The sequence below is a fragment of the Temnothorax nylanderi genome, unplaced genomic scaffold (assembly GCF_030848795.1).
Source record: "Temnothorax nylanderi isolate EJ_2023f unplaced genomic scaffold, tnyl_v1.0 TNYL_tig0367_pilon, whole genome shotgun sequence".
In the NCBI taxonomy this organism is placed as follows: domain Eukaryota; kingdom Metazoa; phylum Arthropoda; class Insecta; order Hymenoptera; family Formicidae; genus Temnothorax; species Temnothorax nylanderi.
This window is the reverse complement of record NW_027249429.1, coordinates 28,651-132,500: the sequence shown is the minus strand read 5'-3', so window position 1 is coordinate 132,500 and position 103,850 is coordinate 28,651. Positions and strand designations below refer to the sequence as shown.

Below are 103,850 nucleotides of genomic sequence, written 5' to 3'. Positions count from 1 at the left end.
TTTTAAATGTTTCTATGTCCGCCAGATTATGTCAGAAAAATATTTTCGAAAATATTTTTAAAAGATTGCAAATAAATATATTCAATAATATTTGTAAAATCTTTCAGAAATATTGCTTCGAAAAATAAAATAGGGGAGACCGGGGCTAAACCGCCAACGGGGTTGAACCGCCAAATCAAATATCTCGGAACCTGTATATTGTGCGAATTCGCTATTAACATTGTAAACGCTGCTTATGGTACCCATGTAACCAACGGAGTTTCGGCAGGTTACCTGCCGTGTTATGATTTTTACGAGGGCAAACGTGTTTTCGGAAGGTGAAAGTGAAATTTTCTGCGCGTGGAAATATTGTAATATCTGCAATAATGTTTGCTCTCCAAATCTCGAGGTACGTGATTATAAAGAGTAATGCATGCTGAACACGAATCCAGTGTAGTTTTTTTTCATTATCGTTGATGTCTAATATTTCGTGGGCGATCAAACCTGAAACTTATGTTTGGGGCTTATCCGCCAGTAAGCACCCGGGGCTGGTCCGCCAGTCTCGTCACTGTGGCGCGTCGGGCGCACGACTTCAGCTCACGGCGATTTCAGGTTAGGTTTCCCTCGAGCGTGATTCTGTCTTCCCTTGCACGTGCGTCAGTTTGTGTAGGAGGGAAATGGTACGCACGTATCGTCGCAAAACGGGTGTTTTGGCCGACCGAAAAGATGGCGGACCGTTGTTTTCGAGATCGCTCACGCTCACGGCACGTCGGCGAGGTACGGCGAGGCACGGCACGGCTCTGAGATCCCGCGATTTCCGCGCGAGAGTTGACATGCCGTGCGCGCTGTAGATCGTCCCGACTCCCGACCGCGGTAAATCGTCGTTGTGTCAGTGACAGTCGCGCGTGAAACCGCATCGTCCAGCGTTCGCCGCATCGTCTCGGCGTCATTGTCGCCGCCGTTGTAGTGGTGGTGGTGTCGGTGGTGGTCATCGTCGTCGTCGTCGTCGTCGTCGTCGTCGTCGTCGTCGTGGTGGTCGTGGCCGTTGTCGTCGTGGTGGTCGTGGCCGTCGTCGTCGTGGTGGTCGTGGCCGTCGTCGTCGTGGTGGTCGTGGCCGTCGGTGGTCGTGGCCGTCGTCATCGTGGTGGTCATGGCCGTCGTCGTCGTCGTCGTCGTCGGCGCGTCGAGGAATCGGCGCGAGGACGCCGTCGAGTCGGTAAAATGGTCGCGCTCCACCGCGAGCTTTTCTAACCCCCCTGTCGCTATTTATCGCTCCCCCGCGAGAAACGCGGCTTGGTTAGGTTGCTCGAGGGTCCGCGCTGATCCTATGGCACCGGAACGCCGTCACGCGTATTCCCCGTGGTTGCCCGCGTTGACAATGTGACGTGCCGTTGGGGAGTTTACGATTTGGTTAACCTCTGTATTCACGTGCCTAAATTGTTTTATGGAATAGGTAAAACAATTATTTTTTAATAATGTTTTGCATAAAAATTTTAAATAAATTTTTATATTTTTCTCTTAAAAAACAATTATTAAAATGTATCCTATCATTTTTCAGGATTAGATGTACGTATATGTATTGAAAATGCAGTGTGGCGGATTAGCCCCGGGGGGGTGGCGGTTCAACCCCGGCATTTTTGAGATTTCAATTTTTCCACTGTTGTCGTTTTTGCTCTATACCGGTTAAACAAAGCAACATAGATAAAAATTTCCTATATAAATTTTGTAGCTAAAGGTTCACTCTTTACAGTGGTATACCACATTTAACTAAAATTATTTATTTTCTTGTTAAAAATCGGCACCGAAAAAAAACTGGCGGTTTAGCCCCGGTCTCCCCTATGTTTAACCCAATCACCAATAATTGTTTCACGTTTGAAAGATTTTTTTAATATTTGAAAAATATACATTACACACAATATACTTTACATCTTACTTTGGAAAATATTATTTTGCATATCTATATCATTGCAGCAGTGTTGGGTGAGCCTTGCGTTGTATTGCTGACAAAGATATGTCTCGCGGATGTCATGATTTTGCTTCGCAGGAAGCCTGCTTATATTAGCCCTCAACTGAAATTTACTTACTAGTTAGTCTTACCATTATGCGCCGCTTAGTGGCGTCGTTGCAAACTATCACGGCAAGATGCGCTATCATGCATCTTTCTTAATTAAGAATATTTCATAATATTTCAAAAATATTTGAAAGAAGATTATAAAGCCAATAATAAATAAATTTAAAATATTTTTTAAATATTTTGGAACGAGATTATAAAACAATAAATATGTAGATTTAAATTAATATTTCAAAAATATATTTCAAATATTTAAGAAAATATTGTCTGGGTAATAAAGAAGAACATTTTTATAAATATTTTTAAAAAATTCTTAAAATATTCTTAAAAATGTTACCACAGAAAATTTTTAAATCATTTTTAAATATTCCTAAAACAATTTTAAAATGTTTCTTGCAATATTTTTACAGAAATATTCAAAAATATTTTTTGAAAACATTTTGTGCTGTATGGGAACCTGCATATCTATACTCGAATGCGATCCAAAATACATTACATCTGACCATATCTGTCCAGATATAAGTCGAACTGTGGTTGTGCTTGATCGAAAACTGTTCAGGTCTGACGATATCTGGCCATGTTTAACTACAAATGTTCGATGATCGATATTCGTCTAATGTGATATTTAAATATATATAATTATGAATTTATTTATACATATAGCAAATTAAAGATATTCAATTAAATATCTTTGATATAATTATATAAAAATAAATTATGATAAAGATATAATTTGCAGGAGTCAAGTATTTTTTTATGAATAAAAAAATGTTAGTTATTTGTTATAAAAGCATTTTTATCAATTCGCCTTTTATATTTAAAATACAAAAGACAATCACAGAAATATAAGTTATTTTGTACATTGTGAGCTTATAGATGATGGATAAACAAAAGTGAAAAAATTTTTAAGTTGATTATTATTTAATAGCTAGATTATACATTAAAAATTTTTGTTGAAGTTATTTGGAGACTTGCATAAATAATTACCAACTCGAATAATAATTATTAGAGACTTTACATTTTTTACTTTAATTAATAAGAATTATTTGCTGGTTATACAGGGTGTAACAAAAAGGTCTGGACACTGGATTATCTCGGAAAGATGACGTTTTTGGAAGAAATGTTTTAAACCAAAGTTGTAGGGTATCAAGTTATCCATTATGTAGTGATATTGATTTGACCTTGAACAATCTTTGGAAAGTAACATCAAGGTCACATTGAGTTCTTTAAACGGGGACCCTTTATTTTTTTATGTCATATTCTTGTAGCCCTTGTCGAGACGTTTTCAAAACATTAAGATAAAGCTATATCTTTTGTTAAGAATTTCCTGAGATATTTTAAATTTTGTCATGACATTTTTAACATAAAATGAGATATCTCATAAAGTATTCACTTTTTGTGTGACAACTTTAACCTCACACTTTTATACGTAGAATAATGAAAGAAATCGATTAATAATATTAATTTTTACATTTGTAATTTTGCGAAATTAAATGCGTCTACAAAATGCAATTAATTTTTTAAAATAATTTTTTCTGTTTTTTTTTAACAATCGATTTCTTTCATTATTCTACGTATAAAAGTATAAAGATAAAGTTATCGAAAAGTGAATACTTTACGCCCGGGAAAAAATGGAGGAGATCTGACCATGTCTGATTTGATAAAATGAGATACAACGAGATCTGAAATTCAAGTAAAGTCAGATCTGATTGGATACAATTTTATCTCGCCAGATCTGCATGGCCATATCTGATCACATGCAGCCAGATATGCTGAACTATAATCCGATCTCACCAGATCTGACCATTGCTGCCGTTCGATATTGAATCGCAGATCCAATCGGATCTCTTCCGATCTAATCGGACATTATCTGATTGCTTCAGATCTCCTGAAGTACGAGCAGACATTACGCCTCAGATCTTGTCGGATCTGAGCAGACCTAGCCAGACATATCTTGATCTCACCAGATAAGACCAATCTTGGCTTACAAAGTTGTGTTGCTGAAAAATCAGATCTCTTCCGATCTTGCTGGATCTGAGCAGACCTAGTCAGACATATCTTGATCTCACCAGATAAGACCAATCTTGGCTTACAAAGTTGTGTTGCTGATTCAATCAGATCTCTTCCGATCTTGCCGGATCTAAGCAGACCTAGTCAGACATATCTTGATCTCACCAGATAAGACCAATCTTGGCTTACAAAGTTGTGTTGCTGATCCAATCAGATCTCTTCCGATCTTGCCGGATCTAAGCAGACCTAGTCAGACATATCTTGATCTCACCAGATAAGACCAATCTTGGCTTACAAAGTTGTGTTGCTGATCCAATCAGATCTCTTCCGATCTTGCTGGATCTGAGCAGACCTAGTCAGACATATCTTGATCTCACCAGATAAGACCAATCTTGGCTTACAAAGTTGTGTTGCTGATTCAATCAGATCTCTTCCGATCTTGCCGGATCTGAGCAGACCTAGTCAGACATATCTTGATCTCACCAGATAAGACCAATCTTGGCTTACAAAGTTGTGTTGCTGATCCAATCAGATCTCTTCCGATCTTGCCGGATCTGAGCAGATCTCGTCAGTATAGAACTTATAAAAATTTCGTTCTCAAATCGTCCATTATTAATTTTTACATCCAATGTTGGACATTATATCAAATATAATATTAACTCTGTAAAGGGGAAGCTTAAATGATTTTTGGTCAAAAAATCAATTAATTTTTATATTAAAAACAGTTTTCTCAATTTTGAAACATTAACAATATAATAAATATAATCTCTGCCAATTTGATAATAATTGTTAATTTCGACACCATATTTAGAATTTATTATAAATATTCCATTAAAAAAGTACCATGCAAAATTAATTAATAATAGGTAAATATAAAAGATTAATGTGTATATGTATATATAAAATATAAATCTTTTAAATTATTTTGCAAACATACCTTATAATTTAAACTGATAAAATAATATAATCACATATAAACTTATATAGTCATATAAGATTATATATGATTAGATCATAATGTTGCATCTCAAAGTATCCGATAGATGGCATCCGACGGAATCTGATTCTCGTATTTAAAATTTGATGAACAGTGGTATAAGAACGGTATCAGACACGGCAATGTCGTGCTAAGTTGCGCCAAGTTATGTAAATCGTGGAACAGCACAACTTTTGTATCGTGGAGTCCACTTTTATAATAAAGTGGCACATTTAAAAAATAACATTTGAAAACAACAATTTTCTGCAGTGGATGGACACCGGATCGGATCAGATCTACTCATGTCTGATTGGATCTGAGCAGATATAATTGATTATTCTCGTTACATATCTGACTCTATCCGCTAGGATCGGATCAGATTTACTCATGTCTGATTGGATCTGATCAGATAGGGCCAATATTTTGATCAAACCAGATCTGAGTGGATCGGATCTGATGAGATCTGATCAAGTCTGTTCAGATCTCTTCCATTTTTTCCCGGGCGAGATATTTCATATTTTATATTAAAAATGTCATAAAACTATCTCAGAAAATATTCTTATCGAAACAGCTTATTATACTGTTTTGAAAACGTCTGGACAAGAGTTACAAGAATATGACATGGAAAATAGGGATCCCTGTTTAAAAAACTCAATGTGACCTTGATGTGACTTTCCCAAGATTGTTCAAGATCAAACCACACACACACACACACACACACACACACACACACACACACACACACACACACACACACACACACACACACACACACACACACACACACTCTGCCATTTAATATACTGAAAATAAATGTTATTTTGGAAAAAAAACTGGTTTATTTGATTTACGCGCGCGCGCACACCAACACAATACATGCTAACTGGAAATATATAGAAAATAAATAACTTTCCTTAAATGATATGTAATTCGTTTATAAAATGAATAAAGCCCGACTTCTTCTCTCGACACTTATTTTCTGAATTCTTTATATCTACATTTAATACATTATTCTATATACATATATTAAAAATTATAAATATTAATATTATTAATAGATTTCTTTCATTATTCTACGTATAAAAGTGTGAGGTTAAAGTTGTCAAAAAGTGAATACTTTATGAGATATCTCATTTTATGTTAAAAATGTCATGACAAAATTTAAAATATCTCAGGAAATTCTTAACAAAAGATATAGCTTTATCTTAATGTTTTGAAAACGTCTCGACAAGGGCTACAAGAATATGACATAAAAAAATAAAGGGTCCCCGTTTAAAGAACTCAATGTGACCTTGATGTGACTTTCCCAAGATCGTTCAAAGTCAAATCAATATCACCACAGAATGGGTAACTTGGTACTTACAACTTTTGTATAAAACATTTCTTCCGAAAACGTCATCTTTCCAAGATAATCCAGTGTCTCGACCTTTCTATTATACCCAGTGCAAATGTCGGATCATCCGATAGATGGCATTCGATGAGATCCGTTTCTCGTATTTAAAATATGACAAACGATGGTATAAGAACGGTATATAAATCAAGTGTACCGTACAACTTATATCAGTTGTATCGGAGTCTACACTTATAATAAAGTGGCACACAATTTTGAATTGAATCGATATATTTATAGTTTTAAAGCATTTTACATCCTTTCATAATTTTTAATTATATCTGAGCAGCTCTGGATACATTCGGTAAATAATTATATCTCGGGAGATCAAATAATATCTAGTCAGATCTGGTTATATCTGTTCAGATCTGGCCAGATAAAGACAATTTGGAGATAAAATTATATCTGGCCAAATTTGACCAGATCTGGTCATATCTCGGCAGATCTTATTCTTTTTTCCTAAGAACCTATTTAAGAAAATGAAGATGACCTATTTCCGAACCGCCTCCACCTGGACAAAAATTATTATTGCCATATGATATCCCCTCTTTGTAGCGTATAATTTTCGTTACACAAATCTTCCTCTGGACCTTATAGGTTCAATGATATTTAAGGTGATAATAGTTATTGTCCCACCCTGTATATTAAACTGGATAAATTATAAAATATTAATAATTAAACAATTTTTAAATACATAAGTATAATTATTATTTGTGCTTACTAATAATAATTCTATGTAATAATTAAGATATTAATTATGGCTTACTAATAATAAATCTATGTAATAAGATATTAATTAATTATGTTACAGAAAATAGCAGCACTGAAATTGGGGCACAATCGCAACAATCACATCAACAACAGCAACATCAACAGCAACATCAACAACAATATGGAGAAGTAAATCAATTAGGCGGTGTATTCGTCAATGGAAGACCACTTCCCAATGCTGTCAGATTGAGAATAGTCGAACTTGCACAATTGGGTATTAGACCATGCGATATCTCGCGACAACTACGTGTCAGTCACGGGTGTGTCAGTAAGATACTGGCACGCTATCATGAAACGGGTAGTATTCTGCCGGGCGCGATTGGTGGCAGCAAACCACGTGTAACCACACCGAAAGTCGTGCAATATATTAAACAATTAAAATTAAAAGATCCAGGGATCTTTGCCTGGGAGATCAGGGATCGACTATTATCTGATGGTGTTTGCGACAAATATAACGTCCCATCAGTGTCGAGTATATCAAGGATATTGAGAAATAAAGTTGGCACAACGACAACTATGCATCATCATCAACATCATTCAGCTCACCATCATCATCATCATCACCATCTTTATGCAGCCGCCGCAGCGGCTGGTGCAGCCCTTTGTCCAGTGCCGTATCCACCAACACCTTATCATCCAACAGCACCGCCTTCCATCACACATCATCATCATCAAGGTTAGTATTTTCTATATAGTAATTTAAATAGAGAGATTCAGAATAAGAGATTTTTCTACTTATCTTTATTATTAATGCTTTCCTATAAACTGATAAAGACTATGAATATAATTTAGTCCAAATGTTAAATCCACATAAAATATTTCGAAAACTATTCTGTTTTATTATTCCGTCATATATCATTATTAATAAAAAATTAAAAAATAATATAAAAAATTATTCATATTAAAAATTAGTTAAATTAGTTAATATTAAATATTAGTCACGTATACAAAGTATCTTTATTCCCATACAGCACAAAATATTGTTTAAATATTTTTTAAATATTTTTTAGGAAGATTAAAATAATTCACAAAAATATTTTTAGAATGTTTGTATGTCCACTAGATCATGTCAGAAAAATATTTTTTAAAATATTTTTAAAATATTGCAAATAAATATATTTGGTAAATCTGAAGAATAGTGGCCTCCTCACCGATTTCGTTGAACTTATGCTTAATCGACGCGTTTTTGCACAAAACGACCGAATCTGGCAGAAAAAAGTGTCGCTCTGCCCCGCGACGCGAGATATTAAACGTTAAAGTTGACAGGAATCAGGTTCCGACGCCATGTAGCAACACTGAACATGCCCTGCGGCCACATACGCATGCTCAGTGGCCGCACGCGCATGCAAAACTGCGCCAATTTTAAATATGATGACTGGCCAATCATGCGGAATAATCAAGCGTCTTAATTCAAGCTGTTAGGTATCACGCTGGGAGTTTGTTTAGTTTTATAAACTATTATACACATGTGTATAAACAGTACATAAATACGCGGGGGAAGGGCTGCGCCGCAGGCGGAGCCCCTTCCCCCGCATAATAAAACTAAACAAAACTCCCAGCGTGAAACCTAACTGCTTGAATGAAGACGCTTGATTATTTGTGTACTGTTTATACACACATGTGTATATAGTACATGTGTATAAACAGTACATAAATAGGCGGGGGAGGGCTCCACCTTAAGTGTTTAAACAGTTAAATACTTTCAAAGCGCGTCACTAACCTACATAGGTTAGTTGACGCGCTTTAAAAGTATTTAACTGTTTAACCCCCTTCCCCATGCATGTACTTTATAATTTCGCTTTACAACTTAGCATGTACTTTAAGTTGTAAAGCGAGTTCCACGCTTTCAACCACGGGGGGTGCGGGGGGGCCGAAGGCCCCCCCACGCACCGCCTCGTCTGTGTGTGTGTGTGTGTCCACGCGAAACGAGGTGCCACATGGGTTCATGACGCGCTTTACAAGCTAGTTTAAGTACATGCGTGGGCGAAGGGATTTTGCTCCCCTGCACCCCCCTTTCCATGCATGTACTTTATAATTTCGCTTATTTACAACTTAGCATGTACTTTAAGTTGTAAAGCGCGTCATGAACCCATGTGGCACCTCGTTTCGCGTGGACACACACACACACACACACACAGACGAGGCGGTGCGAGGGGGGGCCTTCGGCCCCCCCCCGCACCCCCCCGTGGTTGAAAGCGTGGAACTCGCTTTACAACTTAAAGTACATGCTAAGTTGTAAAGCGAAATTATAAAGTACATGCATGGGGAGGGGGGTGCAGGGGAGCAAAATTTCCCCGCCCACACATGTACTGGACACACACACACACACACACACGTGTGTATGCCCTGCTTTATAGAAGTTGTGATTTTCGTTAAAGCAGGTCACACACACACGTGTGTATGTCCTGCTTTATAGAAGTTGTGATTTTCGTTAAAGCAGGGCACACACACACACACACACACACACACACACACACACGTGTGTATGCCCTGCTTTATAGAAGTTGTGATTTTTGTTAAAGCAGGGCACACACATGTGTGCCCTGCTTAGGTTAGTGACGCGCTTTAAACACTTAAATACTTTTAAAGCGCGTCACTAATCTATACGCCGAAAGAATATCATTTCAAATTATGTTACACTTCTGACTTACCAACCAAACAGTTGTCACGTGACCTCTTGCATGCGCGTGCGGCCACTGAGCATGCGCATATGGCCACAGGGCATGTTCATAGTCGCTACATCTCGTCGGTATGACAGGTCTCATAACCTGATAGTCGTCAACTTTAACAGTTAATATCTCGCTTCGCGGGGCAGAGTGACACTTTTTTCTGCCAGATTCGGTCGTTTTGTGCAAAAACGCGTCGATTAAGCCTAAGTTCAACGAAATCGGTGAGGAGGCCACTATTCTTCAGATTTACCATATATTTAATAATATTTTTAAAATATTTTAGAAATATTGCTTGGGAGAATGAAATATGTTTAACCCAATCAGCAATAATTGTTGCAAGCCATCACGTTTAAAAGTTTTTTTTAATATTTAAAAAATATACATCTTTACATCTGTTAACTGCTATAAACACTCGCGGTATCTTTACTCAGTCTCGCGGTATTACTCGAAACTTTGTCGCGGATGGTTCGTCGGTGGCTCGTAGGGATTCCCGGTTCGGTATTCAATTGTAAGATACGCAGTAGTTAGCGTTTCCCGCCTTTTCGTTTCGACCTAAGGTTTCCGTCGTAGCGGCGTGCGCGGCGATTACTTGTCAGCTATTGGTCTGTTGGTCACGTGACAGCGCTGGTAGCAGTACGAAGCTCTAGTACCGACTATTCGCGCAACCTGATTGGTTGAGAGCGGCGCGAGCGTCAGCGTCAAGCGCGGTCGTCGGGTGGCGGTTGTTGTTCGAGAGATTCCCCTGAGAAGTCTCAAAGACCGGACGTACTAATCGATCGTCCGAGTTCCCGCGTTTTCACGCGTTACCCGTGGTTGTTGCGTTCCGCGTACGCGTTACCAGTTTCCTACGCTTTTGTACACCACGTTGACAAATACACTGTGAGATTAATAGTACTTCTTCGTTGGCGGTCATTGCACCCGTTTCCATCTCTTCTTTTCCCGTCCTTTTGCCCCTGACTCATACGAGAGGTCTGCTCGACAATACTCTCGTCCTCGCCGTTTCCGTTACCGTGGCTACGACCTTTTCCGGTACGATTCGCGGCTCATAAGCTATCTCGCGAATAGCTTACACAATCAACACACGAAAACCAGAGTCTTGATATAAATGTCTTTAATATGATATCTCAGGATACACTCTTTTGTAAGAATCACACTCGTTACGGGCCGCTGCCCTACGCTCCTGCTTCACGCTTGCTCGTTATTCTCCCTCTCTCGCTCTCACGCTCCTTTTACCTTCTATCTTCCTGACTCTCACTAACTCTGTGACTCACTCTCTCACACACGCACACCAACGCTCGCGCTCTAGCGCCATCTCGGCTTACTCTCTCGCTCGCTCATTGGCTGTCGCCATTACTCTCTATAACGCTCCGTCTCTCTATCTCATTCGCTCGCTTAGTACGATCGTTATCGTTAATTGTGATAACGATTTGTTATCACATCCTACTTTGGAAAATATTGTTTTGTATATCTATATCATTGCAGCAGTGTTGGGTAAGCCTTGCGTTGTATTACTGGCAAAGATATGTCTTGCGAATGTCATGATTTTGCTTCGCCGGAGACTTATATTAACCCTCAACTGAAATTTACTTACGAGTTAGTTTTACCATTATGCGCCGCTTAGTGGCGTCGTTGCGAACTAGCACGGAAAGATGCTCTACCATGCATTTCTCTTTCTCTCTTAATTAAGAATATTTCATATTTCAAAAATATTTGAAAAAAAATTATAGAACCAATAAATTTAAAATATTTTTTAAATATTTTGGAACAAGATTATAAAACAATAAATATGTAGATTTAAATTAATATTTTAAAAATATATTTCAAATATTTAAGAAAATATTGTCTGGGTGATAAAGTAGAATATTTTTAAAAATATTTTTAAAAGATTCTTAAAATATTCTTAAAAATGAGTAGGCGGCAGTGTGATCTAGTGGTAGAGCGCCAGACTCGTAATCTGAGAAAGCAGGTTCGAGTCCACTTGAGCACGTAACATGGAATTTATTTTCCGAAAGCTGCGCCCTCCGTGCGAGAAAGGTTTTTGTGCGGAGTAAACTGGGCTCCGTCTTTCGGGAAGAGACGTTAAGCCGTTGGTCCAAAGGGTTAAGTAAGAGGAGAAGGGTAGTGAGGGATGAGAATTGTAACCCTACGGAGATCAATTAAAACTTCCATTTTACTCCACTATTCTTAAAAATGTTATCACAAAGGTTTTTAAACCATTTTAAAATATTCTTAAAACCATTTTAAAATGTTTCTTGCAATATTTTTATAGAAATATGTAGAAATATTTTTTAAAAATATTTTATGCTGTATGGGTTACTATCGCAATATCATAGGGCAAACGTCTGATGCAGTTTCAAGTCAATTTTCTTTTATAAAAATAAAAGAATAATATGACTTTTTGTAACTTATCTACCTCTTTAACATTAAACAGGATTCTCTAAAAGTCCAGAAGTAGTAAAATATTTTGAAAATGACCAACCATAACAAAAAATATACAAGAAGCAAAGTTGTAAGGCTTTTTAATATGTAGGGGAGACCGGGGCTAAACCGCCAGTTTTTTTTCGGAGCCGATTTTTAACAACAAAATAAATAATTGAAGTTAAATGTGGTATACCACTGTAAAGAGTGAACCTTTAGCTACAAAATTTATTAAGGAAATTTTTATCTACGTCGCTTTGTTTAACCGGTATAGAACAAAAACGACAACGGTGCAAAAATTGAAATCTCAAAAATGCCGGGGTTGAACCGCCACCCCCCCGGGGTTTATCCGCCACACTGCATTTTCAATACATATACGTACATGTAATCCTGAAAAATGATAAGATACATTTTAATAATTGTTTTTTAAGAGAAAAATATAAAAATTTATTAAAAATTTTTATGCAAAACATTAAAAAATAATTGTTTTACTTATTCCATAAAACAATTTAGGAACGTGAATACAGAGGTTAACCAAATCGTAAACTCCCCAACGGCACGTCACATTGTCAACGCGGGCAACCACGGGGAATACGCGTGACGGCGTTCCGGTGCCATAGGATCAGCGCGGACCCTCGAGTAACCTAACCAAGCCGCGTTTCTCGCGGGGGAGCGATAAATAGCGACAGGGGGGTTAGAAAAGCTCGCGGTGGAGCGCGACCATTTTACCGACTCGACGGCGTCCTCGCGCCGATTCCTCGACGCGCCGCCGACGACGACGACGACGGCCATGACCACCACGACGACGACGGCCACGACCACCACGACGACGACGGCCACGACCACCACGACGACAACGGCCACGACCACCACCACGACGACGACGACGACGACGACGACGACGACGACGACGACGACGATGACCACCACCGACACCACCACCACTACAACGGCGGCGACAATGACGCCGAGACGATGCGGCGAACGCTGGACGATGCGGTCGCACGCGCGACTGTCACTGACACAACGACCAACAACGACGATTTACCGCGGCCGGGAGTCGGGACGATCTACAGCGCGCGCGGCATGTCAACTCTCGCGCGGAAATCGCGGGATCTCAGAGCCGTGCCGTGCCTCGCCGTACCTCGCCGACGTGCCGTGAGCGTAAGCGATCTCGAAAACAACGGTCAGCCATCTTTTCGGTCGGCCAAAACACCCAAAAACACCCGTTTTGCGACGATACGTGCGTACCATTTCCCTCCTACACAAACTGACGCACGTGCAAGGGAAGACAGAATCACGCTCGAGGGAAACCTAACCTGAAATCGCCGTGAGCTGAAGTCGTGCGCCCGGCGCGCCACAGTGACGAGACTGGCGGACCAACCCCGGGTGCTTACTGGCGGATAAGCCCCAAACATAAGTTTCAGGTTTGATCGCCCACGAAATATTAGACATCAACGATAATGAAAAAACTACACTGGATTCGTGTTCAGCATGCATTACTCTTTATAATCACGTACCGCGAGATTTGAAGAGCAAATATTATTGCAGATATTACAATATTTCCACGCGCAGAAAATTTCACTTTCACCTTCCGAAAACACGTTTGCCCTCGTAAAAATCATAACACGGCAGGTAACCTGCCGAAACTCCGTTGGTCACATGGGTACCATAAGCAGCGTTTACAATGTTAATAGCGAGTTCGCACAATATACAGGTTCCGAGATATTTGATTTGGCGGTTCAACCCCGCTGGCGGTTTAGCCCCGGTCTCCCCTATACCTAAAACTACCCATACAGCACATATCATTCGAATGTTCTGTACTCGTATTATAAATATACGTACCGTATATAATATACTTCGAACATTTCTATAACAATATTATTTCGGGAGGGTCCCGATTGCCTACAAATCAATTGCCTACAGTGTCGTTTGCCAACATCTTATTTGCCGACAATTCGTTTGCTCACAAAAATTATTGCCTACAAGTCAATTGCCTACAAGCTCTATTGCGCACAAATAAAAAATTAAAAGACGAATGAACGTTTGCACACCAGATACTATTGCACACAAGCCACATTGCACACGTGATATTATTGCCTACAGATCGATTGCCTACAAGCTCTATTGCGCACATTTAAAAAATTAAGAGACGAATGGACGTTTGCACACAAGATCCCATACAGCACAAAATGTTTTTTAAATATTTTTAAAATATTTTTTAGGAAGATTAAAATAATTTACAAAAATATTTTTAGAATGTTTCTATGTCCGTCAGATCATGTTAGAAAAATATTTTCAAAAATATTTTTAAAAGATTGCAAATAAATATATTCAATAATATTTGTAACATCTTTTAGAAATATTGTTTTAAAAAATAAAATATGTCCATAATAATTTAAAAAATGCTTTAAAAATGACATAAATATGAGTCATTTAAAGGTATGTATATGCCGTTATGCTTTTGTGAATTAAGAATTTTAGAAAAACAAAAAAAAAAGAAAATACATTTATTATATATATGTCGTGTGTGCATACAGCCGCGCGGTCACCCATCCGAGTCAGTACCGCACCTAACGTCGCTTGACATCGATGATCGAACAGACTAGTGGTGATCCTTTGATTCTGACGCTTTCTTGTTGCTTATACTCCTATATAACATATCTTTATAGTGTTCAAAAATCGTGTAATGATAATAACCGGTAAATATTAAAAATAATAATGCAATTACAATTAATGTACAATAATTATTAATTATTAATATGAAATTCGTATATTTAACATAATATAATATTAATATAATAACGTTAACAACATGCATGATAACGCCTAAAGACGCTACCTGACAAAATAAAGAATTTATTTAATGAATTGAATCAAAGTTGAAAAATAATTAGGAATCAAATTTAAAGAAACATAAATCTAAAAAAAATATATTCTTTATGTATGTGTGTGCATATATGTTGTTGTGAGCGCACAACGTATTAGAGATTTAGTAATGCACTTGGCAACTCCGAGTTTCCTCCTATCGGAAATATGACCCTAGCGACGGAGACCGCTGACGCGAAGACCTGCACAAGCCTCGGGAATGACCAAATATGGGCAGGTCGGACATTACCTGCCCGTTAGGCCGTCGCGAAGTCAAAATCTGCTGACTGCTAGGTCAGCAAATACCGAGGTGATAAAAAGCCCGCCCTTCCAAGGAACGGCGGGCAGTCTAAGAACCGAGCGCGTACCGCGAGTCAACGAAACGTTAATTGTAACCCGCAAGTCAGGGTAGTGCAAATCCACAAGTGTATCAATAAAACTATCTTTTATTAAACTTGACTGCTAACTAAATATCGCCAGTGTCCTCTCTCCCTCTAATCGGCGAATCCAAAGAACTCGGTGCCGGCCCTGATCTCCAATTCAAGGCGGCGGCACAACAATTGGTGGCAGCGGTGGGATCTGCTAACCGGACGAGAGGACATCCTGCCAGACTTACGCCTGCAAAAAGGAGCGGATCATCAAAAGGCGGTAAACATCCCGGAGAGGAACAGCCGACCAGATCCAGAGCGAGAAAAGCCACGGTAGTAGCCCCCGCGTGTTATCAGCGACACCGGAGAAGGCCCCGACCTACCGTACAGACTCGCCAGCCCGAAGCAGCGAAGCAGGGACGCAGCGAAGCAGCGAAGCAGCGAAGCAGAGGCGCAGCGAAGCAGCGACGACGAAGCAGCGAAGCGGCCCTGCAGGACAACGACTCAGCGGAAAACGGACGCGATGCGCTACACGGCGTTACTGTAAGTCCGTTACAATTTATCATTGCGAACGCCAAATGTAAAACTTTGCGAGCGACGCGAGACGGTCCGCGAACGCCGATAACAAAGATAGTGAGAGCCGATAGATGTCAGACGGCGAAATCACCCCATTCCGCCCCGTCCGAAACGCATCGTTCCTACACAGCGAACCAGCACTGCGCGCGATAGAATATAGCTCGCGAAGTCCCGTGCGCGCCAATAGAAATACCGATAGCGAAACATTAGACCGCGTGCGACGGAATTTAGACTCACGATTTTCGGACGATAGCACACCGGTGTTAGAACTGCACCCGAACGTCATTATAGAGCGGGAATTTCCGTTCGACGAAATAGACGCAAGTTTAGCGCGTGAAAATAACAATAATAATTGCGGTAACAGCGACGATAGACTGACCCCGACACACGCAGACGCACACAGATTGCCCCCGACCGACGGTGACGCACGATCGGACACCTCGGACGACACGCAGAGCGAGAACGCAGGGAGAGGAAAATTCTCCCTGACCTCGTACGACAGCGATACATTCGACCCCGCGGAAGAGGATTATACCCCCCGGGCCAACACGATGAGCCAGCCACGAGCTGCCGCGACCATCGCACCGCGTGAGGACATAGCACCCGCGCAGATTAACGCAGAAATAGAGCGGCTCAGACCCGCGACAAACGGGCGACCGTCCGAGATTGATCAAAGTCGAGCCCCCGAGCCGACGCGAGCAAGCCCAGGAGCAATAGACTCCGTGCTCAGCGACATCCAGCACATGATGCGCGACATGCATGATCGAATAAACCGTGCAGAGGCCGCGGAATTCGATCGTTCTGTAGAACTCCTTCGCGCAATGCGCGATATGCAGGACCGCGTAAGCAGGCTAGAAGCCGCAAATTACAATCGCCCCGACGAAATAGGTCGCCGCGTACGCAGCCAAGGTCCTCTCGACATAACCTACGGACGAACGGTGGAAGACGTCAGAAACCAACACGATCCCGTAAATACGTACCTTAAATTAAAGGAAGCTCGCGATATGATTCCGGAAATCGACGGAACGTCGCGCAGTCAAGTACAGAAATTCTTAAACGCAAGTACCTATGCGATGAACGAAATTAACCCCGCAGTGGAAAAATCATTATTGAAAGCGATACTTTGCACGAAATTAACAGGGAAGGCAATGTACGATTTCCAAACGCGAGACATACACTCGTTCGCTCAATTGAAGCAGGAAATAGAAATGTGCTATCTAGCAAAGCGAAGCACCACGCACATTCAGAAAGAATTTAATATGCTCCAGCAAAAGCCAGGCGAAAGCGCGAGAGAATACGGACTCCGCGTAGACAAATTATCAATGGAGCTATATCAATCGATGATCGAAGGCCGGGAACAGTCTTCAGAACAGAGAAAAGCGATATTAGATACGATACAGGAGCTAGCGCTAGAAAATTTCCAGCTAGGACTCCGAGATGACATTCAAACTATCGTGAGGTTCCGAAACTACGCTAACCTCACAGCAGCCATTTTAGGCGCCACTTCCGAGGAGAAATTGAAAGGACCTCCCCAACGTTCAACATTTAATACCGGTCGAAACCAAACCGGTCAGGAGCAAACCCGACGAACTCAGAGCGTCGGAGTCAAGTGCAATAAATGCGGAAAGCTCGGCCATAGCGGACAAGAATGCCGTACTAGCCGATACGCCAATAGATATTCTCTCCCGAGAGCGGAAAAACCCCACGGAATAAATACCGTTGAGAAATATTGCTTCCACTGCAAGAAAGAGGGACACAAACGGGAAGACTGTTGGACGCTTAACGGGCGACCCGAGAAAGAACGGACTCGCCAAGCCAAATATGATACACAGGAAAAGAAGCCGATAAATGCGACCGAAAAGAATCAAGGCAATAGGACCTCGGAAACGGATGAGGACATGTCAAATAGCGACAGCAGCAGCAGCAGCCGCAGTAGCGGTAGTGACAAACAAGAGAAACGGAGAAGGCATAAGACGCGACACGCGCTCGAGTACCGAGTAGCTCAAGTGATCGGTAAAGCGGATAAGAACTCTAATCTGGACCTCGTCACCCTCCCGATGCGAGAAGCAACTAAGGGAAAACTGAGTTTTTTGCTTGACTCCGGAGCCACCATAACTTTCATCAAGGTCGGAAAATTAAAAGATAAGACTAAAATACGAGAAAAGAAAATAGCGCTAACCGGCGTAACTGGACATCAGATCTACACCCTCGGAAAAATACGAGCATCAATACTAATAGGCAAGGAAACAATCCGGCATACAATGTACGTGGTACGAGACGATTTCCCGGTCGACTACGAAGGAATTCTGGGAATCGACTTCCTGAAAAAGCATCAAGCCGTGCCAAATCACGCCGAAAATCGATTAAAAATCGGTGCCGCGACATTTAAACTACAGCCGTATCGAAAGTTTACCTTACCACCGCGTAGCGAGACAATAATCTCCGCGATAACCAACACGAATAAAGTAGGTATCGTAAGGGGTAAAGAGATAAGTCCGGGAGTATTCATCGGTAATTGTATGGTAAAACCGATAGATTTCCTCTGTCCAATAAGCATAGTAAACATAACGGAGAAGCCCGTCGAAATAATCACGCCGCATGTAACTCTAGAAGAGGCACCGGTGACTGACAAGGCCGACATATTCACATTACAGCCGACAGAAGAGCGCGAATCAATCACCGAGCGACGCGAACAATTGCGCCGTAAATTAAGAATGAGTCATTTAAATAACGAAGAAAGAAAAACGTTAGAACAAATATGCGAGGATTATTGCGATATATTCCATTTAGAAGACGACAAGCTAACGTGTACCCCGGCGGTGAAACACGAGATCCCGACGCGAGCAGATAGCGCGCCGGTGAACGTCCGACCTTATCGCTTGCCAGAAAAGCATAAGGAGGAAATAAATCGACAAATTAACAAGATGCTAGAGGATGGAATTATCCGCCCTAGTACGAGCCCGTGGAATTCGCCAATACTAGTAGTACCTAAAAAACCTGACGCTTTAGGAAAAATAAAATTTCGAATCGTAATAGATTTCCGCAAGCTTAATTTCCTTACAATCGGAGACTCATTCCCATTGCCGAATATTGCAGAAATACATGATAAATTAGGAAAGGCAAAATATTTCACAACTTTAGACCTCGCATCCGGGTACCATCAGATACCGATGCATGAGAAAGATAAAAAGAAGACAGCATTTTCCACTCCCAATGGACACTACGAATTTAACCGAATGCCCTTCGGACTAAAGAACGCGCCAAGGACTTTTCAGCGAGCTATAATAGCAGCATTAATGGGTTTAGAAGGAATCAAATGTCTCGTCTATCTCGACGATGTCGTAATATACGGAGCAACCTTGGCCGAACATAACAGGCGCCTAATCGAAGTATTACAGCGATTACGAAAATACCGTTTCAAGCTTCAACCCGATAAGTGCGAATTCTTGCGTAAAGAAGTATTATATTTAGGGCACATTATTTCAGAAAACGGAATACTACCAAACCCTGCCAACATACAAGCAGTAATAAAGTGTAAAACGCCTAAACGATCAAAGGATATCCAGACTTTTCTCGGATTTGCTGGATACTATCGAAAATTTATAAAAGATTTTTCTAAAATTGCAAAACCTTTAACAAAATTATTGAAAAAAGGGGAAAAATTTAGTTGGACAGCCGAACAGCAAATGGCGTTCGAAACACTAAAGGAAAAATTAACTACGGCACCCATATTAAATTACCCCGATTTTAGCCAGGAGTTCTTAGTAACTACAGACGCATCCGACTACGCAATCGGAGCCGTGTTATCACAAGGAACAGTAGGACAAGACAGACCGATAGCATATGCCAGTAGAGTATTAAATAAAGCTGAGCAAAATTATAATACGACAGAAAAAGAATTGTTGGCAATCGTATGGGCCGTAAAACATTTCAGACCTTACGTGTACGGAACAAAATTTAAAATAATTACGGATCATAGACCACTAATATGGCTATTCAATGTAAAAGATCCCGGCTCCAGATTAATTAGATGGAGACTTAAACTAGAGGAGTACGATTACGAGATCGCCCACAAAGCAGGCAAAATGAATGCAAACGCTGACGCATTGAGTCGAAACCCAATAGTGGAGGACTTACAAGTAAATAACGTGCATCAAGAGGAAATGCCGGGAAAATACTCGGAAGAAGATAAACTACAAATATTACGCGAATATCTACCTATGGGAGGACACCAAGGAGTCACAAGAACTATAAATCGAATCCGATTGACCCACAATTGGAATGGACTTACGAAAGATGTCGAAGATTATATAAATAAATGTGAATACTGCCAAAAGAATAAATTGAGCAGAAAAACAAAAATGCCCTTATCAATTACGGATACTCCACAGAGACCATTCGAAAAATGCGCCCTTGACATAGTAGGACCATTAACTAGTACGGATAACAAAAATAAATATATTTTGACCTTCCAAGATAGCCTGACAAAATTTAGTAAAGCAATTCCCGTAGAAAATCAAGAAGCCACTACAGTCGCGAAAGCTTTTGTTACCAAAATCGTGTTAGAACACGGAATACCGGAAAAAGTACTCACGGATCAGGGTACAAATTTTACTAGCGAAATGTTCAAAAACGTGTGTAAATTATTAAAGATTGAAAAAATACAAACGACAGCTTATCACCCAGAAAGTAACGGAGCATTGGAGCGGTCGCACCGCACATTAGCAGAATATTTAAGACACTATATAAATGAAGATCAGACGAACTGGGATGAATGGCTGCCCTACGCAATGTTTACATATAACACAACGCCCCACACCACGACAGGATTTACACCGTTCGAATTAGTTTACGGTCATCAAGCTATATTACCGACAGCCCTAACGAAACCGCCAAAACTGACATATACCTACGACAATTACGCACAAGAACTTCGAGAAAGAATACGCGCAACAAACGAATTAGCTAGAGAACACATCAAACATGAAAAAACCAAAGCAAAGCAACAGTACGATAAAAAGACGAATTCCGGAACATTTAAAGCAGGAGATCCAGTACTATTATACGACGAAACGGTTCGACGAGGAAGATCAAAGAAACTAGAAGCGAAATGGATAGGACCGTACACAGTAATAGAAAAAATTAATGACATAAATTATATAATCAAAAAGGGACGAAAGACGTTACGCGTCCACGCTAACCGTCTAAAGGCCTTTATCGAAAACTAAGAAGGCAAAGAGACGAAGCATAAGCAAAAGACATAGCATAAGGACAACACAGTAATAGAAATAAACGAAACTTACGATTAATCCCGACGGGGAGCACCGTGCCCCCGCCCAGCCATCAAACGATCTCGACCGGACAGCGTAGAAGCACGACCCTTTCCAATCGGAGGGAGGCCACGAGCCCGAGAGCGCAAGAACGCTATCATGGGGTCGGTAGAACGATTTTCAAACCTCCAAAAACGGCTTAAATCCAGCAACCAATCGGGCGCGGGCCCGCCATGCCGAATCGTAGTTTCCCAAAAAACGGGAAGGAGACGAGCAGCACGACCAAGTGCCGGCGCGGCCGCCACCACCAAGACCGGGGCGGTAGCGTCCTCCTCCCCCTCACCAGTCCAAATTTCACCCGGGTCCACAACGTCAGCCCGGACTGACACACGCTCAAGCGGTGACATATTAACGTCACGAAGACTCCACCAGCGATAGACTCAGACTGAAGAAACTCTCCAAGCAAGAACAAAGTAACAGCCCACTGACAGTCAGTGTCAGCGAAATTAAAGGATAACGAGGCTCATCCTTTATCAGTACCTAGTAACAAGAGCACGCACGAGGTGACACAATTTATCAACGAGCCAGGCATCCATCTCGAAAGAATCGGACACCAATAACGATACGAATAGACGCAACCACATTAAAATCAGACTTCCACAGCTTAACGTAGACACAAAATAACATTACTAACACGCGTACTTCCATTAAGAGACCATAATAATCAAATGTACGCGAGAAACCAATAAAGTAGATGCGATCAAAATTTACCTATATAATTCATAACGGCGAATACACCAAGCGTTTTTCAAATAAGAACATTGCATGTCCCGTAGGTCCCGCAACCATAATAGTAGTCGTAATAAGGATTATACTTGTAATTATTTATGTAATAAAAAAAAAAGGGGGATCATTAAGAATTTAAAAGGGGAAACCGCAGCATACTAGCATATAAGAAAATTAGATTGTAACCTCTCAGGAAAAAGAAAAATGCAAATAAATACATAACGAAAAACTTCGAATACCTCAGTTTTTCTTTTTCCGCGGGGGAAGGGATGTTGTGAGCGCACAACGTATTAGAGATTTAGTAATGCACTTGGCAACTCCGAGTTTCCTCCTATCGGAAATATGACCCTAGCGACGGAGACCGCTGACGCGAAGACCTGCACAAGCCTCGGGAATGACCAAATATGGGCAGGTCGGACATCACCTGCCCGTTAGGCCGTCGCGAAGTCAAAATCTGCTGACTGCTAGGTCAGCAAATACCGAGGTGATAAAAAGCCCGCCCTTCCAAGGAACGGCGGGCAGTCTAAGAACCGAGCGCGTACCGCGAGTCAACGAAACGTTAATTGTAACCCGCAAGTCAGGGTAGTGCAAATCCACAAGTGTATCAATAAAACTATCTTTTATTAAACGTGACTGCTAACTAAATATCGCCAGTGTCCTCTCTCCCTCTAATCGGCGGATCCAAAGAACTCGGTGCCGGCCCTGATCTCCAATTCAAGGCGGCGGCACAACAATGTTCACGGAGTAAGTTATAGTACTATATTTTCAATTATTCTTATAATATTTCTGCAATGTTGTTCTAATATTTCAACGAAATGTTGCAATTGTCTTTGCAACATTACATTGCAACTTGTAACGTTCCTGCAATGTCTTGCAAGCTTCTATGCTGTATGGGTCTGTTTTAATTAAGAAAAACTCAAAAAATGAAAATGAAATTGTCGTGTACCAAATTTGGTCTTAAAATGACGTCTAATTCATGTCCTTTTCATGACGTCATACTTTCGTCCACAATAGGACGCCAAATACACGTCATATAAAGGACATATGACGTCGTGGACGAAATATGACCTTAAATTGACGTCAATAAGACCATGTGTGCTACCTGGGATATTTACATGGGAGAAGTATATCTATCTATATATATATATATATATATATATATATAATTTCTGTAACTTTTAAAGTAAATATCTCAGAAACGGGTCGGACAATCGATCGCAAATTTAATACAGGTTTTTGGGATATATAAGTGCACAATCTCTGTAAATTTCAGCTTTATCCATTTATTTTGACATAAGTGACATACATCTTTAATTAAGAATATTTCATAATATTTCAAAAATATTTTTGAAAATATTTGAAAAAAGATTATAAAACCAATAAGAAATAAAAATATTTTTTAAATATTTTGAAACAAGATTATGATACAATAAATGTGTAGATTCGAATTAATATTTCAAAAATACATTTCAAATATTTAAGAAAATTTTGTCTGGGTGATAAAAAAAACGTTTTTAAAAATATTTTTAAAAGATTCTTAAAATATTCTTAAAAATGTTACTACAAAAGGTTTTTAAACCATTTTGGTAACTGAACTGGCTGCACTAGTTCAGAGGGCTGTACTTCCGAATGGACCACCCTTCTGATTGAGATGGAGTTTTGCAGGTGATTTTTTCACGATATCTAGAGATTATTTATCGATGTCCTATTTTTAGGTTTTTTATAGTTTTCTAAATTTTAGCCTGACAATCGTAAACAAAGCGTGCGGCACGCAGGTATGAGGTATTTGTAACGTGTTCCGCATATAAATGTTTAATTATTCATAAAAATAAAAATATTTTAATAACAATTTAGCGGAAGGTACGATTTTAGCATATTTCTTCTGTAGAGACGCTCTTAATTGAGGCAGCATGACTTGCGCGATCGGCGATTCGGCCGTCGAGCCTCGAGCGGCGAATATTGGCGGAATCCACTGCATCCATGCATATGTTATGTCAAAGCCCGAAACGCGGCATTTCTAGGATTGACTGATCAATTCTGCAGAATGACTGGTCAATCCTGTGCAATATCCAAGCGTTTTGATTAAAGCAGTTTCTAGAAATAGGCTGAGAGTTAGATTAGTTTTTTATGCGGGGAAAGTTTTATCTCCTTCCTTATTTGTGTACTGTCTACACACACATATCAGGAAGTAAATTACTACAAAACTTTGACCAAAACGCTTGGTTCTGCCGTTCGGCAGAATTGATTAGTCAATCCTAGGATTGCCTGCGTTTCGGGGACAATCCTATAAGGATTGACTAATCAATTCTGCCGAATTTATGCTTTGATCATAACACATACACTTTTCTACTCACACAACAGTTGATTATCTTCTTTCTAATGTTATTCTCAATCCATACAGTGGAATATAATAGGCGATTTTTGGCGATTATTTGGTATGGTTTGGTACATATACCAAAGTTGCTATGAAATTAAATTACATCAGACTCTTGTGTATACATAAACGGCAGCTCTCCTTTATGGATTTGTAATTTCCCCATCGATGACGGAGGGAATCCTCCGTCTGTTTTCCAGACTAAACAATTTGATATCGTCGTAATTTTTCAAATCTCCCGATAAAAAAAGACAGGCAATAAACTTGCATCCGGCGCCGGCGATCCCGCAGCACTACTTAATTGAATATTACATTTGTTGTTCAGCAGACACTAATTTTCTGCGAAAAAGTTCAAAGCACGCGACAATCAGCGAAAGAGTTTGTTTAAAGATGTATTGGAATCTCACCGCGGATTATCGTACTTATCGTCTCTCGTCGTCGTCGCGTCCTTTCACGAGCGACGGGCCGTCGCACGCACGAGACACCCGCGAACGCGGTTCACGATCACGATCTCCCACGGACGGGCGCGGTCTTCCAAAAGTTCCAAATGTATATCGTCGCGATCGTTGCACGATGGCACTAGCGGAAGCTGCGGAAGCGGAAAGAGACTTAGGGCCGGTCTACAATCAGTCGTATGTCGGAGGATATTTTCCGTTTCACGCACGATGCGCATAATGCATAATTTATCCTTGTTATTTATCGAGTGTTAATAAACAATGATAAATGATGCATTATGCGCATCGTGCGTGAAACGGAAAATACCCTCCGACATACGACTGTACGACTGATTGTAGACCGATCCTTAGGATATTTTCCGTTTCACGCATGATGCGCATAATGCATCATTTATCCAATTGTTTATTAACACTCGATGAATAACAAGGATAAATAATGCATTATGCGCATAAGGATAAATAATAAATTATGCGCATCGTGCGTGAAACGGAAAATATCTCCTAATGTGCACAACGTGTTCTAACTTATAATAGCTCGATCAAGCTATCTCTCGTACGAGGGCGAATCAAAGGCACGTCCTCGACCGTCTCTCGCCGGCGTCGCGTCCTTTCACGAGCGACGGGCCGTCGCGCACACGAGACCTCGCGAACGCGGTTCACGATTTCCCACGGACGGGCGCGGTCTTCTAATGTATCGTCACGATCGTGGCACGATGGCACTAGCAGAAGCGGCGAGAGACCGCGAACTTGCGTGCGCCGCTATGGCGACTATGGTGTATGCTATCGAGGTTATATAATTCCGGCGGTAATTGAAATTATGTTATATAATATTTATATAATATCAACGCAACCGTTGTTGTATAACACGCATATATTACAGTTGTATTAATGTGCATTTATTATAACATATAAATAACGGAGCAACATAATAGTTTTATAACCTAGTTATATTATAGTAATAATGTAAAGTTATATAACTGTTATGCTACTTCAGTATAACACCTGTTATATAATCTGTTACTCCCAGGTTATATATCAATTATATTTGGTGTTTGCTGGAATGTTTATAAAAGTTTTTGCACAAGTATATACAAAAAATTAACGGTATTTACTCATTATGCTGTTTCTTGCACTCGATGAACAACAAGGATAAATAATGCATTATGCGCATCGTGCGTGAAACGGAAAATACCCTCCGACATACGACTGATTGTAGACCGACCCTTAGGGTATTTTCCGTTTCACGCATGATGCGCATAATGCATCATTTATCCTTGTTTAACACTCGATGAATAACAAGGATAAATGATGCTGTTTGGCGCTGGCCCCCTGTACGTAGCTGTACATATTAGTGTTAATCGTTAATTCGTCCGCTATAGCATTAGCGATCATTCGCGTTACAGTAATTTGTCGTGTTCGTGATTCGACGGTAAAGTCGCGCCGTCGATAAATAGATCCCGCGTTGGTGACTCTCGCGAAACGTTGGTGGATCGCGATCTAAGTCAATATTCGCGCGACTCACCCGACTCGTGCTGCCCGCCCGCGGGTGGCATCCCCAATTATTGGAACAAATACTCGCTCGCGCCGGTTCTCAACAGGAGCGCGACGCGAGCAAACACTCTCCCTTCGGAAGTCGTCCGATTAACACGACTCTCTCGTTTCGGAAGTCGTCAAGTCAACACACTTTTGGACGTGATCAAGTCTGTACTGGAACCGATTCACCGAGCACCGCGTGCCGTGCCTCGCTCTGCTTGCCACTGTTATGTGCATTTTGCTTGCCTGCCTCTTCTGCGTGCCTTTCTTGCCTGCCGTACATCTTCCCGCTATCACGGAGGGTTTGTCAGCCTACGGGAGACGGACGACTCGAGTACACACCCGAGAGGGCACCGGGCAACGAAACGGTGAGTCGCTTTTGCTTGCATACTACTCGCTGCACGTATTTTATCGTTCATTCGCGTTGCGGGGACCGAGACACACCCCCGCTGGTCCTTCGAGTCACGTTCAATCGCCAATCCGGGGATCGCTCTACCGCCCCCCGAGCATTGGTCCTTCGAGCCGGATCGTCGCGTTAGTGAATACCGCCGACCTTTCGCTAGAATACCTCGTAAATTCGATATCAAGCATCCCTTATAGCGGATCGCTATCGTTAAATTAATTCGCTCGCGCTCGTGTATCTACGTATTAATCGGCCTAGCTCGCCCGCCTCGATATCCCTCGCTCGCAACCGCTCGCGACGAGAATACACGTGTGGAGCCTTGCCCGCCATTATCGCTGATCGCTCTTGCCGTCAAATTAATTGTGCAATCAAATCGTCATTGTCGCTCGAGTGCACGATACGATTTATTACGTTAGAATTAAGGAATATTCTTTCGCGAATATTCCACCGTGTCATTGCTCCGATATTTCGAACGGAGCCATCCGTTACTCGTCACCTTGGCGAGCGGACGTTATTGTTTTGCCTCAGTTTTTCTGTCGGTCGAACTCAGAGTCTTTGTGTCTCGTTTTTTTCGACTATATTGTGGATCGTTTAGAGCTGCCGTCGACTCGAGATTATATTTCGCTGTCCTTCGACCGTTCTGACTTCGTATATACTCTGCTATAATAATTGTTTGCTGAATCACTCTCTTCCTCTCTGCCTCCTCGCGGGAAAATAGTCATATATCTATTTCTTATCGTTTATTCGCACCATGCCTAAGAACGCCGAAGCTCGTCGCGAATTGTGCATTAGGCGGATACGAGAGATTCACGATCTCTCCTTGCAAGCCGCGACCGACACGGCGATCCGCGCGAATTTTCTCGCCCGCTATCCGAGCGTGGCAAAACTCGCGGAGGATTTCGAGAACGCTCACCTGAAAATCAGTCAGGAAACCGCGGATTTCGAGGCCGAGGACGTGATTAGAGCCGAATTCGACAAAATGCACTATGCCGTAAAGAGCCGGTATCACCTTATCACCGGCGAACCGCACGGAAACGCTCAGACGCGGGCCATAGTTCGGCTGTCAAATTGCCTAAGATCGCGCTGAGGGCAATTCTCGGGTGACCTCTCGCTGTAGCCGTCCTTCATCGCCCTGTACAATACGTCGATTCACGAGAACCGGCAGCTCTCCGCGATAGAAAAGTATCAATACCTGCTGGCCTCGTTAAAGGGGGAAGCCCTCAACGTAATTAAAAACTTGCCGTTTTCCTCGGATCAGTATATGATCGCTTACGACTCCCTACTCTCTCGATATAGGAATAAAAGAAAGCTCGCGAACTATCATTTAAATTCAATGCTCGACTCAAACCCATTGAAGACAGAATCGGCCGAGGCCCTCCGCAACCTGTTAGATGCGTTCTCCGAGAATACGCGCGCGCTCTCCTTGATGAAATTCCCGACGGATTCGTGGGATTTTCTTCTGAAATTTTTGTTAGACAAGCTTCCCCGCTCTCTTCGGGAAAAATTCAAATTAGCGCATAGGACTGAGGAGATACCGCGATACAATCAACTCACGAAGTTTCTTTCGGAGCACTGTAAGGTTTTCGAGGCCATCGCGGGTCCGTCCACCTCGTCGAACAAATCCAAGTCTGCGTCGGTCTCGTCATTTGTAACGCACACGGCCGATTGCCCGGTGTGCAAGGAACAGCACTATATATCGAAGTGCCCGCGATTTCTCAAACTCTCGCCGAGGGAAAGACAGTCGACGGCTCGTGATTCGAAATTGTGCCTCAATTGCCTGCGACCGGGGCATGGCATGAACAATTGTCCTTCCACGTGGACGTGTAGAACCTGCGGCGTGAAACATCATACGCTCTTACATTTTGATCAGAGTGCTAATTCTGATTCTACGCCCGCATCCGTGACCGCGCCTCCGGTCATTCCGGACTCCGCGAACGCTCCTCAATCGGAGGACAAACCAATCGTCACCATGGCTAGTCTAGCCAATCGGGTCGTCCTGCTTTCCACCGTCCGAGCTGAGGTGATAGACGCCTACGGCAACGCGTTACCCGTTCGCGTATTGTTGGATAACGCGAGCCAGGCCAATTTCATTACAGAAGGCTGCCTTCAGAGAGGCGCACCAAGCACAGTGCGACCGTATTCGCTGTAAACGAGACTAAGGCGGCTACAACGAGGGGCCTCACCTCCTTTGTAATTCGTGCGCGCGGTCGGGACGATACTCGTTTCTCCATTGAGGCTACGGTCCTCTCGCGTATAACTTCGCCGTTGCCTAATGATAAAGTCGAAGTCCGGTCGTGGAATCATTTGAAAGGATTGCCGCTCGCGGATCCCGAATATTGTGTGCCCGGTAATATTGACATTCTTTTGGGAGCTGAATCGTTTGTATCTGTGTTGCGCGACGGCCGCCGTAAGGGAAGGAAGGGAGAACCTGACGCTTTCAATACAATTTTCGGTTGGGTACTGACAAGTGCGGTATCCTCAACGGTGCAATCGGCACCCCTGCGCTCGTTCGCTACCACCCTCGAGTCGATCGAGAGATCCGTGAGCAACCTTTGGCCATTAGAGGAGGTGTCGGAACACGCTCCTTGTTCAGAAGAAGATCGGCGTTGCAAAGAGATCTTCGCCAAGACCACATATCGTGACCACTCGGGTCGTTTCGTGGTTTCGTATCCATTCGCGTCGGATCCTCCTACATTCGTCGACTCGCGTTCTATAGCTGTTAGTCGTCTCCGCGCACTTGAACGTCGTTTCAAATCGAACCCCGAGTTTAGAATCGGTTACAATAAATTCATGCAAGACTATCTCGATAGCGGTCATATGGAAGTAATTCGTGATCCATTCCCGTCGGATGGTCATATTTATTATTTGCCTCACCACGGCGTGTACAAACTCGATAGCACTACCACCAAATTACGGGTAGTGTTCAACGCCTTGTCGCGATGCGCGAACGGGCTATCGTTGAACGACACGTTACTTAGCGGTCCGAAATTACAACAAGACTTACTCGCGATCTTGATTAGATTTCGCGCCGAACCGGTGGCTCTCACTGCGGACTCGAACTGCGTTCGTGGCACGACGCGGACGCTGCTCACTCCTTTACAGTGACTGCGGCACCAATTTCGTAGGGGCTGCGCGCGAACTTGAAACTCACATGAGCCTTGCGGCGGAGCGGGAGAAAATAAAATGGACATTTAATCCTCCCTCCGCACCCCACTTCGGGGGCCTCTGGGAGTCGGGCGTTAAATCATTCAAGACTCACCTGCGACGGGTGGTGGGGGATCAAGTCCTGTCGATCGAGGAGTTTACTACCGTTCTCGCACAAATCGAGGCCGTTTTGAATTTCCGACCACTCTGCCCTGTGAGCACCGATCCTTCGGATCTCGAAGTCCTATCCCCGGGACATTTCCTCACGATGGAGCCCCTGGTATCCGTTCCCACGCACGACGTGACTTCGCTGCCGATTACTTGCTTGAGTCGATGGCAGCTCGTTCAACGAATCCACCAAGATTTCTGGAAACGCTGGCACCAGGAGTATCTCACTACTCTACAACAGCGTCCCAAGTGGTGGACCTCTGTTAATCAGATCGTCGTTGGCTCGCTGGTCCTCATCAAGGACGCCAACTTGTCGCCCTTACGTTGGAGGCGCGGACGCGTGGAGGCGCTACATCCAGGTAACGATGGCGTTCCGCGCGTCGCCACGGTGCGGGTGGCGGATGGCTCTCTGGTGCGTCCCTTGGTGAAATTGTGCCCCTTGCCAACGGGCCCTGTTCCACCGGCGACTGCCCCGGTTTAAGGAAAATACCGCGTATTTTGGTGGGCGGGTATGTTTGGCGCTCGCCCCCTGTACATAGCTGTACATATTAGTGTTAATCGTTAATTCGTCCGCAATAGCATTAGCGATGCTGGTGTAGCGTCGCAGCACGTGATATTAACTTGTAATTTGGAAACAGAAAAAGATGATCTCAAAGAAAAATTTCCCTACAGAGAGGCGATTGGATCGCTTATGTTTGCAGCTTTAACTACAAGACCGGATATCATGTTTGCGACGAATCTCCTTAGTCGGTTTCAAACCAATTACAATAGAAATCACTGGAAAGCCTTAAAATGCATTATAAGATATCTGAAAGAAACACGTGATTTTGGGATCTTATACAGTAAGGATAATAAGGATGAAAGACTAGTCGGATACTCTGATGCCGACTATGCCAACGACCGAGAGACCAGACGTTCAACAACAGGATATGTTTTCCTAATGTGTGGAGGCCCAATCACCTGGGCATGTCAACGACAGAAGTCCGTATCCTTATCCACAACGGAAGCGGAGTATGTGGCAGCATCAAATGCCACCAGAGAAGCAGTGTGGTTAAAACAACTACTACTAGAAATTGGAGAAGGACAGACCAACGCGACTACACTGCATATTGACAATCAAAGTACTATTAAATTAATACAGAATCCAGTTTTTCATAAACGATCTAAACATATAGACGTTGCTTATCATTTTATAAGAGAGAAGTATGAGAGTAACGTGATAGATGTTAAATATATTCCAACAACAGAGCAATTAGCAGATATATTTACAAAGGCTTTGCCCAAAATTGTTTTTCAGAATATTCGCTCTCTTCTCAACATAAGAAACAAATAAGCGTATAAACTTAGTATCAATAAGTTTTTTGTGTGTTATTTAAAGTCTAATATTTGCGTTTTTTGTTCATAAAAGATTTACATTTTAGTATGTAATCTCTATTAGTTTTAAGAGATCTTATGTGATAGTTAGTAGATATTTTTGAGTTATTTTTTTTAAATAGGCATCAAAATAGTGGGAGTGTTAGAAGTATTTTTATTGGCCTATTTTTTTGTAAGATTCTAATTGGTTAATACTTCTACTAGTAAGATAATGTCCCTAGTCTATACTGCACTCTTTACAGATGGTACACATCTTAGTTTTTATATAGTCTCAGTTCGTTTCCGCCTTGCCTTGTCGCAAACCGCTTGTATCTGCGTTCCGTAAATATATTCATTATACCAGTAAATTTGTGTAATTTACTTAATAGTATGTCTGAATGTTACGTTATAATCGAGCAGGTGTGTCTGTGTGTACGTCGTTCTTTCGCGTGTGTTTGTTCTTGCCGTCATGTCAGGAGTTACTATCTTACATTTGTCTCTTAGCGTTATTTGACCTGTCCATTCGATTTCTATCTTTTGCATCGCTTCGTTTCTACACGTTATTTCTATAGCTTGTTTAGTTTGAGTGGAATATAGCCATGAGTTCGGAATACTTAATGCTATCCATATCGTTGTGTTGGCGTGTATGCTTCGAATACTGCAATGATTTAAATGTGTATCTATAGCTACATACGCTTGTACTTCGCATAACGCATTATTATCTACCTGGTGAACGGGGTGGTTTCGCTCGCATACATATGAATTGTCATCCTTAATACATTTATTTAATTCGTTTTCCGCAATTGTACAATATGTTCGGCTATCGGTATCTATCGCTATAATTTGTTGATTTATTTCTACAAATACAAATATATCTTCGCTTTTATGTATAAGTAAAGATATCGCTTTTATTATTTCGTACGTTGGATATGTGATCAGTGGGAATTGTATAATAGTGTATATATTTGTGCCGTCACAGTAAGCGCTAATTTTCTCTCATCCTTTCTGTGATATTTAGAAATCGGTTTTTATTTTTTTGTAGAACCTTTTCCATATCATCCACGTACGCAATAGTTGCATTTAATAACTTTATTTGATTTGTCACGGCGTGTTGTAATGTTTGCTGGTTTCCTTGCATTATCTTTAATTGTTCCTTTATAATTATTTCATCATCAGCATTCATTGTTCCAAATAATGTTTTAGCTATCGTTCCTAAACCATTGATTAATCCTCTTCGTGTTTTCCTTGGGTTTTGGTACGCGATTTTCAATCGTTTTAATACCATTGTTACTTGCTCGTTATCTTTTTCTATTATTTGAAGCAAGGTTTGACAGGTTTGCCTCATGTCTTCTTCTAACGGTTTATCATAGCACAGCGCTTTGGTTTGTGTCATGTAATTTTGTAGTTGTTGGTATCGGTGGTCCATAGCTATGATGTCCAGTTTGATTACCATTTTCCATGCTGACTCGACCTGGTTCATTACTCTGATTTTTTTCGAAGTATATACCCGGTTTGTGTGTGAATTTTTTCACCTCAAACGATTCACGGATATCAGGTTCGGTCTTCGTACAGGTGCTCCATGCCATTAGCATCCTGTAATAAAAAGCATTTCCTAGTAGGGGAGACCGGGGCTAAACCGCCAGTTTTTTTTCGGAGCCGATTTTTAACAACAAAATAAATAATTGAAGTTAAATGTGGTATACCACTGTAAAGAGTGAACCTTTAGCTACAAAATTTATTAAGGAAATTTTTATCTACGTCGCTTTGTTTAACCGGTATAGAGCAAAAACGACAACGGTGCAAAAATTGAAATCTCAAAAATGCCGGGGTTGAACCGCCACCCCCCCGGGGTTTATCCGCCACACTGCATTTTCAATACATATACTTACATGTAATCCTGAAAAATGATAGGATACATTTTAATAATTGTTTTTTAAGAGAAAAATATAAAAATTTATTAAAAATTTTTATGCAAAACATTAAAAAATAATTGTTTTACTTATTCCATAAAACAATTTAGGCACGTGAATACAGAGGTTAACCAAATCGTAAACTCCCCAACGGCACGTCACATTGTCAACGCGGGCAACCACGGGGAATACGCGTGACGGCGTTCCGGTGCCATAGGATCAGCGCGGACCCTCGAGCAACCTAACCAAGCCGCGTTTCTCGCGGGGGAGCGATAAATAGCGACAGGGGGGTTAGAAAAGCTCGCGGTGGAGCGCGACCATTTTACCGACTCGACGGCGTCCTCGCGCCGATTCCTCGACGCGCCGACGACGACGACGACGACGACGGCCATGACCACCACGACGACGACGGCCACGACCACCACGACGACGACGGCCACGACCACCACGACGACAACGGCCACGACCACCACGACGACGACGACGACGACGACGACGATGACCACCACCGACACCACCACCACTACAACGGCGGCGACAATGACGCCGAGACGATGCGGCGAACGCTGGACGATGCGGTCGCACGCGCGACTGTCACTGACACAACGACCAACAACGACGATTTACCGCGGCCGGGAGTCGGGACGATCTACAGCGCGCGCGGCATGTCAACTCTCGCGCGGAAATCGCGGGATCTCAGAGCCGTGCCGTGCCTCGCCGTACCTCGCCGACGTGCCGTGAGCGTAAGCGATCTCGAAAACAACGGTCCACCATCTTTTCGGTCGGCCAAAACACCCAAAAACACCCGTTTTGCGACGATACGTGCGTACCATTTCCCTCCTACACAAACTGACGCACGTGCAAGGGAAGACAGAATCACGCTCAAGGGAAACCTAACCTGAAATCGCCGTGAGCTGAAGTCGTGCGCCCGGCGCGCCACAGTGACGAGACTGGCGGACCAACCCCGGGTGCTTACTGGCGGATAAGTCCCAAACATAAGTTTCAGGTTTGATCGCCCACGAAATATTAGACATCAACGATAATGAAAAAACTACACTGGATTCGTGTTCAGCATGCATTACTCTTTATAATCACGTACCGCGAGATTTGGAGAGCAAATATTATTGCAGATATTACAATATTTCCACGCGCAGAAAATGTAACTTTCACCTTCCGAAAACACGTTTGCCCTCGTAAAAATCATAACACGGCAGGTAACCTGCCGAAACTCCGTTGGTCACATGGGTACCATAAGCAGCGTTTACAATGTTAATAGCGAGTTCGCACAATATACAGGTTCCGAGATATTTGATTTGGCGGTTCAACCCCGCTGGCGGTTTAGCCCCGGTCTCCCCTATTTTATTTTGGCTTCTTTTGTGTTGCTATATTCATATTTTTCGATGAATGCAACTAAGCTCTCAGCGATTTCTTTTCGCTGTCTCGTACTTTTCTACCTGGCGGCTTTGTCCACTACAGTTCTTCTCAGTCCGTCACTGAGTGCGGTTTATTTCGGATTTTTGTTTCGAGATCCGTTTACGTGTGTGGTGTGCCATTTTCTATGGCTCCTAACGTCGGGCTAGATCTAAGTGAGTGGCAAGATCCGCAATCCCGTTTGTTGTTAGTTACCGAGGCGTTAGAGGCTGGTCGGGACCAGGCTCCTCTGAATCCTCTGGCCCGAGGTGGTCAGCGGGAGGACACTCCGTTTCGCGCTACTGCTCGAGGACGAGGTGTGAATCAGTTGGCGCAACTCCTGTGGGATTTTCAACAGGAAATCCTTGCGCGGGTCCGCACGGGTTGCTATGATTTCCGTCGTCCTTCAGTATAAGGTAAAAAAAATGTTTTTCTATTTCCTCCTATGTTCCTCTACTTTTCTTTCCTTCTGCGGTTTAATTTTCTACAAACGCTTTTAATTGGTTCATGTGGACGTGTAGAGTTTTTCTCCTCATCTTAATTGTATAGTTAACATCCGAATTTTTTTCAATAATTGTGTAGGGTCTTACCCATGAGTCTAGTTTTTTCGAACGTCCCCAAACAGTCTCGTCGTATAAGAGGACTTTATCTCCTACCTTCTCGTCTTCTTGTCGTAGTTGCCCTTTGCTTTCAATTTTTCTTCTTTGAGGTGCTCTCTTGCAATATGCTGGGTGGCGCGTAGATAGATAGATAATGATACTTTATTATTTAAGGGGTTTAAAAGGGCGTTTTGAAGGGACGTACCCAACCCTGTACAGTCTTTTCTTACATCCTCTACCAACAATCATACACATTGGCGTTTTGAAGGGACGTACCCAACCCTGTACATAACACTCGTGCTTCCTATCCCGACCTGGCCATATGCGGCCTTATATATTCTTGTTCCCTCCCTCCCTTTCTCGTCCCTTATCCTTTCCCTCTCCCTCGCTGCACCCTTCCCTTCCCCTACTCACCTATCTCTTCTTCCTCTCTCACGATGGCACTGTAAACGGAAGTCCAATAAAATCTCTAGCGCTTCCTATCCCGACCTGACCATGCGGCATCATACATTCTTACTCCCCCCCCTTCCTTCCTCGCCCCTGATCTTTTCCATCTCTCTCCCTACACTCTTCCCTTCCTCCCATTCCTAGCCTACTCTTTCTCCCATTTCTTTCTCTCCTCGTTCCACCTCCACTCTTCGTCCTCTATCCATATCCTCCTATTCCTCACCCTAACTTTTCTTCCTTTCGCCCTCTCCTCTTTTGCCTTCTCTGCACAACCTTCACGTTCCGACCTGACCACGCTTCCTCTCCGTCTCTCTTCCCTGCTCCTGCTTTACCTCGTCAACCTTCCCGTCTCGTCTCTCCGCTCTTTGCCTCCGCTTTCCGTCCGCTCCTCCGTCTCTCTTCGTTTTTCTCCTACTCCTACAAGCAAACTTTCCTCAGCTCATGTCTCTTATCTCTTAACCTCCCCTCTCTCCTCCTCTCTACTTCTCCTCTACCCTCCGTGCGAGTGCGTGTATGTGTGTAACCCCTGCCTATCTCCTCCTTCTCCCCTACTCTCCTCCTCCTACAAGTAAACTTTTCTCAACTTCTATCCTTTTTACCTTTCCTTTCTCGTTCTATCTGCCTCCTCTACTTCCTTCACACCTGTCTCCTCTCCGACTCTCTTCCCCGCTCCTGCCTCGCCTTGTCTCTTCTTATCTCGTCCCTCCACTCTCCGCTTCCGCTTTCCGTCCGCTCTCTCGTCCTTCTTCCCCTTTCTCCTCCTCTATTATTCACCCTTTGCCTTCCCTACTTCCTCCCTCCTTTTCTTCTCATTTTACTTTACTCTCCTTCGATACTTCCTTTCGGCTTTTCTACGTCTTCGTCACTCAACTTCGCTCCACGCTTCACTACGTGCCACGTGCGTTTGCCTCGCACTCACCCCGCCATCGACCACCTTCTCTCGATCAATCGATCTCTCAATCGCTGCCGTGGTGACGCGCGTTGCGCATCCACCCTATTCTTTCGCCCGACTCGCTTCTCACGCCATCTCCTCCGTCGTCGTTGGTATCTGCTCTCTCCACCTTGCCAACCCGTACCGTGCGCCAACCCCGAGCGCGCGTCCCGCCGCCCCGCAGTGGTGCCAACATACTCTTTTGGAGCAGCCAACACCCCGCGCCGGCCCGGACCGCCACCCGGGGCCCACTTTCGTCGTGACTCCTTCCCGCCACCGGACCAATCAGCGTGCCACGCGTCACCACTCCGACCGTCTGCCCTGCTCCGTGTCCTCGCTTCCTTTTCACACCCTCTCGTCTCTCCGAGGGGAAAGAGGGAGTGGAAGCGGACGGTTAGCCCGGAGTCTAAGAAAAGAGAATAAAGGGCTGTGAGAGGAGATAAGGACCGGGAAAAGAAGTAGTGTGGTGGAGCCGATGGAGGAGGCCTAGAAGAGGTTGAGGAAGTGGAGGAGGAGTTGAGAACGGCGTAGTTTGGAGAGAGTTGACGGAAGATAGTAAGGATACTCTTGGAGGTTACTATGAGAAGTTGGAGGAGGAGGGGGCAGGGACAGGAGAGACGAGAGGGTGGCGCGTAGTCTTTCCCTTAATTCCTGCGCGTAGTCATCGTATGTGTACGTAGGCCTTGGAGGTTGTGATAGGGCTGTAGGCAGTGTCGCCCGATACCCGTATATTTGTTCGAACGGCGTAAATCCTGATGCCGTGTGCGGGGTGGTATTATATGCGAACATTGCATAGGGAATCCACTCGTCCCAGTCCGTTTGTTCTGCATTAATATAGTGGTGAAGATACTCCGCTGATGTGCGGTGAGATCTTTCTAGTGCGCCATTGCTTTCTGATAGGCCGTTGTCTGGTATTTTCGCGATTTTTAATAGTTTGCAGATATTCTTAAATAACTCGCTTAAAAAATTAGTTCTTTGATTTGTTAGAACTTTTTCCAGAATTCCGTATTCGAATATTAATTTTGTAACGAATTCTTTTGCAATTGTTGCAGCTTCTTGATTCGGGATCGGAATTGCTTTGCTAAATTTTGTCAAGTTATCTTGAAACGTTATTATATACCTGTTTCCTAATATATACTTTATTAGTAATTGTCAACGGTTCTACGATATCTAACGCGCATTTCTTAAATGGTTCATTCGCGGTATCTGTTACTACCAAAGGCGCTTTATTTCTTCGCGTTAATTTATTTTTTTTACATAATTCGCATTTTGCTATGTATTCTTCTACATCTTTAGTTATATTTCGCCAATTGTGTGTTAATCGAATTCGATTTATTGTTCGTTCTACCTCCTGGTGTCCTCCTAGGGGCGCATCATAGTACTTATATAATATGCGTCGTTTTTCTTCCTCGCTATATCTTCGTTCGGTGTCGTTGGTCTCATCTTCCTTGCCAGTAGTTATGTTAGCCACGTGCCGACTTAATGCGTCAGCGTTTCTGTTAGCTTGTCCGGCTTTGTGTACAATTACATAATCATATTCTTCAAGTTTCAGTCTCCATCGCATTAGGCGTGATCCAGGATCTGTTACGTTAAACAACCATACGAGAGATTTATCTGAATTCCGAGCTCCATACCAATAACGCCCCAAATACTCGTTATCCTGACCTTCTTTCCTTTCCATCGCATCACTCTGCCAAGTTTCGCGCTTCCTTCTCTTACTGTGCAGTCAAATATTTCAATGACCTTCCCTCTACCATAAGATCCTTATCCTCTTTGTCTTCTTTTCGTACAGCTACGTCCGCCTTCATTTTGTCGACTGCACTTCCTACCAGAAATGCATCTCAACCTGCGCATCACTAATTTGCTTGCACGATGTCGTGTCTACTAACGCGCACACGTGCGCATCTGTGTGCGAGTTGTATGTTACGCGTCTAGTATATAAGTTTAGTATATAAGTTTAAAATTTTATTCTCGTGAGCGAATCCACCACTTTGTATGTCTATTTTACATTATAACATTGTTCTCCACTGGTAGGCTTAGAAACAACGCGTGTTGATGTCTCACCATTTGCGTGCTCTCTTTATTTATTTATACTCTCTACGACTGTATCCCCACTAAGCATTGCAATAAATTAAATTAAATTAAATTAAATTAAATTAAAATTAAAATTAAATTATGATTGGTTATGATAGTAAACTTGGTTCCATATAAATATGGTCGAAAATATTTAACTGCCCATACTATGGCTAATAATTCCTTCTCGGTGGTGTTATAGTTTTGTTCTGCTCGCGATAGTATGCGACTGGCATAAGCTATCGGTTGATCCTGACCTATCTTTCCTTGCGATAATATTGCTCCGATTGCGTGGTCGGAAGCATCAGTCGATACAATAAATTCTTGTGTAAAATCGGGGTACTTCAGTACAGGAGCGGTAGTTAATTTTTTTTTTAGAACATTAAAACCATGCTGTTGCTCTTGTGTCCATTCAAATTTATTCTCTTTCTTTGTTAGCTTAGTCAGTGGTTTGGCGATTTTCCCTCGGAGAATCCGCCGGAGAATCCCTCGATAAATCATCTATAGTATTTGGCCAATCCTATGAATGCCTGTACGTCCTTTACTTTTGTAGGCGTCGGAAAATTTTTTCTAGCTTAGCTGGGTCTGGTGAAATTTCATTCTCCATAATTATATGATCGAGATATGTTACCTCTTTCCGCAGAAATTCACACTTATCTGGTTGTAACTTGAGATTATTTTTTCGTAACCTCCGTAAAGCCAAATCTACAATGTGTTCTTTGCTTCCTGTATTCTGCTCTTAACCTCTTTGCGACTATCTCGTATTTCGCAATTCCGTCGCGTAACGCGATGTTTTTTGTTTTCTGTCGCCCAAGATAAAAATTGACGAACTTCAGAAGAAACAAGAAACATCACGTTACGCGACGGAATTGCGAAATACGAGATAGTCGCAAAGAAGTTAAGAGCAGAAAACAGGAAGCACAAAGAACACATTGTAGATTTGGCTTAAGACTTCTATGAGTCTCCGATTATGCTCTTGCAGGCTCGCTCCGTATATCAAGAGACATGGTAGTGTCTCGCGCCAAGTACACGCGCAGCGCGAGACCGCCGTGACTCTTTTACGCAAACGCATGAGTTGCAAGTACCTGAGATTTTGAGATCTCAATAACGAGTGAACGGATGAAGTTCTAAGTAGGCTTGATCGATAGCTTGGGTTTGAATTATATAATAAAACTGTTTTTGTTTTTCCCCTATATGTCCTACGAGCGGAGATATTGCGATGCAAAGTCCAAATTCTGGAAATTTAAGATTAAGAAACGTCATCGCCCAAGAAATCTTGTCCGGTTCATATTTTCGATTCATTTTTCATGCGGCGCTAGTATGGCTATATTTATTATCGACCCAGCGAGTAAATCCATTCGAGTCGATATATCGATATATGTACGTGTGCGTACTGCGCTCAGTGCAGTCAGTGCGTTCAGCGCGCTGTCAGTCAGTTATAACCTAGAAATAGTGACGGTCGTGACCGTCGCCGCGTGATAGATAGTGAAATATATATTGACGGCAGAGAGCTGATACCGAAGAGATCTTTAGAGCCTGTTCACACGAGGCGTTTCTGCTGCGCGGTTGCCGCGCGATTGCTGCCGCGCGTTATCGTTTGCACGAGCCGCGCGCTGTCGCGAGGCGAGGTGCGACAACGCGCGCATACGCGCGTACGCGAAACGGCGTACGCGCGACGGCGTGCCTATGCATCTAAAATGCCACAAAGTGTATCGTAGACGTTCGTCGTCGCGCCGTTTCGCATACGCACATATGCACGCGTTGTCGCACCTCGCATCGCGATAACGCGTAGCCACGCGCGCAGCGCAACCGCGCGTCCAAACCGCCTCGTGTGAACAGGCTCTAAGCTCTAAGAAGGTGTATCTAAAATCGCACACGTACATACGTATATGCTGTCTTGTAAAAGTTGCTAAAGTTAAAGAGAACGAAAGAGTGATCTGTATCTATGCACGTTTGACAGGCACTATTTTTCTGAAAAATCTATCTTATTTATATGCACGTGTAACAGGCACTATCGCGTAATAAAGATTTCTTCAAAGTATGTTAATTATTTTTTAGTAATACATTTTGTGTAGTAAAAAAGATTCTGAGAAGCAAAATCGTCGCTCATGTTCCGTTTGTTTCTAATTAATACTTAAAATATCACAATGTCAATAAGTAAGGAAATGATATTTAAAATGACAATTTATGGATATAAGTATATTTCGCTTCTTACTTTAATTAGATATTATATTATGTTATTTAAACTTCAATATAGTATCTGATTGATATATTATATTCAGTAGAACAAATCAAGAGACACGGTAGTGTCTCGCGCCAAGTACACGCGCAGCGCGAAACCGCCGTGACTCTTTTACACGAACGCACGAGTTGCAAGTACCCGAGATTTTGAGATTATTAATAGTCCTTGCTTGCAATTTAAGATGTAATTGGTAATGTGAATACATGGCCCATTCGAAAAATGTTTTAGGATAAAATTAAAAGAATTACAATTTAAGCAGAAAACAGTTTGTGCTTTTGGTTAAAGCAGAGAATACTCTGTATTTATGCCTTTCTATTATTCTCTGCTTTAACAAAGATTGATAATTTTAAAATATATATTTGAATGAAGTTGTAAATAACATATGATCTAATAGTAACAAATGAAATATACATCCATATTATTATTTCTTTACTTACTGATATCGTGATATTTTAAGTATTAATTATAAACAAACAAAACGACAATTTTCCTTTTGAGAATATTTTTTACTACCCAAAATACATAAAATTTGAAAAGAAATCGGAGAGAGAGCCGTAATACTACATACATATTTACCTAAAGTTTTATTGAATTAGCAAATTAGTAATTAGTCACAAAAAATTACTAATTACGTAAAAATTAATAATAATTAGGTAAAAGTGAATTACGCATTACAAAAAAAAAATAATAATTTGTCAGAAAAAAATTTCTAATTACGTAAAAATTTGTATAGTAAAAATAAATTCTTTATTATTAAAATAACTAATAGTTTGTAAAAAATGAATTATTACTTATTTGAAAATTAATAATTTAGTGGATAAGGAATAATTAGTCTCATTGTCAGGTTAATTACTTATTTAAAAAATTATTAATTGGTTTAATATAAATAATTTAATTATTAAACATGATTTAAAAAACATTATGTTAATGTTATATATATGTAGGGGAGACCGGGGCCTAACCGTCAGTTTTTTTTCGGTGCCGATTTTTAACAAGAAAATAAATAATTTTAGTTAAATGTGGTATACCACTGTAAAGAGTGAACTTTTAGCTACAAAATTTATATAGGAAATTGACAGGATTGCGTGTGGGATGAGTGAATTCACGGAGTTATGCAAATAACAAAACTTTATTCTGAGCGACTCGTACAGCGCGAAGGTCTCGTAAGCGACTGACTCCTTCCTCAAGCTCCTTGTCCGTGACATCGCCGTATCACGTGATTCTAATATCTAATACATGTGTGTACACGAGAGAGGACACTGTATGTGCCGAGTTACATCGATATATCCTAACATAAATTTTTATCTACGTCGCTTTGTTTAACCGGTATAGAGCAAAAACGACAACGGTGGAAAAATTGAAATCTCAAAAATGCCGGGGTTTAACCGTCACACTGCATTTTCAATACATATACGTACATCTAATCCTGAAAAATGATATGATACATCTTAATAATTGTTTTTTAAGAGAAAAATATAAAAATTTATTTAAAATTTTTATGCGAAACATTATTAAAAAATAGTTACGAGGGTTCCTCTTTCCGCAGAAGTCACTCGCCCGACTTGTTTCACTCCTCGACGTCCGATGACTCTATTCGGTGTCTGAACGGTTGTAATTCCCGTCTCATCCATATTCCATATGCAGTGAGCCTGGAAATGCCCGGAAATGCCTTGGAAATGCACCCGGACTGCTTACTGACGGATTAACCCCAAACACAAGTTTCAGGTTTGATCGCCCACGAAATATTAGACATCAACGATAATGAAAAAACTACACTGGATTCGTGTTCAGCATGCATTACTCTTTATAATCACGTACCTCGAGATTTGGAGAGCAAATATTATTGCAGATATTACAAAATTTCCACGCGCAGAAAATGTAACTTTCACCTTCCGAAAACACGTTTGCCCTCGTAAAAATCATAACACGGCAGGTAACCTGCCAAAACTCCGTTGGTCACATAGGTACCATAAGCAGCGTTTACAATGTTAATAGCGAGTTCGCACAATATACAGGTTCCGAGATATTTGATTTGACGGTTCAACCCCGGCGACGGTTAGGCCCCGGTCTCCCCTATATATACGATATATATGTGTATTTATATCCACTTAATATAGAGAATTGCAAGAATTACATTAAATATAATAAATACGTATTTAATCAATACATATTTAATTAATTTCAAAAATAGGAGACAATAGTTCTATATTATAACTATTATTACATTTAATGTTATTATTGCGATTCTCTATATCATACGGATATAAATACACGTATATGTATATTTGTAAAAAATAAAAGGTCATACGTCATAATATATATATATATATATATATATATATATATATATATTTATATGACCTTGTATACGTATATGACGTATATATATATATATATATACACGTATACAGGGTGTCCCATTTTAATCGATCACCCCTAAAAACTTTTTTATTTGTGATTCTAGAAAGAAATGCTTCAGACGAAAAATATATCTTTATTAAGAGCGCGTGAAAAGTACACTTCCAGGAGCACCCTGTTTATTGAAACAACTCAACAAATCAAGAGACACGGTAGTGTCTCGCCGTGTCTTACGCCAAGTCACGCACAGCGCGAGACCGCCGTGTATCTTTACGCGAGCCGACGAATTGCGATACGAAAAACGGCAAGAGCTTCAGAGGGCTTCATTATTGTTTATTCACTATGATGTCCTATTGACTGCATTTAGAAGACACAACCGCGTGACAGGCGCGTGTTCACTTTTAGGTTACGATGGGTGCGTTTAGAAGACACAACCGTTGAGTGAGCGCTCAATGATTCTTTATTACGATCGGTTTTTATACTTAGATCCGGAGATCAAAAGTAAGTATCAATCGTATTAAAGAATCACTGAGCGCTCACTTAACAACGGCTGTGTCTCCTAAACGCACCCATCGTAACAACTGAACACGCGGAAAGCGGGAAGCGGGAAAACGATTTCACTTCAAGTTGGAGTGAAGTTTGGAGTGATGACTTCTCAAATCACTTTAAAAATAAGAGTGAAACTTTTCACTTTTTACCTTAGAGTGAATAAATTCACTATTGGAGTGAATATTCACTCTATTGGAGTGAACTAGTCAGTAACTCCATGATTAGAGTAAAAATTTTACTCCAAAAAATTTAGAGAGTTTCACTTACCAATTACCGATTTTACCCCTTGGTTTTTCAGGGCGTTTTTTAAGTGAAAAATCGAGGTTCTGTGTACATTGCGAGCGAGCAATCTCGAAATTCCCGAAAAAACGCCCGGGATACACAATAAGGATATTGAAACACAAATGAAGTCGTTTGAAGAACGACGCCCGGGCGAAGCCCGGATAACCAACTAGTTAGATATATTATTGTTTTTATATATATTTTATATATATATATACGAGGTGTGATCAAAAAGTTCGTGCAATGAACTTTTTCTGCCGACATGGCAACACTGTAGGCTTCTATGGTGGTTTGGCGTCCAAGGGAAAGCCTTACGAGTCATCAGTGCAAATTTGGTCACAATCGAGTGCATACGTATTTTTCTGTGCCAGTATTTGTGAACGCAGTTTTTTGCGCGGTCGAAATGAAGCGAGATGTTTTAATGCTCTCCACATCCCCAAAATGTTCACCCCGCATAATTGTTTTAACTTTAGGGAACAAAAAAAAGTTGCAAGGGGCTAAATTGAGCGAATGCTTTTACCGAGTTTCACGAGAAATTTGATGTTGGTTTTTTACTCGGATAAAACATCTCCTCAAGGAACACATTGCAATTATAAAATTACGTTATTTTGACATCATATTGACCAAAAAATGATGTAAATTTGGTCAACATAACGTTAAAATGGCGTTATTTTGATTGCGATATGTTTCTTGGGTTGTTCCATTTCGACTGCGCAAAAAAACTGCGTTCACAAATACTGGCACAGAAAAATACGTATGCACTCGATTGTGATCAAATTTGCACTGATGACTCGTAAGACTTCCCCTTAGACGCCAAACCACATAGAACCCTACAGTGTTGCCACGTCGGCAGAAAAAAATTCATGGCACGAACTTTTTGATCACACCTCGTACTACTCATTCATTAATGGACCGATTCTCTTGAAACCGGTATTAAAATTTTTCTAATTTTTCGGGAATGGCTACCATGGGCTGCTGCCTGGGAAATTGCCCTTAAATTGCATTAAATATGCTGTTAATCGTGAACGACAACGAGTTGTCGTCAAGTTGCTGTCACAAATCAACTCTTCACGGATAACAAATCCGTGTGAACATGTTGCTCTGCCGTGAATAGAATTAGAATTCATGTGAGTTCAACCCGACAGACATAATACTGTCTCACCTTGTCCCTAGTTTGTCAAAATTAGTTGCATCAACGATTGTTGGCAACATGACAGCAAACTCACAGCATTTGGCTATCTGGGAAGATTCGCGCTTCCAGATTCAGCTTTATCCTGCTGAGGTTTCCTGTAGTCGGCTCTCTTGTAACCATACTTTCCACAATTATGACATTGAACCGTAAACTTTCTCTCATTTCTGTCTTTTATTTTTTGCACTACTTTCTTTCTTGCGATGGTCCTCGCGGGTGTTGACGCAATGTGATTTCTGCCCAGTGCTCTGAATGTCAACGTGAAAAAATTCAAGCAAGTGTTCCACCCGACACGTATCGCGTGGAGGTTTTACGTAGGGGCAAAGAAAACTCGTTGCTGGCTTGATCTTCGCCTTTACTGAGATATGTAACCTGTACACTGTCCGCGCTTGTCGATGCGCAACCGTTACGCTCGCTGTGTTTTACCGTACTCTCGCGCTCTCGAAGCGTGTGTCTGTGTGGTCCGCGCTTTCGGACTGTGCTGCCGGTCCGCGCTTGCCTCGGTCGATGGTGGCGTCGCCTGCAGTCGGAATATGACCACGCGATATTCTAATCGGCACATTATGCTCTAGCGCTAGCTCTAACAGCAAGCGCGGGTAAACGCCGGGAGTAACTATGACTTTCTTGAGGCGCTGAGTCGTGGTTACTCAGGGTGGGAGTGGCTGTGGCTCTCTGCCCTGTGGAGTTATTGTAGTTGCTCGTTCGCAAGGAGGCGCAACCAGATCTTAGAGCCTCAAGTCTGCCCATCTTCAAGTTGGTGCTCGCCGGGTACCCGGCTTGCCGGGTAGCGAACGGGGTTCAGGCGATACGAGTGCACACTCTGGGCTCTCGACTGGTCTCGATCAGTGCTATCGGGCATAATTCCCGTCAGGGTAATAAATAGGTATCTTGGGCCACCATGTACCATATACCTATTAAATGATCAGCTGATGCGACACATGGTAGTGAGTGACACGGCACTCGCGACGGCAACTCATTACAGGTGAGCTGGACTCGACACGAGTACTGAGGGCGGCGGGGAGGCCCCACCGGAATTTCCGGTGCCCTGCCGAGAAAGTGTTGGACTCTCAGGAGCTGGGGTTAGCTGGATGAATAGGATGCGACCCGTTTTCCTTTGGTCTCGCTAGCCGAAGGGGCGCTGCCGCAAATTAACTACCAGATTTCTCCAGAGTACTTCCCGTATAAGTTTTTCCCGACAAAACGTTCCAAATAGGCGCCAGGTGCGATTACGCGCACCACGTTCGATGACTCTATACTCGATCTCGATATCTGCCACCCAGGCGGAGGCTCAGGGCGTAACGTTCTTTTGTGGAGGAGTGAGGAGGGGGCGTAGTGCAATCGACACAGATTAAAGAATAACAATGTATATTTCAGAGAAATCATAGACAGAATATAAGTGGAATTAGAGTGTCAGTAAACGCGGTAATCTAACCGGCAGCTAGTACACGCGCGGAGCACGTGATAGCATCATGTCCGCGAAGCTCCCCTTCGAGCGGGCACAACACGCTATTCCTGATATAACGCGAACGCAATATCGCGACTGTCTCAATTAATATTCGCAAAGACGCAACCCTACACAATACCGCAATTATCTCATTAACATTCGCAAACACGCAACACTAACGCAATACGTCCAATCGCACGACAAATACTCCCAAGTACGCAACACTATACCATAAACGCGATTAACACGTTCGCGAGATTTTTTTTCGAGCAAGCGCGACGATACTTGCCCGCGCAACGCGACATAAAATATCCGCGAGGCTCTCGGTAGGACAACGCAATATATCCAAACGCAATATCTCCCGAAACGCGCCGTCCGCGCCACGCTCTCACATACGCAACACTACACGATAAACGCAATATTTCCCGAAACGCACCGTTCACGGTACGCTTCCAGACGCGACAAATATTCAGATTCACAGATACGCAACACGATACATTAAACGCGAATTGACTGTCGGCCGCGTTAGAGTTTCCGAGGAGGGCCTTCCAATAAACTTTCCGGATACGATCTCAGCCAGCCCCGCGCACGCGATCTCAACCAAATGCCACGACAAATCTAATCGGCATCCGCGGTAACGGGAGCCGGTCGCCACGTGTAGAGGTTAATCGGATCGATCTACACGGTAATCTAATCGATAATTGCATTCAACCGTACGGGGCCGTGGCCGAGATCGAGCCCTTAATATCGCGGCAGTACCGGAGTGGAGATCTTACAATTTGCTGCTGCTCGGCGGCGTCGGTGCACTTTCTCGGGGATGTTACCTCGGCTGCGGCTGGTTCGACAGTGAAGAGTGGCCGGTCCGGCGGGACCACGCTGGGCCCCCGCGCACGCGCCCCAAGCTCGCAGTTTTCCGCCCCGCCGATTGGTCGTGCGTGCCGCCCTGACTCGCGGCGCCGCTCACGATGTCCGTCATTTTCCGCGGCCCATTCAAATGGGGTGTCATATCTGCGGGCCCATCGCCGTTTCCAGCCCGGCTGGCCAGGCCATGGCTGTGCCGCTCGGCCTCTCGGTACCGTCGGAGGAAATGTCTGGGTCGTCCACCCGCGCTGCAGTCGCGGTGGTGCACCCTTGGTTGTGCTGCGGCGGGGTCAGGCTCGTGCCGTGCGAGACATTCCAATGCGCTTCCTCGGCGGTGGGCCCTGGTGGCCCGCCCGTCGGCCAACCACTCCGTCTAACGTTTCCCATGTGCTCATCCGTCCCTCGCTGCGACATTAGTCGTTACATCTCTCCTTCATCATCGATCCCACGCTGCGGCACCACCTGTTGTTTCTATGAAATCTAACTTAAAATATAATTAGCGCAATTGACCCTCCCCTACTCGAGTCGAGGCGCCATCCCCGACCTTCCCCTCGGCCGAGCTACCGTCTGCGCGGTGGACGCGACAATGTCACGTCACAAGGAGTGGGGGCGTTGTTGGGTCCTATCTAACTTAGATAGGAAGAACGAAAGCTATGCTGGATTACATATCCAAAGTTGTTCTGGGCAACCTGTTGCGCAGAGGAGCGATCCAACCGTTAACCTGCAGGATCGCTCAGGCCAGGCCCCATTGTTATCAGGAACCGCACTGCCCCGAAGCGGGAAGACGCGCCAAGGGCGTGAAGTAAAATAGCCAAATGCCTCGTCATCTAATTAGTGACGCGCATGAATGGATTAACGAGATTCCCACTGTCATCTATCTACTTAGATGTCTATTAACTGAAAAGCGCATTGATCTCCTACTTCTGCAGGAGCCGTACTGCTATGAGCCGAGAATCTGCGATTTTGGTCTTAAAGCTAAAACCGTGGAGGACTGTGGTCGGGTGCCGTGGACCAGTATAACAAAAATACAGGCGGGAGTTGTTGTCGGAAATGCGGGGCTTACGATAACAAAACTAAAACAGTATTGTAATACGCATTTCGTGTATATACAAATTAGTACTGCTATTGATGAGGTGTATTTGGTGAGCGTCTATTGCCAGTTCCGTGATAGTATTGAACCGTACATTAATCATCTCAGTAAGATAATCGTCGCCTTGCGGAGTAAAAAGGTGATTATCGGAATGGATGCAAATGCCAATTCCCCGTTCTGGAATAGCGAACGTCTTGACTTCAAAGGTGAAGAACTGGAGAATTTTGTTCTGCAGCACAACTTAGCAATACTTAACGATGCAAATCAACCTCCTACTTTTCAAAACATTCACGGCAGTTCTAATATAGATATTACACTCGCCACTATGTGATGTGTACAGCGTATTAAAAATTGGCGAGTCAGAGTTGATTGGTTGGCTAGTAGCGACCATAATATGATTACGTTGAGCTGGTGATAGGCGCACCAACTATAACCTTACAAGAAACGTCTCGGTTTTTAATTGCCAAGGCAGATTGGGACATTTTTGACGAAGCATTAAAGGACAGTGTACGGTCTGGGGCTCTCGACTTAGATGGGGACTCAGTAGATAGTGCGGTTCTTGCTTTGGAGAGGAGTATTGTTGATGCGTGTAATGTCGCTATGCCAAAAAAGAGATGTCAAGTCTGTTCCTTGGTGGACGCCTGGACTGACTTTGCTTCGTAAGGAAGTAAATAAAGCCAGGAAAAAGTTTCAAAAATGCAAAAATAAAACTGCAAGAGCCAGACTTCGGGAAACATACCGAGAGGTTCAAAGAAAATATCACAATTGTATATTTAAGGCTAACAAGGGGAACACCAAACATGGCCCCCTCCGATTCCGGCGAGTCTAACATATGTTGTAGTCCTACCCTCCCACTAATTCATGGTAAAGCGATACGACCCAACTCTCAAGCATTTATTATTTTAACAGAGAAATTAATATGTTTTAATTACAACATTTATTATATTTACAAATTATTTAATTAATTTATTTTCTTTGCAATAAAAGTCGTGTAATTGTAAATTATTTAATTATAAGTTTTACTATGCAATAAACATTTAATACTACAAAAAGGAAAGTATACAAAGGAAGCCAAAAAAAAAATTAGACTGTTTTTATGTATAAAACTCATAAAAATTTTATTTCTAATAATCAAAATTTATTATTCATCTTCGGAATCAGATTCACAATGAGACAGATTACATGTTTTAGGATGGTATTTATCATAAAAACATTCAAAACATAATATCTTTTTACAATGAGCACATTGAATAAAACCTACACTTTTGCAGATGCACAATTTTTTTACTACTGTTATGGGAAAACAAATATCATTTATATTTAAAAATATTGGCCTCTCTTCTATTAATTTTGATGCGTACCAAGCATATAAAAGCATCGGTTAAAAAACGGGAGCGCTCAATTGATGTAACAGCAGCAAATGTATTTTTATTGCGTCCTCGCGAGTACCGATTTCTCGCTGCTGTTGTAATAAAAATGAACAATTTTGCAATCGCTTTATAAAATTTTTTACCTGTCGATAAAAATATACATCGCACGGCTGACAAAGAGGGGTGCATTTCGGAGGAATCACCTTAACAGTACACGATGCTCTATTTGTTTCATCTTCGAAAATATCATCATACAACGTTAAATCGGTTTGACCTCCCCACGAGTCTATCAATAACAAAAATTTATTGTCTACAACATACGGAGACAAACAATATTTTAAATAGTCGGTATATATATGTTTTGTTAATTTGCCCGACTTTGAACACGAAACAAAAACGTTTTTATATTCGCTTATTAATGTATCTACTTTTTTTTGCACCGTCGAACTAAATTTTCCTGTCGATTCCTGCATGCACAAGAAAACCACAGGTAACATTTTGCCCGATGCAGTTATGGCGTATTGTGCAGTATACGAATGAGAAATATTATGCAAGCTTTTCTTTTTGATAAGGACGGTCTTTGAGCCTTTTGGTGCAAGCGATCTATTATATGGAATTTGGTACTGACATCCCGTCTGATCCGTATTAATAATGAAATTACAATCAAATTCGGGCATAATTGCCCTCGTTTGTGTTTGAAATCGTTCTGCTGCCTCCAAAGTTTCTTCCAAGGTTGCGTGATCTCTGTTGCTTATGTATCTGGTTATTTTCCTTTGCCGAATTTTATACTTCTGTTTGAATCTATCGGTCCAACTAGAGCTGGCAGAAAAACTGAAATTATCATTTAATAATGGAAAAGCTGTCGCCATCGCCCATTGCTGTAGAGTTCTTGTTGTTATCTAAAAATTGATGTTAATGTAGGGGAGACCGGGGCTAAACCGCCAGTTTTTTTTCGGAGCCGATTTTTAACAACAAAATAAATAATTGAAGTTAAATATGGTATACCACTGTAAAGAGTGAACCTTTAGCTACAAAATTTATTAAGGAAATTTTTATCTACGTCGCTTTGTTTAACCGGTATAGAGCAAAAACGACAACGGTGCAAAAATTAAAATCTCAAAAATGCCGGGGTTGAACCGCCACCCCCCCGGGGTTTATCCGCCACACTGCATTTTCAATACATATACGTACATGTAATCCTGAAAAATGATAGGATACATTTTAATAATTGTTTTTTAAGAGAAAAATATAAAAATTTATTAAAAATTTTTATGCAAAACATTAAAAAATAATTGTTTTACCTATTCCATAAAACAATTTAGGCACGTGAATACAGAGGTTAACCAAATCGTAAACTCCCCAACGGCACGTCACATTGTCAACGCGGGCAACCACGGGGAATACGCGTGACGGCGTTCCGGTGCCATAGGATCAGCGCGGACCCTCGAGCAACCTAACCAAGCCGCGTTTCTCGCGGGGGAGCGATAAATAGCGACAGGGGGGTTAGAAAAGCTCGCGGTGAAGCGCGACCATTTTACCGACTCGACGGCGTCCTCGCGCCGATTCCTCGACGCGCCGACGACGACGACGACGACGGCCATGACCACCACGACGACGAAGGCTACGACCACCACGACGACGACGGCCACGACCACCACGACGACAACGGCCACGACCACCACGACGACGACGACGACGACGACGACGATGACCACCACCGACACCACCACCACTACAACGGCGGCGACAATGACGCCGAGACGATGCGGCGAACGCTGGACGATGCGGTCGCACGCGCGACTGTCACTGACACAGCGACCAACAACGACGATTTACCGCGGCCGGGAGTCGGGACGATCTACAGCGCGCGCGGCATGTCAACTCTCGCGCGGAAATCGCGGGATCTCAGAGCCGTGCCGTGCCTCGCCGTACCTCGCCGACGTGCCGTGAGCGTAAGCGATCTCGAAAACAACGGTCCGCCATCTTTTCGGTCGGCCAAAACACCCAAAAACACCCGTTTTGCGACGATACGTGCGTACCATTTCCCTCCTACACAAACTGACGCACGTGCAAGGGAAGACAGAATCACGCTCGAGGGAAACCTAACCTGAAATCGCCGTGAGCTGAAGTCGTGCGCCCGGCGCGCCACAGTGACGAGACTGGCGGACCAACCCCGGGTGCTTACTGGCGGATAAGCCCCAAACATAAGTTTCAGGTTTGATCGCCCACGAAATATTAGACATCAACGATAATGAAAAAACTACACTGGATTCGTGTTCAGCATGCATTACTCTTTATAATCACGTACCGCGAGATTTGGAGAGCAAATATTATTGCAGATATTACAATATTTCCACGCGCAGAAAATTTCACTTTCACCTTCCGAAAACACGTTTGCCCTCGTAAAAATCATAACACGGCAGGTAACCTGCCGAAACTCCGTTGGTCACATGGGTACCATAAGCAGCGTTTACAATGTTAATAGCGAGTTCGCACAATATACAGGTTCCAAGATATTTGATTTGGCGGTTCAACCCCGCTGGCGGTTTAGCCCCGGTCTCCCCTACTTTTCTAAAATCGTTATTTGATAATATTAATATTTTATAATATAAATATTTTCCAAAATTATACCTGCTCAAGACACTGTCTTGCTTCTGTAAAGTGTTCGAATGTTTGCGTTTCAATGTATTTCCATTTGTCAATTTTTGTTCCTCCTCGTTTAACATCTTCTTTCCATATACGCAGCATTTTTTTATTTTTTAACTTATGGCAACCTTGCCTCTGTAAAGTTTTTAAAGTCCATTGCGGATGCATCTCGGCAAGAGCAACTGCTTTTTCTTTATACGATAATGGTATATGTTCATAATCACGAGAAAATGGCAATTCTGGCTGGAATTCTGGACTTTCACGAGGTATACACTATAAGCAAAGGAATTGCATTGCATGCTATATTATTTTTATCTATTACGCTGACTCAAGAAATAAAAAAACACAAAAAATATTAGCAAAAATTCAAACATACCTCCTCATATTCTTCTGCATTGTCAATGTCAATATCTTCGGCACCTATTAGATCTTCATCTATTATTATTTTGCGATCGTCCAACATAAACATAATTTCATTAAAAATTGCTTCGCCCATAGCGATAGAAGCGTGCGATATTTGTGCTGGTGGTGTATTTGTTAGCAGATTTTCTGCTTCCAGCAAACTCTTACAATATATAAGAGCGTTAGTCAAGTTATTTTTCATATCATCATCCTTCCCAAGGCTCTCTGCTTCCGAGTTTGAATCCGATATATTCTGTTCTACACTTTCACTAGTACTTGGCTCTTGCATTTTTCTGACAATATTTTTTCACTTTTTGCACTACACGCTGTATGTTCCGAACGCTAGCTCTTGCTCGATTTGAATGAACTCAACGGTCTAACGACCTAACCTAACCTTTCAACAACCCCAGCCACACAAAGAAAACAAGTTCTCAGGTAGCGCGTATATCAGATTACACAATAGCAGATACCCGTACCAAGAAGGAAACTTTCTCTGTAGTCAAAATTCGTTGCTGATACAAAAATAAAAATCGTGGCAAAAGTAAAAAATAAATTTAAATATGTTTATTGTATAATACATAAATTTTAATTAAATGTTTATTGCATAGTAAAATTTATAATTAAATAATTTACAATTACACAACTTTTATTGCAAAGCAAATAAATTAATTAAATAATTTGTAAATATAATAAATGTTGTAATTAAAACATATTAATTTCTCTGTTAAAATAATAAATGCTTGAGAGTTGGGTCGTATCGCTTTACCATGAATTAGTGGGAGGGTAGGACTACAACATATGTTAGACTCGCCGGAATCGGAGGGGGCCATGTTTGGTGTTCCCCTTGTAAGCAGGTTAGCTGGAAGGATTTTGTAACAAAAACCGCAAAAAATGACCCTTGGGGTCTAATATATAAATTACAAACAGATAAGATTAAGGTGGGGAAAGCAATTAATACAATTGTACATAGGGGGTCATCGACAGAGGACTGGAGGAGTTCGCGAGAGTTTCTTTTAAATGCATTAGTTCCTGTCGATGATAGTCAAACTGATAATGAATGGCAACAGCATATGAGGCTTTCCGTAATGTCACCTCCGGCCACTGAAGATGATCCACCCTTCTCATATGATGGAATCCTTTCAGCTGCGAGAAAGACAAAAAATCGAAAGGCTCCGGGGATAGACAACATTGACCCTGAAGTGGTTAAAAGAGCCACAAAAGTTGTGGGGAATTCCATTGTAAATATCTTTAATAAATATGTCTTAGATTTGGTGTGTTTCCCGAAAGATGGAAGCAGGGTGTCGTTCGGGTTCTTCTTAAGGGACAGGATAAGGATCCTTAATCCGTTAAATCATATAAACCCATCTGTCTTTTGCCGGTTATGAGTGGAAAGAGTCATGGTTGAAAGATTGTAACGATGCAACCTCGAAACTGCATCGTCTCCCGGCTAACACCCGCCGCATGCCGCCCGACCGACCATCCGTCGGGCGAGGACATTATTTTAAACGCTCGCATTAATTGTCGTGTGCGCGAAGCATTTACCGGCTCGCGGCACCGATATCCCCTCGAAGCTCCGACGAGCGCCGACGGGAACCGATCTTCGCCGAGTGCGAGAGCGCGTAACTCCGTACCGCTCCGACCGGCGCGCGGCTCGCACGAAGATCGGCTTCCCCCACCGAATATCACTTCGGAGGAGTATAAAAATCGGTGTCGCGACTCGCGGCAAAAGATCTCACTTCGATTCGAGACCAGCACCAGATCCGCTGCTCCCGAAGAGAAGATACCTGTCCGATTTCCTAGGGCGACACGCAAAACGAGGTACAGTGCTCTGTGCCTCGTCCAAGAGGTCTTGGTAGTCACCCGAACTCCATTCGTCTAGATTCCCGGTTGCGACGGCCAAGCGGAGTCGAGAACACTCGGCCTCGTGACAAGTACAGTCTTGTCGCCCAAGCTCCGGAATTCCCGAACCGTTCCTTCTTTTCCGGTCTAACAATCGCGGCTCGCGTTCGTAAAGACCGTTGTAATGCCGCGCCGTGTGCACTTGCATACCCACCTGTTGTAAATATCGCGTTCCGCCTCCGTTAAAGAGATCAACATATGCGTCCGTATAAACCGCATGATTCGTGGCGCCCGCGTAAACTATTGTAACCTCGCGTTCCGTTTAAACCTGCATATCGTATTGCATCATTGCTAGTCTTAATCCTTATGTCTAATTATACGTATGCGTCCGTATAAGCCGCGAGATTCGTTGCGCCCGCGTAAACCATTGTCACCTCGCGTTCCGTTTAAACCCGCGTATTGTTATTGCATCGTTGCAAGTATTAATTTTTATGTCTAATATTAAATAAACGTTGTGTGTGAATCAAATACTGATTACTGTTTCTGGGCCTACCTATCGAACCCCTGATCCGGCGAGCTAGCCCGAGTTCGATTTCTTAAACCGGCAGGTCGTTATAAGATTGAAAGATATTTTTAATCACCAAGAACTTTGCTCTGGAAGGTAATACGGTTTCAAAGCAAAGAAAAGCACTGAAGATGCTATAGTCACTTTAAGAGAATTATTATCAGAAGGAGCAACAGAAAAGTATGTGCTTGCTATTTTATTTGATATTTCTGGGGCATTTGACAATGTTTGGTGGCCTCTGGTTCTGGACAATCTTAAAAAGCAAAATTGCCCGCGGAATATTTACTTACTGATACGGGACTACCCGTCAAGAAGACACGTCAGAATTGTTGAACGTGCTGGCGAGGTACGCAAGTTCGTCACAAAGGGGTGCCCGCAGGGGTCAGTGTTTGGGCCTTATCTTTGGAATCTTATATTTGATGATCTGATTAATCTCATTCGTGCTCGGGGCTTTGAACCCATAGCATACGCTGATGATTTGATTGTCATAATTAAGGGGCACTCTAGATTGGATCTGCAGCAAAAAGTACAAGATGTTGTTAATAAGATAGTGGAATGGTGTCTAAATCGAAAGTTGCAACTCTCGCCAACAAAGACGGAAATGATTTTATTAAAAGGATTTTGGATATGCGAAGACCTCCTACAGTCAAGGTGGGTGACCTTAGTCTGAGTTTCTCGGAAAAAGTTAGGTACCTAGGGGTTCACTTTGGTCCGAGACTAAACATTGGTCCCCACGTCTCCTTTGTCTGTTCAAAGAGCAAGAAGCTATTTTATAAGCTAAGCCAGGTTGCTAAAGCAAACTGGGGTATAAGATATAATAAATTTTTGGTTATTTATAAAGGCTTATTTGTTCCAATTGTCACTTATGCCGCTGCCGGATGGGCAGATTAATTAAATGCTCAGCATAAAAGGAAATTATTAGCTGCACAACGACAAGTACTAATTTATGTAACTAAGGCCTATAGAACAATTGCAGCTGATGCGTTAACTGTTTTAACTGGTTGTCCTCCGATCGATCTTCTTTTGTCCGAGAGGATAGCTATTTATAAATGAAAGAATCGGAAACAATTTACTTATGGCGATTTTAATTGTAATTGTAGTAATGACACTGATGTGGAAGAAATGTTTGATAAAATTAAGCAGCAAACAGTGTCATTGTTGCAATATAGATGGGATACATCCATTAAGGCTCGTTTGACTCATAAGTTTATGCAAAACATATTGGGCAGACTACTTACTGGTTGGTTCTTTTTTAACTATTATGTTGTACAGATGCTGACTGGACATGGCAATTTTAATTTTAAACTGCATTATTTTAAGTTGACTGATACACCAAATTGTAGGTGTGGCTCTCTTGATACAGTTCAGCATCTTATTTTTACGTGTCCTAATTATGAGGATATTAGAGGGTCGCTTCGGGTCCATGTGAGTAAACACTCACATTGGCCTTGTGAGCTAACTACCCTCTTGAGTGAAGATAATTTTAAAATGTTTGCAAAATTTTCCATGGAAGCACTTAAGGGTCCCTTCTCCTCAGTAGGTCCAAAAAATAGGTGATTTTTGTGAATTTTTTGTGGAGAAAGTAAACAAAATAAATCATTCAATATTTTTGGATTATATTTATGATACTTTTAAGTAGTTATACAAATTTTTTCAGCCCATTTAAATAATTTGGCGAAGCGGGATACTGGGCAACGCGCGGAATAGGTTGCTCCATGGCGGAAGTCCTCCAGGTCGTAAAATGTGTCTGAAACATCGAATCAATCGATTTTCCTGTTCAGTACAAGTGTCCCTATAGAGTAGACTAAAAAAAACTATTTTGAATAAAAATTCATAAAATGGCGGCAGTCCAAAGAGAAAAATTAATTTTCACTGTAAATTTTCGATACTTTTTTGCTTGTGAAAAATTAAATATTGCATATATCGATATGATTGTAGTCTACTCTATAGACAAACTAGTTTTATATATGTCAAAAAAAAATGAAAGTGTTTCATTGAAAATTACGTGAGTTATCACTTCCGCCGCGAAAACGCGTTTAAAGTTTCAACTTTAGATCAACAAAGTTATATTTTCGTTGATATAAATGTATATATTTGGATACTTACAGCTAATCAGCGCTAATTTGCGCTTTTAACACACTATTCTACACACCTAGAGTTATCAAATTATGCAAAAAAAAATTTTTCGATTTTTTGAACCCAACTGAGAGGAAGGGACCCTTAAAAGAAAGGAAAAATCCTAAAGGATTAATCCTCCACAGGAGTGTATGTGATTTGAAAGTGTGTATGTCAATGTGCGTGAGCCCAGGTGGATCTTCGCGGATACTGTCTCGGCAGTATGATTTCACTTGGGCGGTGCTACACCAAACTGACTGTGTCCGGTCGTGGTGGTTGACGGGCCGGGAAACCCTTTCCCGGTCTGTTGGCCGTCGTTGCCGGAAGCAGTCCCCGTAAGAGACCGAGCATCGCTGACGACCCCACCTCCTCGCGGTCCCCGCTTTTTTTTCTTCTTTTTTCCTTTTTTTACGCTGGGGAAATCTTCAACTACTAGGATCCCAGGTTTAAGAACCTGGTTTACCCAGTAGTCCCCGAAGGGGAAGACCTCCCCTCCTCCGGGGCGAGGAGCGGGGAGTGTGGGATTCTACGCACGCCCGTCGCCCTAAATATGGACGACGAGCGTACGCAGCCTACCCACTAAAACCCCAGGCTCTGCGACGTTTCGGCGGGTGCCCCGGGAACGAACTGAATCATGACTTCCGGGGCACCCACCGTCCGGCGCGCGAAATTCGCACGCCCCATTCCTGTCCCGGAAGCCGGAACTCCCGGGATGCCCTATGGGTTTGTGTATATCTATAGCGGTGGGGAGGGCCATCACCTCTTCCCACCGCGCCTCCTTGTTTGCGGAAGTTGGATCGGGACCCGAGAATCCCCGCTCGGATCCCGACCTCCGCTGTCCGCAGGAGAGAGCAGGGCACGGGACGGATCTACCGCCCACCATTTCTCCCTCCCGCAGACCGTGCGTTGCGTGCCGGCGGGCCCTGTTGCTGGTTGGACCCAGCAACAGGGGCCGTTAACCCTGATTCGCCCCACGTCGGTGGGGCGATGTGCCAGCCCGGGGCGAGGGGTAAGAGGGAGACCGGTCTCCCCCCTCCCCACACACACACACACACACACACACACACACACACACACACACACACACACACACACAAGCCCTGGGTTGTCCCTCTCTGCCTCTATATAGGGGCAGGGAGGGGGAGGGAAGCAGGATAGCGATCCTCTCCCCTCCCCCTCCCTGTCTCTGTCGTCCCGCGTCCCAGTTTACTGGGGAGCGGGATCTGGGGGAGGCCTCCGCGCGCGCTCGCGGTCCCCGCTGGAAACGCCGGACGGCAGGTGCGATTTCGGTTGCATCTGCCGTTTGGCGGCTAAAAGGGTCGCCTCCCTTTGGGGACGGTCTACCTCGTTTGATGACTTTCGTGCAGGACTAGCCCTGTGCAAGAAGAAAACGGGGGTTTCTCTAAGTCCACTGCGACTTAAGACCTGTGCGCAGTGTTTTTCTTCACGGTGGTTGAACTGGAGTGGTATATTAAATTATCTTCCATCGGTGGGTAATAGAGTTAGACTCTAGGAACCACAGCGCGCGAAAATTTCGCCAAAAACGCAATTTACATTCACTGTCCCTATCTACTATCTAGCAAAACCACTGCCAAGGGAACGGGCTTGGAAAAATTAGCGGGGAAAGAAGACCCTGTTGAGCTTGACTCTAGTCTGGCACTGTAAGGAAACGATGAATCGCGTTCTTGCCTGTTGCAAACGCCGTATGTTTATCATTGTTAGTTACATCCGTACCGCAGCGCTTAGCTTCCTCATCTAGTAACTGTTTTTTAACAAAACTAATTTGAGCTGTTCGGTCGATAATGTTTCCAAAGCAGTTACCACCGCATCATATTCCGATGGCAGTGTCAACAATAGATGGCAGACAACATCTGTCTCTTCAATCATGGCTCCCGTGGATTTCAATTCGCGAATGAGCCTATCAAATTGGAGAAAGTGTGCGCTTATCGTCGCTGATGAATCATACTTCATGGTCAACAGCTTCTTCCGTATCCTGAGTTGACTTGCTATGCCTTTCCTTCCAATGTACTTTTTAGGATAGTCCATATTTCATACGCTGTTTCTTCATTCTTTATGTATTCTAAATGGCTGCCAGCGAAGCGTTGCACGATCAGCGACTTAAGGTGGAAGCACATAAAATTGCAGGAGCCATGGGCAGAATGCAGAAGCCATATGCGCATGCGCTATGGTATCTGTAGAGCTCTACAAATACCATGGCTCCTGCAATTTTATGTGCTTCCACCTTTACACTTCCGATCGCTCTTTTTCAGTATCCGTAATTGTGCTTCCTTCTGTGCTCGCTGATCCGCGGTGTCCGAATCCCTTATCTCGACCATTTGAGTTACTGATCTTTCGATGAATTCCGTTAGATCGTGTTCCTCGAGCAACGTTCCCATACGGAATTTCCAGTTGCTAAAGTCACTTCCATCGAATAAAGAAACTTTATATCTATCTTCGTCCGCCATGTTGCAACGCAGAGACAGATTTTCCGAGAACGGTGAAAATAAAGATTTCACTTATTCCCGATCGCGTTAACACACGTACTGTTCGCTGGGCGTATCTGGGCCCATAACCTGATAATTGGCAGGAAAATGAGCAGCGTTTGTGTCAGCTATTAAACACAGGAGTGAGCTTTTTATTACACAAGGAAATTACAGGCGATAGCGCTTGGAGAAGGAAACCAAACAGTGGTGCCAACTAAAACTACTAGGTGCGCAACTAAGTTCCGGGTTTTTTTGATCAATAAAAAATGGAAAATTTCAAGAGAAATACAAAAAATGGTTTATTCAAAGTATCGTCCCTCGCTAGCTATACATTTTCGCCATCTCTCTGGCAATACATGAATACCGCGACAATAAAACGACGCGTCTTTGGACCGAAACCATTCATCCAACCAATTTTGCACTTCTTCAAAATTGGTCAAGTGTAGCCCAGCCAAGCCATGCGCCATCGACCGGAACAAGTGATAATCGGAAGGCGCCAGGTCTGGCGAATACGGCGGGTGCGGTAGCAGATCCCATTTCAGCGTTTTGATGGTGTCCTGGACGATGGAACTGCGATGGCACGGAGCGTTGTCGTGCTGCAATATCACTCGTTCGTGTCTCGTGTCCCATTCTGGCCGTTTTTCGAGCAATGTATGGTTTAAATTGATCAGTTGTTGTCGGTAGCGATGCCCATTGACAGTTTCGCCCGGTTTCAGCAGCTCATAGTACACGATTCCTTTCTGGTCCCACCAAAGCGCTCCTTGTCCTCAGTGTCGAAATCGCCACTTTTGAAGCGTTTAAACCAATCTTCACAGGTAGTTTTCGATGGTGCATGTTCGCCGTAGGCCTCCTCAAGCAAACGACGTGCTTCAGCTGCATTTTTTTTCAAGTTAAAGCAGAAAAGCCAAGCTTCCCGCAAATGCTGTTTATTTGGCACAAAACTCGACATCTCCGTTGTTAGAAAAAATATTTTTGCGTTGCGATATGTGTTTATATAACGACTGGTTATTGTTAACAGATGTCCAAGCTATAACTTCAGACAACTTCAGACATGTAAGTCGAGTACATGTGTTATTGGTGCCATCTATGTGTGAAACCCGGAAACTTAGTTGCGCACCTAGTATATAAAACCAAGATAAACTAAAAACAGATAGGGCACAGCGCCATCTATAATCTCTATAATTGAAACATAAATTGTCTTTTCAACAGTTTGTCTGGCTAAATAGTGGTCGAATATGTGTTAGACTTACTGATGGCAATTCTATTATTTATATCGACCATGCCACTGATCTTGCTAAGCTTATTTGACCAGTCCGACCTAATAATACACTATCCTCCACTGCTCATGTTAACTCTACCCGGAAGTTGGCTCTGTTTCGTGTTGCTCAGTTTATTGCTAATTCCCTTGTGGACATATAGACTTTATTTGATTACATTACTTGAATTTGGTTTCTTGTGAGAGGTTTTTAGCGTTCTGGTGTTCGTTCGTATTACTTGTTCTTTATCGGAATCATTACACCGTACTTATTATTAGTTCTTAAGTTACGTTAGTTCTTAGTTTCATTATTTGTTACAGTATATTTTATGCAATTAGTTATACTGTATTGAGTTATGCTATATATGGGTGTTTCTACGTAAATAGCGATTTTTCAGATTGCAAATCTCTCAATTTCAAACATACCTAAAAAAATTTTTTTTTCCTGTTTTTGAGTGAATATAGAAGCAGAAACATACCCTGAAAGCCAGCGTACTACAACATCAAAAACCTGAAAGTAATGGCTCATTCATCAGTGATCTGGTAAAGTGGTAACGAGTCGACTTTCCATGTCTAGTAAAATATTGAATTACCTCAACAATGAGTGATTTTGAGAGGGAATGTCAAAAAATTCCTAAAATTACTTATTCCCGAGATAAATTCACAATTAGCAAAAAAATTCAATTTGATAAATCCCGATTTTGCTGATTTGGTTGCTATTTGTGGCTTCATTTTTGACACATTTTGTGGAGCTCCACATCGTGGAGTCGCTTTTTTACCCATCTGTAAATATAAAAATCATTTTTGAAACATTGAAAACATGAATCAATATTTATTGGTAAAAACCCATGAATGGCCAGGTGAATGACATGCCAGTAGACTGACATTTCATGGTTGAATTAACCTCACTTTCTCCTGAATTGACGTAAACCAATTTCCATTGAAAATCAAGTTTAGCCTACCGAATATCATAAGAATTTTACCACTAGAAGGAAAAATTCACTACGATATAATAAAAAAAGATGTGCCAGTCAAATGACGCGTAATTTTATGACATACCTTTTCTCAAGTGAAATACACAATTACGATTGTATCACGCTCAAAACAACCACCAACAATGTAAACAACACACCTGATGTCCAATTCTTATTGAATCGATGCAACATGGCGGAATCGCGGTAAAATTCAAAATGTGCAATTTCACTCCAAATGTCCGGACCAAGTTTGAAGCCGGTTTTTTCGGTTCCAAAGGGAGATTTATGTTTAATAATGATGTTAAAATCTTAGTTTTATATTATGATTGAATGAACATGGGGAATTTTCAATTGAGTTTGCAATTGGAGGGAGTAAGTGTAACTGGAATAGAGAATTTTCGTCAATGGACAGGCCAGGTGACTGACATTTTTAGGAGTTTCTGCATGTTTCCATTGAATAAGCCACTCCCCAATTAGCAGATTATTGTGCGATACTTCAAATACGATGGCAGTATTGAACTTTCACAACGCTTGCTTACCCTCCTCTCAATCATGAAAGCTTGGACAGTAAAATCGCTATTTTCGTAGAAACACCCATATATCCTATTAATTTTATGTTGCGTTGGCTCTTAAGTATGTTACTTGCTTCATTGTTACTCTACTAGAGAGAGAGCACATACACTTTATCTTCTTTGTAACTGCTGTATTGTATTTTGCCCTTTAGTCTATGCTTAGGCATATTAAATATATATCATATCATATCATATATATCTCTCTCTCTCTCTCTCTCTCTCTCTCTCTCTCTCTCTCTCTCTCTCTCTCTCTCTCTCTCTCTCTCTCTCTCTCAGTTCGCGCGCTTCGCTATCGAGTCAGTCGTCCGTCGTTAATCTCTCTTGTTACGAAAAGTCTCGACCAAAGACTAATATCTCGAAACACAACAGTAACATTATCTTGTGAAATAAAGATGGTACAATATAAGTAACAAATAAAATATATTATATAAGTATATACATATAATGTATTGTTATATATAAATATATTACACATTAATAATATATTGTTTATTGCTTATTTTTTATATCCTACAGCTGAGACATTTTATTAAGCAGTTTAGGACGTAACGCTGTCTTGATTTGTGGTTTGCTAAGATAGATTTTATTTTTGTTTGTTTGATTTATTTATTATTTCAATAAATTACAACTGTTTAACTTTTTAAATCTTGCTTAACAATAATTAGTTTTTTTTCTTCTGCCGCCTCGTCGCGCGCCGCTTTGTTTGCGTCGCTATACTCCTCACTTCCGTTCTCCCTTACCTGGTCTTATCGGTCTGCATAACTCCTGCGCTACTCCTGAGACCCACTCTCGCTTGACTCGTTCCCTCAGTGACTCTTCTGATTGGAAACAAAGGCAGCGGGGAAATCAAAGGAAGAATCACCCAAAGGTTAGGCGGTGTTGATCCTCCAGAGCTCGGCGTCGACATTCCTATTTGGGCCGTTTCTTGTTTGAAGGTGTTAAAGCACCGGATGCTGAACGACTGGCGGCGAGGATTAGTGAGGAGCCTCGATTAGGGCACTCAGCGCCTGGAGAGAACGACTGAGCGTTGGAGATTGGGCGACTAGCGTCAGGAGTTGGCAGCTGAGCGCTAGGAGTTACAACTTCTTGCTTAGCTGCGAAGATCATATGCAGCGGAAGCGGTCGAGTTTGGCGTCTCTTAACGATTTCTTTCTCGTCGAGACGAGGAGAAATCTGGATTTGGCTAGAGAGAGGTGTGATTGAAACTTTCTATCAACCCTATAGCTCGTTATCATCTCACCGAATTTTTACCGAATTTGCTCCTCTTTATATCCCTTTCATGGTTGCATTTTAAATGCAAGTTCCTTTTCCATCTATTGGACTTTTTGTAAATTTTGGTTGCTAGGGAATGCGTGCCCTGTCAAACAGGTCAGAGTAGCTGTAAACGAGGATAATCTGTGACTGTGTCGACGGCTACCACAAGCGGGATAAATTACATATACTTGTGATTCTTATGCATATTTTATTACATATTGGAGAAAGAGATAACTGCGAACACGGGGTAAACGCGATCGATATTAGTATATTAGAGTAGTGATAGATAGATACTGTATTTTATTGCCTTTCGGCTTAAAAAGAGTTACATTCATACATAATATATATAAATTCGCCTTTGCTTCTAAACACAATCAAAATTATTCTCTGTCATTACGCGGCTTCTTTTACTCTTCTTCCCTCTAATTCTATCATCCACTTCTCTCCTTCCCCCTGCCATTCAGTATTCTCTTCACCCTCTCTCCAATCCCCTCTGTTACGTTATTTCCATCTCCTCTTGCACACCTTTCTATCACGTACTCCCAGATTTTTTCCTCTGCCTCACACCCTGCATCTCCTTTTTTCCTCTGGCTCCCAGTATCTCCCACGTCGCATCTCGTTACCTAAATCTGGTTATCCTTGTTATAGATTTTTCTTTTCCTTTTCTTTCCAGATACTCGGGTCTTCTGCTCTCCACTATTTCTTTGTACCATCTGTTATACTTCGACTCTCTTATCCTCCTTTCTCTTTCTTGTCTTTGTATATCACTGTCTCGGCATTCCAATTCCTTTATAATGCTCCATCTTTCTCCTGTTTTTCTATTTATCTCCTCCACTGCGTATCCTCTGTCATAAAATTTTCTCCGTTCCATTTCCCATTTTAATTTTTCTTTTCTTACGTCTTTTTTCACTTCTTTTCAGCACGCTCTCGCAATTTCGTTATTCCCTCCTCCCTCTAGCTTTTCCTCATATCCCATTACCCTCTTTCCTGCTATTGTTCTCATCAGGTCTCTCTTAATTTCTTCTCTTATCATATATCCGGGTGTGCTCTAGTCCAGTGCCAGCGTCCATCTTATATATCTTTCCTGTACCGTTTCTATTTTTTCTCTTTCTTTCCATCCCCATATTTCTGATACATACATTCCTACACTTGCTATCAGTGAATCGAAAAGCTTTATTCTTCTCCTCTAGTCGCCTCCAAATATCCTTTTTCCGATTCCTCACACCTGTCTCATTGCTACTGTGGCCTTCCTAACTCTCTCTCTCTCTCTCTCTCTCTTATGTGTACCTCATGTCCACCGTTCCTTTGGAATCCTAGGTAGCAGAACTTTTTTACTTCTTCTATGCTTTCTCCTTTCCATTTCCAATTTACTTCCTTGAGTCTACCTCCTCCTTTCTTGAACCTCATTACTTTTGTTTTTCCTATATTTACTGTTAGCCTCCTCTTATCGAAGTATTTTTCCAGTCTTTTTAATATTTGTTTCATTTTTTCTTCCTCCTCTGCTATTGCTACCACGTCGTCGGCATATGCCAGCGTCTAGAATTTTGTGTTTCCTATGACCTACGCCTCCTTCCTGTCCTTTCCTCATTATCCTCTCCATGTCCGCTATTAACAGTATAAAAAGCAGCGCGCTCAACAGGCACCCTTGCCTTACTCCTTTGACCATCCAAAAACAGGGTTCTTTTTCGCCATTAATTCTTATCACGTTTCTCGTTTCTCTATATAGCTCTTCTATCCTAATTCTTAGACGCACGCTTATTTTTCTTTTCTTCATTACTCTCCATAAAATTTTCCTGTCTACCGAATCGAACGCTGCTTTCAGGTCTATAAACGTTGCCACTAGCTTCCCTTTTTCTTTATTGATCGCTCTCCTGATCACATAGTTCAATGCATATATATTTTCTATCGTTCCTTTTTCTTTCCTAAATCCCGTCTGTGTCTCAGGCACGGTCTTATATACAGGTCTGGAAACTTTAGTGGTGAGGGTAGGTCGCTTAGTGAAGCCGTTTTTAAGTTCTCTAATAGCCACTAGAGTCGTTGCGATCGATGTTCGCGCGGTAGCGAGGGACGCCGGAGGCCGGGAGGGGGGATATCTGTCATATGAAATTTGGCGGAGTGGTTTTGTGTCAACCTCGTAGTCTCGACATTATGGGTTCGAATCTCCGTCCTCTTAAGTTTTTTTTTTAATTCTTTCACAAAGCAATGTGATAAATAATAATGCTTTAAATAATTTAAGACTATAAATTAATGAAATATGTATATAAAATAAATACAAAATTAATAACAATTAACCCTTAAATGCCACACCTCTCAAGAATTTCGTAAATGACACATGGGGTCTAAAAGACCCCAGCATGAAAAATGTCTCCTTACTTATTAATTTTTTGATATTTAGTTATGAAAATTATTTTCAATGTTGTTCAAGGCTTAGAAAAGAGAATAAAATGCTTATATTGTTAAAATTTCAATTTCAACATAGTATAAAAAATTAAGATCGCCAACAGTTAAAATGTTGGCTCCAAAATCAAAAAAATAAAAAATAATAAATAAATAAATATGAGCTCCATATTTGGCGGGAACATTTAAAAATATATCATTCTAAAGGGTCTGGGGTCCGCTGGACCCCGGGTGGCATTTAAGGGTTAAGGGAAACCGCGTCTTGTCGCAAATACTTGTTAAATTATTTTGTTATTACAAGAACATGATTCCCTAAAAATTTGGAGAGAATCGCTCTTTGCTGTCGGTCGCTGCAGAATAAATTATTAATAAAACATTAATAATAATTAAGGGAAACCGCGTCTTGTCGCAAATACTTGCTAAATCGTTTTGTTATCACAAGAACGTGATTCCCCAAAAATTTGGAGAGAATCGCTCTTTGCTATCGATCGCTGCAGAATAAATTATTAATAAAAAATTAATAATAATTAAGGGAAACCGCGTCTTGTCGCAAATACTTGCTAAATCGTTTTGTTATTACAAGAACGTGATTCCCTAAAAATTTGGAAAGAATCGCTATTTGCTATATTCTACAGTTATTTATCGAATAATCAATAACAATTAAAACATATTGTTATATCAAATCGATGAAAAAACAGTTTAAATATTGTTAAAAAATATATATATAGATATATTTAATCTTTATTAATTAATTATATCTCAAAAAGCCCAGTGGCCGATAATAATTAGCCTACGATACGTTCGTACCCCCCGAGGAACCCACATGACATTTGGCCCTTCCGCGAGACGTTTCGTTGCTAGCGCCCGCTGCTAGCTTCAGCTACATCCGGGTTCTCGGGTTATGTTCATCTGCGGACTTCGATGACAGCGACGAGTAGTGGCTATGCTAGAAACTAAATGCATCCTCGATAAGCGACCATACCCCCACCACTAGAATTAGAGGTAGTCTCCAGATCTGTACGTAAGATCGTGGTCTCAGGTATCAACTTTATCTCGTCAACTTCTCTTTCTAATCTTTTTGCTAAAATGGCCGCGTATATTTTATAGCTTGTGTTCATCAGTGTTACTCCTCTGTAGTCTTCCGCTTTCTTTCCTTCCCCTTTCTTTACTATCGGTACAATTATTCCTTCCTTCCAGTCCTCTACCATTTCTCCTGTTCTCCATACGGTATCACACACCTTCTATATCGCTTCCTTTATTCTTTCACCTCCATGTATCCATACTTCATTTGGTATCCCATCTGCTTCTGTCGCCTTTTTTTCTTTCATTTCGACGATCACTTCTTCTATCTTCTCCCTCTTTATTCCTTCCTGTTCTTTGCTGTCGTTCTTTCTCTCCCGTCTTATTTCTTCTTTTATCTCTTGTCTTTTTCTCACACCTCCAAGTAAATTCATAAAATGCTCGCTCCATTGCACTTCGGTTATTTCCTCATTTGTTTCTTTTCTTCTTTTTCTTTCTCTGTTTATGAATTTCTATTCCTCTTTTTCGAGCGAGCGTGGCGTAGCAGACAGCGCACTGGTCTACTAAACCAAAGATCTCAGGTTCGAATCCAGTCCTGGTAGAACCAAAATAAATAAATTGTATTGCTTGTCTCTCCTCCTCGACGAAATGGCAGCCCGTCAGGAGTATCCCTTATTGCCTCAAAACCCCCTCTACCTTGCCGTTCGGATTCGACGTTAAACTGTAGGTCCCATGTGCTTGTATACAACCTGCGTGCGCACCACGAGCACATGACTTTGGGGGAGGCCTAGGTCCGACTCGAACTGTTGCGCCATTGAAATGAAATGAAATACCTCTTTTTCATTTCTCGCTTCTCTCGCTTCTTTCATTATTCGTTCCTTATCAGTCTCTTTTTTCTTTTATCTTTTCTCTATACTCTTTTTTCTTTTTTATGTATTCTGCTTTGTCTCCACCTTCTCTTCTCCACTTTCTTAGTTTTTTTCTTGCTTCTTTTCTTAGCTTTGTGCATTGTTTATCCCACCATCTATTTTTTCTTCTCGAACTCTGATCGGTTCTTATTTCTTTCCAGCTTGCTGCTAGGTTTACCGCTTCCTTTATTCTTTCCATGCTCTCTTCTGCGTTTGTTCCGTTTAATTTTGTCTCCTTAATTCTCTCTCTGTATCTCTCTGCTTCCTCTTTAGACCAGTCCATTACTTTTTTTACTTTCTTCTTTTCACTTCTTCTTTTTTTTATTTTTTCGCCAATTTTTATTATTATGAACTGATGATCCGAATCTATTGCGTCTCCTATTTTTACTTCCTCCATTCTCTCCCATAGCTCTTGGTTTCCTATTACGTAGTCTATTACAGTTTCACCTCTTCCTCCTGTAAATGTGAACTCTCCTTCTTTGTCTCCTTTAGCTCCATTCATTATTCCAAGCCCTTCTTCTTCTAGAAACTCTATCAGCTTTCTTCCTTCTGCATTTATTTCTTTGTCTTTCGATTTCCTTTTTTCACCGAAAATTTCCATTATACCTCCTTCTTCTCCTGTTCTTGCATTAAAGTCGCCTCCTATTATTATTTGCTCTCCTATTCCTCCTTCATTCGTGTATTCCTTTATCGTCTTTATTTTCTTTTCTATGTCGTTATTTACATATATACTGATAATCCTCCATTCTTCTTTTACCGTTTTTACTATTCTTTCTTCTTCTCTTTCTTCTTTTTCTTTAGCAGCGATCTCTTTCCTTACGCCAGTAATTATTCCTCCTCTCGCTCTTGCTTTCTTTTTTTCTCGTATCGCAGGCTGGCATTTCCATACATAGTTCTCTGACATTGTTTTTTTATTCTACTCAATTCTTTTTCTTCTATCCACATTTCTAATAGCGCTATTATATCCCATTTCTCTATTTCCAGAATTCTTCGCCTTTTCCTTTTAGCCCAGCTATGTTCCAGAATCATACTGTTATTATACGTTCTGTCTCTCGTTCATCTCCTCCTTCTCTCTTTCGTCTTTTTTGTCTTTTTTCTTCTTCCTCCTTTTTCTTCCTCTCCTCTCTCCTTCCTCTTCACTTTCTCTTGCATTTCCAGCTCGCTGGCATCATCCTCTTGTGCGTACATGTCTCCCTTGTCCTTCCTCCTCCTGCCATTTTTCTCCATCATCCGCTGTCCAACCGCTTCTACTCCTTTACTCCCTATCTTGCTCCTCTTTATTCTCCCCGAAAATCTCTTCTTTCTTCCAGTTTTCCAGTACTTTCGCTCCATTTCATCTCACAGTTGTCCAACCATATTTTCTGATATCCTACCGTTTCCCTCCTTCCTTTTTTTCTCTCTGCCTTCGCTATATATATTCTAAAGCTGTTTTTGTATTTGCCTCTCTGTTACCGTAAGATCGCCGTCTATGAAGATCCTGCATTCTCTTCCAAGCTCCTTTTTCGCTATTATTTCTCTCTTAACTTCCCAGCTATTCAATTTTACCAGGTTCATTTTGTACTCCCCACGTCCGATTTCATACACTTTCTCGACTTCCAACCTCTTCTTGGCGATTTTTTCCAGTAGCTTCACCGTCTTCTCTTTTCCTTCGTTTCCTTTTTCTAACTTCGCTCCTTTTATAACTATGTTGTTTTTTCTTCTCCGATATGTGGATAACACGTGGATATCTAATGGATATCTTTGATACACAGTTGGATTTATGTTAAATATAACATAAATCACATGTCCCAAACGGTCCACTCAAATTTTTGTGTTAATTTAACATAATTAATGTAAATATGTCAAATTATGACACAAATATTATGTCCATAATTTAGCACAAAATAAACAAAAGTTTGTGAACAAAAATTTTATGTACAACAAACATCTGTATAATGTTAAATATAAATGAAAAGAATATTTTTTTAACAAAACTATATTATTTTTATGTTAATCTTACGATTACATGTAATGTGTGTTATTTTAACATTTGATTTACTTAAATATGAATTTAACACAAATAAATCAGATAACATAATCAAAATTAGTTAAATTAACACATAAATATATTACATTTTTAACACAAAAATTTTAACAAAGACCTTTTTTAACAAAAATACAAAAAATTTTTTACTGTGTAGATATTTTGTGGACATGGATATGTGGATACCCAGGTAGCAAGACTCGTCATTTTGACGTCAATTGACGTCAAAAGTCTGTCATTTTGACGTCTTTTGACGTCATTTGACGTCAAAATGACGAGTGCTTGCTACCTGGGTAACACGTGGACATGTAATGGATATCCCTGCTGGTTATTTGAGAGATATAGATATTTTTACATCTATTAGATATCTATTAAATATCCATAATAGATATGGACGTCATATGGATGTCGCAGGCTTTTTGCGAAATCAGCCTTTTTGCAAAAAGGCTAGCCTGTTTGCAAAAAGCCGCCTGTTTGCAAAAAGCCGCCTTTTTGCGAAAGCATTTATTAGTTCTCAATAAGACTGACACACTTTAGACTTTTTGCAAAAAGCCTAACTAGCACCAGCCTCATTGGTTAATGATGCACGTTCTGCAATATGGCTAACAAGACGTCTAGCCTTTTTGCATACAGCCTAAAATCCCTAGTCTGATTGACGAAGGCGCTGCTACGTTTGCTATACTAGTTTGACAAAGCCCTCCCGCTCACGTGCGCTCACGCATGTAAGCCCCCCTGCACTCCTCCATGCATGTGCTTTATAATTTTGCTTTACAATTTAGCATGTACTTTAAGTTATAAAGCGAGGTCCACGCTGCCTACCGGCGGAGGTGGGTGCGGGAGGGGGGGCCGAATGCCCCCCTTGCACCCCACGCGCGCGCGCGCGCGCGCGCGCGCGTGTGTGTGTGTGTGTGTGTGTGTGTGTGTGTGTGTGTGTGTGTGTGTGTGTGTGTGTGTGTGTGTGTGTGTGAGTGAGTGACGCGCTTTAAAAGTATTTAAGTGTTTAAAGCGCGTCAACTAACCTATGTAGGTTAGTGACGCGCTTTAACAGTATTTAACTGTTTAAAACGCGTCAACTAATCTATGTAGGTTAGTGACGCGCTTTAAAAGTATTTAACTGTTTAAAGCGCGTCAACTAACCTATGTAGGTTGGTGACGCGCTTTAAAAGTATTTAACTGTTTAAAGCGCGTCAACTAATCTATGTAGGTTAGTGACGCGCTTTAAAAGTATTTAACTGTTTAAAGCGCGTCAACTAACCTATGTAGGTTGGTGACGCGCTTTAAAAGTATTTAACTGTTTAAAGCGCGTCAACTAACCTATGTAGGTTAGTGACGCGCTTTAAAAGTATTTAACTGTTTAAAGCGCGTCAACTAACCTATGTAGGTTAGTGACGCGCTTTAAAAGTATTTAACTGTTTAAAGCGCGTCAACTAACCTATGTAGGTTAGTGACGCGCTTTAAAAGTATTTAACTGTTTAAAGCGCGTCAACTAACCTATGTAGGTTAGTGACGCGCTTTAAAAGTATTTAACTGTTTAAAGCGCGTCACTAACCTACATAGGTTAGTTGACGCGCTTTAAACAGTTAAATACTTTTAAAGCGCGTCACTACCCACCTCCGCCGGTAGGCAGCGTGGACCTCGCTTTATAACTTAAAATACATGCAAGTTATGCAGAACGCGTCGTGGACGTTTCTGAAATGCACACATCGCGTTGTGGATAATAAAAACGCCCACACACCGAAAAAATATCTTATTTCGGTATTTGGATGATCAGCACCGTCCACAACGCGTTGTGGATGTTTTTTTCGCTCACTGAGCGATTTCGGTGTTTGGGGGTAACACACACACACACACACACAACCTGATTCCTGTCAACTTTAACGTTTAATATCTCGCGTCGCGGGGCAGAGCGACACTTTTTTCTGCCAGATTCTTTCGTTTCGTGCAAAAACACGTCGATTGAGCATAATTTCATCGATATTTGAGGTGAGGCCCCTAAACTGTATAATTACCAAAACAATATTTCGTCAATCGGACGAGATTTTAGGCTGTATGCAAAAAGGCTAGACGTCTTGTTAGCCACATTGCAGAACGTGCATCATTAACCAATGAGGCTGGTGCTAGTTAGGCTTTTTACAAAAAGTCTAAAGTGTGTCAGTCTTATTGAGAACTAATGAATGCTTTCGCAAAAAGGCGGCTTTTTGCAAACAGGCTAGCCTTTTTGCAAAAAGGCTGATTTCGCAAAAGGGCTGCGACATGGATATGTAGATATCCAAAATATATATTAGATATTTTGTTCTGTATGGGTTCTTATAGGATATCGCTGGTCGTTTATCGGTCATCACGTTCAGTGTATGTACAAGGGCTATTACAAAGAAGTTTTAGAATTATTTTAATAAACTATCAACAATCTATATATATAAGTACCGTCTTCTGTCTGTATGACCGCGAACTACTTATTCGTTAGTGGACCGAATTTTTACCAAAAATATATAAAATATGGGTAGAATTTTCCGGGGAGTGCCATGATGTGTATAGTTTTTCGTTACCGATTTTCTGGAAACCGGTTTTTCTAATTTTTCTAATTTTTCGGGAAATAATTGACCGAATCTCAAAGAATTATGAAACAGGGATAGAATTTTCTGGGGAGTGCTATAAAGTGTATAATTTTTCGTTACCGATCTTTTTGGAAGCCGGTACTGAAATTTTTCAAATTTTTCGGGAATTAATTGACCGAATCTCAAAGAAATGTATATGAAGTAGGGGTAGAATTTTCCGGGGAGTGCCATAAAATGTATAATTTTTCGTTACCGATCTTTTTAAAAACCGAAATTTTTCCAATTTTTCGGGAATTAATTGACCGAATCTTAAAGAATAATATATGAAATAGGGGTAGAAAGAACTAAAGAATGTAATAGAATTAGAAAAATTGCTAATAATAAAGGGGTTGCCGATTTTTGTTCAAAAAATGTACGTGATTGCTCCAATTTCCGCAAATTGTCTGTCTGTGACCGAATCTCAAAGAATTATACATGAAGTAGGGGTAGAATTTTCCGGGGATATTGCCATAAAGTGTATAATTTTTTGTTACCGATCTTTTTGGAAACCGGTTACGAAATTTTTACAATTTCTCGGGAAATAACAATTAGTTCGCGGTCAGAGAGACAGACAAACAGACGTTAGGTACTTATATATATAGACAGAGGTAGAAAGAACTAAAGAATGTTATAGAATTAGAAAAATTGCTAATAGTAAAGGGGTTTCCGATTTCTATTTAAAAAAAAAAATGTACGTGATTGCTCCGATTTCAGCAAACTTTGAGATATCAAACTGAATTTTTTTTATGGATAATTTTTCGTTACCGATTTTTTGGAAACCGGTTAGGAAATTATTCAAATTTCGAGAAATATTAAGTATTAATTGACCGATTTTCTTGAACCCAGTGCCAAAATTTTTTAAATTTTTGGAGGATAAGTTTAATTTTTCATTAATGGATAATTTTTTATTAATGGATCGATTTTCTTGAAACTAGTGCCAAAATTTTTCTAATTTTTTGTTGGTAATTTTAATGAAACTGGTACCAAAAGCAGGGCTGGTAAAATGCTTTTTGAATTGCATTTAAAATGTTAAATGTAAAATACTTTAAAAAATGTATTTAAAATGCAAAATGTAAAATAGGTTTTTCGAATCAATTTTAAATGTAAATTGGTAAATAGGTATTTTAAATGGTTTTCAAATGCAAAATGGTTTTTCCTAATAAATTCACTTTATTTGGGTATATAATCTATAAACAGGAAAAAATAAAGTTATTTCTAAAAGTTTTAGCTAGAAATTTTATCTTTTAAAACTTTCGCCGAAATTTGACGGAAAAAAATCAGTGTTACAGTAGAAAATTTTTAATTTTTCATATTACATCCCTTAGCAAATGAATCTTAATTATATTTCTACTATATAATATATTATATATTATATATTATATAATATATTGTAAAAGATAATTAAAATGTAATAACTAATAAGATTATATTTATGAATTTATGCATATAATCCTCGCCAAGAGAAGGTTGGTCTAGAATTCGAAAAGAATCCTTGCGTAAGCCAAGAATAGATTTTGTAATATATATGTATATATCAATATATAATATATCTTGTATATATTCATATATATTCATATATTTGTAATATTTATCGTAGAAAGCTAGAACGATGAAACTTCTTCACGAAATAAAGATGGTAAAAATAGGCAAAATAGATATATTATATCTCCGAAGTCCGAAACATTCAGATAGCTGCATATTCATATGTATTCACATAATACAGCAATTCTGATCCTATATTCATACATTTTATAAATTTATTTATTAAGCCCGCTGTTTGATTTTAGCAGTAATTGTTTTTCAAAGGTATCATCGTGCATGCTTCGACGATTGGGACGCATAATCATACCTCCATAAGAAAACAAGCGTTCTACTGGCGCAGACGACGGGAGCGCAGTATTATATTTTATAAAAATTTCTTTAATCGTAGGAAATGCATTAATCGAGTCTAAATCTGTATCTTCACTTTGCAAATACTGCAGACATTGCAGTTCAATCGTATTTTTAACGGAGGTGTTTGCAACACTTTCATCCGAAGATGATCCCCCTTCAAAGGCAAAAAAGCTTCCACTGCATGTGGCTTCGGTTTCGGATACATTCGTTAAATTTAAATCGTTTCGAGTTTTTGACATACGGATTAGTGAAGATTCAGCTTCATTAACAAGCAATTCTTTAACGTAATTTCTTTTTTCTTTTGGTACCCAACGTAGCTTAAAGAAGGGATGGCTAACTGCTGCTAAAATAGCATCGTTTACTTGATAGGAAAAGTCGAAGTAATTACTGAATCTTTTGTTTAAGCCCTCTAACAGCACGACTACTAATTTTGCGCAATATTTTAAATGCCCGAGTTGTAGCTTTTGCAACTTCTTTTGCGTTTGCAACAGAACTGGTAAAAGTTCGCCATAAAAACAATTTTTTTCGCCTTGTAGCCTATCTAAAGCTTCCGCGATTGGTTTGACGCATTCAATGTATTCTGCTAAGAATTCCAAGTCAGTGTCCTTGAATTTTGGCAGGTCAAGTGCATCGCAAACACTACCAAGAAATTGTTTGACTGCAATAAGGTCATTTAAGCAATCAAAGGTTGAGTTCCAACGAGTGACACAGGGTGATGATGAGGCCTTTCCTGTGATAGCAAAATATGTCTCAGCAGCTTTAGGAGATCGAGATGTTAAATTCCATATGGCAAAGCATTTTCTAAAGGCAGAATGATGGGAACGAGTATAGCTTCCTCCACTGTTTCCAGATACGGATTTTGTTAATGCGGCTTTGATGTCCACTATGGCTATTAGACTTAGTGTATGACTCGCACAGCGCTGATGTACAGGTAGAAATATCTCAGATACGGAACCGGAGTCACCCGCAATTCCCTCAGTTATGCCTTGTATTTCTTGTGTAACGAAATCATCGTCTGAATCATCATTGTCGTTTTTATCCAAATCGATTGTTTTATTGTTCTGGCTGTCCTCGCTGAACATCGAAAAGGCTTTCACCATGTTTGACGCATTGTCCGTTGTTACTTTTACAATTTTGTTTGTGTCAAGTTTAAATTCACAATGTATATCGTGAATCATTTCAGCAATTCTGTCGTAAGAGTGCTTACCCTTAAACCTGCGACAAACCAAAGCCGCACTTTTCCTCTGAAAACTTGCGTTTATCTATAAAAAAAAACATACATTTAAATACAAAGATATTAACAAATTAATAAGAACTCGTTACACGAAAACATTTTTACTCATTTTTCTCTGAATCTAATCCACAAAATCATAGGGTAAACTCGGGTAAGATGGCCATACAGAAAAGATGGCCAAACGTTCTTTCAATCTAGCTCGCCATGTAACATCGAATGAACATAGATTGGCCATCTTTTCTGTATGGCCATCTTACCCGAGTTTACCCTATATAATCATACACAATGATAAATATAATTTCTAATAACACTTTATCTTCATCTTCAGTTAAAACTTGAATACGACAGATCGAAGTATTACGTATTGACAAATGACAAATAACTGCCGATACAACAAATTTCATAAAACTTCATGAAAGAACCATTACTCCTAACATAACAAATCAAACGTAGCTTTCAATTTGCATTATGCATTATTATAGGCAAAGATAATAGGTATAAACTTTACCCAGTGAGCAGTTATTCCAAGAAAACTTCTTTTCGATCAGCTGTAGTACATACGTACTTAGTTTGTCCCAAAGTATCTGTCAGGTGCTGTAGCATGGCTGTGTACTTGGTATCCACCCTTGATCGTAACATCTTTCTTGTCATTACGGTGACAGAATTTGTCAGTTTATTGACACCTGAGAGATTAATTCATCAACACAATATTAATAAAAATATGACTATATGAGAATATGAGCAATATATACCCCAACAATATAAATTAGATTAATTTATTACTAAAAAGTAAACAAATAAATTAATTAATAAATGCAAAATGCATTAATAAATAATTATGAATAATTGGTTAAGCGCTATATTACCACATATAAGGTTTTTAAACGCCTGATGTTCTACGATATCCATTAGAGACATTGTTTCCACAACGAAGGAAGTGATGAGATCATCTGCAACTTTTTGACTATTGCGAGAAAATGCGCTGCTCACGCTCAAAACCTGCCGCTGCTTCTTCTGTGTTGTAGTAATGCCACTAGTATCAGGTTCTCCAGGTTGTACATTATTATTATCGATGTTATAAGGCCTTTTTCGTGGATTCTTGGACTGCTTATTTTTATATTCCTTATATTTCTGTATGGAATGACCTTTCGTCTGCATACAAAGGAAAAACCATACTTTTACTGTTTTACAGTTTTACTTAATAGATCTACAGATTAATAATTAATAGATATATATAATTTATAAATATATATATATATATATATATATATACTATATACTTTGTATAATTTGTATTAGATTAATATAAAATTCTATTATTATATATACATATAATGTTAATAATATTATATATTTATATTAATGAAAATGATGCTAATGATGCTAAATGATGCAAAAATGCTTACCTTCAAGTGATTCAAAAAATTCGTGGTTGAACTGATTCGACCTTTTATTCTATGCTTACATGTTGTACATTCTCCTTGTACCTTTTCGGATTCGATCTGAATTATCTTGAAAAATGTCCCATCTAATATTAGGGGTATTGTTTTATCATTTAAATTAACGTTAATGTCATTCGCATTTTCGTTTTCTCCGATGTCATCAGCCTCTTGATTGCTTGTCATTTTCAACTGCAAAACTGTGGACACACCACACTACACTGACTACAGTGACTACACTGACTACACAGCCGATGCCGATAGTGCCAATTGCCGATACCCGATAAAGGTATCAAAGGTTAGAAAGAGACGGAGAGTGAGAGTTAACGTCCAAAAGATTACTAATTTTATGGGGATGGCTACTTTGGGGTTGAAAATTGGGTTTCATGGGGTACTATTGGTGCTCCTAATTAATGGGTGAGTTTGGAGAGAGGGGAATAGATTTTGAGCCCGCGCAAAGCGCGGGCGAAAAATCTAGTATTTCTGATATATTTCAAAAAGATTTCAGCCATTTCAATAATATTTCAGAAAGGTTGCAAATATTTTCAGTGACCTTTCAGCAAACTTTCTATAAAGTTTCAAGTGCAAGGACTTTTGCTGTTGAAGAACTGTCTCAGAGTTGTTGCAGAAATAATTTGCAATATTTATGAGATGATTCTTTCAGTAAACATTTCTGAAATATTTCTGATATATTTTTGTGCTGTATGGGAGAAGACACATGATCGACACCGAATTCGATTTGCTTCTTAATAACGACGAAAAAAGAACATGGACAGCCTTAAAAACAGTTACTTATAATAAATTTTCTTGAGAATTCTCGATCTCCAAATTTTGAGATTATGATTTAAAAAATGTTACATGTATTTCATATTATAAAAGTTGCTATGGCTCTTAAAGTACATTTTCTGCACTCACATCTTAATTTCTTTCCACAAAACTTGGAAGCTGTGAATGATGAACGTTTTCACAAAAACATCCAAAAAATAGAGAAACGTTTAATGGGGATCGAAGTCAATAACAAGTAGGATTAATTGACTGGTTACTGCTGAAGAAGATGAGTATAAAAGACAAGCAAAACGTACAAAACATTAAGTCTAGAATTCTGAATATATTAATTATAAAGGACATTTAAGCTTTTCATTCAATAAAAAAAATCCTACCGAAAAAATTGCGTTATTTATATATATATTTTTAATTCTACTTTTAAATACCTTTCCAACGATATGTAAAACATATCTTTAGTAGAATTTTTTTTTTTTAATTTTTTTTATAACCTCATAGAACTCCAAAGCTTTCAACCAAGTATAACTCAAAAAATGATGGTGACTTGAGTAAATTACGTTACTCAGAAGACTGAGCTGAATCACCCCCAGTAAAGAAAACTTGAAAAATTATGAAACGTATTGTACAGTGTAATCATTTAAACATCAAAAAGCTCAAAAGACTTTATTGATTTAAAATATATATTTAGTTTTCAAAGAATTTACATCGAACATCAATTACATCCATTTCCTTTATTCTAATATTAATTACTAATATTGAAATTAAAAAAAATGTTAACCTATATACCTATTCACTATTATTGTATGTCTAGTTGGACCATCGTCAGCGAGTAAACTGTCATCATCGTCACCTTCAGCAGTACATGATAGTGGTGGACATCAAACAGCGACCAACAACGTTTTGCAGTGGCCGAGTCCTCACACTGTACACGACATTCTGGCTAATAGTTGTAATGTACAGAACTCCTCGTCATCCTCTTCACCAACTTCATCACTATGTTCTACGATCAATAATAATCATCATCATCACAACCGTCATGAGAACAGTTCTGTTCACAACAATAATAACAACAGTAATAATGAAAATAACAATGATCATAGAATATCGAGTGGGTATCTTCACCACCATCATCCGCATCTGGCACATCATCAACAGTATTATGCCTCAGCACTCTATCATCATCATCATCATCATCATACAAATGCTGTGACGACAGCCAGCATATCATCTACGCTCTCTGTACAATCCATTATGTTGCAGTCAGGAACAACAAGCCAGCCAGCCAGCCCTTGCAATTAGATGAAATGATATATATTATTTTATGCATCAGAAATAATAGATAATCAAATAATCAGTGTTTTTATTTTCTGTATGCAAATGAATTTCTTAAATATATTTTTACGCATTATAGTATTAGAATGAGGCTTTTTACATTAAAATATAGTTTAAGTAAAAATGATAAGTGATACATACTTCATTGTCACCGGTATTTTACAATGATAAAAAATGTAGTTAATTGAATTTTTTCTTGTTACCTATGGATGTTATGATTGAATATTAATATAATAATTAAAATATAAACAAACTTTTGCATAAACTTTTTGATGAAATAACCAGCAAAAGTAGTATAAATTGGTACTTATAATTACAAAGAATTTAGTAAATAAACAAACAAACAAATATAATTAGCAGGTATAAAAATTTATTTTAAAAAAATTACGCTTTCTGAATATAATCTTTTTTATAAAAATACATTTATTTATTATATATCAAAAGGCTCGCAAGATTAAAAATAAATCAAAGAGAAAGGAGCATCGAGCCGCAACGAGGTGGAAGTGTTATAAAATTTTATATTACAAATTGACAAACGTTTCGGCCCCTTATGGGACCATCTTCAGTGTCAAATAACAATTAGGACCAAAATCGGAAAAAGTTAACATACATACTCTTGCACTAAAATTAACGCAACTAAATTAACGCTACTAAAATTAACGCCACCACGTTGAATCCGAAGTGGACCATACTGTAACAATTGTGATTTAATTAATTCGGCGGGTTTGTAGAAGAAACTGACATAACGAAAGATGAGTTTATATTAGGCATTCGTTTAGTGTTAAACTCCACTTTTTTATTTTCAATAACCGTATATATAAACAGATTTTTGGCTCTCCTATAATATAGGTTCTCCTCTCTCACCAATCATTGCTGACATCACACTTCAAGACATCGAGGAAAAGGCGATCCTTCTGCTGCCTTTTCACGTAACGTTTTTCCGTAGATACGTGGACGACGTTATTATGGCAGCTCCTCTGGAATTTTTCGATCGCATCTTAGAAATTTTCAACTCTTTGCACCAGAGACTACAATTTACTATGGAAATTAGTGAAAACAATAAGCTTGATTTTTTCGATGTCACTGTGATGGTGAGAGATGGAAAATTTATTTTTGATTGGTACCATAAGCCCACCTTCTCTGGGAGATACCTCAATTACCACTCACACCATCCAATTTCCCATAAAAGGGGCGTGATATATGGCCTAGTTGACAAGATTGTGTCGGTTTCACATCCACAGTTTCACAGCAAAAACTTTAATTTAATTATTCAGGTGCTCTTAGAGAATGGTTACCCGTTACCTTTTATTTTCTCGACCATAAAAAACAGATTAAGGCAAGTTTTTCTTTGTAAAAAGAAGAAGGAGGACACTTATTCATTTGAATCTAGTAATAAATATTTCACTGTCCCCTTACGTAATATACACGTCAGATAAATTCAAAAATATCGCAAAAGATCTGTATCTTGAGATGGCCTTCTCCGTCGCGCACCCTCTTAAAAAATTTATTAAAACAGGAAAGGACAATCTCGATAAATTTGCCCATGGTAACATCGTGTACAAAATTCCTTGTAAAGATTGCGAGGTAACTTATGTGGGACAAACCAAAAGGCAATTGAAAACTAGAGTCAAGGAACATAGATTAGACATCAATAAAAATTCAGGTTCCCCTTCTGTCATCTCGTGCCATCGGTTACAAACTGACCATGAGTTTGATTGGGACAATGTAGAGATTCTGGACATTAAACCATCTCTCCGTAAGAGGTTAATTTCCGAGATGGTACATATTAAACGACAGTCATCTCCGTTAAACAAACAGAAAGATACGGAATCTCTCTCAGTAGACTATCTTCCTGTTCTTAATCTGTTCCCACCTTAGTAACTTCGTGCTTTCCCTTCCTTCCTTCTTTCCCTCCCGTTCCTCCCCCCTTTTTTGTATATATATATATATATATATATACGGTTCGTTCTCTCGCCGCCGAGTATTTTGTGAGTTCAATTTTAACTTTACACATCAGCACTAAAATGTCGATCCTGCAAAATAATTCACAACAGAAAGACACAATCTCAGATGTACGTATTCTTATTTTTGATCATTATTCCTTCTACAAACCCGCCGAATTAATTAAATCACAATTGTTACAGTATGGTCCACTTCGGATTCAACGTGGTGGCGTTAATTTTAGTAGCGTTAATTTAGTTGCGTTAATTTTAGTGTAAGAGTATGTATGTTAACTTTTTCCGATTTTGGTCCTAATTGTTATTTAACACTGAAGATGGTCCCATAAGAGGCCGAAACGTTTGTCAATTTGTAATATAGAATTTTATAACACTTCCACCTCGTTGCGGCTCGATGCTCCTTTCACTTTGATTTATTTATTTATTAGTTTTTGAATGTCTAGCATATTTCTTATGTTAACCTCTGAGCCATTCTTATTGCACTGTATTATTACTTTTGCTGGAAAGTATTTATATTTCCCAGTAAAATCCTTCCAATAATAAAAAAGTTCAAAATACACTATGGCAACATTATACTTAATTAAACCATGAGGAAAATTTTCTTCGCCAGTGGATAACAGTAATGAGACTTCTTTGTCTATAGCTGGTAAATTTTATTAATAAGTCAGCACGACGTTTTGACTCTAATTCGAGTCCTTTTCAAGTGTATACATATTCTTACGAAGACATTCGTTAGTCACGACAATGTGCCTGCAAGTCAGATCTAAAGAATAGAAAGAAACGGAACGGAATTTGTTTAAACTATGAATAACTAAATGAGTTCATGGTTAAAAAGAAAAGAAAAATTCCTAACTTACATGCTTCGTGCGTTATGTGGTGATAAAACATGGTCAATTAAGTAAAAATTGATTGTGTCAGGAAGCACATCTACACACCTCAGTAACGGACAACACAATGAACAAAATCTAATAAACAATAATAGTTTATGATGACAAATAGAGGTTGATTATGTAGCCCCTATTATTTTGTCATATATTGCTGTCAGGTTCTCTAGGCCAGTCAAATTAGACAAAAAAAAGGCTTTTGCTCTCAAGTGATGCGAACTTTTTTATTCCTTTTTAGGCGTGTTGGGGGTGTTTAAAAAAGCTTATTTCTGAGTTGTCGTATCATTTGACCCAGTGCTTTTTGAGGGGGGAGGGGAGGGGGAACCTAAATTTTCGCGGTTTTTTGCATTTATCTCGTTTCGATTAATAGATAGCACTTTTTCGCTCCTGAGAAAGTTGTAGGGCTTGAAAAAACGAAGAAAATGAGCGGTGACTCGTTCCGATTCGTCAAAAATTGAGCCCAGGGGAGCCTCCGGAAGTCGCGCGTGTCGAGCCGAGCGTTCGGAACTCGGCGCGTTTTTCGCTTCTGTCTCTTTTCTGATAAATGCAATCGAAAAATGACTACTATGAAACTTGTAGAGGATGAAAATACCTACCATTAACCGCACATTACATCAAAATTCATTGAAAATTGCATACAGTAGAGAGCCCGAAAGTCATGTGATCGGCACGAAATAGTCATTTTAATTTAAGAAATTGTTCAGTTACATTAATTATTGCGTACTTAAATGTTTAATTGTAAATAAATATATTCATAATGTAGTAATAACAAGGAACTAATTCGGAAAAATGTAGTGTTAATTGTTATTATATTAATAATAATTTTTCCTAATATTCCATTGAAAATCTCAATGCATACTATTTTCTGTCGGCATTGCATTAATGATAGAAAGATTTTCAAGTATTTCTGAATATTAAAATATACAGAATTGAAGAATATTATTAATTGTGTAAATGTAATATTTAAAATGTATCTGGAAATGATGGGTTCTTTTCAATAAAACGCTTTAGAAACATATATGTGGTTATTATAATGAAAATATGTAATGAGGTAAAAATATTGAAATTACAGTACAGAATTGTAATAAAAGTATAAAATTACATAAGTGTATTATGAAAGTATAAAAGTACAAAATTTTCTTTACATGTACAAAAGTATAAGAAATTAAAATAATATTAAACATCCATTCTTGAACGCTTCGGCGAAGGTTGAGATGTGCTGGATTCATTCAGAACGTCAGCGTTGACGTCGCTGTCTACTTCCTCGTCGTCAGGAAGGAATTCCAAATTGGGACCGTCCTAAAACTCAACGTCGTCATCATTATCGATGACGTCCTCGCCGATGCTCGCAACATTATCGCACGATTCCCCATCACAGTTTTTGCATACAGGGGAACATTTAAGGCCGGCTTTTCTGCAGCCGCAAGCTGTACCACATCTCCCCTTGCATTTGCACGACAAGATTTTCAGTAGCTCACTTGGTACGGGCTCTGCATTGTTACATACCGGTTCCAGACCGTTACTTGTTCTTCTCCAGCCCCATTCTTGAGGGTCCTTGTAGTTTCCCATCCAAGTTTGTATTTGTAGGTACGCTCTGAAGGTGTGCTCACGAGCAGCGCTCGTCGTTGGCGGAAGCGTCGATAAATTAAATCGGCTCTTCGTTACCGATTTTGCAAAATGCTTAAATCGCAGCGAATTCAAAGATACCTCATTTTTGTCCCCGCCGTATACAGCAATCAAAAAACGTTCGCCTGCTGACGCAAGGACTTCTGCGTCGATTTCTTTTGCTTTGAATAGTTGTGCCGATGAACGAAGTTGAGGGTTCTTCTGTAATATCGACATAAACTTCTTTTTTCCGATGTTGTAAAGTGCGGATGTAGTGTCGCAACCGCTGAAAGCATGTAAGAAAAAGATGTGCTAGGCAATCGACTCATTTTTTAAAGAGGCAGAAGAAAAGCGGGAAGCGGGCGTTTTTCCTTTTGCGGGTTTATGGAAAAAAACGTTGCTTTTTTCGTGGGCGAGTCCGGTAAGTAATATCAGCAAATCGATGTCTTAACCGACGATTTCGACGTAATCGTATATGTCCGCATGTCCAATTGCGGTTTTAACGATAAGCGTATCGGCGTCTTCGAACGCCTGCTCAACGGCGATTCCAGCTGCCCTGAAGTAAGAGCTGAGCATTTTTATCAATCGCTCTTTGTTTCGATCGTGGGCCAGGAATTTTTCCTGACTTGTTTGTAGGATTGTGTCCTCCTTGAAGATAATTTCGATTGTTTGAAACATCTTAGAACGTCTCATCCTTTCAGACGTTTTAGTACCCGCAAAATTGGCGTCGTCTGGATAGCCATCAAAAACGACTGTCACGTCATTGGGGAAGTTGTTTTGTACATATGTTACGTACTTTTTACAAATGAGATCAAAAGTTGTCTGTCGACCCCACACAACTTTGTGTAACAAATATCCTCCGTCAATGACGTGCAGCATTTTCTGGCCAGGTTGCACAACCGTTTGTAAAGGCTCGAATGCACTATACAACGTAGACTTAGTGCCTTTTCGCATCCCTTCCGCAGTAAACAAAGATAGTGGGAAAGGAGCGAGCTCAAATTCCAGGTACTTTTTCATGTCATCGTCTGTATGTTTGACGATACAAATCCGTTGAAAAAGCAGCAATGGATGAACTGGTATCTTCGTCGCATCGACTGTAATACTGCAGTTCACAACAGCTAACGGCTGTACTTTCCCTTTTTTCTTAGATGTGATGGAACCGAAAGTGTTGTTGATTATTCCAGACATCATTTCTCTGCCGACTTTTTCAGCTTCGTGGCAATTTATGTCAGTTGATCCAACAACGCCTGTTCCAATAGAAAGTAGCTGATCGGTGATAGGGAAGGGATTGTGCTCTGCGAGCCACATGTCTAACTTTTCGACGTCTTCATTGTCGCGTTTTATACGTGTTGGCCGCATGTGAACGTGCTGCTCAGTAGTTGCGCAACAGACTCCTGCGAAACGTTCAATTGATTCGCAAATATTTTGCAAATTGACCATTCCCAATATCCACGATGCTGAAGAACTATCCGTGATTTTACGTTGAGTCAGTCCTCCAATTACCTTGAAGGCTCTCATAAGTACTTGTTCTATTGTCTGGTCCGACATAATTCCGGACCAGAATTTGTTGCTTCGCCGAATCGTGAAACATCCTGTGGTGAATCTTTCGAATTCATTTGCAGGCATTTTTTCGCGCAACGTCAGCATGTCCTGGATATATAAATGCGCTGATTTCGCATACAAATAGTGTCCACTGGCGTGGAAAAAAGGGAGCATTTTCTGGGTGGTTTCCAGATGCAGCGTCCAGTTACCCGTTCTCTCGGCTTCAATAAAGTGCTTCAACAGAGTGACCATGCGATAATACTGCACCCATAGTTTTGCAGTAGGCCCCCTGTTTTCCAGTAACAGCAATGCCAGACGGAATTTTTCTGCAAAACTTTTCACTGCACTGTTTCCATCTGCGGTGAGCATGATGATCCTGGGACGATTCAAAATGTCCATGAAATTGTCCATCTCATTACTTTCTTCGTCGCTGAAGTCGATGTTTTCCATTATGATCTTCGTTAATGCCAGGTGCGTCAAAATATGTGCGCGAACAGCTCTAGAGTATGCATGTCCAGAAATAATTTTCTGCACACTATTTTCTGCATAGATCTTGTAAAACAGCTGTTTGATTCCACTGCCCTGCATTATATATCCAATAGATCCCATGAAGGACATTAGCAAGTGGAATCCACCGAGTCTAATGAAGACGTTATCAAAGCCAAACGATGGATCGGCAGCCGCGACGATATCACGTGCCTTCCAATACAGCGGCTGGTCAAAAGTCACGAAGCACGTTTGTTGATCGCTTAATTGACATTTCTCTACTGCTTTAGCAAGTGACGTAAGAATCGTGTCGTAGTCGGATGGCGGAGCGTTGATGAATGGAAGGCATATTATGCGTGATATTTTATATGGCAAATCTGCGGTTGATTCCTCCATAAAACCATTCCATCCTGGAATTCCATCGAAACAAGACCACTTCCCATATAGCCACATCAGGTCAGACGTGGTCGGCACAATGTCGTGCGAAAGTGGATGCAGATTGTCGATATCAGCAACTTGGATAGACTGCAACCCCGCTAATGCATGATTTGTATAAGACAATACTGGAACCATCCCCATCTGAGCAACTTTTGCAGCATTTTTCTTTTCCATAATGCGTGGAATTGGTGCATCTTTAGCAACGCAGGTTTTCGGCGTTACGCAGTGTATGCCACCCATTGCGTGAAATGTTCCGTGCCCGTCTATGGTCTTGATGTTAAAATCAGCGTTGTCAAATACAAATTGTGAAAATGCGCCTTCCAAATCTGTACTTTCGCCTGCGTTAATGCATGAATTTTCATAGGACACAACTTCAGAATAGGACGCCGAAAATCCTAAGCTTGATAGTATATCGATCAACGTTTTTGAACCGAACTTTTTGTAAAGAAATGCCCCAACGCCAATCTTGACCGATGAATTAAAAGAGCGAGGGCGCACAGCGGATACAATTGCATGTGCTATCGATATACATTTCGTGTTGACTGATTGTAATGAATGATTCGTGCCGAAACGTTTGCCTTTTTTAATTACGTCAGACAGAAAAACTCTTAACGATTCAGGTACTTCAGATTCGGCATTCTGAAGAAATTCATCGGCGGGCGGGTAACTGCTCGTGTCGTGAACTGCCGATCTGATGTCCTCACGAATAATCGCGGCAGCTTCGCGAACGACTCGCAATCTTTCTTCGGCGATGTTATCACTTCTTTGCGCGTACCATGCGTCAGAAATAACTTTGTAACCAGTGTTTTTGAAACAAACTACGGTACCGCGTTCCGAACCGATCATAAGAATATCATCAACGTATTTTTTTTGCAAGTGAGTTCGCACGGTTGATATACTCGGACAGAAATTCTCTCGTACTTGAGCCATTAACTCAGTTATCGAAAATTGACACTCATTGCTATTTTCTGCCAAGTAAGAATAAATATCATTCATAGCGTCGTCAACTTTGTTTCCGGTAGGTCGCCCTTTCTGACCCCCAGTTAACGGTTTACGATATACATACCGACGACTGCACTCTGAATGATAGCGAGCTCCTGCGGCAATTAGATCGGGTACAGAGTTTACACGTTGCAAAATGGAACGAGAAATTTCATCGTCGCGGTCTGTAAGGATTTTCAGAATATTTTCTGCCGTCTTGCTGTGTGTCAATGTAAATATCTTGATTCGTTTATCGTGAGAATATTTATGTATATCTGATCGAAATTTTTCTCCACAAAAGAAGCAGTTCTTCGCAAAATCAAAAACAGACTCGGTTTCTAATTGTTCGTTGGCTCCCTCGTTGTTTTCATCACCATCTCTTCTCACTAAACCATCAATCGACAATCGTAAATCTGTGTACTGCTTGTAGCAACGCCGGTGAACTGTAATGTTTTGCACATTTTCTAACATGCACTTTGGCTTCATATACGTCATCCTCGCCTAACGGCCTTTGGCATATAAAACACTCACTCATCGTACTATTTTTTTGTAAAAATTTCGACCCGAAATGCGTCCGGAAGCTCTAAACGACACGAACAACTGACTGAGAGCGGCCCGAGAGCCACGCGTTGCAGGTTTGAACAAGTTCAAACAATTTAAAGTTCAAACAATTTTTTAAATTAAAATGACTATATGCCGATCACATGACTTTCGGGCTCTTTACTGTATGCAATTTTCAATGAATTTCGATGTAATGTGCGGCTAATGGTAGGTATTTTCATCCTCTACAAGTTTCATACTAGTCATTTTTCGATTGCATTTATCAGAAAAGAGACAGAAGCGAAAAACGTGCCGAGTTCCGAACGCTCGGCTCGACATGCGCGACTTCCGGAGGCTCCCCTGGGCTCAATTTTTGACGAATCGGAACGAGTCACCGCTCATTTTCTTCGTTTTTTCAAGCCCTACAACTTTCTCAGGAGCGAAAAAGTGCTATCTATTAATCGAAACGAGATAAATGCAAAAAACCGCGAAAATTTAGGTTCCCCCTCCCCCCCCCCCCCCTCAAAAAGCACTGGGTCAAATGATACGACAACTCAGAAATAAGCTTTTTTAAACACCCCCAACACGCCTAAAAAGGAATAAAAAAGTTCGCATCACTTGAGACCTCAATGTCTAATTTGACTGGCCTACTCTGTGTCCTTTTAAAGGTTGATCGCTTGATTGTGTTTTTTAATTAAAATTATCTCGGCGATTTCTCTCTTTTTAACATGTTTTTCTTTATGTAAAATTTTTGTATTAGACCAATTAAACTCATGATTTAATTTAAGCTAGTGTTTGTTTATTACTGAATGATTGCTGGCGTGCTTTCTTATGTCAGATTTATGTTTCTTAATTCGAGTTTCGAGATGTTTTTTCGTTTGTCCTATATACGTCGCGTCGCAGTCTGAACAGTCGATTTTATAAACTAATTCTATCTGTTTCATGTCATCCAGTCTGTCCTTTCCCTTTCTAATAACTTTGTTGAGTTTCTTAGGCACAGTATAAACGACATCAAAGCCACGGTTGTTTAAAACATTACGGATACTTTCGCTGTAATTTTTTATGTAAGGGATGGTTATAAAATTTCCCATATTATCGTCAATGTTAGTCAAATCATTTGTATCAAGTATGGCCGCGCGATATTTAATATCTTTTAATCGTTGACTAATGCACTTATTGATAATCTGTGTCGGATAACAATTGTTTCGCAGGATTTCTTTTACAATTTCAATGTTAGTCATATGGAACCTTTTGTCAGACAGTAAGACCGCACAATTCACCAGACCCGTAATTACATTCCTTTTGTAATTTTCAGGATGATTCGAGAAATAATTGATGTACCTTCCAGAAAAGGTTGGTTTTCGACACCAATTTGTAATTAATGAGTTACCATTTCTGAGGACAGTTGTGTCTAAGAAATTCAGCTTATTATTGTTTTCAATTTCATAAGTGAACTTCAGTCGTGGGTGATAACTGTGGTAGAATTCGTAACGCAAGTGAAATTTGTGGTTAATTGAATCGTAACAAAAATGACTCGTGCTTGCACGCATGCGAAGCCGAACGTAAAACTGAACCGGTACGCGACTCGCGACGAGCGACGAGCGATGAGACAAAAGACAACCGCTGTTGCCGGGCCGCTACCATCTGGCGACGACTGTCTATAGCGTAAGGTCAGGAGCGCAACATCCATCAAAAATCCCGACACTCCCACTCGCGAGTGACCTCTACTCTATTCTGAGTGCATTCCGATTAGCGACAAACCGCTCACGAGGCAGCGCCTTCGTGAAGATGTCCGCGAGTTGGTCTTTGCTCGCGACATGACGAATGTCGATCTGACCGTTCTCGAACGCGTGCCGAACATAATGGAACTTAATTTCTATATGTTTCGTTCGACGATGAAACACGCGGTTTGTAATCAGTCTTTCAGCCGCCGAATTATCACAGAAGAGCGTCGTCGGTGACTCTTGCTTAACACCGATCGTCTCGAGTAATCCGCGTATCCAAACGATCTCCTTCGTTGCATTATGAGCAGCCACGTAGTCGCCTCTGCAGTCGACGTAGCCACAATACTCTACTTCCGCGCCATCCAGATCACAGGTCCACCATTGGACCAACACGACACCGCTAACCGATTTGCGCGTGTCGACACACGTTGCCAAATCAGCATCTGAGTATGCTACCAACTGATTCGCATTTGAACCTCCGCCGGCGAACTCAATTCCGAGTTCAACCGTTCCTCGCAGATAGCGAAGCACGCGCTTTGCTGCTTTCCAGTGCGCCTCCGATGGGTTCGACAGGAATTGTGAGAGGTTGCTCACGGCAAAGGCGATATCGGGGCGCGTTCCAACAGCCAAGTACATAAGGGAGCCAATTACCTCACGGTATGGTACGTCTGCCGGTTCGAGCAAATTTCCATCTTTATCTTTATTTCGCTGCAAGACGGTGTGAATGTCCGATGGTGTCGAGATTGGATTCGACTCGTCCAATCTGAACTTCCGTAACACGCTGCGCGCGTATGCTGACTGATGAATGCGGATTGTTTTCAATTTTAGATCGCGCTCAATCTCCAATCCGAGATAACACTTCGCCTCACTATCCGTTATTTCAAACTCGCTTTTTAATTTTGCGAGCAATTCCATCACGTCATCCTCGGACTGACCGGCCACCAGGCCATCATCCACGTACAGACCGAGCAGCAGCGAACCATCTTTGTTGGTGTACACACAAGGGTCGTAGTCCGTTGGTGTCAAACCGAAAGATTTTAGCTTGTCATCAAACTTCTCATGCCACTGCCTCGGCGCTTGCTTCAGGCCATACAGGCTCTTACGTAGACGACACACGCTACCACTTCCGTCATCAAAGTCCTCTGGCTGCGTCATATAAATAACTTCGTCGAGGTCGCCATAAAGGAAAGCCGTCTTGACGTCGAACTGACGGATGACAAAATTTTCCCCCGCTGACACCGAGAACAGAACCCGAATTGACTCGAATCGAGCGACAGGCGCGAATGTTTCCTCATAGTCGATGCCCGGTTTCTGCGAGCAGCCCTTTACGACTAAGCGCGCCTTAAACCTGTCAGCGCTCCCATCCGGCTTCGTCTTCACTCGGAAAACCCATTTGTTCTTGATCGTACGTCGATCTCTCGGAAGCTCGACCAGCTCCCATGTTTGATTCTTCTTGAGTGACGCGATCTCTTCGGCCATTGCCATCTTCCACTGCTCCGCATTAGGCGACTTCTTTGCCTCGTCGACTGTCTCAGGTATCTTCTCGACCATCATTGTCTGAGCCGATGCGATCATTGCGCACAACGAAAGCTTGCTTCTTGTCCGACTTGCAACTAAATCTTGCGTCATTTGTCGAGTTTGAACGCGCTCGTGCGCTCCCACTGCTCGTGAACTGCGTTTGTCCGCGGGCTTGCTGCAGGTTTCCTGCGACTCACTGCCGTCGCTGCTATCGTCGACCTTGGTTGGCGTCTCCTCGATGTCCTCGTCCAATTCCTCTAAATCACTCGAAATTGCTTCAATAAGTTTAGGCTTCGACTCGGCGATAATGACATCTCTTGATACGTGAACTCTGTTCGTGCCGCGTTCCCAAACGCGGTAGTAGGCCTTCTGCTCAATTGCGTAACCGACCAAGACAACCTCACGGCTCTTGTTGTCGAGCTTCTGTCGCTGTGACTTGTCGATGTGCATGAACGTTTGACTCCCGAAAATTCGCAGATGCGACACGTCTGGCTTCCTACCGGTAAAGGTCTCATAAGACGTTTTGCCGTTTAGACGCTCGAACGGTACTCGATTCCGAATATGCGCGGCTGTGCGTACAGCTTCCGGCCACAGAGAACGCGGCACTTCCGCCGCTGCAAGCATCGATCGAGCCATCTCGATTATGGTTCGATTTTGTCGTTCCACACGACCGTTCTGTTCCGGGCAATACGCTGTCGAGTGCTCGTGGTGAATCCGGTCCTTCTGGCACACCTTCTTCATTTCCGCTGACAGGAACTCTTTTGCGTTGTCGGACCGTAGGCGTTTTACCACGTGACCATGCGACTTTGCAAACGCGATGACTTCTTCGACCTTTTCTACGATTTCCGACTTGTGTCGAATCGGGAACACGATGACAGCACCACTATAGTCGTCGACGAAGACCGCCATCATCTTCGACTTGTCGATTCCTTCTACCGACATTGGGCCGCAGATGTCATAATGAATGAGCTCGGCAGGTTCCTTCGCTCGGTTAGTCGACTCCTTGAATGGCTTCCGCGACATCTTGCCCAACACGCAACCTTCGCACACTGAGTCGCTTCCATTCTTTGAATTCGACGCAACTTCCATACCGGTGACGGCGTCACCTCGAATCAATTTGTTTATCATTCGGTAATTAGTGTGCCCGAACCGCTCGTGCAATACGTTGGCCGGAACCGTTTTCGAGCTTGGGATGTTGGCTTCCGCACTCCAGAGCGCTCGCATTCTCATTCGATAAAGGCCACTTCTCGGTCGATGACCCGTCGCGAGAACCCGATGTCCTTTCTTGAGCGTCATTTCGAATTTGCCGAATGTCGCGACCGCCCCGCGATCCGTTGACGAGCCGATACCGAACAAGTTCTTTCCCAGGTCAGGGACGTAAACACGTTAGCGAGTGTGTGTGTCATCGTCTCGTTACCGACATCGAAATCAGCGACGATCACTCCGCGTCCGCGCGCGTACACTACCTCTTTGTTACCGACCGTGATTGGTACTGAGTCATCGTTAATCGCCACGAAATCTTTGATCAACTCACGCCGAGGCGTCATGTGATGCGACGCGCCGGTATCCGCGAACCATGGCACACATCAACCAAATTTTTGTCGTCTTGCGACACCATCAACAGGTCACCACTCGTGGAAGCCATCGACGATGCTTCTGCACTCGCGCCATCCGACTTGAGTGTTGGACACTCGGCCTTGCGATGGCCGGTCTTGCCGCAATTGAAGCACTCACCACTAAACGACTTCTTCTCGTTCTTCGATTTTGGTTTCTTCGACTTCTGCTTCCCGTCGCCCTTCTTTGCTGTCGTCTTTGCTTGCTGACTTCCGGTCTTCTTATGATACAGCGCCGCCGGCGCCGCATTGTCGTCGATCGACAATCCTGACATTGAAGCCGACAATGCCTCAAACTTGAGCAAACGCGGGATGAGGTTTGTCATCGTCTGGCTTTCGGTAGCCATCGAGTCCCATGCCGCTATGACGTGCAAGTACTGCGGCGGCAGACTGTGCAACGTCTTCGTAACTAACGACGCGTCGCTCTGTTTTTCACCGAGATCTTCGAGCTGCCTTGCCATTTCTTCAATTCGCGCGACGTGCTGACCGATGGTCGAACCCTCCGGCATTCTGTAGTCGAAAAATCGCTGTAACGCTAACTGCCTCGTGGTGGCGTCCTTGAGCTCGAATAGCGCCGACAACCGAGACCACACCTCGTGTGAGGTCTTAAAACTCATGACTTGACGAACAATATTCGTTTCGAGAGCGCTGATGATGAAGAGCCGAGCCTTGCGATCTAATTTTGTCCAGTCGGCGATCTTCTTCGCGTCTTCCTTGGGGCACTTCAACGTTCCGTCCACGATCTCCACCAGATCGTGATACGCTAGATACGCTTCGATCTGACATCGCCACACGGCGAAATCATCACCACCGAACTTCGGTAGCACAGTCTTTTCCATTATTTCGATCTATTCGCGACACAACGACGAAAAAATAGTCACGTACTATTTTGTAACGCGAACACCGCGTGATCACACTTCGCGAACGCCACACGAAATTAAGACTTGCTCGACACAATCACGCACGAACGGCCTGGGCCCATAACCTGTGGCAGAATTCGTAACGCAAGTGAAATTCGTGGTTAATTTAATCGTAACAAAAATGATTCGTGCTTGCACGCATGCGAAGCCGAACGTAAAACTGAACCGGTACGCGACGCGCGACTCGCGACGAGCGACGAGACAAAAGACAACCGCTGTTGCCGGGCCGCTACCATCTGGCGACGACTGTCTATAGCGTAAGGTCAGGAGCGCAACATCCATCAAAAATCCCGACAATAACTATTGAACACATTAAGCACCTCGTCAATGTTCATTTTTGGAATAATCGCAAATATATCGTCAACATATCTAAAAAATGTGAAAATTTTTAATTTTAGTGGAGAACCCATAGAGCTGCCGAAGATTTGTTCATAAATCTGTCCGTCAAACATGAAACTGGTGGAACAGCTAGTTGAAGTTTGGAACGTTTTTGGAGCGATTTTTTAAAAATGATTTGTCCCATTTCTCCTTTGGCACATGGACATTTCTGAGTGACAAATACGAAATACATAAGAGACCTATCCGATACACCCTGCGGAAGACACCCTTATACTTAAAGAACCTACCCCCGGACCACTTTAAATATTCTGGCTACGCCGAAAATGATTTGTCCCATTGCTCCTTTGGCACAGAGCAACTTCTAAGAGGCACACAAGAAATACATAAAAGTTAGCAGTACAAAACTATTAATTTATTTGTCAACTGAATTAAGAAACACAACTTTTGTTTTTTATTTGACATTAAACCTAAACTACAAGTAAAGAATGAAAAACCGGGCCTTAATCTATCACTTATATCTCATATTTTTCTATTGCTTTTATATATTCTGTGTTGTTCACGATGTGTCACTTTCTTCCACTACCGCTGCTACCATCTCCACAGCGCGTAGCGCGAGACCGTCTTTTGTTAAAGAGTCGCATCTACGGTTAGAGCTATAGACATTATTGCATATAGTATATATAACAAAAGAAGATATTGTCTTGTTCACGTTAACTCCAAAACGAGATACATCTGTTTAGTCGGTCGTGTTTGGCTTGCAGTACGTTGTGTAGCATTAATGCTTGCTTTTCTACAATTATTTATTCACCGTGTAATACTAAAAAAGTATACGTACAGTTTGTGATTGCCACCTACATGTTAACAGTAAAATGGATGACTTAGAAAATATAAGGTCGATTGAAATTAAGAAATTAGCTAAAACATTATGTGACTTATTGTTAGTGAATTCCATAGAAGACATAAATTTTGATTCTCGTGGGATAGGATCTTTTTGCGAATTAGTAAGTTGCTTTCCCACACAGCAAAATATATCTGAGATATAGCCAGATATCTTTATGCCTACAATTTTAAGTCAAATCTGAGATATCTTATTTTCAGATATTCACAGAATATCTGCAGGACACCATTACTCGATATCGCGTTATATCTTTGAAAAAGACATCTCTGCAACATTTGCATTCGAATATATAGCTGATTCATAGTTAGCTCTTATTGAATTGAAAAATTACTTTATTTGCCCCAAAGGGGCCTTAAGGGGATCCTGCAGCCGTATGATTTACCGACATTATCGTTTTTCGATGGATCTTTTAATTGGCTTTATAGAATTGCAAAAATCTTTTACAGAATTAAAGTCCGCACAAAAATCTAGGGTAACAAACGCGATTTTATATCAAAAACACAAAAAATTAAAAATATTACTTATTTGGGCACATACAGCTGTCACCTAACAACAATATTTGTTTAAAACAAAAATTCTACAGTTTATACATACATAATGTTTATCATCTGCCCTTGGGAAAACATGTAGGAATAATATCGTGCAAGTAGAAGTAAGATTCAATGCGTACAAAAAAAGATCCATCGAAAAATTATTTTAGTAATGCAAATACGGATGCAGAATGACAAGAAGAGCAGCAACAGTAGTTGCCGAATCTTGCAAGAGATGGCGAGCAATCAAACAAGGACAGATGTCATTTGTTAGACAAAGACAGATATAGGGAAAACAAAATTAGAAAGGTTGACATTATCGACATCGAGGAAGTTCGCCTGTCACTGCAGGATCCCCTTAAAGGGCGTTTTTTAGGAACGTTCCCAAACCTTTACATTGGCGTTTTGAAGGGGCGTACCCAACCCTGTACATTTCATTCTTCCTATCCCGTCCTGGCCCTTGGCCTTATACATTCTCAATCCCTCCCTCCCCTTCTCGTTCCTTATCCATTCCCCTTTCCGTCGCTGCATCCTTTCCTTCCCCTACTTCCTTTTCTCTTCTTCCTTTCTCCTGGCGACTTTAATGCTAGACTCTCCTCGACTTCCTTCCCTCCGTTCCTTCTGGTTCCTTTCTTTCCTTTCTCACCTCTCTCATATCCTTCCTGTTTTCCTTCTCCCAGTTATCCTTCCTCCCTGCTCCCTTCCAGTTGTTCCTTCCTCCTCTCCTCTGTACCTGCCTCTCTCCTAACCTTCAAATCCTCCTCCATCTGCCTCCCTCCTCCTCCCATTTCACCTCTTTCCCGTCTATCCATAATCTCCTATTCGTCACGACTGCTGACCTTCCTTTCGTTCTTTCTTCCCTAGCTTTTTCTACTAGTCTGTGCCTATAGGTTCTCTCCTCCATCGTCAGCTCCTCATCGATTCCTACTTCCCATCTTCTCCATATCTCTTCACTCTTTCCAATTATGTCTTCCTTATCTTCCTCCTCTTCGAGTTCCGTAAACATTACCTCCTTCTTATCCGCACCTGTCACCTCCAGAACTCTTCTTATCGGTATTATTCTCCCCATCACCCTTTCCATAATTGTTTCCACCAGTTCCCTTCTTTCTTTTGGTCCTTCTCCTGTCACTCTCCTCCATATGAGACTCCTTTTCCTCTTCTCGGCTTTCTCCCTTTTCTCTCTTTCATCTTTTCGCTCCGCCTCTCTTTCTTTCCTTTCTCTTCTCCTCCTTACTTCCTCCTCTCTCTCTTCCGCCAATCGCCACAACCTACTCTTCTCTGCTGCGTATTCCTTCTCCTTGTCTCTTTCTTCCATCTCTCTTTTGTCTTTCCTAGCCTCGCTTCTTCCTCTGCTACCTCTAACCTCCTCCATACTCATCGCTCTTCTCTCCGCTTCATTCTCGGTCCATCCCCTCCTTTTCTTTATTCCTTTTTCACTCCTTCTGACCTCCGTTCGGCTCTCCTCCCCGTAGACGTCCCTTCTCCCTTCGCCTCTCCCTTCCTCTTCGCTAGCCACTTTCCTCCACCAATCTTTTCCCCATCCTTCTTCACTCCATCCTCCTTCACTTCTCCCTTCCCCCTCCTCTTCTGACATCTCCTTCATCGCCATTCCTCCTCTGCTCTTCTCTACCTTTTCTGACTCTCTCTCCTTCTTGTTAGTCGCAATTTCACCATCGCACGACAGGGACTCGTCCCTCTGATATAATTACGGACAACGGAAATGTAGTGAAACCGTTTTCTATTTCTTGAAATAACACTCTAATATGTAAGTTTTTGATTTATATAATGCTCCTAGACTTATTCTATTTGCTACGTTCTACAAAATCTGATATTTAGTTTTTAGATTCGGCGTATTTTGGAAACTATGTCCAACTAATTAATATTTGCGAGTCATACACGCTTGAAAAGGACCGAATTTTGCGGTTGAAACGTAGCGTCTTTTTAATAATAAAATTGCCAGTTTGGTCGAACGTTTTTTAATGTTAACTAACGTTTATTTAATATTAAAAACACATTTCTTTAATGTTAAAAAATGTTTTTTACAATATTAAAATAAAAATTTTTTTAATAAGAAGAAAAGGTACTATTTCATTAATTTAAACGTTTTTTAAATATTTTTTTTATTACTAAAAATGTTTTTAAAAACGTTTAAAAAATATTGTTTTGCTACTTGGGTACATGCGCCAGTACCTTCTCGTTAGCAAAAATCCTTACGCACTAGGATAAAAGGTGAGCTTGTGAGATACTTGGCTCTAATATTTTTCATAATACCTCCGAGATATCATACAGTGCAGATATGGTAAAATGCAAAATATCGGAATAGTATCGAAGCATAATTTTGAATTTATTGCGAATGCTTATGAAAAGAACTCCTTTTATATTTGAAGAAGGACTCAGAATTGATGACATAAAAATGAATTTCTTTTAAACTCTTAAGAATCATTTTAGAACAGAGAATAAATATGGAAAAAGAATTAATTTCATAAATCAAGAATTTAAAAAGAATTCTTCTTTTCTTCTTGCTATTTGGGTTGTAGGGGAGACCGGGGCAATTCGTGACAATACGAAAAATTTCCCGCGCGGATAACTTCTATGCATTTGCTGGTAGAAACCTGTATTACAGACCATAGATGGGTCTAATGGTCCTCTATATTAGAACAAAATTCGGTGTGCGTATCTACTATGTTTCGTTGTCAGTGGCGGAAAAAGTGTTTACCTTGTGTAAAAGTAAATTTTTGAATCCACGGATATTTTGTATTCAATACGAAGCAATTGCTTCCAGATTTGAAACGGTAAGTTTTACTTGTTCACCTGGCATTTACACACACATGTGTAACGCAGGTTGCATGCATTTATTTCTTGTCTGGGTTTTTCGGACCACGAAAGATAAAAAGTGACGCTGGGGCATTTCGTGACATGACCGCCTGGGGTAATTTGTGACACATTGCGTGAACAATCTGGGGAAAACGATGACAATATATGACATCCCTTCGATCGTCACCGATTCTTTGCCTTTAGCCACAACAAGTACAAACATCAGAGCCGGATTCAAAGCAGCAGGAATCTTTCCTTTCAATCCTGACGTTTTTGGTGAAATCGATTTTTCATCCGGTCAAGTCACTGATCGAGCATGGAATGGAGATGACCAACCACAGCCAGGTACCTCAACTGAAAATGATGTGTCAAGGGCCTCAAACACAAATGAAAGCGACGATGACATCCCCCTCGCTCAGGTCCTTCAATCCCTTCGATCGTTTCCAAAAGCGGGCGAAAGGAAAGTCACGACAAGAGGACGAAAACGAAAGAGAAGTGCAATTTTGACTGACGCTAATGAACTCGATGCACTTGTTGACGAAAATGACGAAAGAGTACAAAATAAAAAAAAGAATATAAGGATCAAGCCCCCCAAGAAACAGCCAGCTTGCAGAGGACGTGGACGCCCGAGAAAGGTCGTTACTCGCAGTTCGGAAGACGACGAAAGCGAAGCCTAACAATTTTTTGCCCTTCCTATTCCATTTAATGTACAATTTGATTAATAAAAACCTTTTTTGAGTGAGTAAGTGTACGTTTTGATATAAATCATGAAAATAGGACGAATTTGGATATTGAAACTTGTTGAAAGAAGAATTGTCACGAATTGCCCCGTGTCTTGTCACGATTTACCCCGGTATTGGGGCAATTCGTGACACGAGACAGAGTGAGGCATTTCGTGTTCTACTTTAAAAGTAATGTGATGAAAAGACACAAATAAATATTTTTTGAAAACTAGAAGGTTGCACGATAAAAAAACCGACTAAAACGTATTTTTATCTCAAATACTTATCTTAGAAAAAATTCAAAACCAAAAAATGTCACGATTTGCCCCGGTCTCCCCTATACATAACATATTTGCTTTTAAATGAGGCATAGATATCCGATATATATGCAGAATCAGATATCATATCTGAGATAAAATTATCATGGCTTTTTATAATCTTGGAGATGCCTCTGAGATATTCTCATGATATCTTGCGCAATCAGATATTCCGTTATTCAGATATCTTCTAGATATCTTGGTGATATATTTTGCTGTGTGGGTTCGAATATTAATTATTATACAAATATTTTATTATTTAATTATTTTATTATAAATTATTTTATTATTATTTTATTATTATTTTATTATAAATTATTATATATATTTTATAATAATTTCATATATATGTATTGTTGTTATTTGTATCATTTATGCTTTCCTCAAGCTATTTCGAAAACGGAAAAGAAAATTTGATGATAAGAAATACAAATATTATAAACGGACGTGGAATAATAATCATGAAAATATACAAGATATTGTAAAAAATATATTACACTCTAGATCCAACGTTGCTACGACCAATATTAAGAAGACAGAATCTGTACTTTATGAAGATAATAATACCTCAAATGAAGATGTTTTGCACGAAAGTTCATCTTTGCCACATGAAGAATTTGATATAAAACATTCAAATGAAGTATTACATGACGTAAATTACGAAACGTTATGTGATAATTCCACTACTCCACAGCGACATACATTAAGATCAACACATAAATTACTTTTTGATAATAATGATATTAATAATGATAATTTTTCTAATGTTACAATAGAAGACGGAAATAAAACAGATTCTGCATCCAATAGTGATTACACATTCAGCAATAAAAGCGATAGTAGTGATAGTTCCATAAAATGTAACCAACAGAACTCAAAATTATCAACTCAAAAGAAATTTTGTATTTTGCAGGGACGATTTCATATTCAACGAAGTATTATTTTCAATGAATATGAAATTGTAAATAACACAAAAATACGAGAAACAATACAACATAATATGGTACATGCATTATATTTTCCGTGTCCATTACAATTTTATGGTGGAATACGACGTAATACCGACTCTTTAATAACATACGTAAAGTGCAGATATAACAGTCATGTACAACAATTTAAATTTGATATTACAAATTTAAATAATGCTATTATCGAAATATTTGTTTCCAGTACAGAGTGCACTGAAATATTACACAAAGGTCGACCTATTTTTTGCACTTTAAGAGGTAAAGCGCGAGAAGAGGCCAAGATGAAAATGCAATATATGTCTCCTCGGATGTTGTAATTAAATACGTTACAAAGTGTGGATCAACGCACGAGATTGAGCAATAACAGGTCTGTGATGCCCTTAGATGTTCTGGGCCGCACGCGCGCTACACTGAAGGAATCAGCGTGTGTTCCCTGGCCGAAAGGCCCGGGTAACCCGCTGAACCTCCTTCATGCTAGGGATTGGGGCTTGCAATTGTTCCCCATGAACGAGGAATTCCCAGTAAGCGCGAGTCATAAGCTCGCGTTGATTACGTCCCTGCCCTTTGTACACACAGAACTTGCTCAAGATAGATATTTTCAAGAATTGCGTATGCTTAGTACAATCTGAAGAATAGTGGCTTCCTCACCGATTTCGTTGAACTTAGGCTCAATTGACGCGTTTTTGCACGAAACGAAAGAATCTGGCAGAAAAAAGTGTCGCTCTGCCCCGCGACGCGAGATATTAAACGTTAAAGTTGACAAGAATCAGGTTATTATTCCCGTCATACCAACGAGATGTAGCAACACTGAACATGCCACATACGCATGCTCAGTGACCGCACGCGCATGCAAAACTGCGCCAACTTTAAATATACACAGCTGAGAGGAAGCGCAATATTGAGTATAGATATCGATATTTAAATCATGAGGTAATTCTTTCAATATTTATTGATAACTATAGCAAACAAGTATATTGTTTTTTATTCTTTGTAGCATATGGGACAAATGCGACGCAGCCGTGTGTACAGTTACAGCGTTTTCCATAGAGAAATGTTAGATCAATATGAATCCAATAAATAATTAAAATTGAATGTATTATTTTGAAGTTGTGATTTTCATTAAAGCAGATATTTTGTATTTAACTATTTAAAGCGCGTCACTAACCTACATAGGTTAGTGATGCGCTTTAAAAGTATTTAAGTGTTTAAAGCGCGTCAACTAACCTATGTAGGTTAGTGACGCGCTTTAAATAGTTAAATACAAAATATCTGTTAAAGTAATTTTTAAATCGACCGTGACTGGCAATATATAACGTCTTTTCCGATATGAACATCGAAAAACCGTGAGCCAACTTGGATTGTCGGATTCACACAGTACGTTTTCGGATCAAATCGAGACATTATAAATTTCGACCATGGGTTTTGGTCAGTTGATGTAATTTTTAAGTTAAATAGTTTAAATTTTTATTGCGAAAAAATATTACCCCAGCCAGGGTTTGAACCTGGAACCTCCCGTATACCGTGCGGGTGTCGTGCCAATTCGACCACTGGGGCTGTGGTAATATTTTATCGCAATAACAACTATAAGATGGAGCACCGATTCTTTAGGTCGACGGTGTATAATAAACAGAAATAATAAATTTCTTTCGCCAGTATATAGAATAACAATTAAAGTAATTTTTAAATCGACCGTGACTGGCAATATATAACGTCTTTTCCGATATGAACATCGAAAAACCGTGAGCCAACTTGGATTGTCGGATTCACACAGTACGTTTTCGGATCAAATCGAGACATTATAAATTTCGACCATGGGTTTTGGTCAGTTGATGTAATTTTTAAGTTAAATAGTTTAAATTTTTATTGCGAAAAAATATTACCCCAGCCAGGGTTTGAACCTGGAACCTCCCGTATACCGTGCGGGTGTCGTGCCAATTCGACCACTGCGACTCACGGTTTTTCGATGTTCATATCGGAAAAGACGTTATATATTGCCAGTCACGGTCGATTTAAAAATTACTTTAATTGTTATTCTATATACTGGCGAAAGAAATTTATTATTTCTGTTTATTATACACCGTCGACCTAAAGAATCGGTGCTCCATCTTATAGTTGTTATTGCGATAAAATATTACCACAGCCCCAGTGGTCGAATTGGCACGACACCCGCACGGTATACGGGAGGTTCCAGGTTCAAACCCTGGCTGGGGTAATATTTTTTCGCAATAAAAATTTAAACTATTTAACTTAAAAATTACATCAACTGACCAAAACCCATGGTCGAAATTTATAATGTCTTGATTTGATCCGAAAACGTATTGTGTGAATCCGACAATCCAAGTTGGCTCACGGTTTTTCGATGTTCATATCGGAAAAGACGTTATATATTGCCAGTCACGGTCGATTTAAAAATTACTTTAATTGTTATTCTATATACTGGCGAAAGAAATTTATTATTTCTGTTTATTATACACCGTCGACCTAAAGAATCGGTGCTCCATCTTATAGTTGTTATTGCGATAAAATATTACCACAGCCCCAGTGGTCGAATTGGCACGACACCCGCACGGTATACGGGAGGTTCCAGGTTCAAACCCTGGCTGAGGTAATATTTTTTCGCAATAAAAATTTAAACTATTTAACTTAAAAATTACATCAACTGACCAAAACCCATGGTCGAAATTTATAATGTCTCGATTTGATCCGAAAACGTACTGTGTGAATCCGACAATCCAAGTTGACTCACGGTTTTTCGATGTTCATATCGGAAAAGACGTTATATATTGCCAGTCACGGTCGATTTAAAAATTACTTTAATTGTTATTCTATATACTGGCGAAAGAAATTTATTATTTCTGTTTACAAAATATCTGCTTTAATGAAAATCACAACTTCAAAATAATACATTCAATTTTAATTATTTATTGGATTCATATTAAGATCTAACATTTCTCTATCGAAAAGGCTGTAACTGTACACACGGCTGCG

General features: G+C 40.9%; 2 protein-coding genes across 2 annotated transcripts; one reads left to right on the top strand and one right to left on the bottom strand.

The window, feature by feature from the left end:
* The first annotated feature begins 6,379 nt into the window (after nucleotides 1–6,379).
* Nucleotides 6,380–80,152, top strand: LOC139781836 (uncharacterized). Its single transcript, XM_071720730.1, has 3 exons — nucleotides 6,380–6,391; nucleotides 7,216–7,873; nucleotides 79,545–80,152. The coding sequence occupies exons 1-3, from the start codon at nucleotides 6,380–6,382 to the stop codon at nucleotides 80,030–80,032; spliced, it is 1,158 nt and encodes a 385-aa protein (XP_071576831.1). The 3' UTR covers nucleotides 80,033–80,152.
* LOC139781839 (uncharacterized) lies at nucleotides 77,026–79,647 on the bottom strand. Its single transcript, XM_071720733.1, has 4 exons — nucleotides 79,520–79,647; nucleotides 77,918–78,150; nucleotides 77,378–77,663; nucleotides 77,026–77,194 (listed from the first exon to the last, which is right to left on the bottom strand). Exons 2-4 carry the CDS (start codon nucleotides 78,134–78,136, stop codon nucleotides 77,031–77,033), a joined length of 669 nt encoding a protein of 222 aa, XP_071576834.1. The 5' UTR covers nucleotides 78,137–78,150; nucleotides 79,520–79,647; the 3' UTR covers nucleotides 77,026–77,030.
* Nucleotides 80,153–103,850: the final 23,698 nt, after the last annotated feature.

Bases quoted from the DNA above. Each gene is read 5' to 3' on its own strand.
- LOC139781836 (XM_071720730.1), top strand. The intron at 7,874-79,544 runs GTTAGTATTTTC...TTGTATGTCTAG, and splicing joins CACACATCATCATCATCAAG to TTGGACCATCGTCAGCGAGT.
- LOC139781839 (XM_071720733.1), bottom strand. From the start codon at position 78,136: ATGACAAGCAATCAAGAGGCTGATGACATCGGAGAAAACGAAAATGCG. The intron at 77,664-77,917 runs GTAAGCATTTTT...CTTTGTATGCAG, and splicing joins ATTTTTTGAATCACTTGAAG to ACGAAAGGTCATTCCATACA. The intron at 77,195-77,377 runs GTAATATAGCGC...TTAATCTCTCAG, and splicing joins GTTTAAAAACCTTATATGTG to GTGTCAATAAACTGACAAAT.